The sequence below is a fragment of the Ranitomeya imitator genome, chromosome 1, assembly GCF_032444005.1.
Source record: "Ranitomeya imitator isolate aRanImi1 chromosome 1, aRanImi1.pri, whole genome shotgun sequence".
NCBI classification, from domain to species: domain Eukaryota; kingdom Metazoa; phylum Chordata; class Amphibia; order Anura; family Dendrobatidae; genus Ranitomeya; species Ranitomeya imitator.
Window position 1 is genome coordinate 1,029,085,198 of NC_091282.1, and position 121,896 is coordinate 1,029,207,093.

General features: G+C 44.0%; 1 protein-coding gene across 3 annotated transcripts; it reads left to right on the forward strand.

Annotated features, from left to right (window-relative positions):
* Positions 1 to 47,643: 47,643 nt before the first annotated feature.
* On the forward strand, positions 47,644 to 121,316 carry SMAD1 (SMAD family member 1). 3 transcript variants are annotated; one of them, XM_069744024.1, is made up of 7 exons: positions 47,644 to 47,834; positions 84,828 to 85,373; positions 110,668 to 110,922; positions 113,382 to 113,498; positions 116,210 to 116,431; positions 117,926 to 118,182; positions 119,932 to 121,316. In XM_069744024.1, the coding sequence occupies exons 2-7, from the start codon at positions 84,974 to 84,976 to the stop codon at positions 120,073 to 120,075; spliced, it is 1,395 nt and encodes a 464-aa protein (XP_069600125.1). In that variant the 5' UTR covers positions 47,644 to 47,834; positions 84,828 to 84,973; the 3' UTR covers positions 120,076 to 121,316. The 3 variants fall into 3 exon arrangements, with proteins under 3 accessions (XP_069600125.1, XP_069600126.1, XP_069600127.1); XM_069744025.1 differs by having other exon boundaries at positions 47,644 to 47,818; XM_069744026.1 differs by having other exon boundaries at positions 47,666 to 47,834; positions 113,385 to 113,498.
* The last annotated feature ends 580 nt before the right edge of the window (positions 121,317 to 121,896 follow it).

Sequence of the window (121,896 nt, forward strand, 5' to 3'; positions counted from 1 at the left end):
CACATATGGGGTATCAGTGTACTCAGGACAAAGTGGACAACAACTTTTGAGGTCCATTTTCTCTTTTTACCCTTGGGAAAATAAAAAAAAATTATTGCTGAAAGATCATTTTTGTGACTAAAAAGTTAAATGGTCATTTTTTCCTACCATGTTGCTTCACCTGGTGTGAAACACCTGAAGGGTTAATAAACTTCTTGAATGTGGTTTTGATTACCTTGAGGGGTGCAGTTTTCAGAATGGTGTCACTTTTGGGTATTTTCTGCCATATAGACCCCTCAAAGTGACTTCAAATGTGAGGTGGTCCTTAAAAAAAATGGTTTTGTAAATTTTGTTGTAAAAATGAGAAATTGCTGGTCAACTTTTAACTTTTGTTTCCAAAATTGTGCTGATGTAAAGTAAACATGTGGGCAATGTTATTTATTAACTATTTTATGTCATATAGCTCTCTAGTTAAGAGCACAAAAATTGAACGTTTGAAAATTGCAAAATTTTCAAATTTTCGCCAAATTTCCATTTTTTTCACGAATAAACACAAGTTATATCGAAGAAATTTGACCACTATCATGAAGTACAATATGTCATGAGAAAACCGTGTCAGAATCGCCAAGATCCGTTGAAGCGTTCCAGAGTTATAACCTCATAAAAGGACAGTGTTCAGAATTGCAAAAATTGGCCTGGTCATTAACGTGCAAACCACCCTTGGGGGTAAAGGGGTTAATGGCAGCTGTGACCGCGGTGTAACGCACTTGGTTAACGCTGCTATTAACAAGAATGGAAATTTGGCGAAAATGTAGCAATTTTCAAATTTTGAATTTTTATTCTGTGAAACGAGAGTTATGTGACACGAAATAGTTAATCAATAACATTACCCACATGTCTACATTACATCAGCATCATTTTTTTGCTAGGAAGTTATAAGGGTTAAAATTTGACCAGCGATTTCTAATTTTTACAACGAAATTTACAAAGCCATATTTTAAAGGGACCACCTCACATTTGAAGTCAGTTTGAGGGGTCTAAGCTGAAAATACCCAAAAGTGACACCAAAAGTGACACCATTCTAAAAACTGCACCCCTCAAGGTACTCAAAACTACATTCAAGAAGTCTATTAACCCTTCAGGTGCTTCACAGCAGCAGAAGCAACTTTTTAGTCGCAAAAATGAATTTTAGCAACAATTTTTTTATTTTCCCAAGGGTAAAAAGAGAAACTGGACCCCAAAAGTTATTGTACAATTTGTCCTGAGTACACCGATACCCCAAATATGGGGGGAACCACTGTTTGGGCGCACGACAGAGCTCGGAAGGGAAGGAGCGCCATTTGACTTTTTCAATGAAAAATTGGCAATTTTTTATTTTTGCAAGGGTAACAGGAGAAATTGGACCCCAATAATTGTTGCCCAGTTTGTCCTGAGTATGCTGGTACCCCATATGTGGGGGTAAAGCACTGTTGGGGGCGCACATCGGGGCTTGGAAGGGAGGGAGCACCATTTGACTTTTTGAACGCAAGATTGGCTGGAATCAATGGTGGCGCAATGTTGCGTTTGGAGACCCCTGATGTGCCTAAACAGTGGAAACCTCTCAATTCTAACTCCAACACTAACCCCAACACACCCCTAACCCTAATCCCAACTCTAGCCATAACCCTAATCACAACCCTAACCCCAACACACCCCTAACCACAACCCTAACCCCAACACACCCCTAATCCCAACCCTAATCCTAACCCTAATCCCAACCCTAACCACAACCCTAACCCCAACACACCCCTAACCCTAACCATAACCCTAACCACAAGCCTAATCTTAACCCTATTCCAAACCCTAGCCCTAATTCCAACCCTAACTCTAATTTAAACCCTAACCCTAAGGCTATGTGCCCACGTTGCGGATTCGTGTGAGATTTTTCCGCACAATTTTTGAACATTTTTTCCGCACAATTTTTGCGTTTTACCTGCGGATTTACCGTGGATTTCTAGTGTTTTTTGTGCAGATTTTACCTGCGGAATCCTATTGAGGAACAGGTGTAAAACGCTGCAGAATCCGCACAAAGAATTGACATGCTGCGGAAAATACAACACAGCGTTTCCGTGAGGTATTTTCCGCACCATGGGAACAGCGGATTTGGTTTTCCATAGGTTTACATGGTACTGTAAACCTGATGGAAAACTGCTACGAATCCGCAGCGGCCAATCCGCTGCAGATCCACAGCCAAATCAGCACCGTGTGCACATAGTCTAATTCTAACCCTAACCCTAGTTCTAACCCTAGCCCTAACCCTAGCCCTACCCCAAGTGGAAAAAAAATATATATTTTCTTTATTTTATTATTGTTCCTACCTATGGGGGGGATAAGGTGGGGGGTTCATTTACTATTTTTTTTATTTTGATCACTGTGATAGGTTTTATCACAGTGATCAAAATGTACCTGGAACGAATCTGCCGGCTGGCAGATTCGGCGGGCGCACTGCGCATGCGCCCGCCATTTTGGAAGATCGCGGCGCCCATGGAGAAGGCGGACGGACATCGGAAGGCACGGTAAGTATGAAGGGGTGGGATTGGAGCATGGGGGAGTGGATCGGAGCACGGGGGTGGATCGGAGCATGGGGGAGCGGACAGGAAGACGGGGGAGCAGACAGGAGGATGGAGGGGAGCGGACCACAGTACGGGAGAGAACGGAGGACTGGGGAGGAGATCGGTGACGGTGGCGGGGGGCAGATCAGGGTTTCCAGCCATCGCCGATGTTATTGCAGCATCGACCATGGCTGGATTGTAATATTTCACCACTTTTCATAGGTGAAAAATTAGAAATTGCTCTGATTGGCTGTTTCACTTTCAACAGCCAATCAGAGTGATCGTTGCCACCGGGGGGGGCGAAGCCCCCCGCTGGGCTGAAGTACCACTCCCCCTGTTACTGCAGATCGGGTGAGGAGTTAACCCTTTCACCCGATTTGCTGGGACGCGATCCCTCCATAATGCCACATAGGCGTCACAGGTCGGATTGGAACCGACTTTCATGACGTATACGTGGCACAGGTCGGGAAGGGGATAAAGTCACATGCTGTCCATTTCCTTGCGATCCTACTTGAGATGGTTCTACTCCTTCATTGGAGTCCAGCTGTGTTTAATTAAACTGATAGGACTTGATTTGGAAAGGCACACACCTGTCTATATAAGAGCTCACAGCTCACAGTGCATGTCAGACCAAATGACAATCATGAGGTCAAAGGAACTGGCCAAGGAGCTCAGAGACAGAATTTTGGCAAGGCACAGATCTGGCCAAGGTTGCAAAAGAATTTCTGCAGCGCTCAAGGTTCTTAAGAGCACAGTGGCCTCCATAATCCTTAAATGTAAGAAGTTTGTTACCATCAGAAGTCTTCTTAGACCTGGCCATCCAGCCAAACGTAGCAATCGTGAGAGAAGAGCCTTGGTGAGAGAGGTAAAGAAGAACACCAAGATCACTGTGGCTGAGCTCCAGAGATGCAGTAGGGACATGGGAGTAAGTTCCACAAAGTAAGCTATCACTGCAACCCTCCATCAGTCGGGCCTTTATGGCAGAGTGGTCTGACGTAAGCCTCTCCTCAGTGCAAGACATATGAAAGCTAACATAGAGATTGCTAAAAAACACATGATGAGACGAAGATACACCTTTTTGGTGGTAATTCTAAGTGGTATGTGTGGAGAAAACCAGGCACTGCTCATCACCTGCCCAATACAATCCCAACAGTGAAACATGATGGTGTCAGCATCATGCTATGGGGGTGTTTTTCAGCTGCAGGGACAGGATGACTGGTTGCCATTGAAGGAAACATGAATGAGGCCAAGTACAGAGATATCCTGGATGAAAACCTCTTCCAGAGTGCTCTCTGGACCTCAGACTTGGCTGAAGGTTCATCTTCCAACAACACAAGGACCCTAAGCACACAGCTAAAATAACAAAGGATTGGCTTCAGAACAACTCTGTGACCATTCTTGACTGGCCCAGCTAGAGCCCTGACCTAAACCTAGTTGAGCATCTCTTGAGAGACCTGAAAATGGCAGTCCACCAACGTTCACCATCTAACCTGACGAAACTGGAGAGGAGCTGCAAGGAAGAGTGGCAGAGGATCCCCAAATTCAGGTGTGAAAAACTTGTTGCATCATTCCCAAGAAGACTCATCGCTGTACTAGCTCAAAAGGGTGCTTCTATTCAATACTGAGCAAAGGGTCTTGAATATTTATGACCATGTGATATTTCAGTTTTTCTTTTTTAATAAATTTGCAAAAAGTTCTACATTTCTGTTTTTTTTTTTCAGTCAAGATGGGGTACAGAGTGCACATTAATGAGAAAAAAAATGACCTTCTTTGAATTTACCAAATGGCTGCAATGAAACAAAGAGTGAAAATTTTAAAGGAGTCTGAATACTTTCCCTACCCACTGTATGTAATCATACCTTTTGCTTCTGGTCCGTTGGGTTCTGCCAAATGGTTAAAAGTTTGGGTTCGGGTACCAGGACCAGGACCCGGACCCCATTCACTTGGAATGGGAGGCCAGAACATCCAGCATTTGCCACGCTGTTGTGTGCATGACAGATCAGCAAACACTGCTTCTTATCAGCGGTAAAATAATTACCGCTGGTCAGACAGCCGCGATTCTCACACTGTGAAATGACAGCGTGCAGCTGTGATCAGAGGTAAAAAGTTTAATTACTACTGCTCGCATCAGCCTACACCTGCTGCCACTAATAACAGTGAGAGCAGGCGGCAGCTAATAGGAGTATAAGTATTCATCAGCCGGTGACGGCGCTGTAAATAAATAATTTTCAAAAATGCATGGGTTCCCCTGTATTTTGGATAACCAGCCAGGCAAAACTGACAGCTGTCAGTGTTAGCAAGGTTTGTTATCAAAACTAGAGGGGTCCCCGTGATGTTTTTTTTTCATTACTGAAAAAAAAAACATGAGGATCCCCCCATTTTTGACAACCAGCCTTGCTAAAGCAGACAGCTTAAAACAGGTGAAAAACAGGAGCCCGTAGCTGCCCAGAAAAGGCGCATCTATTAGATGCGCCAATTCTGGTGCTTTGCCCAGCTCTTCCCACTTGCTTTGTAGCGGTGGCAAGTGTGGTTCATATTTGTGGGGTTGATGTCACCTTTGTATTGTCCAGTGACATCAAGCCCACGGCTTAGTAATGGTGAGGCATCTATAAGTCACTTATCCATTACTAATCCTATAGTTATAATTATTATTCTACATTAAACCATATTCACGTCCTCGCCCATTCCATTGAAGCCCTCTTCCATAGTAATACAAAATATAGAACAACAATATCCCTCGTCTGTCCGTCGTTCTGTCCCACCCTGTAATTCATGTCTGAGGATAAACAGTCTTCCCAGCCAGGCCTTTGAACTGCAGTGACCTCGGTGAGTTCCCCGATAGCACAGTGAGAAAACTCGACCCCTCAATTCTTGATAACCAACCTTGCTGCAGCCCCTAGCTGTCAATTTTGTCTGGCTGGTTATCAAAAATACAGTGGAACCCACACTTTCTTTTATAATTATTTACTTACAGTGCAGGCAGATAAATACTCCTATCAGATGCCACCTGCTCTCACTGTTATTAACGGCAGCAGGCATAGGTTGATAGGAGCAGTAGTCCCATCAGCCGATACCAGTGACCAGAGGTAAACTTTTTGCCTTCGATCCCAGCTGCGGGCTCACGCTGTCTTTTGACAGTGTGGAAAAAGCAGCTGTCTGACCAGCGGTAATTATTTCAGAAGCAGTGTTTGTGGTGCTATCGTGCCCGAACAGTAGGTATTCGGTACAGAGCCAAACTTTACTGTGCGGGTTCGCCCATCTCTATTAAGGAGATCTCCAAGCAAGTCAGAGACAATGTTGTTGAGAAGTACAAGTCATGGTTCTGTTATAAAAAATATCGCACCATCATATCTATTATCATCAAATGGAAAGAACAAAGCTGTCAAGAGAGGGCTGCTCACCAAAACTCTCAGCCCAGGCATGGAGGGCATTAATCAGAGAGACAGCACCAAGTCCAAAGGTAACCCTGAAGGAGTTGCAGAGTTTCCAAGTAGAGACTGGAGTATCTGTCCATACGACCTCAATAAACCGTACACTCCATAGAGGTAGCTTTTAGGGAAGAGTGGCCAGAAGAAAGCCTTTACTTACACACAAAAATTGTAAGGCTCATTTTGAGTTTGCCAAAAAACATGTGAGAGTCTTACAAAATGTATGGAGGAATGTGCAGTAGTCAGATGAGATCAATGGTCCGAGTCGAGGGGAAGATGGATTGTGCAAAACACAGGTATATTTTTTAACAAAACCTGTTTCAGTCTATCATTGATTTGAGACTGGGATGGAGGTTCATCTTCAAACAAGACTATGACTCAAACCATACTGCTAAAGCAAAACTCGAGTGGTTTATGGGGTAACATGTAAATGTTTTGGCGTTGCCTCGTCGAAGATCAGACTTTAATCCAATCTGTGGTCAGACTTGAAGATTGCTGTTTACCAAAAGAAACCATCTAGCTTGAAGGAGTTGGAGCAGTTTTGCCTTGAGGAATGGGCAAACATTTCAATGGAAAGATGTGGAAAGCTCATAGAGACTTATCCAAAGTGACTTGCAGCTGTAATTGTCACGAAAGGAAGCTCTACAAAGTAGTGACTTTAAGGGAGTGAATTGTTACCGTATGCACACTGAAGTTCTCAGTAATTTTGTCCTATTTGTTGTTTGCGCCACAAAAATAAAAGAAAACCAAATATTCACAGTTGTATGCATGTTCTTTACATAAACTGTTGCAAACCCTCAAAAAAAACCCTGTAAAATTCCAGGTTTAGAGGAAGCAAAATCCAAAAAACGCCAAGTGGGTGAATACTTTTTCAAGCCACTGTATGTACTTCTCATTAATGTATAGGTTGGTCCTTTAAACGATTCCAATGCTTTTTCTGATATTATAGACTGTGCACAAACTTTTAAGGATGCTTGAAATTTATGGCTGTTTTCTAATAATTTAGGTATTGTCCATAAATGTAAATTAACTGTAAATCACAAGTGGAAGTTGCAGATAAGGGGTTTAAGTACTAGGTTTCCTACATGTTATCTGGCCACATTAATGTAAAATCTATTGTGTTTATGTGTAAATATAACCATGTGGAAATGAGTGCTCCCTGCTGGGAACGACTCTAAATATTAAATACTATTGAATGGTTAAGAGCAAATAATTTAAAGGTCAAAAGGCTTTGTGATCTGACTTGCACGTAGCCTCAATGCATACATGGGGCTATAAAATATGTTTTTACAAAACTCCTAAAGAAGTAGGAAATGAAATGTCTGAATGCAACACACAAGTGTATCTCTGGTAGTCTAGATAAATATAATAAAACTGTATTATAAAAAAATATCCTTGCTATACTATGATTTAGAAAAATATTGCAGAAAGAATTGTAACTTCAGTGAGTCGAATTCCTAAATGCATAGTCTATAAGTCTACCTATGTCAATTTGGCGCTCTCCACAAGGAGAAATACAGTTGTGGCCAAAAGTATTGACACCCCTGCAATTCTGTCAGATAATACTCAGTTTCTTCCTGAAAATGATTGCAAACACAAATTCTTTGTTATTATTATCTTCATTTAATTTGTCTCAAATGAAAAAGCACAAAAAGAATTGTCCTAAAGTCAAATTGGATATAATTCCACACCAAACATAAAAAAGGGGTGGACAAAAGTATTGGCACTGTTCGAAAAATCATGTGATGCTTCTCTAATTTGTGTAATTAACAGCACCTGTAACTTACCTGTGGCACCTAACAGGTGTTGGCAATAACTAAATCACACTTGCAGCCAGTTGACATGGATTAAAGTTGACTTAACCTCTGTCCTGTGTCCTTGTGTGTACCACATTGAGCATGGAGAAAAGAAAGAAGACCAAAGAACTGTCTGAGGACTTGAGAAACCAAATTGTGAGGAAGAATGAGAAATCTCAAGGCTACAAGTCCATCTCCAAAGACCTGAATGTTCCTGTGTTTAAGGTGCGCAGTGCCATCAAGAAGTTTAAAGCCCATTGCACTGTGGCTAACCTCCCTAGATGTAGACGGAAAAGAAAAAATTGAAGACACAAAAGAGCACAGTGAGGTCAAAAATACTCTGTTGTAAAAAAGATCACAGTAATAAGCAAGTGCGAGTCAAAAGATGGAAAAAAAACCAGGGTATTTAGTTGATACGTTTTTTTTGCAAAAAAATCTATACTAAGCTGCTCCACCAATCATCAAGGTATACCCATATAGAGCAGTCCTAACTAATGTATATAATCCCTATCTGATGTATTTAAAAACCTGATTATCTGTATAGTACCTGTATAAGCAGGGTTCAGTGAGGAAATATCCATGTGGACATGCTGGAAGGAACAGCTTAAGTGCAAATAACCCACAAAGGAGTGGTGGACTCCCCAGTCTTGTAGAAACAAGAGAACAATTATAGAACCAGAAACACATGGGCTACTTGCACATTGAACAAGTCTGTAAGAACATGTTCACACACACCACCAAGAAACTTGAAGACACAAAAGAGCACAGTGAGGTCAAAAATACTCTGTTGTAAAAAAAAATCACAGTAATAAGCAAGTGCTAGTCAAAAGATGGAAAAACTAAAAAAAAATAAAACAGGGTATTTAGTTGATATGTTTTTTTGCAAAAAAAATGTATACTAAGCTGCTCCACCAATCATCAAGGTATACCCATATACAGCAGTCCTAACTAATGTATATAACCCCTATCTGATGTATTTAAAAACCTGATCATCTGTATAGTACCTGTATAAGCAGGGTTCAGTGAGGGAATATCCAAGTGGACATGCTGGATGGAACAGCTTATGTGCAAATAACCCACAAAGGAGTGGTGGACTCCCCAGTCTTGTAGAAACAAGAGAACAATTATAGAACCAGAAACACATGGGCTACTTGCACATTGAACAAGTCTGTAAGAACATGTTCACACACACCACCAAGAAACTTGAAGACATAAAAGACCACAGTGAGGTTAAAAATACTCTGTTGGAAAAAAAATCACAGTAATAAGCAAGTGCTAGTCAAGAGATGGGAAAAAACAGGGTATTTAGTTGATACTTTTTTGCAAAAAAATGTATACTAAGCTGCTCCACCAATCGCCAAGGTATACTCATATAGAGCAGTCCTAACTAATGTATATAATCCCTATCTGATGTATTTAAAAACCTGATCATCTGTATAGTACATGTATAAGCAGGGTTCAGTGAGGGAATATCCATGTGGACATGCTGGATGGAACAGCTTAAGTGCAAATAACCCACAAAGGAGTGGTGGACTCCCCAGTCTTGTAGAAATAAGAGAACAATTATAGAACCAGAAACACATGGGCTACTTGCACATTGAACAAGTCTGTAAGAAAATGTTCACACACACCACCAAGAAACTTGAAGACACAAAAGAGCACAGTGAGGTCAAAAATACTCTGTTGTAAAAAAAAAAACACAGTAATAAGCAAGTGCTAGTCAAAACATGGAAAAAAACAGGGTATTTAGTTGATACATTTTTTTGCAAAAAATGTATGCTAAGCTGCTCCACCAATCATCAAGGTATACCCATATAGAGCAGTCCTAACTAATGTTTATAATCCCTATCTGATGTATTTAAAAACCTGATTTTTTCCCATCTTTTGACTAGCACTTGCTTATTACTGTGATTTTTTTTTTACAACAGAGTATTTTTGACCTCACTGTGCTCTTTTGTGTCTTCAAGTTTCTTGGTGGTGTGTGTGAACATGTTCTTACAGACTTGTTCAATGTGCAAGTAGCCCATGTGTTTCTGGTGTTTCTGGAAAAGAAAAATTGACAAGAGTTTTCAATGCAAGATTGTGCGAATGTTGGATATAGAACCTCGACTGACATCCAAACAAGTTCAAGCTGCCCTGCAGTCCGAGGGTACAAGAGTGTCAACACGTACTATCCGTCGGCGTCTGAATGAAAAGGGACTGTATGCTAGGAGACCCAGGAAGACCCCACTTCTTACCCCGAGACATAAAAAATCCAGGCTGGAGTTTGCCAAAACTTACCTGAAAAGCCTAAAATGTTTTGGAAGAATGTTCTCTGGTCAGATGAGACAAAAGCATCAACATAGAGTTTACAGGAGAAAAAAAGAGGCATTCAAAGAAAAGAACACGGTCCCTACAGTCAAACATGGCGGAGGTTCCCTGATGTTTTGGGGTTGCTTTGCTGCCTCTGGACTGCTTGACCGTGGGCATGGCATTATGAAGTCTGAAGACTACCAACAAATTATAGCAACAAGCAGCATAATGTAGGGCCCAGTGTGAGAAAGCTGGGTCTGCCTCAGAGGTCATGGGTCTTCCAGCAGGAGAATGACCCAAAACACACTTCAAAAAGCACTGGAGACTTCTAAGGTGGCCAGTAGGGTTGAGCGACTTTTAGTTTTTCATGGTCGAGTCGGGTTTCACGAAAACCGACTTTCTCAAAAGTCGGGTCGAATGAAATCGGCCGATCCTATTGAAAAGTCGGGGTCGGGGATTGGCCGAAACTCGAAACCCAATGTAAGTCTATGGGGGTTTTTGTTTTTTTTTACATTTCCTTCAGGGCGATATAGCAGAAAAGCTGGTAATTCAATTACCGGCTTTTCATTTCTCCTGCCAAAACCCGACATGATATGAGACATGGTTTACATACAGTAAACCATGTCATATCCCCCTTTTTTTTGCATATTCCACACTAATAATGTTAGTAGTGTGTATATGCAAATTTTCGGCGCTCTAGCTCTTAAACTTAAGGGTTAAATCGCGAAAAAAATTGGCATGGGCTCCCGCGCATTTTTCTCCGCCAGAGTAGTAAAGCCAGTGACTGAGGGCAGATATTAATAGCCTGGAGAGGGTCCACAGTTTTTGCCCCCCCCCCCGGCTAAAAACATCTGTCCCCAGCCACCCCAGAAAAGGCACATCTGTAAGATGGGCCTATTCTGGCACTTGGCCACTCTCTTCCCATTCCCGTGTAGCGGTGGGATATGGGGTAATGAAGGGTTAATGCCACCTTGCTATTGTAAGGTGACATTAAGCCAGATTAATAATGGAGAGGCGTCAATTATGACACCTATCCATTATTAATCCAATTGTATGAAAGAGTTAAAAATAAACACACACAATATTAAAAAGTATTTTAATGAAATAAACACACCGTTTGTTGTAATAATTTATTGTACGCTTAATCCACTCGCTGAAGACCCTTGCTCTGAAACAAATAAAAAATAATAAACCAACAATATACATACCTTCCGTAGATCTGTAACGTCCCACGTTGTAAATTCATCTGAAGGGGTTAAAATATTTTACAGCCACGAGCTCTGCTAATGCAGCGCTGCTCGTGGCTGTAAACCCCAGCGAATGAAGGTAATGTAGGTCAATGACCTGTAGTTACCTTCATTCGCGGTGATGCGCCCCCTGCTGGATGTCCCTTGAGCGTGGGAAAAGTTCCCAGGCTCGAGGTTATATGAGGACATCCAGCAGGGGGTGCATCACCACGAATGAAGGTAACTATAGTTCATTGACCTACATTACCTTCATTCGCTGGGGTGTACAGCCACAAGCACAGCTGCATTAGTAGAGCTTGTGGCTGTAAAATATTTTAACCCCTTCAGATGGATTTACAACATGGGACGTTACAGATCTACGGAAGGTATGGATATTGTTGGTTTATTATTTTTTATTTGTTACAGAGCGAGGGTCTTCAGCGAGTGGATTGAGCGTACAATAAAATATTAAAACAACCTGTGTTTTTATTTCATTAAAATACTTTTTAATAATGTGTGTGTGTTTTTTAACCATTTAATGCAAATGGATTAATAATGGATAGGTGTCAGAATTGACGCCTCTCCATTATTAATCTGGCTTAATGTCACCTTACAATAGCAAGGTGACATTAACCCTTCATTACTCCATATCCCACCGCTACACGGGAATGGGAAGAAAGTGGCCAAGTGCCAGAATAGGCGCATCTTCCAGATGTGCCTTTTCTGGGGTGGCTGGGGGCAGATGTTTTTAGCCAGGGGGGCCAAAAACCGTGGACCCTCTCTAGGCTATTAATATCTGCCCTCAGTCACTGGCTTTACTACTCTGGCGGAGAAAATTGCGCGGGAGCCCACGCCAATTTTTTCAGTGATTTAACCCTTAAATTGCCTTTAACCCTTAAATTTAATAGCTTTCAGCAATTTAAGGGTTAAATCGCTGAAAAAATTGGCGTGGGCTCCCGCACAATTTTCTCCGCCAGCGTAGTAGCGAGGTCCAGATTGTCAAAGAGCAAGTTAGATGAGAGATGGGAGGAAAGTTCAGAGTGGACGTGCTGCTCCAGGATTTTGGAAGCGAATGGGAGCAGTGATATTGGGCGATAGCTGGACATAGCAGTTGGATCGAGGGTTGGCTTTTTAAGGATAGGCGTGATTGTGGCATGTTTGAAAGCAGAAGGGAAGGTGCCAGAAGATAGTGATAGGTTGAAGAGGTGGGTTAGGGATGGGATAAGTGTGGTGGTGAGGTTGGGGAGGAGGTGGGATGGGATGGGGTCGAACGCACAGGTGGTGAGGTGCGATTTGGAGAGGAGACAATTAAGCACCCCTTCAGTGATGTTGGATAGGGAGGTTATGGGGTTTGGGCATTGGTCTGGTATACAAAGGGGTTGTGGTGGTTGAACAATGAAAACTTGCCTTGTCTGGTCGATCTTATTTTTAAAGTGTGTGGCATAGTCCTCAGCACAGATGAGGGAGGTTGGAGGGGGCAGTGGGGGGCGGAGGAGGGAGTTAAAGGTTTGAATAACTGTTTGGGGTTGTAGGATAGGGAAGATACGTGGGTTGTGAAGTAGACCTGTTTAGCAGAGGTGAGAGCAGATTTAAAAGCGAGTGTTACCTGTTTGAATGCAGTGAAGTCGTCTTGCAGGTGTGTTTTCTGCCAGCGCGGCTCCGCAACCCTGGACACTTGCAGGAGCTTTTTAGTGGTATTATTGTGCCAGATGAACAGATTTCCAGATATTGTGAAGATGAACAGATTTCCCACATCATCCATGAGCCAGAGCCACTGGACTACTACCCTTAATATCCCAATCATCCCATCAGCCAGAGCCACCGGACTACTACCTCTAATATCCTACACCATCCCGTTAGCCAGAGCCACCGGACTACTAACCCTAATATCTCACATCATACCGTCAGAGCCACCGGATTACTACCCTTAATATCCCACATCATCCCATCAGCCAGAGGCACTGGACTACTACCCCTAATATCCCACATCATCTCGTCAGAGCCACCGGATTACTACCCCTAATATCCCACATCATCCTGACAGCAAGAGCCACCAGACTACTACCCCTAATATCCCAATCATCCCATCAGCCAAAGCCACCGGACTACTACCTCTAATATCCTACACCATCCCGTCAGCCAGAGCCACCGGACTACTAACCCTAATATCTCACATCACCCCGTCAGAGCCACTGGATTACTACCCCTAATATCCCTCATCTTTAGCCCCCATCTCCACACTCTCCTGTCCAGACTTAGCATTGTCACACTTCAATATTACACTGAAGAATGCCCTGGATGAAGCGGCACCTTCTACACGCAGAAAGACCCGACACAGACAATGGCAGCCCTGGCACACTATGCAAACACGCTTTCTTCAGCGCTGCTCAAGGTGTGCAGAGCGGCAGTGGAGAAAATCTCTCTTAGCAGAAGACTTCATCCACTATAAGTTCATGGTCAAAACTTATAACTCTGCCCTTTCTCTGGCCAAACAATCCTACTTCACCACCCTCATCACCTCACTATCCAACAACCCAAAACGACTTTTTGAAACCTTAAACTCCCTCCTGAAACCTAAAGTACAGGCCCCCATCTCCAATCTCAGTGGTGAGGATCTGGCCACTTATTTCCTAGAAAAAATCAACCACATCCATCAGGATACCTCAGCCCAATCTCCTCAGTGCCTGGATCCCCTTCCCTGCCGCACCTCAAGCTCACTAGACATCCTTGAGCCTGTTTCAGAAGAAGAAGTTTCCAAGCTCCTCACTTCTGCTCGGCCTACAACCTGCAATAGTGACCCCATTCCTTCACCTCTCCTGCAGTCTCTCTCACCAGTGGTCACCACTCACCTGACTAAAATATTTAACCTCTCTCTTTCCTCAGGCATCTTTCCCTCCTCATTTAAACATGCCATCATTACACCTTTACTTAAAAAGCCATCCCTGGACCAGAACTGCACGGCTAACTACAGACCTGTCTCTAACCTTTCCTTCATCTCTAAACTCCTGGAACGCTTGGTCCACTCCCGTTTAATCCGCTATCTCTCGGATAACTCTCTTCTTGACCGCTTACAATCTGGTTTCCGCTCTTTACACTCCACTGAAACTGCGCTCACTAAAGTCTCTAATGATCTAATAACAGCTAAATCCAAAGGTCATTGCTCTCTGCTGATTCTCCTGGATCTATCTGCCGCATTTGATACTGTGGATCACCAGCTCCTTCTCACCATACTCCGCTCCATAGGCCTCAAGGACACAGCCCTCTCCTGGTTCTCCTCCTACCTCTCTGACCGCTCCTTCACTGTATCTTTTGCCGGCTCCTCTTCCTCTCCTCGTCCCCTTACTATCTGGGTTCCGCAGGGCTCAGTCCTGGGACCCCTCCTCTTCTCTCTATACACTGCCCCTATTGGACAAACAATCAGCAGATTTGGGTTCCAGTACCATCTCTATGCTGACGACACCCAATTATACACTTCTTCCCCCGACATTACCCCTACCCTAATTCAAAATACCAAGGATTGTCTGTCTGCTGTCTCTAACATCATGTCCTCCCTATATCTGAAACTAAATCTCTCCAAAACTGAACTACTTGTGTTTCTCCCTTCTACTAACCTCACTGTACCCAACATCGAAATTACCCTGGAGGGTTCAACCATAACTCCCAAGCAGCATGCCCGCTGTCTTGGGGTCATATTCAACACCGAACTTTCCTTTACTCCCTATATCCGATCACTCACTCGCTCCTGTCACCTGCATCTTAAAAACATCTCCAGAATCCGACCTTTTCTCACCTTTGAAACTGCTAAGACTCTTAAGGTACCTTCACACTAAGCGACGCTGCAGCGATACCGACAACGATGTCGATCGCTGCAGCGTCGCTGTGTGGTCGCTGGAGAGCTGTCACACAGACAGCTCTCCAGCGACCAACAATGCCGGTAACCAGGGTAAACATCGTGTTACTAAGCGCAGGGCCGCGCTTAGTAACCCGATGTTTACCATGGTTCCCATCGTAAAAGTAAAAAAAACAAACACTACATACTTACATTCCGCTGTCTGTGCCTGGCGCTCTGCTTTCCTGCACTGACTGTGAGCACAGCGGCCGGAAAGAAGAGCGGTGACGTCACCGCTGTGCTTTCCGGCTGGCCAACGCTGACACAGGATGCAGGAGGAGTGCAGAGAAGCAGAGCGCTGGGGACAGACAGCAGAAGGTAAGTATGTAGTGTTTGTTTTTTTTACTTTTACGATGGTAACCAGGGTAAACATCGGGTTACTAAGCGCGGCCCTGCACTTAGTAACCCGATGTTTACCCTGGTTACAAGTGAAGACATCGCTGAATCGGTGTCACACACGCCGATTCAGAGATGTCTACAGGAGGTCCAGCGACGAAAGAAAGTGCTGGCCTTCTAGCTCCGACCAACGACATCACAGCAGGATCCTGATCGCTGCTGCGTGTCAAACACAACGATATCGCTAGCCAGGATGCTGCAACGTCACAGATCGCTAGCGATATCGTTGTGAAGTTGTTTAGTGTGAAGGTACCTTTACTGTTGCTCTTATTCATTCCCGTCTGGACTACTGCAACTCTCTTCTGATTGGTCTCCCTCTTTCCAAACTTTCTCCTCTCCAATTCATCTTGAATGCGGCAGCCAGGGTCATATTTCTGTCCAGCCGCTTCACCGATGCCTCCATCTTCTGCCAGTCATTACACTGGCTACCCATTCGCTACAGGGTCCAGTATAAACTCATCTCTCTCACCCACAAAGCTCTCCACATTTCTGCACCGCCTTATATGTCCTCTCTCATCTCCGTCTATCGCCCTACACGTGCCCTCCATTCTACAAATGACCTAAGACTAACATCCCCCGTAATCCGAACCTCGCACCTCCGTCTCCAAGACTTCTCTCGTGCTGCGCCAGCTCTCTGGAATGCACTTCCCCAGACGATCAGACTGATACCTAGCCCCGACCTATTCAAGCGCGCTTTAAAAACCCATCTCTTCAAACAAGCCTACCACATCAACTAATCAGTAAACTAACTTTGTCCTGTTCCCGCCTTCCAAATATTACCTGCATGTGAATCTGCACCCTACTATTCATCTGTCTCCACACCCTCCATGCACATGATAACTGCACTTGATATTTGACTATTGCACTTAAACACACGGGCTGATGACCGGATCATGCAGCGTTATATGAAAATCCCTATTTATTATAATTGCCAGACCTGAAATAACAAGCACTTTTCACCTATTGTGTCCCCCCATTTCCTTGTAGATTGTAAGCTTGCGAGAAGGGACCTCACCCCTAATCACTGTTTAAATTGTCTTAACTTGTACTGAATTTATTGTCTGTACATGTCCCCGCTTAATTGTAAAGTACTGCGGAATATGTTGGCGCTATATAAATAAAAATTATTATTTATTATTATTATTATCATTCCATCAGCCAGAGCCATCAGACTACAATCCCTAATATCCCAATCATCCCATCAGCCAGAGCCACCAGACTACTAACCCTAATATCTCACATCATCCCGTCAGAGCCACCGGATTACTACCCCTAATATCCCACATCATTCCGTCAGCCAGAGCCACCGGACTACTACCCCTAATATCTCACATCATCCCATCAGCCAGAGCCACTAGACTACTACCCCTAATATCCCATCAGCCAGAGCCAATGGACTACTACCCCTAATATCCCACATCATCCCATCAGCCAGTGCCACTGGACTACTACCCCTAATATCCCACATCATCCCATCAGCCAGAGCCACCAGACTACTACCCCTAATATCCCAATCATCCCATTAGACAGAGCCACCAGACTACTACCACTAATATCCCACATCATCCCATCAGCCAGAGCCACTGGACTACTACCCCTACTTATCCCACATCATCTCATCAGAGCCACCGGATTACTACCCCTAATATCCCACATCATCCCGTCAGACAGAGCCACCAGACTACTACCCCTAATATCCCACATCATCCCGTCAGAGCCAACATTGTCAGGTTGTCGCTGTTACACAGATTAAAATGATGCCTGGGTTGGAGAAATCTTGTGTTTCTTACTTTAATCTGTGTTTGAAGTTTTAAATTAATGAGATGCTTCATGCCAGACAAAGAGAAGTTCCTGATTCTGGGCTCCCCCTGCAGTCTGTGGCAGAGGGTGGTCTGCACGGTAATAACTTGTGTTATTTCCAGCTTTACAGAAGGACGATAACACCATAGAAATTATAAGAATAATAGGCCTCAGTTACCACAACTGTCTACAAGGAAAACTGTTGCTCATAGCAACCAATCACAGCTCAGCTTCTTTTAAAGGGAACCTGTCACCCCCAAAATGGAAGCTGTGCTAAGCCCACCGGCATCAGTGGCTTATCTACAGCATTCTGGAATGCTGTAGATAAACCCCCGATATAACCTGCAAGATGAGAAAAAGAGGTTAGATTATACTCACCCAGGGGCGGTCCCGCAGCGGTGGGCGTCGCGGTCCGGTCCGGGGCCTCCCATCTTCTTACAATGTCGTTCTCTTCTTGTCTTCACGCTGCAGCTCCGGCGCAGGCGTACTTTGTCTTCCCTGTTGAGGGCAGAGCAAAGTACTGCAGTGCGCAGGCGCCGGGAAAGGTCAGAGAGGCCCAGCGCCTGCGCACTGCGGTACTTTGCTCTGCCCTCAACAGGGAAGACAAAGTACGCCTGCGCCGGAGCCGCAGCGTGAAGACAAGAAGACGTCATCCTATGAAGATGGGAGGCGCCGGACCGCAACACCCATCGGACTGGACCGCAGCGGGAACACCCCTGGGTGAGTATACTCTAAGTTGTTTTTCTCATCTTTCAGGATACATCGGGGGCTTATCTACAGCATTACAGAATGCTGTAAATAAGCCCCTGATGCCGGTGGGCTTAGCTCACCTTCCATTTTGGGGTAACAGGTTCCCTTTAAACAGCTCTGGTGAAATGAAAGATGCTTAGTGAATGGTCGGGGCCAGGGCCGTATTTGCCACTAGGCACTCAAGGGCACGTGCCTAGGGCAGCGACATTGCGGGGGGCGGCACCTGAGCAAGGATTTTTTTTTCTTTAAGTCCCGGGTCACAAACGTGACTGACCGCCCCGCCCCCCAGCCTCCGAGTACCAGCCACCCTCCTTGAAGACGATACTCACCTGCTCCAGCGATGCCTGGTCTCAGCGTCTGTAGCGCGTCCTGAGTAAGCGGTCACGTGCTACCACTGATTAAGGTCATGAATATGCGCATATTCATGACCTTAATCAGCGGTACCACATGACCGCTCACGCAGGAAGAAGGCGCTGCGGCGGGACAGAGCCAGAGGGATGTCGGCGGCGACGGCCGCACGGCGTGTGGGACAGGCAGCTGACAGGTGAGTATGGGGGACGGGGGACGGGGGGGATGAAGGAGGAAGGTAAGCCCGGCCGCCTGCGCCATGCAAGATGGCTCGGGAGAAGGAGCGGGAGAAGGGGAGGGGGTGGAGAGATGAGCCATGCATGGGGGGGGGGGGGGCTGGTGTTTATAGCACAGCAGCACTGTGTGACAGGGCCTGGCACAAAGCAGATTTATCACAACTGTCCAGTCTTTGTTGCCCCTGGCAACCAATCACAGCACAGCTTTCATTTAACCAGAGCTGTTTTGAAAATGAAAGCTGAACTCTGATTGGTTGCTATGGGCAACAAAGCCATTTTCTTTTTTAGATGCTTTTGATAAATAAGACGCATTGAATTATTACCCTGGCGTGTCTCCAATCAGTGCGCCGCTACGTAATGTTAGTGGAGCATGCGCCATAGTGGTGCCTGATGGGCTTCACACACTGTTTCAGTGCTCTTACCTATTGATATGAGACACGTTGCCCACTTCACAAGTTTCGCCTCCTTTTTCTCACACTACACAAGTTTTAGCAAAAAGTTGGATAAATATGGAGTCCATTGGCCCCGCTGCAAATATGCCCAATATTATGTAATTTGTTTTATGCAGCAAGTTATTTCTACTCCAGTACATCAAATCCGCAAATTATTGCAATATATACATATCCTATTGTGGACCCCCTATATTTTATTTATGGATATTGTTTAAAATCAATATTCAATACATTTTGCCGACTTTAGCCTGGTCTAAGCACAACCCTACCCGTACCTCTGAAACTACAGGGGGGCTGAGCAGGGTCCCCTCAAATCAAAGTTTTGGGGCCAATTAATCTAAGCCCCCGTCCGAGTGCGATCCATCATGTGTGGCCATTATACAGTATACACATGTATAATGTGTGGCCATTATACAGTGTGGAGCATCATGTGTGGCCAATGGCCATTATACAGTATTGAGCATCGTGTGGCCCTTATACAGTATTGAGCATCATGTGTGGCCATTATACAGTATTGAGCATCATGTGTGGCCAATGGCCATTATACAGTATGGAGCATCATGTGTGGCCATTATACAGTATGGAGCATCATGTGTGGCCATTATACAGTATTGAGCATCATGTGTGGCCATTATACAGTATGGAGCATCCTGTGTGGCCATTATACAGTATGGAGCATCATCTGTGGCCATTATACAGTATGGAGCATCATGTGTGGCCATTATACAGTATGGAGCATCATGTGTGGCCATTATACAGTATGGAGCATCATGTGTGGCCCTTATACAGTATTGAGCATCATGTGTGGCCATTATACAGTATGGAGCATCATGTGTGGCCACTATACAGTATGGAACATCATGTGTGGCCATTATACAGTATGGAGCATCATGTGTGGCCATTATACAGTATGGAGCATCATGTGTGGCCATTATACAGTATGGAGCACTGTGTGGCCATTATACAGTATGGAGCATCATGTGTGGCTATTATACAGTACGGAGCATCATGTGTGGCTATTATACAGTATGGAGCATTATGTGGGGCCATTATACAGTATGGAGCACTGTGTGGCCATTATACAGTATGGAGCATCATTTGTGGCCATTATACAGTATGGAGCACTATGTGTGGCCATTATACAGTATGGAGCGCTATGTGTGGCCATTATACAGTATGGAGCACTGTGTGGCCATTATACAGTATGGAACATTATGTAGGGCCATTATGCAGTATGTGGAGCACTGCATAGCCATTATACAGTATGGAGCACTGCGTGGCCATATTTTGTTTTGGTTTTAATGTATATGAAACAGTGTGATAAGCAGTGCTAAATGGGTGTGGTTGGGACTTGGATATGGGTGTGACTAGTTGATAAATGGGTGTGGTCAGAGGCGTGGCCTAAAATTTGCCGCGGCGCACGCCTTTTTCCCTTCAAAAGTTGGGAGGTATGGCACCGCATTTCCCAGATCACAGCAAGTACCGCAAATCCCATAGGGAATGAATGAGACCAAACACAGTGTTGCCGTAAGTGATCCATTACGTGGCAGATGCAGAAAAACTGCCCGATCTGCTGCAAAAGGCTACTTTCACATCAGCGATTCTTGCCAAAGTCTATGCTGATAGTGTCATACTAAAAGTGCCTAGGGCAGCAGAAACTCTAAATACGGCCCTGGGTAACCAGCAAACAGCCTCGACAGGATCTTGTTAGATGTGTATCCGTTGCATTGGAATCACTACAATTGCGTTTACAAATGCCAGTCAGCTGTGTGCCTTTCGACTTGACTGGTCTTGAGTGGCCTGATTTATTCTGTTTTGTATAGTCGTATATCTATGATATGGTATTCTGAATGACAAATGCTAGGGGTGGGGAAGGTTTTCAGTGTATGGGTGAGGGGGGGTTAAACAACTTGGTTGAGAATCTTATTTGTATATGTGTAACTGTTATAAAATTAATAAAAATTTACTTGATTAAATAAAAACTAATGACACTAAGCACTTTATGAGATAGTTTACATCAGCACTTGCTAAAATCCTTATCTGACTAATGAGTTACAACTACAACAAATGGGTTTTAATAAAATGCACCTTTGTTCTTAGTATGCTTATTACAGCACATCACCAATTTTTGTTCAACTGCCCATACCTAACATATAGTATGATAACATTTTTTCGCTTATCTTAGTCTTCTTAGCATATTGTGCTTTTTTTTACCCATATACCTTTCTAGTGTGGCATTTACATTATTCCTATTTTTCTAAGGACATATAAACATGTAAACTAAAGTACCATCTAGTTTATTACTCTTATTTTATCTTATTATTTATACCTCGCACCCCCTATTTGGCATCTCTGCTTTCCATATTCTTTTTTATGTATTTTTGATCTAATAAAAATTTAATATTTTAATTAATTTGTTTAATTTAGTTGATTTGTTGTAAAAGTTCCCTGAGTGGTCTAGTTTCCAAAAATGGTGTCACTTTTGGAGGTTTCCACTATTTAGGCACATTAGGGGCCCTCCAAACACGACATGGTGTCCGCTAATTATTCCAGCAAATTTTGGATTAAAAAAAGTCAAATGGCGCTCCTTCCCTTCCGAGTCCTTCCACTTGTCCAAACTGTGGTTTTCCCACATATATGAGGTATCGGCTTGCTAAAAAAAAATGAACAACAAATTGTTGGTGCAATTTCTCCTGTTACCATTATGAAAATGCTAAATTTGAAGCTTAAAAACATTTTTGTGGGAAAAATTTGATTTTTTATTTTCACAATTCAACGTTATAAATTTCTGTGAAGCACCTGGGGGTTCAAGGTGCTCAATACACATCGAGATAATTTCCCTGAGGGGTCTAGTTTACAAAATGGTCTCACTTGAAGGGGTTTCCACTGTTTAAGCACATCAGAAGGTCTCCAAAAGTGACATGGCATCCGCTAATTATTCCATCAAATTTTACTTTCAAAAAGTCAAATGGCGTTCCTTCCTTTCCAAGCAGAAATTTGGCAAAAAATGTTTAAATTTTGCAATTTTCAATCTTTTAATTATTATGCCCTTAAATTAGAAAGCTATGTTACACAAAATAGTTAATAAATTAACTTCCCCACATGTCTGCTTTACATCTGAATTATTTTTTTAAAGCTACAAAGGTTGATCAGCAATTTCTCATTTTTCTGACAAAATTTTCAAAACCATTTTTTTAGGGACCACATTACATTCAAAGAGACTTTGTGGGGCCTATATGACAGTTAGATGAGTTTGCCGATACCCCATATGTGGGGGAAATCTACTGTTTGGGCGCACGGCAGGGAGGTAGCACCGTTTGACTTTTTGAACACAAAAATGTCTGGAATCGAGAGTGGACATCATGTTCCATTTGGAGAGCCCCTGATGTGCCTAAACGGTGGAAACCCCCAACAATTGACCCCATTTTGGAAACTAGACCCCTTAAGGAATTTATTTAGATGTGTCATGAACTTCCTTCACAGAACTTTATGACATAGAGCTGTGATAATACAAAATTACATTTTACACACAAAAATGCTCTTTTAGCTCCAAGTTTATTATTTTCACAAGGGTAACAATTAAAAGTGGCCCAAAAAAATTGTTGTGCAATTCCTCCTGAGTATGCCGATATCCCATATGTGGAGGAAAACCACTGTTTGGGTGCATGGTAGGGCTCAGAAAGGAAGGAGTGACATTTTGGAATGCAGACTTTGCTGGAATGGTCTGCAGGTGTGATGTCGCATTTGAAGAGCCCCTGATGTGCCTAGACAGTGAAAAAAAACCACAAGTGACCCGATTTTTGTAAACTACAAACCTCAAGGATTTCATCCAGGAGTATAATGAGAATTTTGAACCCACAGGTACTACAAGTAATTTGATAACATTACATTATCATATTGAACATTTTCATTTTTTTTTACAAAAATGTTTTTGCCCCAAATTTGTAATTTTCACATTGGATAATAGAAGAAATCAGACTCCAAAATTTGTTGCGCAATTTCGTGACTATATCCCATATATGGTCAAAAACTTCTGCTTGGACTCATGGCAGGGCTAGGAAAGGAAAAAGCACTATTTGCCTGGGATAGATTGTGAACGCCATGTTGCATTTGAAGAACCCCTGACATGTGAAAACAGCAGAAACCCCCAATAAGTGACCCATTTTGGAAACTAGACCTTAAAAGAATTTATCTAGGGGTGTAGTGAGTATTTCTGCCTCACAGAATTTTATAACATTGAGAGGTGGAAATATGATATTTTCGTGGTAAAAATGTATTTTTGTATTTGCTGCAAATTTGGCAGATACACAGGGGTTAACAGGTGAAACTAGACCCCACAATTTATTATGCAATTTCTCCAAACGCTGTGCTGCCCCATTTGTTGTCATAAATTACTGTTTGGCCACACGTCATGCTGAGAAGGATATGGCGCTGCTTGGCTTTCGGAGCACAGATTTTGCTAGAATAGTTTGCTGCCAACATTTGCAGAGCCCTGAAGTTGCCACAACAGCAGAAAATCTCCAAAAGTGACCCCATTGTAGAAACTGCACCTTTCAATAAATTTATCTACGTCTGCAATGACTATTTTGTAACAACTACCAAAATATTTTTTCTGGAGAATTGCAAATCTGCCAGTCAAGTACCCATACATTGTGTCCCCATACAGTGTAGAGCCCCATATATTGTAGCGCCCCCATACACTGCGGTCAGCTTGTTCTTCTGACGATACACACCCGTTAATGAAGTGACTTCTCTCCATTACAATAATGCCAAACATACTGTGGTTTAGGCACAGTGGGGATCAGGAGGAGGGGGGGGCATTTGGATTAAGGAGGGCAGAATTCACAGGATTTTATTTGCGGTGTGGGAGCCATGTCGTTTTTCCAGATTGCTTGTTCTACCAGTAAAGTGGGAACCCCTTATAGTTCTAGTGACAGATGACAGACCTGAGTGGGGACTGGTTTTGTTCCGGATCAATTAGGGTTTTTATTGGGAACATTTTGGGGCACATAATATTTTTCAATCGCTTCCAGAATTAATCTGGATCACATTCTTGTGTTCTGCACTTAGCACTTACCTCGAAGTTTCTGTGTAAATCCCACAAAAACACGATTCAGACTAAACCATTCCATTGAGAACCACCCACCACAATGATTCAGATGGAAACACTTTGTACTTTGGTGTCTGTTCAGGTGATATTCATCATTTTAGGCATGCACAAACAGGGCCGCCATCAGGGCATTACAGCCGTGACTGGCGTATGGGACCCGGTGAGCAGAGGGGGCCCGCATCGGGTCCCGTCTCATCTGCTCACCGGGCCCCCCCTGCAGGCGCTGCGGCACGCTATTGACGTGCGGGCCCGCGCCCACACTTCAATAGTTAACAGCCGCCAGCCAGTCTGAGGCTGGCAGGTGAATAGGGCCGCAGTGAGCACTCGCCGGCGTCTGACGTCATTCTCAGCCGCCGGGCACGGCGAGTGCGTCTGCGTGGAGCCTGGAGGGAGCTTCGCCCGGTGCAGGAGCATGGCCAGGTAAGAACTCGTGTTTTTTTTTTCTTTGATCCAAGGGGGCCCGGGGGGCAAAATGCTGGACACACAGGGGCAGAATGCTGGACACACTGGGGCAGAATGCTGGACACACTGGGGGCAGAATGCTGGACACACTGGGGGCAGAATGCTGGACATACTGGGGGCAGAATGCTGGACACACTGGGGCAGAATGCTGGACACACTGGGGCAGAATGCTGGACACAGTGACAGGGGCAGAATGCTGGACACAGTGACAGGTGCACCATGCTGGACACAGTGACAGGGGCAGAATGCTGGACACAGTGACAGGGGCAGAATGCTGGACACAGTGACAGGGGCAGAATGCTGGACACAGTGACAGGGGCAGTATACTGGACACAGGGGCAGACTGTGAGACCCGGGGGCAGAATGCTGGACACGGGCAGAATGCTGGATATTGGGGCAGAATGCGAGACACGGGGCAGAATGAAGACACGGGCATGATTAGAGACACGGGGCAGGATGAAAGATGGGAGAGGATTGGAGACAGATGGGGCAGAATGGAGACACAGGGGTCATGATTGGAGACACAGGGGGCATGATTGGAGACAAGTGGCAGGATTGCAGACATAGGGGGCATGGTTGGAGACATAGGGGCAGAATGGAGACATGGGGCATGATTGGAGACAAGTGGCAGGATTGCAGACATGGGGGCATGGTTGGAGACATAGGGGGCAGAATGGAGACATGGGGCATGATTGGAGACACTGGGGGCAGAATTGGAGACAGATCGTGCAGGATCATGGGGCAGGATGGATATGATGGAGACAGATGGGGCAGGATGGAGAGATCACATGGGGCGATCATATGGGGCAGGATGGGGAGATCATATGGGGCAGAATGGATACTCATGAGGGCAGGATGGGAGAACATATGGCTGACGCCCGGAATAAGACACACGGTGGCCAGGATGGGGAATATTATTACCATAGGGGCTAATTTAGGGATATTATTACTGCAGTGATGTATTTATTTTATTTTTTGAGGACACGGTTTTAAATGGGGGGGCGGTCCTGTTACTGTGTAGAGTGACACTATGTCGCCTCTTTTTCTTCAGGTGGTGTAATGTAGAAGTTGGGAAAAATTAAGTAATGTATTCTACAGGCGGAGCTCGAGATAGATAACTGTGTTATTTCCTGCAGAGAGAAGTCCTGGCTGGATGAAATGATGGCGGTCTGTGCTGGATGAAAGATGAAGGACTTCACCTAGAGACGTCACTGGTGAGTCAGTGTGTTACCTATACACTGACACTATACACTTTATACTGTATACAGAGCCCTGTGTATAATTTCACTAATGATCACTGTATTATCTGTACACAGACACTGCATACTAAGTACAGATCTCCTGTGTATAATGGCACTTATGGTGATAATATGGTGCTTTTTTTTAATTACTGATCAGAATTGTAGTATTCAGTCACTATGTGGTGGTAATATGTGGTCTGGACATGGTGTTGCGCTATTTGTTCCTTGTATGTCATATTATTCGATCACTGTGGTGGTAATATGCGGTCTGGTCATGGTGTAGCGGTATTTGTTCTTTGTATGTGATATTATTCGATCACTGTGGTGGTAATATGTCATCTGGTCATAGTGCTGTGGTATTTGTTCTTTGTATGTGATATTATTGGTCATTTTAAAAATTGAAAAATAAATAAAAATATACCTAAATTGTATTGCATATTTTAACAAATATTTAATAGGTTACAGTAGAGTAGGGCCCGGCCAAAAGTGTCTACCGTGTTATGGTGGCGGCTTAAAAAATCTTTTGGCCAAAACAAAAGCTGCTGGCTATATGTGTGATCTGGTGATGGGAACTGTTAATGTGTGATAGGTGAGAAGTGGAGTTTTTCCAAGAGAGAGCGGTGGGACTGTGGACAGTTCGAGGGGTGGAGCGTGGAGGCGGGGCTGGGGTGGAGCCTGGGCGGAGTCTCAAGGGGGCCCCGAAAATTTTGCCAGTATGGGGCTCGAAATTTCTAGTGGCAGCCCTGTGCACAAATCTGTGGTCGCCCACACTTGTGTGCTAAAAAGATGCTTAAAATTACGGGACACCGCAGGAACAGAAACCAGTCCAATGTGACCCCATTTGTCTTATAAGTGAGTGGCTCCATCCAGGCTTTTATCAGAATCATGGTTTTTGGGAATTTACACGCAAAACCTGATGTATGCGCTCACTGGAGAGCGAAGGATAACTATGAGACAAACCTTATTCTGATTTTTCAGAGGTAGAATGATCAAATAGACAATAGTACTAGAATAGTTCTCATTTTTATTTTTATGCGGTTAACTGTTCATCATAAGTAATAAGGCGGATTTATTCTTTGGGTTGGTGCGATTATACCAGATTTATATCAAGGTTTTTTTTCAGGTTTTGCTAATATCACATAGTAAAAAATGCTTTTTTATAAAAACTAGTTTTTTTTGTTGCCATATTCTGAGAGCGGTATCTTTTCTATTTTTTAGCAATCAGAGCTTTCTGAGGTCTTATTTATTGCAGGACGAGTTGCAAATTTTTATTGTACCATTTTGGGGTACATAATCTTTTTTGATCGCTTTATATTCAGATTTTGTAAACACAGAATGAACAAAATCTAGCAACTGAGATTTTTTTTTTTTTTGCACCGTTCACTGTGTGATAAAAGTGATAAGATCTATTGGTTTGGCGGATTGGTACGATTACGGCGATAACAGATTTATATTTTTTTTTATACTTTGCTATTTTTGCACACTGAAAACAATATTTTAGCAAAATAAATTTGTTTTTGCATCATCATATTAGGACTTGTTTTTTGTGGCCTGTTTGGCGTTTTCATTCATACAACAGCGATATTTAAGTTGTTTAGTAACAATCGGACCCCCCGCGATGAGAATCATGGGTCCCGATGGTTACCATGGCATCCTGAGGTCATGTGATGACCCCAGAGTACAGTGGCCTGTAAGATCCAACAATAAGCTGGGTCTTACAGGCTGAGTACGAGTACAGCAGTGTATGACACCATTGGTCAAAGTTAAACTTATACATGTCACACAGTGAAAAAGTGAAAAAAATTAAAATAAAATATGTAAAAAAGTAAAAACAAACAAACAAAAAAGTGCTTGCGAATTTTGAAAATCAGTTTCGCAACTCAAAACCGCTGCATTGCAAAAAGAGTACACATAATTGGTATCACTGCATCTGTAATGACATTCCCTATAAAACTGGCATATTATTCCGTTTAAAAAAAAAAACATGACAAAAATGAGGCTTTTTCATCATACTGACTCACAAAAAAGTGAAAAAAAAGCGATCAAAAAGTCATATGTAAAAAAAATGGTATAAAAGAAAATGCCATACTGTCCTGCAAAAAATAAGACCAAATAAGGCTCATTTGTCAAAAAAATGAAAAAGTTACAGCTCTCAGAATCTGACAATGCAAAAACAAATTCATTTTTGTGAAATATTGTTTTTAGTCTGTAAAATGAACAAAGCTTAAAAAAAAAATAAAACTGGTATCACTGTAATAGTACCGACCCAACAAACAAAATGGTCTTATCACTTTTACCACACGGTGGATTGCGCAAAAGAAATTAAATAAAAACAATAACTGAATTGTTGGGTTTTGTTCAGTCTGTGTATGAAATATCTGAATAAAAAGCGATCAAAAAATATTATGCAGCCCCAAAATGGTACTGAAAAAATCTGCAACTTGTCACACAAAAAATAAGCCCTCATACAACTATGAAATATAAATGTTACAGCTCTCAGAACATGGCGACAAAAAAAACTTCTCTTTCTAAAAAAAAAAAGCATTTTTACTGTGCGATAGCAGCAAAACATATCGCTGTAATCACATTGACCAGAAGAATAAATCTGCCTTATTATTTATACTGCATGATGAACTGCACAAAAACAAAAATAAGATTATTATTATTATTTATTGTTTTAGCGCCATTCATTCCATGGCGCTTTACATGTGAGGAGGGGTATACATAATAAAAACAGGTACAATAATCTTAAACAATACAAGTCATAACTGGTACAGGAGGAGTGAGGACCCTGCCCGCGAAGGCTCACAATCTACAAGGGATGGGTGAGAATACAGTAGGTGAGGATATCTACTCTTGTACTACTGTCTATTTATAAATTTAACCTCACAGAAATCAGAATAAGGCTCGGCTCACATTTATCCTGCACTCTCCGCTGAGGGCTTACGCTGGAGTTTCCTTGTAAATTTCCCAAAACCGCAATTCAGACAAAATCCTGGACAGACCCAATCACTTATGAGGCAGATGGAGTCATTTTGGACTTCTCTGTGTTCCGGGTGGTGCCCCATCATTTTAGGCTTCCTTTTAGTGCATAAGTGTGGGCGACCACAGATCTGTGCACACCTAAAAAGAGATACCACTGGAGCAGACGCCAAATGGAATACAAAGTGTCTCCATCTTCCTCCTTATTGTGAGTGGTTCCATTGAGGGTTTAGTCTGAATCGTATTTTTGTGGGATTTACACGGAAACCCTGAGGTAAGTGCTCAGCATCGAACACAATTTCATTTATCCCACACAAAACCAGCCCCCACTCAGGTCCTTCATCTGTCACTGGAACCATAGGGGGTTTCCACATCACTGGTAGAACAAAGACTCTAGAAAAGCAACATGGTTCCCGCCCCTCCTCCCAATAAAATCCAGTGAATTCTGCGCTCCCAAATCCAAATGCTCCCTGCTTCTGAGCCCCTCTGTGCTAAACTATAGTAAGGGGCTACATTTCTGGCATTATTGTAATGGTGAGAAGGCACTTAATTTACAGGTGAGTATCGCCAAAAGCAGAAGCTGGGCACAATGTATGTTGTGCTACAATATATGCACAATGTTTTGGTACTAGACTGGCATATTTGCAATTCTACAAAAAAAAAAAGCCTAACATGGATGTTATAAAATAGTCAATGCAGCCGTAGATTAAATAATTGAGAGGTACAGGTTCTACAATTAGGTCAGTTTTGTGGGTTTTCTGCTGTTTTGTCACCTTTGGGACTCTGCAAATGACGCCCGCAAACTATTCTAGCAAAATCTGTGCTCCAAAAACCAAATAGCGCTCCTTTCTTCTCCACCCTGATGTGTGGCCTAACAGTAATTTCTGACAACATATGGGGCAGCACCGCGTTCGGGAGAAATTGCGCAATATATTGTCAGGTCTAGTTTTACCTATTTAAGGTACCGTCACACTAAGCGACGCTGCAGCGATACCGACAACGATGTCGATCGCTGCAGCGTCGCTGTTTGGTCGCTGGAGAGCTGTCACACAGACAACTCTCCAGCGACCAACGATGCCGGTAACCAGGGTAAACATCGGGTTACTAAGCACAGGGCCGCGCTTAGTAACCCGATGTTTACCCTGGTTACCATCGTAAAAGTAAAAAAACAAACACTACATACTTACCTTCCGCTGTCTGTCCTCGGCGCTGTGCTTTCCTGCACTGACTGTGAGCACAACGGCCGGAAAGCAGAGCGGTGACGTCACCGCTGTGCTTTCAGGCTGGCCGGCGCTCACAGCCAGTGCAGGAAAGCACAGCGCCGAGGACAGACAGCGGAAGGTAAGTATGTAGTGTTTGTTTTTTTTTACTTTTACGCTGGTAACCAGGGTAAACATCGGGTTACTAAGCACGGCCCTGCGCTTAGTAACCCGATGTTTACCCTGGTTACCAGTGAAGACATTGCTGAATCGGCGTCACACACGCCGATTCAGCGATGTCTGCAGGAGGTCCAGCGACGAAATAAAGTGCTGGACTTTCTGCAGCGACCAACGACATCACAGCAGGATCCTGATCGCTGCTGCGTGTCAAACTGAACGATATCGCTAGCCAGGACGCTGCAACGTCACGGATCGCTAGCAATATCGTTCAGTGTGACGGTACCTTAACCCTTATGTAATGGTCAAATTTGCAGCAAATATAAAAATTTAAGTTTTACCTCTAAAATGTCATATTTCCTTGTCTCAGTGTTACAAAATCCTGTGATGGGTCCAGTTTCCAAAATGGCGTAATTTGTGGTAGGTTTCTGCTGCTTTCACATGTCAGGGGCCCTTCAGATGTAAAATTGTGAAAAAAAGGTCAATATTATTTTTTTGCTTCCATATTGCTTTAGTTCCTGTGAAGCACCAGAAGGGTTAATAAACTTCTTGAATGTGGTTTTCAGCACCTTGAGGGGCGCAGTTTTTAGAATGGTGTAACTTTTGGATATTTGCTGTCAAGTAGCCCCCCAAAAGTTTAAATGTGATGTTGTCCCTAAAAAAATAGTTTTGTAAATTTTGTTGGAAAAATTAGAAATCAATTATCAACTTTTAACCCTTCTAACTTCCTAACAAAAAAATTATGTTTCCAAAATTGTGCTGATGTAAAGAAGACATGTAGGAAATGTTATTTATTAACTATTTTGGCACAAAAATTAAAAGTTTGAAAATTGCAAAATGTTAAAAATGTTTGCCAAATTTCCATTTTGTTCTTAAATAAACACAAGTTATATCAAATAAATTTTACCACTATCATGAAGTACAATATGTCACAAAAAACTGTCTCAGAGTCAGTGGGATACTTTGAAGAATTCCAGAAATTTTTACTACATAAAGTGACAGTGGTCAGAATTGTAAAATTTGGCTTGGTCACTAAGAGTTTAAATGAAGGACTTTATTATTAAGGAAAAATGAAATCCAACGTACAGGGCTCTGTACACTCCCTGACAGAAGTTATGTTGCTTACCCATGTTATGTAAATAAAAGCTTATAACCTGATGTTAAATTCATCCATTGGTTGTATCAGTTATTCTTTTGAAAGCTGAAACCCTCCGAAATGTGGTTTAGGTTAAAAAAATAAATTGGCATCAATGCAGAAATATTGATCAGTTAATGGACACAGAATGGTCAGATTTTGGCAAGACAAAAGTTTTGTCGCCTGGTCATATAATGCACCCAATCCTAGTTTACATCCTCACCTGTGCTCACCTGCGCCTCCTATCTTCATATGATGACGTCCTCTTCTTGTCACGGCTGTTGCGCAGGCGTACTTTGTCTGCCCTGTTCAAGGCAGAGCAAAGTACTGCAGTACGCAGGCGCTGGGCCTCTCTGACCTTTCCCGTCGCCTGCGCACTGCAGTACTTTGCTCTGCCCTCAACAGGGTAGACAAAGTACGCCTGCCCTGCCCTGGTTCTGGCTGGACAACGTCTGGCTCTTTCAATGCTTCCGGACACAATTTAAGATTGTCTCTTGACACTAGTACAGATGTTAAGCCTCCGTTTTTGCTAATGAGACACATTTTAGGATTATCCACTCTTGTTGGTAAAACTGTGTAGGGTACGGCTTCCCACTGATTGTCCAGTTTATTGGTTCGACGATTTCTCTTGAGCACTTGGTCACCCGGTCTTAATGGGGTCGCTAGAGCATTCTGGTTGAAAGTTCGCTCTTGTCTTTCTCTAGTTTGCTGAAGGCTTCTTTCCACACTCTCTTGCACTTGGCGATACTGCTTTTGCCGTATGATATCCCAATTGGAGTCTTGAACTTCTGCGTCTGGTTTCAGAATTCCCATTTCTAGATCGATTGGTAATTGGCCGGGTCTTGCACGCATAAGGTAAGCTGGGGTGCAGTTGGTGGAGCTCACCGGGACATGATTATACAGATCCACCAAGTCAGGCAATTTCTCTGGCCATTGATTCCTTTCTGTCTCAGGTAAAGTCTTTAGTAGGTCTATTACAATATGGTTCATCTTCTCGCATAAGCCGTTTGTTTGTGGATGATAGGCCGTCGTCCGGATCTTTTTGCAACCATACATATTACAGAATTCTCTGAAGATCTCTGATTCAAAGGCTGTACCTTGGTCGGTGAGAACCTGTTCCGGATATCCATGGGGTCTACAAAAGTACGTTTGGAACGCTTTGGCTGCTGTTTTTGCTGTCAAATCTTTTACGGGTACTACTACCAAGAAACGTGAATAATGGTCCACGATGGTCAAGGCATAGACATAGCCGGACCGGCTTGGTGTCAACTTCACGTGGTCCATGGCTACAAGTTCAAGTGGTTGTTTGGTGATTATGGGCTGCAGTGGTGCTCTTTGGTTCTTTTGATCGTTTCTTCTGAGGTTGCACGGGCCACAATTTCTGCACCACTGTTCGATTGATTTTCTCATCCCGACCCAATAAAATCTTTCTCTTAGAAGTACTTCTAACTTTTTCCAACCGAAGTGACCAGCACCATTATGGTAAGCTTCGAGGACCATCTTCACATCTTGTTTAGGCACAATAATCTGCCAAACCAATTCATGTGTTTTCGGATTGGTGTATCTTCTACAGAGCTTCCCTTGATACAGGAACATTTTGCCTCTCTCTTTCCAGCGTTGATGCGTCTCTTCTGGGGCATCCTCATCGGGATATGCACTTTGCTCAGTCAACAGTTCCTTCACCAACTTCACAGCCGGATTGCTGTCTTGGGTGTCAGCCCATCTATGGTGTGCTAACGGATTAAAATTCACCTCTTGTTGTTTCTGATAGGTACTTGACTGATGATGTTTTGCCTTGGGACGATGGAAGGCTGGTAGTTCAATTTCTTCAAGCTCCCCCGTTTCCTCTTCTACATCTCTCAAGTGTGGCATCCGGGATAGGGCATCGGCATTTCCATTCTTGCGACCTGCTCGATACTTGATTATGAAGTTGTAATTAGATAACCGGGCTATCCATCGCTGTTCTAATGCACCTAATTTGGCTGTGTCCAGGTGGGTCAACGGATTGTTGTCAGTATAGACAATAAATTCTGCAGCGGCCAGATAGTGTTTGAAACGCTCCGTCACAGCCCAAACTACTGCTAGTAGTTCCAATTTGAAGGAGCTGTAATTTTCTGAATTTCTTTCAGTAGGCCGGAGCTTTCTACTTGCAAAGGCGATGACTTTCTCCCGACCTTCTTGCTTTTGTGACAGCACCGCTCCTAGTCCCACATTACTGGCATCGGTGTAGAGGATGAAAGGTTGATGGTAATCTGGGTATGCCAGAACCTCTTCTCCAGTTAGTGCCTTCTTTAGTTGTTCAAAGGAGTCTTCCCTTTCGTCGTTCCACTGAAAAGGAGGGTTTCGGTTTGAAGGTTTCTTCGTCTGCCCTACCAAGGTGTCTTGCAAGGGTGCTGCCAACTTGGTAAATCCTTTTATAAATCTGCGATAGTAACCCACCAATCCCAGGAATTGTCTCACTTCTTTTGCGCTGGTAGGTCTTGGCCAATCCCTTATGGCGCTTATTTTCTCGGGATCTGGTGCTACTCCCTCCGAACTCACGATGTGTCCCAGGTACTGTACCTTTGGCTTGAGAAGGTGACATTTGGATGGCTTGACTTTCATGCCATACCTGGATAAGGCTTCGAACACTTCTGCCAGGTCTATTAAGTGTTGTTCGTAAGTCTTTGAGTAGACGATCACATCATCTAGGTACAGGAGGACGGTCTCAAAGTTCTTGTGTCCGAGGCAGCATTCCATCAGCCGCTGGAAAGTACCGGATGCGTTGCAGAGTCCGAACGGCATGCGATTAAATTCACATAGACCCATTGGTGTGGTGAATGCCGTCTTTTCCTTATCTCTCTCAGCCACAGGGACTTGCCAATACCCGCTTGTTAAGTCTAAGGTGGAAAAATAATTAGCAGATTTCAAAGCAGTTAAGGACTCTTCTATCCTAGGCAAGGGGTAGGCGTCTTTATGGGTGATGTTATTAATCTTCCGGTAGTCTACGCACATTCTCATGGTTCCGTCCTTTTTTTTGACAATCACTAGAGGGGCCGCCCAGGGGCTACAGCTGTCTCTTATTACCCCGGCCTGTTTCATTTCCCTCAGCATATCTTTTGCACATTGATAGTGAGCGGGCGGTATGGGTCTATATCTTTCTTTTATTGGGGGATGGTCACCTGTGGGGATTGTGTGTTCTACCCCTTCTATCCGTCCGAAGTCCAATGGGTGTTTACTGAAGACTTGTTCATATTCCGTCACTAGCCTATACACCCCTTTTTTTTGATGGGTAGGTGTTGAATTTATGCCCACGTGTAGCTGTTGGCACCAATCCTCCATTTCTCCATCTGAGCCATTGCCTTCCACCTGACAGGTTGGTTCTAAGGGCTCAATGGTTGTGATGGCATTGTTGTCAACAGTATATAGCTTTGCCATTGTAGCATACCTTGGCAAAGTGACCTCTTCCTCTCCACAGTTCAAAAGTCGTACCGGCACTCGTCCCCGGTGTACCTCGACTATCCCTCGTGCTGTGAGTATAGTGGGCCTGCTGTCGGTGTACACTGGTTCTATTAAGGCTTGATAATCTCGTCCCTTAGTACCAATGGCTGCTCTACACCATACCAGCATTTCTGTTTTTGGTGGGATTACAATAGACGTTGGATCACTTACCCTCACACTGCCGATTTCTCCACCTGCAACTTCTACCTGTTGCCTTAACATCAATACTTTTATTTCCCTCCGGAGAACTCTCTGCTGGCAGGATTGGGCAGTTTCAGCAATTTGCTGTAAGACAGAAATGACTTCGGAAAAGCAGTTCTCTAACACATTCATTCCTATCAATACAGTTGGTTCACAGTTCCGCCGGTCAACATCAACAACAATTATACCCTGTTTCTTCAGTTCTACTTTACCAATCTTTATGGTCATCTCCCTGAATCCTAGTTTCGGTACCAACTTACCATTACTGGCCCATATATCTAGTTCAACATCAGAGGGCCCTTTATCAATATCTGCATCAGCCCATTACCTCTTATAAAGGATATACGGTATAGATGAAATCTGGGAACCTGTGTCCAGCAAAGCGTTGAGGGGAATTCCGTCCAGCACGATAGGGATAATGGGTCGTCCTCCGATGTACCTGTCGTGCCAGGGTGTTGGGCCTTGAAAGTTCATTCCTGCGAAGCGGCCCGCATTCCCAGGGGATTCCCGTTTAAATCACAATCTCGTGCAAAGTGGCCCGGCTGCTGGCAACGGCGGCAAATGGGCTGTCCATCCGGTTGGTAGCGGTCGCGGGGTCGTCCTCTCCATGTCGGGTATCTCCGGGGTCTCATCCATGGAACATCCTCTCTACAGTTTGCCAACTCCATCTTGTGTCCTCTCATCTCCTGCATGGTTTTAGCCATTGAAGCAACAACATCAGCTAAAGAGTCAAGCTTTTGTTGAAGAGCCTCATTAGTACTGGGCCCCAGGGGCTTAGCAATGGCCCCAGACATAGCTGATGTCACTGGCACTCCCTGTTGTTGAGGTGCCTCTGCCATGGGTTGCGCAGGATCCTGATCCCGAGGTGCCTCTGCCAGCTGGAGACGTATAGCGCTCTCCTTTAATTGGGCAAATGTCAATTCAGGGTTCTTAAAAACAAGCATGCTCACATGCCCCCGGTGAGAAGGGGTGTAGAGTCCCTCAATAAATTGATCTCTTAGCAGTTTATCCGCTCCGGTGTTAAAAATGGGTTCAGCCAGTGTAAGTGATTTAAGGGCTTCCTGCAGGTTTAAGGCAAAGTCTCTCACGCCCTCATTAGCTTTTTGTTTGCAATTAAAGAATCGTATTTTAGCTTTGCTGCTGGCCGTGGTTTCAAATGTAGCTTTTAATCCAGCAAATATGCGTTCAACAGTGCCTTTTAGATCAGCTGCCCATGCTGTGACTTCTCGCTTAGCATGGCCACTTAACTGCATCATCAGGAGACTAACACGCTGAACTTCACCCACAGGGAACATGTCAAAATGGGCCAGCATCTTTTCTCTGAAATCGTCAAGGGTATTAGGCTCACCTTCATACATTGGAAGCCATGGGCCACCCGGGGTATATGGCATCAGCACCGGCATGATGGGCGCCACTCCTTGCACCGCTGCGCTGCCGGACTCTCTATTGACACTCTGTCTTTTAGCTGCATTAGCGTTGCCGGGTGCTGCGGCGTCTCCGTGCTGCGACATACTGTGCCCCCTTAGTTAATCCGGACCCTTCCGGTCCTCCGCTTCCGTCGGGATAGTGTAGATTCGTTCCGCTGTGCAGCAGGATCGATTTTCCCCTTGCTCTGATGTCAGAGCGCTCAGCTTGGTGCCGCCCACAATGACACGCCCCCTGCTGCTCCCACCCACCGCGCTCTGTAATGGCGGATTCTGAAGTTTTTCAGTTAGACTGGGGCTCAGGTGATGGCGTAGCTCAATTAACAGTCTCGTGCCTAACGGTTATGAAGTGATTACCTCAGGGGATGGCGGCCATCTTTACTCCATTATAACCAATGGGGAAAAGTCACTTTCAATAGTTTTCAATGGGGAATGGATTTTTCTTTAATAAAGTCAATTTTCAAGATTTTTCATCCCAGTTTTCACAGTTTTGGGCTCCAATCACGGCACACAATACCCGGTATACGGGCTGGCTAGATCCTGTTCGTGACGCCAATTGTGACGTCCAGGAGACCGGGATATCCAGCACCGGACCAATGGAGTCTGTCTCTTGAGGGGGATGTCACGGGTGGCTTGACCCGGTGCTGTGGCCTCAGGCAATGCACAGTGTAAGGGGTATCATGAGGGGACAGGCACTTACTTGATCAGCAGCAGGTTCTCCCAGCGGTGACGATCCCGATCCTGGATAGATGGCTATTGTCCAAATGAAAGACTGAGGCACTGAAACGTTTAACCAGTTTACTTTAACATAAAAGGATTTACAACCAGTCCTGTCACCGGAGTCTGTATGGGAACTCTGAGTTACTTTGACCCTGCCGGGGTCTTCGCCTCTTATTGTGCGCAATTTCTGTGTGGCCCTGCTGCTGTATGTGAACTGGCTGCCGGCCCAATCTGTCCCCTCCGGGTCCTGGTTCGACGGGCAACCCGAGTCCTTTTATCGGTTTACCCCCTCTGGGAGTACCGCTGAACTCTGTGTCTGTTGCTGCGTCCGGCCCTAGTGAAGCTGATATCACCTCACGTTTTTCCGGTTGCTGTATTATATATAATGAATACAGCCACGGATCCGGTATCCGTCTTTGCGCCTGTTCTGGGTAGTGATTAATGCTACCCGGTTCTCACAATGTCCTTTTTCTCTATCCCTCTTCTCCTCAGGCCGGTGATTTAGGCCTGGTAACAGTCACAGGGCTGTTAGAGATTCAACTGTATGACCTCTCACTATCAGCTCCTTAGCCCAACTGCCAGTTCTTCTCTCAGACCAGAATGGATCAAGGGGAGTCTCTGGAGCTCCCCCTTCTGGCCGGAGGTGGTAGTGCAGTCTTGCTATTTTAGTATTTGTACTTACTGTCAGTAACTATTTTTGTGGCAAATACCCCTAGGGGTGCCACATTAGCAAAATAGAGTATTAAATTAAAAACTTTGACATCAAATGGCTTCAACAACAGCCAACTTTTAATTCATTTTTCTACATAGTGAATATCATTTTAATGTCATTTTTAATGTTTGAAACTTGTGTTTTTCCCTTTTCTGTTTTTTTTTAGTTCATCCTGTATCACCTCATCCAAATTCATATAGAATTTTAGTGTCTGCTATAATATCTCCTCATTGGTCCCAGGAACTTATAGAAATAATTTTGAGTGTGTCACTTTTTCACTTGCTTGCACGTGTGTTCACAATCACCTATCGTTTTTATTCACATCAACAATATTTATCAAAACTGGTATTATCATCAAGCATATTGGGACATTCTTTGTAACACATTTTTAATTAAAAAAAATGTTTATGATATTTTCCTTATTCACATTGTTGCATAGTGCGATTTTGATCTAGACTTTTATGGATGTAATTGTATTATTGTGCCTCATTGTTATTAACAGCAAATCCTTACCTTATATGTATCCTTTTCACTTATTTTTATCCATTATCTAAATGTATTAATGGCTTGTCTCATGACATCATTGTGCATTCTATCTTGGAGCGCAATACCATACTTTGCCACCAGTTGTAATGCTTTCAGTGGTTCACTCTACTGTGGGCTGCGTCATTTCTGGTTTTGCCACTTGTTGGCCGTGTGTTCCATGCTGGAGTGAATTTTTCTCCCACGCTAGGTCACGTGCTCACCACATATAACTTCAACTTTTGGGTATCGTCAGGCAGTCATTGACATAGTCCACGAGCATAAGCCACAAAAGGTCACTGCTAAAGTAGCTGATTGTTCACAGAGTGCTGTATCCAAGCATATTAATGGAAAGTTGAGTGGAAGGAAAAAGCGTGGTGGAAAAAGGTGCACATGCAACCGGGATAACCGCAGCCTTGAAGAGATTGTTAAGAAAAGGCCATTTAAACATTTGGGGGCGATTCACAAGGAGTGGACTGCTGCTGGAGTCATTGCTTCAAGAGCCACCACACACAGACGTATCCAGTACATGGACTACAAGTGTCACATTCCTTGTATCAAGCCACTCATGACCAATAGACAACGCCAGAAGCATCTTACCTGGGCCAAGGAGAAAAAGAAATGGACTGTTGCTCAGTGGTTGTTTTCAGATTAAAGTAAATTTTGCATTTCATTTGGATATCAAAGTCCCAGAGTCTGGAGGAAGAATGGAGAGGCACACAATCCAAGCTGCTTGAGGTCTAGTGCAGGGGTGTCAAACTGCATTCCTCGAGGGCCGCAAACAGGTCATGTTTTCAGGATTTCCTTGTATTGCACAGGTGATAATTTAATCACCTGCACAGAATGATTCCAGCACCTTGTGTAATGCAAAGGAAATCTTGAAAACACGCATGGGCCGAGGCCCTCGAGGAAAGCAGTTTGACACCCCTGGTCTAGTGTGAAGTTTCCACAATAATTGATGGTTTTGGGAGCCATGCCACCTGCTGGTGTAGGTCAACTGTGTTTTATCAAGACCAAAGTTAGTGCAGCCGTCTACCAGAAAATTTTAGAGCACTTCACGCTTCCCTCTGCCAACAAGGCTTTTGGAGATGGAAATTTCATTCTCCAGCAGAACTTGGCACCTGTCCACACTGCCAAAAGTACCAATACCTGGCTTAAAAACAACAATGTCACTGTGCCTGATTGGCCAGCAAACTAGCCTATTCTTAACCCCATAATCTATGGGGTATTGTCAAAAGGAAGATGAGAGACACCAGACACAACAATGCAGACGAGCTGAAGTCTGCTCTCAAAGCAACCTGGGCTTCCATAACACCTCAGCAATGCCTAAGGCTGATCGCCTCCATGCCAAGCTGCATTGATGAAGTAATTGATGCAAAAGGAGCTCCGACCAAGTATTGAGTGCATTTACTGAATATACATTTCAGCAGGCCAACATTTCGGATTTTAAAATCATTTTTGAAGCTGGTGATATAAAGTATTCTAATTTACTGAGATAATGACTTTTGGGTTTTCATTGGCTGTAAGCCATAATCATCAACATTAACAGAAATAAACACTTGAAATAGATCACTCTGTTTGTAATGACTCTATATAGTGAGTTTCACTTTTTTTAATTGAAGAACTGTAATAAATTAACTTTTTGATGATATTCTAATTTTGTGAGAATCACCTGTATATACTTCCTTTCATCCCCATTCCCCATAGTCCTTGAGAAAGCCATCTGGTGAAACGTACATTGGAGCTTGTGGGTGCTCATACTTAGTATTATCTCCCTGTTTATTTATATTTATTGTGATATATCTGATGGGGTGTTTGTATAGAATTATTTATTTCATTAATCAACATTGACTTATTTTGTAACATTATTTATTTATCAATTAACCCTCTGCTATATCAACATTGTTCTATTACCGGTATATTTCTTGGGGATAATACTATTTTATTATCAGACTCACTTCCTATACATACTCCCTGTGATTTCCCTGTGTTGCATTTGGTCCCTTCTATATGTATTTTTACCCTTTCTGCTAATATGCTATTTTATACTGATGCATTAATAAAAATATATGTCATTTATTGAATACTCTAGTGTCTATTCAATTGTTTGGTTTCGATTTATAAGATTGTAATAATAAACACACAACAAGAATAAAGTCCTTTCTTTAAAATAAAACTCTCCCCCCGTTTTTAACATTTTTTTAAATTCCAAATAAAAATACACCATATTCCTCACCTGTCCCATGAGAAGATAATCCATATATGTCCCACAAAGAAGTCCAGCTCTGCTCCATCTGGGTGGTTTGTTGAGCGCTGGCATGATGCGACTGCTCAGCAAGCCAGCCAGACCACCCTGAGACAGGAGTGTGAGAATGCTCCTGACGTGAAAAAGGTCAGCGAAGTTCATTGCTGATGAACCCCGATCACTTCACTGATGTCAACTCTCGCTTTGTGAGAACTTTCTCATAATGTCATTCAGATGACAGCATGGGAACTTTACCGCTGATCAGAGCCGGTGTTTCTCGCCTTGTCACACAGATGAAAGTGGGGGAAACACCAGATGTTCATGAATGGGGTCTGGGTTCGAGGTTGGGTACCGTTCTGGTACCTGAAATGAACTTTTTAAAAATATTCGTCCGAACCCGAAACATCCACGGGTTTGCCCAACTCTAGTTGTGAATAAAATGCAGTTTTATTGCAGAACTTCCACATTTTCAATGGGGAAGTGAAAATCTTTAATAAAGTTTAATAAAGTCAACATGGCTTGCAAATTGTGCTATGCATTATTCCTAACTTAAAGAAAAAATCCTGCAAAGTTAAAATGAATCAAAGCCATGATCTTCTACTGCTTCTACTTCTCATCTTGGACTGTTTTAATGCTGGTTTTGCTGCCTCCCGGCATCCTCTGCGGTTTCGTGTCTCTTGTCCTCTTCTTGCACAGTGTACCATTCTTGGCACTGTTTGAGCTACATGAGATTCTCACAGATTTATGATTTTACTTGTTTAAATCTGTGTCAAATATCAATGACAAGTGATGAAACGTCGCTACAGGAGGTCGGGATGTGTCCATTCTGCATACACACAGCACATGGATATAAAAAACGCTCATGTGAATAAGCCCTTAGACCATTAGACCAAATTCACATATCTGTATTTTAAGGTATGTACTTGGACTGAAAGACACAGATCGGCAGCAGGACCAGAACGAACAATATGAGGCTGCCGAGTTTGCGTCAGTCAGTCCATGCATCTCTGTCCCAATATGGACAGCAAAATGAGGATTTGTGAATACGACCTAAGGCTATGTTCATATGGTCACCTTAATCAGACCAGTTTGGCTCTGTGTGTTCGTCTATGTAGTGGACGGGTGTAGGAGATGCCTACTATATATGCTCTATTGTGGTCTGCAAATAGGACCATACTAGCAGACGCTGAGGTTTTTTCCCATAAAAAAGCCAGTGGGAACTAGCACACAGGCGAATATTGTGTCCGTGTGCAGTCCGCTTTCCACAAAGACAGAATGTGAACAAAAATATGTTCATTTGAACGTCGCCTAAATTGGGAAATCTTAATGTCTTGATTTTGGCTTTCTACCTGACTGATCTTTTATGGCCCTTAGCGACGAGCAGCGTCCACTCTTATTCTTCATACAAATAGAGAAGATTTTTGTTATTTTCTTACATCGCAATAGCAAATTGAACCAAATTGATGAATAAAGGCTTAAAAGGAATCTGTCACCACATTGGACCAATCTAAGCTATTAATATGGGAATGCAGGTTATAGACTGCTGAAACAAGTCCTCCCTGTGTGCCTCATATCAGATGTGTTTTTGTTGATAAATCATCTTTTATCACTTTATCTAAATGACCTCTTCCAGGCTATGGGGAGGACGATGCCTAGAAGACAACTCTGCCTCCAGAGCTTATTTTACATGAAGGGGGAGTTACCAGTGTGATGTGTAATGGCCGCTCTCAGCTCTCCTGATCTCACTGCAGAGCTGTGTGTGATTATACCTGACACATCTACAGGTTCCATCTCACAGGGAGACAGGGCTACAGTATTGTTGCAATACAGCAGAGCTCAGAGAGAAAAATGTGTTTGCAAGAAGACAAATTTAGTTTGTTCTGTGCTGGTTACTTGTCTCACTCTGGTAACTCTCCCCCTTCATGTATAATAAGCTCTGGAGTTATCTTCCAGGCAACATCCTCCCCATAACCTGGGACAGCTGATTTACATATAGGAAAAACATGGATTTCTCAGGAATAAGATATCATATCGCAGATATCAAAGTATCATTTTATTAAGCTTCATATGACATGCACGTCCATATAGATTGTTACAATCGTGATAAGATTTGGGATTCCATTTTTTACTAGAAAAAGTAGTCATCCTACTTATCCCTTAACTGGAGAAAAAATGGTACCAAGTTTGCAAAATATAAATTTATCATAAAATCTCCCCCCACTAAAACCACAATCACAACAGCACACAAGGGGCATGGTTTTCCAGGATCAATTTGGGCATACGGGAAAGGGAGTATTTGTTTACATTACCAACATGGGCTTACCAGACCAACATGAGTTTACAGAATCACCATGGGCTTACAGGACCAACATGAGTTTACAGAATCACCATGGGCTTACAGGACCAACATGAGTTTACAGGACCAACATGGGCTTACAGGAGCAACATGGGCTAACAGAAGCAACATGGGCAAACAGGACTAAAGCATGAGATTACAGCACCAATATGGGCTTACAGGACTAACCTGAGCTTACAGGACCAATATGGGCTTACAGGATCAACATTAGAGTACATGAACAAAATGGACTTACATGAGCAACATGGGCTTTCAAGAGCAACATGGGCTTACAAGAGCAACATGGGCTTACAAGAGCAACATGGGCTTACAGGACCAACCTGAGCTTACAGGACCAACATGGGAGTACATGACCAACATGGGCTTACAGGACCAACATGGGCTTACAGGACCAACATGGGCTTACAGGATCACCATCTGAGAACATGACCAAAATGAGCTTACAAGAGCAACAAGGGCTTAAAGGAGCAACATGGACTTACAGGAGCAACACGGGCTTACAGGAGCAACACGGGCTTACAGGAGCAGCATGGAAGTACATGGCCAAAATGGGCCTACAGGGTCAACATGGACTTATAGGATCAACATGGCAGTACATGACCAAAATAGACCTACAGGACCAACATGGACTTACAAGAGCAACATGGGCTTATAGGAGAAACATTGGCTTACAGGAGCAAATTGGGCTTACAGAAGCAACATGGGCTTACAGAAGCAACATGAGAGTACATGACCAAAATGGGTGTACAAGACCAATATGGGCTTACAGGACAACATGGGTTTACAGGAGCAACATGGGCTTACAGGATCAAGATGGGCTTACATGACCAACATGGGCTTAGAGGACCAACATGGGCTTACAGGACCAACATGGGCTTGCAGAACCAACATGGGCTTACAGAACCAACATGGGAGTACATGACTAAATGGATTTATAGGACCAACATGGGCTTACAGGATCAACATGGGCTTACATGACCAACATGGGTTAACAGGACCAACATGGGCTTACAGGACCAACAGGAGCTTACAAGAGCAATATGGGCTTACAGGACCAACATAGACTTACAGGACCAAAACAGACTTATAGGACTAACATAGGCTTACAGGACAGGGGCATGAGATTACAGCACCAATATGGGCTTACAGGACTAACCTGAGCTTACAGGATCAACATGGAAGTACATGACCAAAATGGGCTTAAAGGACCAATATGGACTCACAGTACCAACATGGAATTACAGGATCAACATGGAAGTACGTGACCAAAATGGGCCTACAGGGTCAACATGGGATTACAGGACCAACATGGGAGTACATGACCAAAACGGACTTACAGCACAAACATGAACTTACAGTAGCAACATGGGCTTACAGGACCAACATGGCCTTACAGGATCAACATGGGCTTACAGGATAACTATGTGAGTACATGACCAAAATGAGCTTACAAGAACAACATGGGCTTACAGGAGCAATATGGGCTTACAGGAGCAACGTGGAAGTACATGACCAAAATGGGCCTAGAGGGTCAACATGGGCTTACAGGACCAATATGAGTTTACAGGATCAACATGGGAGTACATGACCAAAATAGACTTACAGGAGCAATATGGGCTTACAGGAGCAATATGGGCTTACAGGAGCAACATGGGCTTACAGGAGCAACATGGGAGTACATGACCAACATGGGCTTACAAGAGCAACATGGGCTTAAAGGACCAACATGGGCTTACAGGATCACCATGTGAGTATATGACCAAAATGAGCTTACAAAAGCAACATGGGCATACAGGAGCAACATGGAAGTACATGACCAAAATGGGCCTAGAGGGTCAACATGGGCTTACAGGACCAATGTGAGTTTACAGGATCACTATGGGAGTACATGACCAAAATAGACTTACAGGACCAACATGGGCTTATAGGACCAACATGGGAGTACATGACCAAAATGGGAGTACATGACCAAAATGGGCGTACAAGACCAATATGGGCTTACAGGACAACATGGGTTTACAGGAGAAACATGGGTTTACAGGATCAACATGGGCTTACAGGACCAACATGGGCTTACAGGACCAACATGGGCTTACAAGAGCAATATGGGCTTACAGGACCAACATAGACTTACAGGACCAAAACAGACTTATAGGACTAACATAGGCTTACTAGACAGGGGCATGAGATTACAGCACTAACATGGGCTTACAGGACCAACCTGAGCTTACAGAATCAACATGGAAGTACATGACCAAAATGGGCTTAAAGGGTCAACATGGCCGTACAGGACCAACATGGGAGTACATGACCAAAATGGACTTACAGGACCAACTTGGACTTACAGTGGCAACATGTGCTTACAGGACCAACATGGGATTACAGGATCAACATGGAAGTACGTGACCAAAATGGACTTACAGCACAAACATGGACTTACAGTAGCAACATGGGAGTACATGACCAAAATGGACTTACAGCACAAACATGGACTTACAGTAGCAACATGGGCTTACAGGATCAACATGGGCTTACAGGATAACCATGTGAGTACATGACCAAAATGAGTTTACAAGAGCAACATGGGCTTACAGGAGCAACATGGAAGTACATGACCAAAATGGGTCTAGAGGGTCAACATGGACTTACAGGACCAATGTGAATTTACAGGATCAACATGGGAGTACATGACCATAATTGGCATACAAGACCAATATGGGCTTACAGGACAACATGGGTTTACAGGGGCAACATGGGCTTACAGAACCAACATGGGCTTACATGACTAAATGGATTTACAGGACCAACATAGGCTTACAGGACCAACATGGGCTTACAGGACAGGGGGCATGAGTTTACAGCACCAGCATGGGCTTACGGGACCAATCTGAGCTTACAGATCAACATGGGAATACATGACCAAAATGGGCTTACAGATTCAAAATGGACTTACAGGACTAAAATTGGTTTACAAGACCAACATGGACTTACAGGACCAACATAGCCTTACAGGAGCAACATGGACTTACATGACCAATATGGGCTTACATGACCAATATGAACTTAAAGGATCAACATGGGATGACAGGAGCAACATGAAATTACAGGACGAACAAGTGCTTTCCAGGCCAACATGAGCTTACAAGACCAACATGAGCAAAACATAAGTTTACAGGACCACCATGGGCAGGAGAATTCTATAAATCCCATCCTCTTTGCTGGAACTGTAAGACGCTGTGTTTTTTTGTTCAGCAGAAATTCTGCAGCGTCAAACACTCACCAAAAGCTCATTGTGGGAACTCAACCTAAGCAGGTCTCCCTCACTTTATGGGGTTTGCGGCATTTATGAAGTGTTTCGAGCCCCGAACACTATTCTGGGGGCACATATGACGTTCACAGATTCGTTTTATTTACAACTAAGGCTATGTGCACACGTTGCGCATTAGGCTTAGGAATTTCTGGTGCTGATTCTGCCTCTCCTGGCAGAAAACGCAGCTGGGTATTTGTTGTGTTTTTGTGCGGTTCCGCAATGTTTTTTGTGCGTTTTTGCTGTGGTTTTCTTGCGGATTTGCTGCGTTTTTTTACCCCTGCAGTTTTCTATAATGGAATGGGTACAAAAACGCTGCAGATTCACAAAAAAGAAGTGACATGCTACTTCTTTTAATCTGCAGCGAATTTTCCGCACAGCATTTTTTTTCCTCATTGATTTACATTGTACTGTAAATCAATTGCGGATCGGCGTTTCTGCACCTCAAAAAACGCTGCGGATCCGCAGAGAATCCGCAACGTGTGCACATACCCTTACTTTGAAGTGGAAAATGGAGTGCATATTTACCACAGGGAAGGGGCTGGGGGGTTACTGCTCCCAAACAAGATCTCCTATCGCTTAGATGACTTTGGGTAAGGTCACACTAGACATTTTTTTTTTCTGGAACAAAACCTGATCTCTTGGCAGGAAAGAAACTGCAGAAAAGAAGCATGTTTTCTAGCATTTTCTGTGGTGTTTTGGCATCTAGATTTGTCTGTTGTGCATGCTGATATAGTGTTGAAATAAGTCCTATTCTATACAAATCAGATTTTGGTATAAAAAAAATGTAGCAAAACCTGATACCTGCGTATTTTTCAGTATTTTTTCACCACCTATTAATTTCAATGGGTAAAAAACGCTGAAATAAGTGTACAAAAAAAATCACAAAATACTAATGACAAAACCCCAAAGTTGTGTGCATGTGATTCCTGAAATCTCACAGACATTGCTGGTAAAATGTGCATAAACCGCATCAAAACGCCCTGTGTGAACCATTGTCTATGGCCACTGTGCGGAATCTCTCAGAGCTGGCAGGTCCTGTGGCATTCCTGGCAGCGTGGCCGTGGATTACAGTGGCGCTGCCCGTCACTCCCCTCCCCCATGGCCTCTCCAGGACTGGCCTCTCCAGGACTGGCCCCTGGGCGGCGGAGCGGGCAGCTGTGCGCCGTGTGCTGGGGTTGTGCTTTGCAGACGCTCCCTGGCCGGGGTGTGTTGTGTATTGGCAGTGGGGCGGCTCCGACTCCCTGACGCCAGTGAGACCAGATCAATCCAGGCAGCCGGGGAGAGAGGAGGAGGGAGCCGCAGATCCCGGGCTGCTGGAGGCATGCGAGCCGCCCTGCGTCGTTACCCGCCGATCACCGTGTAGGTCTCGCTGCAGGTAGGCGCGGGCGGGCGGCCCGGGAGAGGGGGAGGTGCGGGCGCCACTTTAGAAGTAGTTTATTGTGCGCCGGCAGGACGCTGCTCCGACACACTGCGGGCGGGTGGGGGGCGCCGCCGCGGGGTCGGAAAAGTTACTTGGCGGCTGTGGTGTCCCGGTATTCCCGGCCTTTTGTGCAGTGGTGGAGCAGCAGAGCGGCCTCCCGGTGACCGCCCCGGGATAGTGCAACTTGTGCTCGGGATCCGGGAGGAGGAGGCATGATGGCGCCGCACAGAAGCCTTGTGTGAGCGGCCCCTGCACTCCGCGTCCTGCCGCCTCACTGGGGAGAAGTTACCACAAGTCTGCGGGACAATGGCGGCCGCGGTACCGCCAGTGCGGGGGGCTGCACGAGTCCTGTGTGGCGGCGGGGACGTGGGAGACCCCCACCTCCTCTAACTGGTGGAGGACTACTTAGGAGACCCCCTCCCCCATTACTGATGATGCTGGTGGACTACATGGGAGACCCCCAGCTCCCCTAACTGATGGGGTTGGTGGACTACATAGGAGACCCCCTCCCCCATTACTGATGATGCTGGTGGACTACATAGGAGACCCCCAGCTCCCCTGATGGGGTTGGTGGACTACATAGGAGATCCCCTCCCCCATTACTGATGATGCTGGTGGACTACATGGGAGACCCCTCCTGTGTAGTGGCCGGGTAACATGGGAGACCCCCAGTGCCCCTAACTGATGGGGTTGGTGGACTACATGGGAGACCCTCTTCCCCATTTATTGGTGGTGAAGTACATGGGAGAAGCCCCCTCTTTATACTGTTGGGCATTTATTGTTACTGGTGTTGCACCACATGGGAGACCCCTCAGCCCTATTTATTGCTTCTGGTTGGGTACTATACGGGTGGGGTACCACATGGGACACCGCCCCCCACCAGATAATTGGTGGTGGAGTACAACACGGGATTACACCCCCCCCCCCCCCCCCGGTTAATCGGTGGTGGGGTACCACACGGGATACCCCCCACCCACTGGCTTATTGTTGGTGGGGTACTATACGGGATCCCCCCCCCACTTTATTGGTGGTGGAGTACAACATGGGATACCCCCCACCCACTGGTTTATTGGTGGCGGGGTACCACATGGGATCCCCCCCCCCCTTATTGTTGGTAGTGTACCACACAGGATCCCCCCACCCCTGGTTTATTGTTGGTGGGGCTGTACATGGGAGACCCCCTCCTGTCTGGCGGCAGAGGTACATAGAGCGATCACCTCAGAATTGGGCATTGTTGGCTGGTGCCCCCATAATCCATGATGGCCCGTAGCTAGCTGAGCCCCTACCTCCACACTTGTGGGCCAGTGATGTGCTTATGTGGCCTCCAGACACAAGGGCCCTTCTGATGAGTGTTTAGGTTATACTGCTGGTATTAGTAGTCCTCCAGGGTTCTTCTAGGCAATCTTACATGCAGTCAGTGTGTACACTGCTGGTGAGGCCGCCGCTGGATTACTGTGCCCTATTGATGCCAGTGTGTGTGGGCACTTGCAGGGCAGCTGTCCTAGCAGCGGAGTGTGACTCCATATTTCTGTGTTGTCTCGCTGAGCCGCTTCCTGTCTGGTCACAACTCTGCTCAATAACACTGTGTGTGGAGTCAGATGGCCGACATGGCAGAGACTGTGCCCTGAGGCTGTTACTCACTGGTGACTGTACTAGTGGTGGGACGGGACCCCTCTTGGAGCTGGAGGACCACATAAGAGAATGCAGCCTCCTCATCAGACAGATGTGCATGGCCGTCTGTTGCTTCATCTTCTCCCTGGAGTAATGCTGTTACTGGAGACTCCTCTGGGGTCTCTCCCTGTATTTGATCTTGAAGCATCTCTAGGACAGGATAGGGTTACCGCTGGGGCGCAGGTTGTCCTTGTCCCCCTGTCTGACCTCTGGGCACTAGACATGTGTCTCAGGTTAGGGGCAGCTCCTTTATGTTCATGATTGAGCGGGTACTCTGGCGACAGTGCGGTTTTCCAATTGTTGGGTCTGTCTTCACTTGCCAGGGTTTGATCCACCCACAGTGATGGAGCTTTTTTATTTGGTAAAATAAAACCAGATTTTCTCTGAGCTGTAGTTGGATCCTGATCACATCACCACTTGCTTTGCCTGGGAGCCATATGCCTCTGTAAGACCCCCATGTCTATAGTGCGGGATGCTTTCCAATACACTGTGAACTCTTCCTGGTGCGCACGTCAGGCAGCGGGTGAAATCGCATTAGTCTGGGGCTGCATGGCGATTTGTGGCTGCGACACAGGTCATGTGATCAAAAATCCCTCAGATGCAGGTGAATGAGGTTGCATTGGAACTCCCCCCTACAGTACTGCGTCTAAAACGGCCAGGCCACAAAAACGCTAGAACTCGTATCTCTCTTTTTTTGCGACTCGCTGATTGCAGCTCCCTAAACTTTGCTATATGACTTGCATTTTTAGAATCTGCCAAAGCAATATTTAAGCACATGACTTCTATTGCTGCCCAAGTCATTATGTAGCTCCAGTTTTATAATATTAAGGGAATATTTGGACCTCACTCCAAAAATTGGCCTACTACCGTGTAGGCCTGACCATGTATGGCTTTAGATGAGATCAAATATATGTATCTTAATAGCTTTTATTTCACCATTGATTTCATTGGAATCATGTTAGCCATATTAGTTATTCAGCTTTGGAATATTGTCTTGGGCTTCGTTCACACATTGTGTTTTTACAGCGCTAGCAAAGTGAACAAGATTTCCGAAATCTCATTCACATGCTGCTTAATTTTCCTTACAGGTTTGAGCCTTCAAGGCTTTTTTTTAATTTATTTTAAGAAATGTGAATTCTTTCATCCTATTTGCTGCGTTCAAATGAATGGGGGGCTGTGGCCATAAAAGCAATGCTGGTATTGAATGCATCAGAAAAAATCTGCAAATGCTAAATGTATAAATCTCTGATCTCGTGTCCAGTTGTCTTCCATTTGCAATGGATCCAGTAATAGAACAAAACTGCTTTGGGTCATGTTTATAACAGATCCATGTTACTAGATATGTCTTTGACCACCTAGTCAGTGGGCTTGAGCAGTGCTTTAAAAACAGATCCCTTATTGGAGGATGTCACTGACGGGCTATTCTTCGCCTCCATGACATGAGCATAGCAATAAGGGGTCCATGTCACTCTACAGCTCAGTCTCAATCTCGCTCTTCCCTCAGGCTACAGCACTACGTGTATTTCCTAAATATATACAACGGCAATGGACAAGCATAAAATGTTCAGCCATGGTAAGAAAGTCCTTTGTGTTTGCCCCGGGATGATGGCTTTGAAATCCCACCCCAACTTGTCACACTAAGGCCGAAGTTACTCTACCGTATAACGGACGAGTGCTATGCGATAAAAAGATGCATAGCACTCGGACCGGTATTCTTCTATGGGGCAGCTCACATCACCGCTTTTTTCCCTCGGCCATTTTCAGTGTGCGAGTGAAATCACAGCATGCTGCGATTGTCACCGACCCTTGGCCGAGTCTCGGCTCACTCGTACCCGTATAAGCCTATGGGTGCAAGTGGGACAACGCACATCACTCAGATATCATCCGAGTGATGTGAAATATACACTGACCTCGGCAATGGAGGAGATGGAGAAATTAGTTTCTCCGCCCCCTCCTCCGCAGCTGTGCTCCGAACCGCTCTGTGCGAGAGGCTCAGATCACAGACGCATGACACTTCGCTCCCGCACGCAGCAGAGCAGGAGCCGAGGGTCGTTACCATATCGCATCTGATGCGCTCGCAATATGCTAGTGTGACTCCAGCCTAAGAGAAATGGTCCATTGTCTATATACAGGTGCTTCTCACTAAATTAGAATATCATCAAAAGTTAATTTATTTCAGTTCTTCAATACAAAAGGTGAAACTCGTATATAAAGTCATAACAAACACAGTGATCTAATTCAAGTGTTTATTCATCTTAATGTTGTTGATTATGGCTTACAGCCAATGAAAGCTGAAAATTCGTTATCTCAGTAAATTAGAATAATTAACAAAAAACACCTGCAAAGGCTTCCTAAGCATTTAAAAAGGTCCCTTAGGCTGGTTTCACATTTGCGTCTGTACGCAGCGTTTCATCCACATAGATCTGCATGCGTCCTGCATACATATCTTTAACATGGTGTACGCAGGGACATGCGTATGCATGCGTCGTTTCTCGATGTGTGGCGGGGTCCGGCGAACGCAACATGTTTCATTTTTGGAAGCGTCAACAATACATCAAATATGCGCAGACATAAGCATGCGGATGAGTGCGTTAAAAAAAACGCATTACTGTCTATGGGAACGCATGCGTACGCATGTCCTTGCGTATGCATGCGTTCGATGCGCTTGCGTACTTCGGACTGTTCATGTCCAGGAACCGATTGAGACACGCCCTCCTGGAAATATCGAACGCATGCACATAAAAAGCGTAAACGCAGGCAAAATCTCATGCAAACGCAGCGTTTTTTGTTGTTGCCGTCATGTGTATGCTGATGCGGATAAAAAACACTACGTTAGCATGCGTTTTTGCATGCGTTTGCGGGCAAGACGCTGTGTCAAGACGCAAATGTGAAACCAGCCTTAGTCTGTCTCAGCAGGCTCCACAATCATGGGGAAGACTGCTTACTTGACAGATGTCCAGTAGGAAGTCAGTGACACACTCCACAAGGAGGGTAAGCCACAAAAGGTCATTGCTAAAGAAGCTGGCTGTTCACCGAGTGCTGTACCCAAGCATATTAATGGAAAGTTGAGTGGAAGGAAAATGCACGGTAGAAAAAGGTGCACAAGCAACTAGGATAATCGCGGCTCTGAAAGGATTAAGAAGGCCATTCATAAATTTAGGGGAGATTCGCAAGAAGTGAAGTAGAGCCACCACACACAGATGTATCCAGCACATGGGCTACAAGTGTTCTATTCCTTGTGTCAAGGCACTCGTAACCAATAGACAACGCCAGAAGCGTCTTACCTGGGCCAAGGTGAAAAAGAACTGGACTGTCTGTAGCTCAGTGGTCCAAGGTGTTCTTTTCAGATGAAAGTAAATTTAGCATTTCATTTGGAAATCAAGGTCCCAAGGAAGAGTGGAGAGGCCACAATCCAAGCTGCTTGAGGTCTAGTGTGAAGTTTCCACAATCAGTGATAGTTTTGGGAGCCATGTCATCTGCTGTGTTTTATCAAGACCAAAGTCAGTGCAAGCGTTTAGCAGGAAATTTTAGAGCACTTCATGCTTCCCTCTGCTGACAAGCATTTTGGAGGTGGAAATTTCATTCTCCAGCAGGACTTGGCACCTGTCCACACTGCCAAAAGTACCAATACCTGGTTTATAAACAACAGTATCACTGCGCTTGGCCAGCAAACTTGCCTAACCTTAACCCCATAGGGAATCTATGGGGTATAGTCAAGAGGAAGATGACACACCAGACCTAACAATGCAGAGGAGCTAAAGGCTGCTATCAAAGTAACCTGGGCTTCCATAACACCTCAGCAGTGCCACAGGCTGATGTCTCCATGCCACGCCGCATTGATGCAGTAATTGAAGCAAAAGGACCGCCGACCAAGTATTGAGTGCATTTACTGAACATACATTTTAGAATCATTTTTCGAGCTGGTGTTATAAAGTATTCTAATTTTACTGAGATAATGACTTTTTCGTTTTCATTGGCTGTAAGCCATAATCATCAACATAAACAGAAATAAACACTTGAAATAGATCACAGTTTGTAAGTTTCACTTTTTGTATTGAAGAACTGAAATTTAAATTTTTGATATTCTAATTTAGTGGGAAGCAATTGTACATTCCACCATTGGGACAGGAAAATATTTCTCCTCCTTCCTGAGTCCACCCTCGGAGAGGGTGCTTCATTGATCATTCACCCCCCTCCCATAGCCTTTGACCATCAAATGAGATGTAAAATTGACCAACTTTTGTATGAAGGGTGTTCCATGACAGTATTACCTCTCAGATCACATTGTAATCACAATGTATGAAATACCGTACTTTTGCACTAATGTTAAGAGATTGTCATGGAAGTCTGCAGTCACTATGTGATTGCAGATTTCACAATCCCCACAGCAAATCCTGTGCCGGCGGTGAGACCACGCAGTCATGTGACTGCAATTTATAAGGAGCGAGGTCGTGCGTGCGCATCTGATCAGAATGTATATCGCATACTTGGGCTAACATGGCCCCTGGCACCAAACTGGACAACGTGCACTGTCAGGAGTCCAAGTGAGCGTTGTCTAAGGCTGCCGTCACACTAGCAGTATTTGGTCGGTATTTTACATCAGTATTTGTTAGCCTAAACCAGGAGTGGAACAATTAGAGGAAAAGTATAATAGAGACATATGCACCACTTCTGTATTTATCACCCACTCCTGGTTTTGGCTTACAAATACTGATGTAAAATACTGACCACATACTGCTAGTGTGACACCGGCCTTATAAGGATGAACTTGCGCTGAAAGAATTGACATGCTGTAGATATAAAACTACTACAAATCTGCACGGAAGAAATGAGCAACATGTGCATGATACTTCAGACATTTCGTTCACTTTGCTGGGACAGTAAAATGCTACATTTTTGAATAAAAAGCTAATTGTGAACATCGCCTTAGGGTACCGTTACACTATACGATTTACCAACGATCACGACCAGCGATACGACCTGGCCGTGATCGTTGGTAAGTCGTTGTGTGGTCGCTGGAGAGCTGTCACACAGATAGCTCTCCAGCGACCAACGATGCCGAGGTCCCCGGGTAACCAGGGTAAACATCGGGTTACTAAGCGCAGGGCCGCGCTTAGTAACCCGATGTTTACCCTTGTTACCAGCGTAAAAAAACCCAAACACTACATACTTACATTCCGGTGTCTGTCCCTTGCCGTCTGCTTCCCGCACTGACTGACTGCCGGCCGTAAAGTGAAAGCAGAGCACAGTGCTCTGCTTTCACTTTACGGCCGGCAGTCAGTCAGTGCGGGAAGCAGACGGCAAGGGACCTGACGGACACCAGAATGTAAGTATGTACTGTTTTTTTTTTTTTTTACATTTACGATGGTAACCAGGATAAACATCGGGTTACTAAGCGCGGCCCTGCGCTTAGTAACCCGATGTTTACCCTGGTTACAAGCGAACGCATCGCTGGATCGGTGTCACACACACCGATCCAGCGATGACAGCGGGAGATCCAGCGACGAAAGAATGTTCCAAACGATCTGCTACGACGTACGATTCTCAGCAGGATCCCTGATCGCTGCTGCGTGTCAGACACAGCGATATCGTATGGATATAGCTGGAACGTCACGAATCGTACCGTCGTAGCGATCAAAATGCCACTGTGTGACGGTACCCTTTAGTGTTTGCTCTTGAATTGAAGCTTGTGTTGTACCCATTCAGGTTCTGGTAGTTAGATCCAGCGACGAAAGAATGTTCCAAACGATCTGCTACGACGTACGATTCTCAGCAGGATCCCTGATCGCTGCTGCGTGTCAGACACAGCGATATCGTATGGATATAGCTGGAACGTCACGAATCGTACCGTCGTAGCGATCAAAATGCCACTGTGTGACGGTACCCTTTAGTGTTTGCTCTTGAATTGAAGCTTGTGTTGTACCCATTCAGGTTCTGGTAGTTATGTTTTAAAGTCTCTTAATGGGAGGGATCCTTCAGTAATTCCTGATACACCACACTTGTATGGCTCCTGTGGAGTAGAGCCATTTGCTTGCCTAGATTTGATTCCTGCATTATCATAGTAAAAGGTGACGTGGGAGGTGGCAGTCATGTGCTAATTGTGTTATCACAAAGCAAGACAAGGGAGACATCTACACATCACACAGTTCATCAGACATTCAGGAGTCAGTGGGAGATTTGGGTGCTCTTTGTTTATAGCTGAAAAACAAAATGGATTACATTTAAGACATTTTAGGACTTTGTCACCATTCAAATGAATGGATGCTGTACTGGATCACTATTTCTAATCTAAGGTCTAGCTGTATTGTGGCCCTTGGGCAGCGTTTTCATATCTTAGATAACCCCATTAAGTGGTGTACTGGAACCCATTCCTCATAGATTTAAACTGTTGTATGGAAATGATAAATTGCCAAGACTCTTGATGTCTGCAGTATGGACATTTGGGATGGGGTACTAACCTGAAAAGGTGAGAGTGCACCTCATGTGAGCTCGTGGTTCCCAGTACCTGCCACATGTCAATCAACATGGCCATGGGACACTTATTAATCGTAGCGGGTCAGAGTATCTATCACGGGGTTAGGATTGTTTTCATGATGCTGCTTCCGATCACCGTGCTGTAGAAGTAGTGACATGAGTATGGCGCTGCTGAATCTGTGTTGTGTGTATCCGGTGCGTGCCTTTATTAAGGTTTGTATGATGCATTGTAACGAAGCACATGGTCTTCAGCATCCACCACTTACACTGCCGTAATGTCTTTTCTCCTATAAATGAAAAATATTTAGAATTGAGAGTCCTCAGTGGTTGATACCTTTTAATGGCTAACTGAAAAGATGGTAACAAATTGCAAGCTTTCAAGACTACATACGTCTCGAAAGCTTGCAATTTGTTACCATCTTTTCAGTTAGCCATTAAAAGGTATCAACCACTGAGGACTCTCAATTCTAAATATTTTTCTATCTACTGGCTAACACGGTACCAAGATATATTTCTCTCCTATAAATGCTCAGTTTTGTTTCCGTGCGTCTCTAGTATTTCTGCCTGAAGTCCAGGTGGTGCATGGAGCGGTCTCCATCTGTAGCTTTCTCCAGCTAATGGAGGTCTCAGCTCACCCTTATAAATAATGTAAGCTATGTCTAATGGCGGGACTCTGGGGACTGAGGGGAAAAAGCATCATTACCAGACTTTTCTAGATGCCACAGATCCCAGATTGATTTACAGCTCTAATCTGGTGCAAAATGGTCTGTCAGGGCGAACAGGGTCATTCTGCAAAAAGTGTATGAGGTCACTCATTCCAAGGAAGTGATGAAGGAATAAGTGTAAGAGGTAGGTTATGGGTACATACACTACCTTTCAAAAGTTTAGGGTCACTCAGACAATTTTGTGTTTTCCATGAAAACTCATATTTTTATTAATCAAATGAGTTGCCAAATGAATTGAAAATCTAGTCCAGACATTGACAAGGTTCGAAAAAAAGATTTTTATTTGAAATAATTTTAATTTTCTCTTTCAAACTTTGCTTTCATCAAAGAATGCTCCCTTTGCAGCAATTACAACATTGCAGACCTTTGGCATTCTAGCAGTTAATTTTCTGAGGTAATCTGGAGACATTTCCCCCCATGCTTCCAGAAGCCCGTCCCACAAGTTGGTTTGGCTTGATGGGCACTTATTGCGTACCATACGGTCAAGCTGCTCCCACAACAGCTCAATGGGGTTGAGATCTGGTGACTGTTCTGGCCACTCAATTACAGATAGAATACCAGCAGCCTACTTCTTCCCTAAATAGTTCTTGCATAATTTGGAGGTTTGCTTTGGGTCATTGTCCTGTTGTGGGCTGAAATTGGCTCCAATCAAGCGCTGTCCACAGGGTATGGCATTGCAAAATGGAGTGATGGCCTTCCTTATTCAATATCCCTTTTACCTTGTACAAATCTCCCACTTTACCAGCACCAAAGCAATCCCATACCATCACATTACCTCCACCATGCTTGACAGATGGCGTCAGGCACTCTTCCAGCATCTTTTCAGTTGTTCTGCGTCTCACAAATGTTCTTCTGTGTGGTCCAAACACCTCAAACTTGGATTCGTCTGTCCATAACACTTTTTTCCAATCTTCCTCTGTCCAATGTATGTATTCTTTTGCCTTAATTAATCTTTCTTTTATTAGCCAGTCTCAGATGTGGCTTTTTCTCTGCCACTCTGCCCTGAAGGCCAGCATCCCGGAGTCGCCAGTTGAGGACCTGTGAGGCGTCGATTTCTCAAACTACAGACTCTAATGTACTTATCTTGTTGCTCAGTTGTGCAGCGGGGCCTCGCACTTCTCTTTCTACTCTGGTTAGAGCCTGTTTGTGCTCTCCTCTGAAGGGAGTACACACCGTTGTAGGACATCTTCAGTTTCTTGGCAATTTCTCACATGGAATAGCATTCATTTCTAAGAACAAGAATAGACTGTCAAGTTTCACATGAAAGTTTTTTTTTTTTTTTTCTGGCCATTTTGAGAGTTTAATGGATCAAACAAATGTAATGCTCGAGATTCTCAACTAGCTCAAAGGAAGCCATACAGAGCCCTAAGGAACACACTTTTTACACAATCTGGTGAATGGGGGGCTATGACAATGTTAGTATATGTCAGGAAAAGCTAAAAATGTATACTGAGGGCTAAGTGCATAGACACAGTTTACAGTTTGCACCTTGCTCAAGTCTCGTTCATTTTACTGGAATTGTAAAACACTGCAGGTTTTTCCAACAAGCAAAAACGCAACATATGAACAAGACCTTACTTGCTAGGTCCATGATATCTTGCAATAAATTACCAACATTTTACAGTTTGTTGTTGTTTTTTTTTTTTTTTTTAAATCTGTTACAGCAATGCTTCTGAAGGGTGTGGGGGGACAAATGTCACTTTATTTAGTGGAGTATTTCCCCTGGGCACACTCTGTAGTTTCCCAGCTGGCACTGAGCAGTTGGCTGGATTTCACAGTGTGTGTGGCCTGGTAAAGACTGATATCCTAAAATAAATGCTGCCCAACCGCAATCACTGTTGGTTGTGCTGCTACTTGTGAGCAGCAAGCTAGCCCATTATGGCAGCTATATTTAAATATAGAAGTGCGCCATATGGGAAGTGATGCCCTCCCCCACGTGGACAGTAGTCACATTGTCTAATTTGTTTCTTTGTAAAACCGTAATTTTAAAGTAGATATGTAATACTGTGCAAAAGTTCTAGGTAGGTGTAGAAACAAAAATGCTTCTAAGTAAGAATGCTTTCAAAAATAAAAATTACAATAGTTTATTTTTATCTATTAACCCCTTTCTGACATTAGAGGTACTATCCCGTCAAGGTGGGGTGGGCCCGTATGCCCACCGACGGGATTGTACGTCATAGCGATCGGCCGCGCTCACGGGTGTCAGCTGACTATAGCAGCTGACATCCGGCACTATGTACCAGGAGCGGTCACCCGGCACATTAACCACCGGCAGACCGCGATCAAACATGATCGCAGTGTTCTGGCGGTATAGGGAAGCATCACGCAGGGAGGGGCTCACTGCGTGCTTCCCTGAGACCCTCGGAGCAATGCGATGTGATCGCATTGCTCCAAGGGTCTCTTACCTCCTCCCTGCAGGCCCGGATCCAAAATGGCCGCGGGGTTGCATCCGGGTACTGCAGGGAGGTGGCTTCACAGCACCTGCTCAGAGCAGGCGCCGGGAAGCCTCTAGGAGTGCACGTCTGATCGCTGATCTGACAATGCACGGCAAAGTATCAGATCAGCGATCTTACAGTATAACAAGATGCCCTACCCTGGGGCAATGTTATAGTGTAAAAAAAAATATTCAGATGTGTAAAAAAAAAAAAAAAAAAAATCCTAAATTTTTTTTTTTTATCCCATAAATACATTTCTTTATCTAAATAAAAAAAAACACTAAAAGTACACATTTAGTGATGCTGCGTCCATAACGACTCGACCTATAAAACTGTCTCGCTAGTTAAAAAACAACGCTTTATTATCATACCGCCGAACAAAAAGTGGAATAACACGCAATCAAAAAGACAGATATAAATATCCATGGCACCGCTGAAAACGTCATCTTGTCCCGCAAAAAACGAGCTGCCATACAGCATCATCAGCGAAAAAATAAAGTTATAGTCCTCAGAATAAAGTAATGCAAAAATAATTATTTTTTCTATAAAATAGTTTATATCGTGTAAAAGCGCCAAAACATAAAAAAATTATATAAATGAGGTATCGCTGTAATCGTACTGACCCGAAGGATAAAACTGCTTTATCCATTTTACCAAGCGCGGACGGTATAAACGCCTCCCCCAAAAGAAATTCATGAATAGCTGGTATTTGGTCATTCTGCCTCACAAAAATCGGAATAAAAAGCGATCAAAAAATGTCACGTGCCCGAAAATGTTACCAATAAAACCGGCAACTCGTCCCGCAAAAAACAAGACTTCACATGACTCTGGACCAAAATATGGAAAAACTAAATGGTGGCCCGATTCTAATGCATCGGGTATTCTAGAACAGAGGTCCCCAACTCCAGTCCTCAAGGCCCACCAACAGGTCATGTTTTCAGGATTTCCTTTGCATTGCACAGGTGATGCAATTATTACCTGGGCAAGACTAAGGAAATCCTGAAAACATGACATGTTGGTGGGCCTTGAGGACTGGAGTTGGGGACCCCTGTTCTAGAATATGCATGTCCACGTAGTATACTGCCCAGCCACGTAGTATACTGCCCAGCCACGTACTATATTGCCCAGTCACGTACTATATTGGCCAGCTACGTATGTAACAGGTTAAAAAATTAAAAAATATACATATACTCACCTTCCGAGGGCCCCTTGTAGTCCTGTCGCCTGTGTGCGGTACACGCGGCAGCTTCCGGTCCCAGGGTTGGTATGAGCGCAGGACCTTTGATGACGTCGCGGTCACATGACCGTGACGTCATGGCAGGTCCTTCTCGCATAGCATCCTTAGCACTGGAACCTGCCGCTTGCACTGCCGAGGACAGGATGCCACGTCGGAGGGTGAGAACCTTTTTTTTTTTTTTATTATTCTTATTTGTAACATCAATAGTAAAAAGTTGGTCACTCAGGGTTAATAGCTGCGTAACGATAACGCTGGCATTAACCCTGTATGAGGGCTGACTGGAGGGGAGTATGGAGCGGGCACTGACTGCGGGGAGGAAAGAGCGGCCATATTGCCGCCGGACTGTGGCCGTCGCTGATTGGTCGTGGCAATGGTCATGGGCGTTTTGCCAAAACCAATCAGTGACTTGGATTCCATGACAGACAGAGGCCGCGACCAATGAATATCCGTGACAGAAGGACAGACAGAAAGACGGAATTGACCCTTAGGCTATTATATAGTATGTTATAGCTCACAAAATGTGGTAACGCAAAAAATATTTTTTGCAATAATAAGCGTCTTTTAGTGTGTGTTGGCTGCCAATCATAAAAATCCGCTAGAAAACCCGCTAGAAAAGTAAATCAAACCCCCCTTCATCACCCCCTTAGTTAGGGAAAAATTAAAAAAAATGTATTTATTTCCATTTTCACATCAGGGTTAGGAATACAGTTGGGTTTGGGGCTAAAGTTACGGTTAGGATTTGTATTACATTTACGGTTGAGAATAGGGTTGAGATTAGGGTTAGGGGTGTGTCAGGATTAGGGGTGTGGTTAGGGTTACCATAGGGATTAGGTGTGTGTCAGGGTTAGAGGTGTGGTTACGGTTACCATTGGGATTAGGGTCAGGGGTGTGTTTGGATTAGGGTTTCAGTTATAATTGGGGGGTTTCCACTGTTTAGGCACATCAGCGGCTCTCCAAATGCGACATGGCGTCCGATCTCAAGTCCAGCCAATTCTGCGTTGAAAAGGTAAAACAATGCTCCTTCCCTTCCGAGCTCTCCCGAGCGCCCAAACAGGGGTTTACCCCAACATATGGGGTATCTGCGTACTCAGGACACATTGGACAACAACTTTTGGGGTCCAATTTCTCCCATTACCCTTGGGAAAATACAAAACTAGGGCAAAACGACTCTGCGTTATAAACTGTAGTGAAACACTTGGGAGTTCAAAGTTCTTACAACACATCTAGATAAGTTCCTTGGGGGGGTCTAGTTTCCAATATTGGGTCACATGTGGGGGGTTTCTACTGTTTAGGTACATTAGGGGCTCTGCAAATGCAACGTGACACCTGCAGACCATTCCATCCAAGTCTGCATTCCAAATGGCGCTCCTTCCCTTTCGAGCTCTGCCATGCGCCCAAACGGTGGTTTCCCCCACATATGGGTTATCAGCGTACTCAGGACAAATTGAACATCAACTTTTGGGGTCCAATTTCTCCTGTTACTTTTGGGAAAATACAAAACTAGGGGCTAAAAAAAATAATTTTGTGGGGAAAATTTTTTTTATTTTGACGGCTCTGCGTTATAAACTGTACTGAAACACTTGGGGGTTCAAAGCTCTCACCACACATCTAGAAGAGTTCCTTAGGGGGTCTACTTTCCAAAATGGTGTCACTTGTGGGGTATTTCAATGTTTAGGCAGATCAGGGGCTCTCCAAATGCAACATGGCGTCCCATCTCAATTCCAGTCAATTTTGCATTGAAAAGTCAAATGGCGCTCCTTCGCTTCCGAACTCTGCCATGCGCCCAAATAGGGGTTTACCCCCACATATGGGGTATCGGCGTACTCAGGACAAATTGTACAACAACGTTTGGGGTCCATTTTCTCCTGTTACCCTTGGTAAAATAAAACAAATTGGAGCTGAAGTAAATTTTTTGTGAAAAAAAAAAAAAATAGTTGAATGTTCATTTTTATTTAAACATTCCAAAAATTCCTGTGACACACCTGAAGGGTTAATAAACTTCTTGAATGTGGTTTTGAACACCTTGCGGGGTGCAGTTTTTAGAATGGTGTCACAATTGGTTATTTTCTATCATATAGACCCCTCAAAATGACTTCAAATGAGATGTGGCCCCTAAAAAAAAAATGGTTTTGTAAAAATGAGAAATTGCTGGTCAACTTTTAACCCTTATAACTCCCTAACAAAAAAAATTTTGGTTCCAAAATTGTGCTGATGTAAAGTAGACATGTGGGAAATGTTACTTATTAAGTATTTTGTGTGACATATCTCTCTGATTTAATTGCATAAAAATTCAAAGTTGGAAAATTGCGAAATTTTCGCCAAATTTCCATTTTTTTTCACAAATAAACGCAGGTAATATCATAGAAATTTTACCACTTTCATGAAGTACAATATGTCACGAGAAAACAATGTCAGAATCACCGGGATCCGTTGAAGCGTTCCAGAGTTATAACCTCATAAAGGGACAGCGGTCAGAATTGTAAAAATTGGCCCGGTCCATAACGTGCAAACCACACTTGGGGTAAAGGGGTTAACAAAATGCAAAGTGAACAAAAGAGAAATCTAAATGAGATCAATATTTAGTGCAAGTGCTTCTAATAGAATTGATGCTGTTTTGAAGATAAATTCCTGGATTTTATAGTGGTAAGCCACGTTCACACTGGTTCAGTATTTTGCATTAGTATTTGTAAGCAAATATCAGGAGTGGAACAATCAGCGAAAAAGTATAATAGAAACACGTCACCACTTTCTGTGTTTTTCACCCACTCCTGATTTGGGCTGACAAATACTGATTTAAAATGCTGACCAAATACTGAATGTGGCCTTTATAGTGAGGTGTAGCCGTAACTGATTACACCAAGGTGCCAATCATATTTGTATGTAGGTTGAAATATCTGTGTAGTAGGCATAACACTGGGTGAGTATGTGGAAAACCGTTTCAAAAGTCACACCATGGAAAGAGTGAGGCACCTAGGCAAGAGACCAGGTAGTTGTACTGCATCAGCATGGTCTCTTAGGCAAAAAAATTCAAAGCAGACTAGAGTTTAAATAAGCACCAAGAAAGGGGCATCATTGAGGACCATAGATGCAGTGGTTGGCCAAGGAAACGTTGTTCATCAGATTATGGGCACATAATGCTTACTTGCCTTCAAAATCTGAAAATGTCCAGCAGTTCCATCGACTGAGAACTCGCAGCAACTGAGTCCCAGCTACACCCATACTGATCAGGAAAGTCTAACCAGAAGTGGTTTTCATGGAAGAATTTCTGCTAAAAAGCCAAACCTTCATCAGGTAAACCAGGCCCAACAACTCTCCTATGTATGAAAACAGGAATCTGGTGCTCTGCACTGACGGGCAAATGTGAAATATTTGGCTGTAACAGAAGGCAGTTTGTTCACCAAATGACTGTAGAACAGTGTAATAATGAGCGCAAACAGTGACGCCTGGTGGAAGTGGTTGCAAGTTTGCATTTCGGCAACTGGAGTTGGAGATTTAGTCTGGACTAATGGTGTCCTCAGTGCTATGTAATAGATGATTTTTACATCATGCAAACCCATCAAGGAGGCATCAGATTGTCTCTAAACGTATTCTGTGGCAGGATGACTCCGAACCTAGTCAATGTCCTTTAGAACTCTCTTCAGCATCTAGAAGAACAAGGAGTTCTTCCTCGCAGACAGTCTCTGTGGGATTACATGAAGAGACCGAAGGATTTTCTCAAGTCTAAATTGGAAGTAGATCTGTGACTAGTTCTCAAAGATGTTTGGCACCTCCTCTCTGCTGCATTCCTTCAAAATCTGCCAGTGTACCTAGAACTGATGTGGTGAAGAAGCAGAGGATGGTCATATTAAATATTGATTTAGATTTTTTTCTCTTGTTCATTAAAGGGAACCTGTCACCCCGTTTTTTCAGTATGAGATAAAAAATACTGTTAAATAGGGCCTGAGCTGTGCGTTACTATAGTGTATTTTGTGTACCCTGATTCCGAGATGCGAACTCGGCTTCAGGAAAATGGCCGCCGCGATCTCCATCTGCGCATGCATGGCATCCTGCGGCCATTTTCCTGAAGCCCCGGGCAGCAGAGGACTCCATATGCGCACGCGCTGCCTCAGGAAGATGGCCACCCCCACCAATCACCAGCGAAATAGCGCTGGTCGCGCGTTTTTTCTTTGCCTGCACACTGGATTCAGAAGTTGGGCATGCGCAAACCACTACGCCACCAACGGAAAGATATGCAAGATCTGGGGGAAGAAACAGCGATGTCACCACGCCCATCTGACCAGACCAGCCTGATTGACAGGCAAAAACGGCAACTTTGGTAAGTTATTTCAGCAGCATAGGTGGGGAATCAAGGTACACAAAATACACTATAGTAACGCACAGCTCAGGCCCTATTTAACAGTATTTTTATCTTGTACTGAAAAAACGGGGTGACAGGTTCCCTTGAAGGCTGCGTGCCTACGATCAGGAATGGCAGGGGTGTGGATTCTACATTAGAAGCACAGAGGATAGGATTTGTAGAAATCCTATGCCCACTGTGCCTCTATTTACCGGTGCGGGTTTATAAACTTCTCTAGCCCAGATGCTAGTCTCCGCTGTGCATTGCAGTGAAAATACTGCTTCCAAAACGCTGTTCCTGAGCTTGGGGATCTAGCCTTAGTTGGCATGTTTCTTATTGATAAAAGTAAACTAACCTTTCAATTTTTAGAAAGTATTCTTGGTTTGTAACATTTTCACACCTGCCTAACACTTTTGAACAGTTTGTTTGTACTTTAATGTACTGCTGCAACTCTAAGGTGAATGGGTGTATTGGGGTATGTGACAGCGCTTTGGACAAAGTGTGTTTTCGCTGAACCGTGTGAATTTACTGCATCCAATATATTGTGGAAATTTCTGTTGCGGAGACTGTCTCCACAAATGAAATTGACATGCGGCTCATAAACCCGCACCGCGCGTGAGTTCTCACTGCGTCAAATAGTAACACAGTGGGCATGTGATTTCTATAAATCCCACCCACTGTGCTTGTATCATAGAAGGCAGCGTTTTGGATGCAGCGCAGGTGAGCTATGTCCACAACGCTGCTATTCCGGATAATGGGCACATACCCTTACATAGTAACATAGTTAGTAAGGCCGAAAAAAGACATTTGTCCATCCAGTTCAGCCTATATTCCATCATAATAAATCCCCAGATCTACGTCCTTCTACAGAACCTAATAATTGTATGATACAATATTGTTCTGCTCCAGGAAGACATCCAGGCCTCTCTTGAACCCCTCGACTGAGTTCGCCATCACCACCTCCTCAGGCAAGCAATTCCAGATTCTCACTGCCCTAACAGTAAAGAATCCTCTTCTATGTTGGTGGAAAAACCTTCTCTCCTCCAGACGCAAAGAATGCCCCCTTGTGCCCGTCACCTTCCTTGGTATAAACAGATCCTCAGCGAGATATTTGTATTGTCCCCTTATATACTTATACATGGTTATTAGATCGCCCCTCAGTCGTCTTTTTTCTAGACTCAATAATCCTAATTTCGCTAATCTATCTGGGTATTGTAGTTCTCCCATCCCCTTTATTAATTTTTTTGCCCTCCTTTGTACTTTCTCTAGTTCCATTATATCCTTCCTGATCACCGGTTCCAAAAACTGGACACAGTACTCCATGTGCGGTCTAACTAGGGATTTATAAATTTATATAATTTTGTGAGTTGAGCAAAAAAAATACATAGGCTAACTGCTACATCTGTAGTCTGGATTCGGGACCAGCGCTCTGCTAAGGCTACGTTCACATTTGCGTTGTTGGGCGCAGTGTCGTCGACGCAACCAACAACGCAAAACACAACGCTGCGTTTTTTGACGCATGCGTTGCCATAAACTAGTAATGTTCTTGAATTTTGGCGCAGGGAAAACGCTACAAGTAGCGTCTTCCGCGCCCTGTCTGGTGCGTCTAATTGACGCATGCGTCGTAAAATGCAATACAACGCATACCGGAGCATGTCCATGCGCCCCCCATGTTAAAGATAGGGGCGCATGACGCGTGTCGGTATGCGTCGACGACGCTGCGCCCAACAACGCAAATGTGAACGTAGCCTAGCATCTATCAATTAGCACTTTTTCTTAGGCATGGTGTCATGTTGCATCGATTACATTAGGTAGAGTAAATCAGAAGAGTTGTCGGAAGTTTGCATGGCTCTGGAAGGATTATCGATGATGCTGCTGAACCAGGGTCCTGCAATTCGTTTTGCTCAACTGTATTAAATCTATAACTCTATTATACTCCATTATACTAGTTGTGGTAAAAACAAACCTTGCCAATCTGCTTTATTGCAGACAAGGCAGGGTACAGGCTTGGTGCATCCAGTTATCTTAGTGCCACACGTGGGTAATGGTGACGAGGGGCAGCTAGACTGATCTACTAGGACACAGAGTTTTCTAAAGAAAAAAAAAAAATAAAACTATTTTTTATTTTATTTGAAGGGTTTATATGACAGACAATACTCAAAAGTGACACCATTCTAAAACCTGCACCCCTCAAGGTGCTCAAAACAACATTCAAGTGTATTAACCCTTCAGGTGCTTCACAGGCATTTTTGGAATGTGGAAGGAAAAAATGAACATTTTGCTTTAGACCCAATTTTTTTATTGTTTTCACAAGGATAACAGGAGAAAGTGGACCCCAAAAATTGTTGGGCCATGTTTCCTGAGCATGCAGATACCCCATATATGTGGGTGAGGAGGGGAGAACTAATGTTCGGGCGTACAGGAGACCTAAAGGTACCTTCACACTGACAAACTTCACAACGATATCGCTAGCGATCCGTGACGACGTAGCGATATCGTTGTGTTTGACACGCAGCAGCGATCTGGATCCTGCTGTGACATCGTTGGTCGGAGCAGAAAGTGCAGAACTTTATTTCGTCGCTGGATCTCCCACAGACATCACTGAATCGGCGTGTGTGACGCCGATTCAGCGATGTCTTCACTGGTAACCAGGGTAAACATCGGGTTACTAAGCGCAAGGCCGCGCTTAGTAACCCGATGTTTACCCTGGTTACCAGTGTAAATGTAAAAAAAACCAAACACTTCATACTTACATTCCGGTGTCTGTCGCGTCCCTCAGCGTTCTGCTTCCCTGCACTGTCAGCGCCGGCCAGCCGTAAAGCAGGTTACAGCGGTGACGTCACCGCTGTGCATTACGGCCGGCCGGCACTCAGTCAGTGCAGGAAAGCACAGCGACGGGGGACAGTCACCGGAATGTAAGTATTTAGTGTTTTTTTTTTTTTTTACATTAGCACTGGTAACCAGGGTAAACATCGGGTTACTAAGCGCGGCCCTTCGCTTAGTAACCCGATGTTTACCCTGGTTACCAGGGGACTTCGCATAGTTGGTTGCTGGAGAGCTGTCTGTGTGACAGCTCTCCCGCGACCACACAGCGACGCTGCAGCGATCGGGATCGTTGTCTAGATCGCTGCAGCGTCGCTAAATGTGACGGTATCTTAAGATTGGAAGGAACGCCATGTGACTTTTTAAATGCAAAATTTCTTGGAATATTTAGTGGGCACCATGTCACATTTTGAGAGCCCCTGATGTGCCTAAACAGTGTAAACCCTGACCAAGTGACACCGTTTTGGAAACTAGACCCCTCAAGGAACTTACCTAGATGTGTAGTGAGTAGCTTGACCCATAGGTGCTTCACAATTTTACAACGATGATCTGTGAAGATGAGAAATTATTTTTCCCACAAAAATGTTATAGCCCCAATTTTTTTTTCATTTTCATCAGGTTAGCATGAGAAAAATGACCCCAAAATTTGTTGTGCAATTTCGCCTGGGTACGCTGATATGTGGCTGAAAACTACTTTTGAGGCACAGGACAAATCTCAGAAGGTATCAAGCGCCATATACGGTAGTTCATATTTTGCTGGAATGTTTTGAGGGTGCCATATAACATTGGCAGAGCCCCTGAGGTGCCAGAGCAGCAGAACCCCCTCCTCCCCATTTTACAAACCACCTTTCAATGAATTCATCTAGGGGTGCAGTGATCACATTGACACCATAGGTACCACGGAATTTTATACCATTGGGCACTGAAGAAAAAAATTAAATTTTTACCACACATTTTGCCTTTTCCCCAGATTTTATATTTTCACACTGGGAAATGGGTAAAAATGGCACCAAAATTTGTCGCACTTGTGGCTGTATAGTACTGCTTGGCCATATAGTGAGACTCTGGAGGAATAGAGCGCTTTTTGCCTCTTTGAGCGCAGAATTTCCTAGAATAGATTGCAGATTCCATATACAGCGCCCCTAAGTGCTAGAGGAGCAGAATCTCCCCTCAAGTGACCCTATTTTGGAAATTAAATTGCCGAAGGGTTACATCGGATTGTATAGGTGTTTTCCTGAAACAAGCAGTAGTGGATGTTGTGGAGGTAAAGGGAATCTGTCACCCCATTTTTCGTCTATAAGCTGCGGCCACCGGCATCAGGGGCTTCTCTACAACATTCTGGAATGCTGTAGATAAGCCCCCCCACCCCCACCCGATGTCACCTGAAAGATAAGACAAACAAGTTAGATTATACTCACCCAGGGGCGGTCCATGTGCGGTCCGATGGGCGTCATGGTCCGGGTGCAGCACCTCCCATCTTCATGCGATGACGTCCTCTTTTTTTGCTTCCTGTCGTGGCTCCTGCGCAGGCGTACTGATTTTTCCTGTTGAAGGCAGAGCAAAGTACTGCAGTGCGCTGGCACCCGGAAAGGTCAGAGAGGCCCGTCACCTGTGCACTGCATTACTCGGACCGGTACCGCCCCTTGGTGAGTATAATCTAACTTGTTTGTCTTATCTTTCAGGTTACATATGGGGGGAGGGGGTTGGCAGCTTATCTACAGCATTACAGAATGTTGTAGATAAGCCCTTGATGCCGGTAACCTTAAGGTACCGTCACACATAACGATATCGTTAACGATATCGTTGCTTTTTGTGACGTAGCAACGATATCGTTAAGGAAATCGTTATGTGTGACAGCGACCAACGATCAGGCCCCTGCTGGGAGATCGTTGCTCGCTGAGGAAAGTCCAGAACTTTATTTCGTCGCTGAATCGGCGTGTGTGACGCCGATCCAGCAATGTCTTCACTGGTAACCAGGGTAAATATCGGGTTACTAAGCGCAGGGCCGCGCTTAGTAACCCGATGTTTACCCTGGTTACCAGCGTAAACGTTAAAAAAACAAACACTACATACTTACATTCCGGTGTCTGTCCCCGGCGCTGTGCTTCTCTGCACTCCTCCTGCATCCTGTGTCAGCGCCGGCCAGCCGGAAAGCAGAGCGGTGACGTCACCGCTCTGCTTTCCGGCTGACCGGCGCTGACAGTGCAGAGGAAAGCAGAGCGCCGGGGGACAGACACCGGAATGTAAGTATGTAGTGTTTGTTTTTTTTAACGTTTACGCTGGTAACCAGGGTAAGCATCGGGTTACTAAGTGCGGCCCTGTGCTTAGTAACCCGATGTTTACCCTGGTTACCGGGGACCTCGGGATCGTTGGTCGCTGGAGAGCTGTCTGTGTGACAGCTCTCCAGCGACCAAACAGTGACGCTGCAGCGATCGACATCGTTGTCGGTATCTCTGCAGCGTCGCTTAGTGTGACGGTACCCTTAGCTTAAAGGCGAAAAATGGGGTGACAGATTCCCTTTAAAATTGCAAACTGCTATTCTAGTGCCCAGCTCATGCTCCTGGGGACACACCTGTAAATTAGGTGGACTCTCATCGCTACAGAAATGCCAAACATGTGGACTCTAAATGTTGTTTGGGCACAATGGGCTCAGAAAGGAGGGGGATTTGGGAGCACAGAATTTGCTGAATTTCTTTTGGAGGTCAAGGAGCCATTTCGCTTTTCCAGAGCCTTTGTACTATCAGGAACGTGGAAGCCCCATATATTTCCGCTAACGGGTGACGACCTGAGTGGGGACTTGATTTTTATTTTTATTTTTGTTTGTTTTTGTTGATCGATTTGAATCTTTTATTGGGGACATTTTAAATAACCCTAAAAACCGGACATTTCTGCCAGAAATCCGCATGCTTTTTTTTCCGCATTTTTCCCGCTATTTAATGCATTGGGGGAAAAATGCGGGGAAAAAAGCATGCGGATTTCTGGCAGAAATGCATTAAATAGCGGGAAAAATGCGAAAAATCTGCAAAATTAATGAACATGCTGCTTTTTTTTTTTTTACAGCGATGAGGTTTTTTTTTTCAAGGAAGAAAACGCATCATGTGCACAAAAATTGCGGAATGCATTCTAATTGATAAGATGCATATGTATGCGTTTTTATCGTGAAAAACCGCAAACAAAAGCGAAAAATCCTGAACGTGTGCACATACCGTACTTTAAATCCAAAATAAGAAGGAAATTGATCCCAAAATGTTAAATAGATGTATGTTGTCCTATGCACAATTCAAGCAGACAGCACAAGATATGAATAAAGAAACTGACTGAACAAATATAAGTAATCACAATAATTTCATATAATTACATTTTATTAGACACCAAAATGGACAAGACTGATTAAAAAAACACAAATTACAAGACATAAAATGAAAACCATTTATAAAGAAGTAGTAAGGCAGCACATACAGCAACAATAGATGTTATGGTTCACAATATAGAGTCAAAAAAGATTTCATATATGGGATATATAAAGTGCAGTGCATGAAAAGATGATAATCACCATTTTATATCATCCTAATGAATATAAATAAAAAAATATATATAATCCTCCATGTCTGTCAGAAGAGGCTGTGGCAGTCCATATAATAAGTACGGTAATTTGATTTAAAAAAAATAAAAAATAAATAAACTTACTGACAGGAGTTCATACTGCCCCACACTCCACAGTAATTTTACCTATATTTATGTTCAAGCAGTTTCTTTATTCACACTCCACAGTATGGGGCAGCAGTAGCCATATATACAGCATGAACTCCTGTGTCTGTAACTTTACTTATTTTTTATGTGTAACTATACTTTTATATTATATCAAATTACTTATATGGACTGCCACAGCCTCTTAGGGCAGACATGGATGAGAATTATTATTCATTACGCTTGGTTTTTACTTATTTCCATTAGGATGATATAAATGGGGATTATTCTCATTTCATGCTCTGCACCTTATATTGTTAAAGGGAACCTGTCAGCAGGATTGTGCACCGTAACCTACAGTGTCAGGTCAGCGCCATGATACTGATTAAAATGGTACCTTGTTGTTTAAGCTTTATTTTCAGTTAATGCTGCGGGGCGGCCTGTGGGGGTCTTCATGTGGTGCTCTGATTAGGTATTCATACTGAAGACTGCTGACAGGTCATTGATCCTTCACTGAATGGCCCCCTAGTTTACATAATGAATATTATACAATCTTGAAAGAAAACAACCCTTAGGCTATGTGTCCACTGTCCGGAATCCCAGCGCTTTGGATGCAGCGGATACCTCTGTAACATCAGGACGCAGCAAATACTGTAGGAATACGCCCCGTGGAAACATACCCTAAAGGTACTGTCACACTGAATGATATCGCTAGCGATCCGTGACGTTGCAGCGTCCTGGCTAGCGATATCGTTCAGTTTGACAGGCAGCAGCAATCAGGATCCTGCTGTGCCATCGTTGGTCGCTGCAGAAAGTCCAGAACTTTATTTTGTCGCTGGACCTCCCGCAGACATCGCTGAATGTTTACCCTGGTTACCAGTGTAAATGTAAAAAAACAAACACTACATACTTACATTCCGGTGTCTGTCCCCCGGCGCTCTGCTTCTCTGCACTGTGTAAGCGCAGCGGGCGGAAAGCACAGCGGTGACGTCACCGCTCTGCTTTCTGGCCGCTGCGCTTAGTGCAGAGAAGCAGAGCGCCGGGGGACAGACACCGGAATGTAAGTATGTAGTGTTTGTTGTTTACGCTGGTAACCAGGGTAAACATTGGGTTACTAAGCGTGGCCCTGCGATTAGTAACCCGATGTTTACCCTGGTTACCAGGGGACTTCGGCATCGTTGGTCGCTGGAGAGCTGTCTGTGTGACAGCTCTCCAGCGACGCTGCAGCGTCGCTTAATGTGACAGTACCTTTACACACACCACGCATACATATATGTGTGTGTGTATATATATATATATATATATATATATATATATATATATATATATATATATATATATATATATACACACATATTTATATATATATATGCATATACATATATATATACACACACACACACACACACACACACACACACACACACACACACACACACACACCTTGTCTGCTGCACTCTGTGTATCCCCATATATAATTACTGTGAGCGGTGGTGGAATCTTTTGACTCCACTATACAGGGTGGTCCAAAAGTAGGTGGACAGAAAATAAAAACATTTATTTAGATTTTTTTATATAAAATTATATTTACTAACACAAGCATAACATTGACTTCTGAACAATAATACAAAATCCCTTAAATTTGATCAACGCAGGTGCTCAAACTGTTTTCCATCATAATTTGCACAGCTTTGAAGTCTGCCTCTTACGCTTCGACAAACAATTTTGCACGTGTCTTTAGGTATTAATTTCTTGAAATGCATCTCTTATGTAATTTTTCAAATCACTGAAACTTTTTGGTTTTCGACTATAAACTTTGTCCTTGAGTACTCCCCAAAAGAAAAAAATCTATTGGGGTCCAGTCTGGTGAACGTGCCGGCCAATCAAGTGGGCCTCTTTGGCCAATCCATTTATAAGGAAATGTTTCATCAAGATACTCGCGGACTACTCTTGAATAATGTGGAGGGGCCCCATCTTGTTGGAAATAAAGGTAATTTGAATTAGGCTGTTGCTGTAATTGGCGAACAACCTGATTCATTAGCATTTCGAGATACTTACCATATTTTTCAGACTATAAGACGCACTTTTCCCCAAAAAAAATTGTGAGGAAAATGGGGGGTGCTTCTCATAGTTTGAATGCAGGCTTATCGGCAGTGGTGTGGCGGTGGCAGAGGTGCAGGGATGATGAGGTGTGGTGAGCGGTATGGCGTGAGCAGGGTCCCTTCCACAGGTGAGGTGATGCCGCTGCCTGGTATCCAAGGCAAGCAGCAGAGCCGGGTGAATCACGGCTTTCTCGGTGGAGGCGGCCATCTTCCTGAGGCCACGCGTGTGCAGATTGAGTTCTCTGCTTCCCAGGGCTTCCGGAAAATGGCCGCGGGAGGCCGCACGTGCGCAGATTGAGATCGCGGCAGCCATTTTCCTGAAGCAGAGTTTGAAAATTGAGATCTCGGCTTCAGGAAAATGGCCGCCGCGATCCCCATCTGTGCACGTGCCGGGAAGCAGAGCACTCAATCTGCGCATGCGCGGCCTCAGCAAGATGGCCGCCGCCACCGAGAAACCAGTGATTAACACATCTCTGCTGCTCACCTTGGATACCAGGCCGCAGCGTCACCTCACCTGAGGAGGTGATCGCACGTCTGCTGCTGCCATAGCACTGCCTTAACCCCCCCATGGACACCAGACCGTGGCGTCACCCACCTAAGCAGGAAGGGACCCTGCTCAGGTGCACACCGTACCGCCCACCGCGCCTCAGCATCACTGACACCATGCATCCCGTGACCCTGCTCTGCCACCGCCAGTCCTCTGGTAAGATACCTTAAATTCGGACAATAAGATGGACCCCCATCTTATAAAAAAATATTTTTTTCCTGCAGTTTTCACCCCAAATTTGGGGTACATCTTATGGTCCGGTGTGTCTTATAGTCTGAAAAATACGGTATCCCCTATGACTGTTCCATAAAAAAAGTCCAAAAACACCAAAACCTGAAATACCCCCTTCATAACCCTATTACACATACTGTCCACTACTTTTGGACCACCCTGTATATTGTAAACTATAACAACTATTATTGCTCTATGTGCTGCCCTATTTCCTTTTTTAATTCTATTACGTTTTATCATGTCTTGTAATTTCATTCAAAAATATATGCCGCAATGCCATAGCACTTCAGCAAGAAAATCCACATCATTTTGATTTTCCTGATTCTGATCCAGCTGCATTTGTGCTCCATGCATAAAGTTCTGGTGTTACCCTTTAAATAATTTGACAATGCTTGTTGATGCGCTCATTGCAGCTTGGAAGGCAAGGATGAGCATTGTGTGCATCCAGCTGTGTGGTGACCATTGGGGCCAGTCCTCCCAAGTTTTGTCATGAAAGCTTCTCCTTTATAATGGACATTGGTGTTTAAAAGAATAAAGAATCTCAGGGACTAAGGTTTATGCGGACTAATCAAACCTTGAACACTAATCGTTTTTCATGCCATTCTGTCCATTAACCCTTTCACAACACTTGGTTGAATAGGGGTTCATGACAAAATAATAAGAGATCAGAGATATTTTTCCCATTCCTACGTATTTTGTATGGAAAAATAAACAAACTGTACACATTTGGTATCGCAGTGTCCGTAATGACCTGATCTATACAACTCTCACTAGTTAACCCTTTCTGTGAACACCATAAAAACCGAGGCTGAAAACTATGCTTCTTCATCATATCGCAAAACAAAAAGACAAATGTAATATCTTGGGCTAGAATTAAAATAAATAGGTGGGAGAGGCATCATTGTTCTCAGAACCGTACCTGCTTTCGTTTGATAGGTCACAAGACTAAGTTTCTTTATATTTTGTTTTGGAGAAATCAAATTCAAAATTTTGAAGCGCAATTGTGAAAAAAAAACGTATGTTTTAAAATTGTGAAAACATGCATGTGTGTTACTTGTGTTCTTGTCAATATTTGTACAGGGATTCAACTTGGGACCTCTCAAATTTGTACTTTTTTTTTAAGCCTTGAATCATCTGATTTTATGTCTGTGCGAGTTTCTTCCTTTTTTCTTTTCAAATTACAACTTATTGAATTCAACATTTATATGCAACAATAAAGAAACACACAAAAAAAAATACCGAAGTGCCAGAATAGATACATCTTAATCATCATAACACAACTTGTTCAGTGCATTCAGGTTGAAAATGCTGAGCAAGCCAAAAGAAAAAAGGTGATCATATCCTCAGTTGTGATTTTCTAAATACAGTCTCATCCTAATTATATGTTAAAAAACAGATTAAAAGAACCAATATTTTTACCACCTATTTATACATGGAACAATTTTTTTTCTATTATATCACTAAACATGTCGTTTATGAAGTGTTTAAGAAGAATAGTCCTGTAGTTAAATCCTCGTTCTATAAAATATGAACTAATTAAACAATCAGTAGTACGTTATTAAACTGGCTTTTTATCATCAATTTGTCCCTTCTAGTGGGTGAAATGTAATCTTGTCCATATGCGCTTACCAGCAATGGCCGTTTCCTTTTGTGTCAGAGTATGGACAGCCTGTCATGGTGCTCGGCTCCACCTCAGTCAATATCTGATTTTTATTAACTTTTACAATGTCTGGTTTTCTTGGATACACAAAGGACCAGAAGGTGCAGAAAAGTCACTTCTACTTCTTCATTTTCACAATCTTTGGAGAGTACAGTAGCCGCCACCAGAGCCGATCATATTCACAGGTCACATCACCAGTTATGCCATCCATTGCCGATCTTGTGCCGACTTCTACCACGTCATGGACTTCACTCTCTTTGCTGAATGAAAAGGCCCTTGTTTTTATTTCTGTTTCACTACATGGAATGACAGTCCGGTATTGCTGAGTCCCTGTGATGGGTTCTGCTTCCTGTAACCGATGTTTTCACAAACTCTCCTCCTCTTCGTAGTCCTGGTTTGTACAATACATGAACTGGATGTTAAGAATATTTTTCTCCCTCCATTTGAGGAGTTGCCTGGGTGTTAAGATTTGGTGTGAATACGGCCTCTGGAGGCTCGAGCTGCCAGCCGGTCATCTGCTCTGCATTCACTGTCTACCCCTGGTCATTCTCCAAAGCTTTCTCCTCTGCCCTCTCCTAAGCTCTAACATAATAAAATAATACAATATCTAAAAATCATGGATTATTTGGTAAATATGGACCCCACACATTTAGACCACAGGCTGAACAGATCTGAACTCCAGATTTTCGAACTGACACTGTAAGGGTATGTTCACATTATGCGGTTTTAACTGCGGAACCGCCGCGATTTTGCCGCTGCGGGTTCGCAGCTGTTTTCCATGCAGGGTACAGTACAATGTTACCCTATGGAAAACAAAAACCGCAGTGCACATGATGCGGAAAATCCCGAAAAAAAAACGCGCTGAATTGCTGCGGAAAAAAGGACCATGTCACTTCTTTGTGCAGAATCGCAGCGATTCTGCACCCATAGAAATGCGTTGATCCGCTTCCCGCATGGGGCTGTGCACACCATGCGGGAAGTAAGCGGATAATGTGCGGGTTATACCCGGGGTGGAGGAGAGGAACCTCTCCTCCAGGCACCGGGAACCATATTTGTGGTAAAAAAAAAAAAGAATTAAAATAAAAAATAAGCTATACTCACCTCTGAAGTCTCAGCCCTGCACGCGGCCGTCCGGTCTCAGGTTTGCTATGCGACCAGGACCTTCGGTGACGTCGCGGTCACATGACTGTGACGTCACGAAGGTCCTGGTCCACAGCATCTTTGGAACCGGACCGCCGCCTGCAGTGCCGTGGAGATCGGGACGTCAGAGGGTGAGTATATAATTATTTTATTATTTTTAACACTACTATTGATGCTGCATATTGCTGCATATGCAGCATCAATAGTAGGGGTAAAATCCCGCAGCGGAACCCGCAGGACAAACCGCGATAAATCTGCAGGGATAACTGCAGCGGGTTTGCCCTGCAGATTTATCAAATCCGCTGCGGGAGAACCCGCAGGACAGAACGCAACGTGTGAATGTGGCCTAAGGGTATGTGCACACGATGCAGATTTAGTGCAGTTCTGCAGCGTTTTTTTCTGCAGCAGAAACGCTGCAGAACTGCACTGTGAGTGACAATTCAATGAAAATCAATAGAAAAAAAAAAAAAAGCTGTGCACATGGTGCAGAAAAATCCGTGCAGAAACGCTGCAGATTTCAAAGAAGTGCATGTCACTTCTTTTGTGCAGTTCTGCAGCGTTTCTGCACCCATAGGCTCCCATTTTGTGGGTCAAATCCGCATAAAAACTGCAGATGTAATAACCATCTGCAGATTTTATGCGGATTTGGGTGTCAAAACCGCAGCAGACGGAAGTGACGTCAGTGATGTGGAGGAAGTGTGTGGGCGGAGTGTAGTGAAAATGGAGTCCCCCCCGTGCTCTTGTCCGCTCACCCCCGTGCTCCAATCACCCCCCCCCCCCGTGATCCGATCCACCCCCCCCGCGCTTCGATCCACCCCCCCGTGCTCCGCTCCCCCCCCCCCCCCCGTGCCCCCCCTCCCACCTCATCATGCTTACCGTTCCTTCCTCCCGGGGTCCGTCCGTCTTCTCCCTGGGCGCCGCCATCTTCCAAAATGGCGGGCGCATGCGCAGTGCGCCCGCCGAATCTGCCGGCCGGCAGATTCGTTCCAAAGTGCATTTTGATCACTGAGATAGTTTATATCTCAGTGATCAAAATAAAAAAATTGTAAATGACCCCCCCCCCCCTTTGTCACCCCCATAGGTAGGAACAATAAAAAAATAAAGAATTTTTTTTTTCCCCCCCACTAGGGTTAGGGCTAGGTCTAGGGCTAGGGTTATGGCTAGGGCTAGGGCTAGGGTTAGGGCTAGGGTTATGGCTAGGCTAGGCTTTTTTTTTTTTTTTTTACTTTATTAGGCTACGTTCACACGATCCTGATTTTCCTGCGGATTTTTCAGGTCCTTTTTTGGAAAATCCGCAGTGCAAAATCATTGCATTTTGCACTGCGGATTTTCCTGCGTTTTCTTCTGCGGATTCCTCTGCGGGTTTCCAACTGCACTTTCCTATTGGTGCAGTCGGAAACCCGCAGCGGAATCCGCAGAAAGAATTGACATGGTGGTACTTTTTTTCCGCAGCGTTTCCGCGCGGTTTTTCCGGGGAAAATCAGGATCGTCGGCACAGCGGGTTTCGTTTTCCATAGGGTTACATTGTACTGTACCCCACATGGAAAACGGCTGCGGATCCGCAGCGGCAAATCCGCTGCGGATCCGCAGCAAAAACCGCACCGTGTGAACGTAGCCTTAATTTAGCTTTAAAAAACGCTTACAAAACTGCATGAAAAAACGCACTTCAAATCTGCACCAAAAACTGCACTGAAAAAACGCATCAAAAACGCATAAAAAACACACCTGCAGATTCTGCCGGGAGATGCAGATTTAGTGCAGAACTGCAGCAGATTTTTCTGCACTAAATCTGCATCGTGTGCATATACCCTAATAGTTTTATTTTTTAAAATATGATCCCATAACGATCCCAACTTGTATTTTGGTACAGATGTGGCTAGGAGCATAGCAGGCACATGTGCAGTTTTTGACATTTTGAAATTTAAATGTTTTTTTCGGAAATGCGTTTTAACATTTTGCATTTCCGTTCGCATGGGTAAAATATTAATAAAGATACTCTTGTGACATATCTGGTGAAAGCCTGTACAGTGCTGAGTAGAATGGTGTTTATTTTGTTTCTCCATCTCTTTTCTAGCCTAAGTTATGAGGAGAAATGTAAAGGCAGGCAACACCGAAATTCGCACTTTTTCCAAACTTTGAAAATCAATTAAAATAAAGTATCTTTTAGTGTGATAACTGCTAAACCTAAAAATCCAATATAAATCTGATATCGCTGTAACAGTCCCAAAGAATAAAGTCGTCTAATCACTCATTCCGCACAAGGAACAGTGTGAAAAAGAAAATAGTTCTTCAGCTGCTGTTGAGTTGTTCATTTTGCCTCCCAATGATCACAGTAAGACTCCGGGTTTCCGTGTAAATCTATGAAATGTGTTATTCAGACGGAACCCCCGGTGGAAGGTTCCCTATAATGAGGCAGATGGAGCCACTGGATGCAGTCTGGCCTGTGATCTGGCAGTGTCTGTCTTTAAGTGTGCAAGAATAAGCAGTTTTGTGTACATCTGAAAGGAAACAGCTGTAAAGGGGCCAGACAGCCCAGAGTAACTCTTCTGTCTCATAGTGATTGAATCTGTCAGGGGTTTCATGTAAATCTTGTCATACATCGGGGTTTCCATATAAGTGCTCAATGTAGATCTCCGGATAAATTGATCCAAAATGTTATGTAAAATGTTATCATTAAAGGCCCCTTCACATTAAGCGACGCTGCAGCGATACCGACAACGATCCGGATCGCTGTTTGGTCGCTGGAGAGCTGTCACACAGACCGCTCTCCAGCGACCAACGATGCCGGTAACCAGGGTAAACATCGGGTAACTAAGCGCAGGGCCGCGCTTAGTAACCCGATGTTTACCCTGGTTACCATCCTAAAAGTAAAAAAAAAAAAACACTACATACTTACCTACAGCCGTCTGTCCTCCAGCGCTGTGCTCTGCACTCCTCCTGTACTGACTGTGAGCACAGCGGCCGAAAGCAGAGCGGTGACGTCACCGCTCTGCTTTCCGGCTGACCGACGCTCACAGCCAGTACAGGAGGAGTGCAGAGCACAGCGCTGGAGGACAGACGGCTGTAGGTAAGTATGTAGTGTTTGTTTTTTTTTTACTTTTAGGATGGTAACCAGGGTAAACATCGTGTTACTAAGCGCGGCCCTGCGCTTAGTTACCCGATGTTTACCCTGGTTACCAGTGAAGACATCGCTGGATCGGTGTCACACACGCCGATCCAGCGATGTCAGCAGGGAGTCCAGCGACGAAATAAAGTTCTGGACTTTCTTCAGCGACCAACGATCTCCCAGCAGGGGCCTGATCGTTGGTCGCTGTCACACATAACGATTTTATTAACGATATCGTTGCTACGTCACAAAAAGCAACGATATCGTTAACAATATCGTTATGTGTGAAGGTACCTTAAGAGCTTCAACTCTGTCCACAAAAAAAGTCTCCACTCAAGCCCGTCATCTGTGAAATGGCTCCCCCAAAAGAAATTCGGCAACTTCTTTTGCGCTCTCTTCCAAATACACACCCACACATCCACATTGTCACTGCAGGCTGTAAGCTTTCTTGAAGAGGTGGGTTTTCAGGTTCCGTCTGAAGGATCCGAATGTGGTTGGTAGTTGGACGTGTTGGGGCAAAGAATTCCAGAGGATGGGGATATTCGGGAGAAGTCTTGGAGGCGGTTGGTTGGAAAGCAAATAAGTATGCAGGAGAGAAGTAGGTCTTGGGAGAACCGGAGATTACGTGAGGGAAGATATCGGGAGATTAGTTCAGAGATATATGGGTCAGTCAGTATTAGTAATTTGAACTGGATACGCTGAGGGAATGTGAAGAGATTTGCAGGGGGGGAAGCGGAGGAGTAGCGAGGAGAGAGATGAATTAGTCGGGCAGCAGATGGACTGGAGAGGTGCAAGGGTGTTAGCAGGGAGGCCACAGAAAAGGATGTTGAAGTAGTCGAGGCGGGAGATGATGAGGGCGTGCACAAGCATTTTAGTAGATTGACGGTTAAGAAAAGGACGGATTCTGGAGATATTTTTGAGCTGGAGGCGACAGGAGGTGGAAAGAGCTTGGATGTGCCGTTTGAAGGACAGGGCAGAGTCAAAGATCACTCCGAGGCAGCAGACTTGGAAAGCGTGATGTCGTTAATAGCGATAGATAGGTCAGGTAAGGAAAATCTATGAGATGGAGGAAAGATGATGAGTTCAGATTTGTCCACATTGAGTTTGAGGAAGCGAGAGAAGAAGGAGGTTATGGCTGATAGACACTTTAGGATTCTGGACAGCAGAGAGGTGGCGTCTGGACCAGAGAGGTAGATCTGAGTGCCATCAGCCTACAGGTGGTACTGGTATCCATGGGACTTTGAGTTGTCCCAGGCCAAGGGTATAGATTGAGAAGAGTAAGGCAGCTTTCACACTTCAGTCTTTTTGTTTCTGTCAAAATCCGTTGTTTTGTGAAAAAAAAAAGATCCAGCGAATTTGTCCGCTGGATCCGTCTTTTTCTCATAGACTTGTATTAGCGACGGATGGCCTCACGTTTCGTCCGTCGTGCGCTGGATCCATCGGAATTTGTTTATCTGCCGTCTGCAGAGGACGGACAAAGTAACTTTTTTTTTTGTCTGCGTCGAAAAGTCGGGACAGCGACGGATCCAGCGGCGTCCGTCATTGGCTAGAATAGAAGCCTGTGGGCGCGGGATGCGTTGTTCGTCAAATGATGGAATCCAGCGACGGATTACGTTTTTTTACACTGAGCCTGCTCCAAATCTGTATTTAGTAGTCAGTTGGCCAGACAGCCCCAAATCTATATTAGCCTGCCATATGGCTTCATTCCTCAATGTGCCACCAAGAAGCATACAAGCAAGAAGCCTGCCAGCAACCTGCCTGATGATTAGATGCATAGATGGTCACAATATTTGCTAGAACTCCTTCCATTACTGCCACTTGCTCTGCAACCTCTCAAAGATGGGGTGTTAAAACACTCAATATATAGGTTTCCATTATTTTCCTGTAGCCAATCACGTTTGGGAGCCTCCCATTTGGAGATCTGAAAAAACGGATGCAACGGATACGTCGAAAAACCGGATCAGTTGTTACTGTTTTTCACTATTTTTGACGGATCCGTCGCGACGACGGATTTTGATTGACGCCAGAAGACTGAAGCGTGAAAGAGGCCTAAGGGTCCTAGAACAGAGCCTTGGGGGACTCCAACAGGGAGAGGGTGGGATGAGGAGGTAGTGTGGGAGTGGGAGACTCTGAATGTGCAGTTGGAAAGGTATGAGGAGATCCAGGATACGGCGAGGTCTTTGATGCCAAAGGAGGAGAGGATCTGTAGTAGTAGGCAGTGGGTCAACTGGGTCAAAAGTAGAGGTCTAAGAGGAGGAGAATAGAGTATTGTCCTTTAGCTTTGGCTGTAAGTAGGTTGTTAGTAATTTTGGTCAGGGCTGTCTGTTGTGATGAGGTGGAAATCAGATGGTAGATTGTCAGAGCAAAAGTTAAAATAATAAAGATTGCACATTTGTAAGCTGCTAAAATTTCACCCAAATTCTGATAGTTTTTTTTTGCATTTTTGTGAAAATGTTGACCTAAATTTATCAGTACCATAAAGTAAAATGTGTAACAAAAAAAGTCTCAAACACTGATCTGTTGAAGCTGTCCATCCAGAGTTATTACCTCATAAAGTGACAATGGTCAGAATTGTAAAATTTGGCTTTGTCAGGAAGGTGAAAACATTCTCAGCGAAGGAGTTAAACTGCACTTAATCTGGGGGCTCCTGCAGTATTTCCAGAGCTCCCACCCTTATTTTCCTACTGCCAATGTACAGTTTTGCCTCCTCCCTACCTGACTTCTTGAACTGTCTTTGGAAAACAGGTGTTGTGTAAGAAGAAATGCACATCTGTGTGGGTGTGTATGTGGAGAGCACAAAAGCAGGATGGCCGCTATATATAGAACTGTCTACTCAGCTCTAATTGCATAATTTAATCAGGCCTTTCTGCATCGGAAAGGCATCCATACTGCTCTCGGGCATCAAAGGAAACATCTTTCCAAGCTGTATCCTTTTGCAGAGCAACACACGGTCCCACACCACACGCCTAATTGTTGAAGCCCTCCACTGGGAAGAATGAGGAATTTTGCTCTTTTGTCTCTTTTAAACAAGAACTTCCTCCATTATTTAGGCTGGGTGTCAGGGATGGACTTGAGTCAGACAGAGGCCAGTTGATTTTTACCCCTTCCCTCCTGCCATACTTTCACATGTACACTACATGTAGTATGTCTGTTCCTGTGTGTTTGTATGAATCATTCTTGCTTTAGTCTTGTCTCAACTCGGTGATAGCATGACATACAAAGTCCAAAGCAAAATCACAGCGCACTGCAAGGGAATGTTTTATACAGCTTAATTCACACATGGTGGAAGTGCCCGCTCACCGCCTTTCTAAAACTGTTCCATTATTTTAAAAAATAAATAAAATATCTGATCTGTTAGGCTACGTTCACATTTGCGTTGCGTCGGGCGCAGGTTCGGCGACGCATGCGTAATGCGTCCCTATATTTAACATGGGGGCGCATGGACATGTGTTGTATTGCGACGCATGCGTCATTTTTGGCGCAAGCGTCAGGGCGCAGAGAACGCAGCAAGTTGCATTTTTTTGCGTCCAAAATCATGCCAAAAAAGGACGCATGCGTCACAAAACAATGCGTTTTGCATGCATTCTTGTTTGCGTTGTGCGTTGCGTCGCCGACGCAGCACCGCACAACGCAAATGTGAACATAGCCTTAGATGGGTGCTGAGACTTCCTAATCACTGCAGTGAAAATTCTAGGGGGCATGGAAACAATACTAAAAAACAAAAAAAAAAAACCTTATTTGTGCCAGGAAACTCTTCTGCATTGTTTACACCATAGCTTGTTCGACAAAATGGTTTGGTCTAGCAGGAGCATACTATGGGGTGTGCTGAAACTGAGTCAACTAATACATGATGTACACTTTAGCTGGTCATACACCATAGCTGGCTGCCAAACTTTCAACCAACAGCTATATCTCCCATATCTTACATATATCGCCTCTGCCCTCACCCCCACCCCTTCCACCTGCACAAAAGTGCTTTGTCGATTGTTTTTGCGTGTCCACAGGGACAGAAAAGTCCCTGCTAGACACCTGTCAATGGCCTATTCCCCTAAAACAAGAGGGTCCACTGTGGAAACTCCAAAGAACCCCATTCTTCCCTCCTTAGCTACCCAGAGAGTTGGGAGGCCCTCATACATATTACATATTTGACATTTTTTTTTCAGCTAATATCTATTGCAGCCTTTTTCACTCCAACCAGGGCTGTGGAGTCTTGAGTCGATGACATGGAATTTGAGGAGTCTGAGTCGGAGGTTTGGTTTACCGACTCCACCGCCCTAACTGCAACTAGGCAATGCCAAAGATTTATGAAATGTAACCCCTATTTAGTAATCAGTCCCGTTGCATCTTATAGCTTGGCCATCCAAGCACACCCTTACTGGTTCTTACTGGCTGGTCAAGTGTTGTCCTATTCTCAGTAATAGCATTTGCCATTGATTCTGGATATTTTGGGTTTGCTATTACATTATTGCCTCGGAAACTTGCTGTATGTGCAGAATCATGAGTGATTCTTGGAATGTCATTGTGCATCTGAAATTGTATGTTGGCTATTGATATGATGAGGTCAGTGAAACTAAGAATAGCACCGATGGAGGGGAATAAGCTGACCTTCTCCGAATGCAGGTCACCACATTCTCAGGGGGTTGTGTGCTCACTGTAAATGTATGCCGTGTAGCAGCCAATATGCTCTTGAATGCCGCCAGATGATGAAATCCCACATCTGGCTTTCCACCCGCTCCTAGCTAATATATTTTTTTTCCCTCTTTATTTTCCCTAGATGCTGCTTGTCTCCTGGGAATCACAGGCTCCCACTCTTGCTCTGGAAACTGTCGTCTTGTTGAGAAGCAAAGAGGAAGTTCTTATTTTTAGAAAGTTGGACCAGTAAGTGCTCTTATACATCGGAGACCTGCTCTGCTTGTCACAATGAATGTGACCAGCCTTTTCTCCTTTACTAGCCCAGCAGTGAAGAGGCTGCTTGGCTGGAAACAAGGAGATGAGGAAGAAAAATGGGCAGAAAAAGCAGTAGATGCATTGGTTAAAAAACTGAAGAAAAAGAAAGGCGCCATGGAAGAGTTGGAGAAGGCCCTGAGTTGTCCTGGACAGCCAAGTAACTGTGTCACCATTCCCCGCTCACTGGATGGAAGACTACAAGTATCTCACCGGAAGGGGCTCCCACATGTCATTTACTGCCGAGTATGGCGCTGGCCTGATCTGCAGAGCCATCATGAACTGAAACCTCTGGAGTGCTGCGAGTATCCATTCGGCTCCAAGCAGAAGGAAGTCTGCATAAACCCTTACCACTACAAAAGAGTGGAAAGTCCGGGTATGTATCTACATTTAGCCGAGCACTTTCAAAACACTATAAACTTGCAGGTTAATGGCATTATTGGAACTTTAAAACTTGTTTGTCTCATAAGAGATTGGCTTTTTTACAAACTCTAATGGTAAGTGATTGTTTGAAATGGTTTAGAGTAGAAAGTCTATTGCTTCATGGTACGTGATTCTACACATTGGCCGCGTCATTTTAGTGGCTTGGATGTTGGGTCACTCTGAATGTGCTCACTCATAATAATGAACACTGTTTATGAACTTTGCATAGTCAAAAAGTGCTAAACATATGTCTTTACTTCTTTTTTTATGATATCTTAATGACCCTCGTCTCCTGCTCTGCTGGGAACGTGTCATGCTACTGTACTCCGATCCTCTCTTATGGTGGGATCGGAGCACAGCTGCAGAGGAGACTGAGAAAGTAATTTCTCCATCTCTGCTGCTGGCATCGGTGGGAATATCATCGCACTGGGTGATATCCGAGTGTATTGGGATGTTTCCCTCACCCATAGACTTGTATGGATGCGAGTGAGCAGAGTCTCGCTACCAATCGCAGCATGCTGCGACTGTCCCCTCATGCCGAATCGGCATGAGAAAATGATTGCAGTTCTGAGCTGCTCCATAGTATGACATTGGGCCGAGTGCCGTGTTCTACGGTAGTGTGACTCTGACAAAGTGGTCATTACCAGTGTGAGACATGTAATGACAGACAGTCTGATCATAATTGCACACAGCTCAGCTCTGCAGTGAAATTAGAGCTAACAGTACAGCAGAGGTGAACTTGCTAATTACTAAAACATTTGCTGCTGCGTTCCTTTCATAGTACTTCAGCTTCCATCTCCAACAGTCGGTGTGGTGGAAGGGCAAGACAGCAAGCAGGGCTGGCCACACTGAAAAGACAAATGCAAGTGTACTACTTATGTTTGTAATGAGACACGGGTCTGCTCTGCTGTATGGTGATAGCGCTTATAATTGCACAGCTCTCCAGTGAGATCAAAGCGAAGTGTCAGTTATTACATGTCTCACACTGGGAGCAAACCCCTTTCATGGAAAATGAGCTGTGGAGGCAGATTCTCATGTAGGTCTTTATTTAGCTTCCTTTGATCCACATGTCCATATAGAAGGCTTAAAAGGGTTGATGTTCCTGACCGATTCTCTTCAAATCCCCCTTCTTAGGCCCCATCTGTAAAGTAACAATATATTGACTTTTTTTTCTGTGGTTAACATTTTTCTAAGCCTCTTTCACACTTCCGTCGGTACGGGTCAGTCGCTATGCGTCAGGCCGACGGACGTTGTGAAATTGTTGTACGACGTGGGCAGCGTATGCAGTTTTTCGACGCATCCACTGCCCATTCCGGTGAGGAGGGGGCGGAGTTTCGGCCGCGCATGTGCGGTCGAAAATGGCCGACGCGGCGCACAAAAAAAGTTACATTAAACTTTTTTTGTGACGACGGTCCGCCAAAACACGATGGATCCGTCGCACAACGGACGCGACGCGTGGCAATCCGTCGCTAATACAAGTTTATGGGCAAAAAACGCATCCTGCGAGCACATTTGCAGGATCCGTTTTTTGCCCTAAACGACGCATTGCGACGGATCTGAAAAAACAAGTGTGAAAGAGGCCTTAGGCTACTTTCACACTAGCGTTAACTGCAATCCGTCACAATGCGTCGTTTTGCAGAAAAAACGCATCCTGCAAAAGTGTTTGCAGGATGCGTTTTTTCTCCATTGACTAACATTACGCGACGCATTGCGACGGATTGCCACACGTCGCAACCGTCGCGCGACGGTTGCGCCGTTTTTCGGCCGACCGTCGGCCGCAAAAAACGTTCCATGTAACATTTTTTGCAGCCGACGGACCGTCTTTTCCGACCGCGCATGCGCGGCCGGAACTCCTCCCCCACCTCCCCGCACCTCACAATGGGGCAGCGGATGCGCTGAAAAGCAGCATCCGCTGCACCCGTTGTGCGGCGGAGGCAACGCTAGCGTCGGTAACCTCGGCCCGACGCACTGCGACGGGCCGGGCCCGACGCTAGTGTGAAAGAAGCCTTAGTGTCTGTGTTAAGAGAATGTTATTTATATGCACTATTGCTTTTACTTGCAGCAGGGCATTTATTTTGTTTGTCCTGGTTTTTGCCTGTTTTTCGGCCAGTGTGAATATGCCCCTATTTTGCATGCATACAAAGTTGACTCAAGTTAATTTCTCTCCGCTTATATTCGGTATATAAATCTGTTTCTGACTTAAAAAAAAAAAAAATCCATACAAGAGATTATATAACACTAGATGGTGGCCCGATTCTAACGCATCGGGTATTCTAGAATATGCATGTCCACGTAGTATATAGCACAGCCCACGTAGTATATAGCACATCCCACGTAGTATGTAGCACAGCCCACGTAGTATATAGCACAGCCCACGTAGTATATACTCACCTTCCGTCCGCAGCTATCACCGCCGCATGTGCTGCGGTGTTTGCTGCTGTCGCCGCCGTCATCAATAACCGCGGCCGTCATCACTGACTGCGGTCGCAAATATAGTCCCCGGCTTTTGGCGGCGGTAGGCCCAACAGCGCCCATGGTCCCGGGCCGGCTCCGCCTTCCTCACGGTGACTCCGTCTCCTTTGCAGTGCTTCTGACCGGGCCTGTACTGGCTGGCTGTGACCCGCTGCCGGTAATTTAGTCCCCGGCTTTTTGGCGAGGTAGGCCCAACAGCGTCCATGGTCCCAGCTGCCTCCGCCCTCCTCATGGCGACTCTGCCCTCTTTGCAGCGCTTCTGGCCAGCTCTGCATACTTCCTGGCCTCCCCTGCCCTTTTGTGTACGCCCACTGGCTGGCCGCAACCAATGGATATTTGGGACAGACAGACGGAAGTGACCCTTAGACAATTACATAGTAGATTCTCTTGACTGAATGGAGAATCTTTGTTTTAACCCTGCTGTTCTGTTCGGTCTGGGGAGACCTATTTTGAACTTTGGTATTTTTTGGGGTGTTCAAGATGCGGTTCTGAAACTTGTGGTTGATTGACTTAAATGAGGATGGGTCGGTCGGCCACGGGTTTCAGAGCCGCATCTTGAATATTTTAAAGAATATTGAAGTTCAAAGTCGGTCATTTTTGACCAACAGAACAGCAGGGTTAAGTTCTGAAGCAGAGAAACTGACAGAGCAGAACAAAATTAATGGCTGCAGCAGATCCATCACATGACTGAAGCCATTCCTTCCCGACAAATTTCATTGACTATAATCAGATCTTCATTTGTCCAGTATATTTGGCAACATGGATGATGTGAATAGAGCCATCAGGGTGCATTTACATTACGCTTTTTAACACGTTCGTTGGTCCCGTTGGGCTTATGTCCGAAAACCCCCACCCCCAGAAAAAAAGGGGTCAAGATGTATGCGCTGACCAGGCCTTAGAATGTAATGGTGCTGGCAGAGTGAATGTGCGCTCTGTTGTGCATCACTTTGGAGAGTATATGCCTACTGGAGGTGTACACTCAGACATAGTATACTTCTTATTTAACCATAAGTACAACTTCATTTTTTTAAAAACCATACATAGTAACATAGTTAGTAAGGCCGAAAAAAGACATTTGTCCATCCAGTTCAGCCTATATTCCATCATAATAAATACCCAGATCTACGTCCTTCTACAGAACCTAATAATTGTATGATACAATATTGTTCTGCTCCAGGAAGACATCCAGGCCTCTCTTGAACCCCTCGATACATAACATCAAAATGTGCAAGTACCTCTGATCCAAAAGAACAGCCAGTTGTGTGTGCTTAATGGTTAGTCCTGACATGCAAACTGACTACCAATCTAGTAGATAACTTATTTTAGGTCAGATCATTTAGTAACAATTGCTATGCAGGCTCTAGACATATCTTTGCAAGGTGACTGCTTTGATAAATTTTTAAAGTGCCAATGTGCAAAAGTGCATGTCTAAGTGCGGGAGTTTACACAGGGCTGACTATGATAATACCTGTACGCAATAGAGTAGTACATATATCGCTACTTCTTAAGCCCCTATGTTAAGTAAAGAAAGTCCCTACATGATCGGCACTTGCCTAATTAGGACAAGAATAAGTAAAAATATAAAGACATAATCACCTTGCTGCAGCACACACAACACCAGGGACCCCTACGCGCGTTTCGATACTATCTTCATCCGATCATGTAGGGACTTTCTTTACTTAACATAGGGGCTTAAGAAGTAGCGATATATGTACTACTCTATTGCGTACAGGTATTATCATAGTCAGCCCTGTGTAAACTCCCGCACTTAGACATGCACTTTTGCACATTGGCACTTTAAAAATTTATCAAAGCAGTCACCTTGCAAAGATATGTCTAGAGCCTGCATAGCAATTGTTACTAAATGATCTGACCTAAAATAAGTTATCTACTAGATTGGTAGTCAGTATGCATGTCAGGACTAACCATTAAGCACACACAACTGGCTGTTCTTTTGGATCAGAGGTACTTGCACATTTTGATGTTATGTATGTTTTTAAAAAAAATGAAGTTGTACTTATGGTTAAATAAACTTTATATATTTTGAACTAAACATTTTGTGCCCTGAATAATATTCTTGGGGGGCCGTTTTTTTTTTTGTTGTATTGGACCTTCGAATGTGTTCTGTTAAAATTTATATGGACTAATATGTATAAATAGTATACTTCTTCTTGGTGTCTGTTTCCAGTAGGTGTTCACGCCCAAAAATGATGCACCGCAGAGCACACGTTCACTTTGTCGGCACCATTGGTCAATGGCCCCAGTGGCGCATACGCCTGAATTTTGTGAAGTGGTCTGGATGGAAGCCCTAACAGGACAAACGTGGAATAAATTTCAGTGTGAAAGCACCCCTAGATACTGCAGCATGCCTGGAGATTTTATAGAGGTGCTGGCTGCTGAGGTCCCACACACCTCTATAATTAAAGCATAGCAAGCTATAATAAGGCAATTATATAGTATGCTGTGTGCAAACAGTCAACTTTAGCTAACCCCAGTTGTAAAAACTGTGCACGCGTTGCCACCTTTTTCCATGCTGTTGTAGTTTGTTGTATTCCTTTGGTGTTGAGCCGCCTCCCTTGCTTTTCCTTCCTGCTTCATTGTCTCCTGTCCATGATATGAGCTTACCAACTGTGCATCCTCCCAGCTGCTCGGCCGCTCCCTAGATATTAGTGCTGTGCTAGAAGCAGACATAAACACGCTGCCCGGTCGCTGCTACAGCGGTACTGGCCGTCAGAAGCCGCCAGGAACTTTCCTCATCAGCTCACAGCACTTTACAGGGCTTGTACAACACTGACAGACGGGTTGAGTGCTGATCAGGCTTCTCGTAAAGCTGTATCACCCCTTTCTTGCCCATTACCATGCAGGCCGTCTTCTGTATGTAGCAAGAGCAGGATAGGGCATTGCTGCTTGTTCAGTATTACAGGTCTTCTTGTCCTCTCCTTGTGTCATCCATGTTCCAGTGTTCAGCAGAGACGTGTTTTATCTCAGGGTAATTTCCACTAGCTGCACCCACATTATGTAGACAGGAAAATAAATATTATCTTGCCCCTCAAACACAATGTATAGGTGTAGCCCTACTAGTTTTGGAAGCTCATGTGCAGTTCGGTCACTGTAGGATTTTCCCCAATTTACACATCTAGACATAATATAAACATTTCAGGGAAGCGCACCGCACAATCAAATGTCTCCAACCGCTGCTGGGAGGCCAGTGTGAGGGCACGGCATTGCAGCTGTGTGTGACGGGACTCGCCGTGCCTACTTAATGCATCCTCTACAGAGCATGTTTCTCCTCCTTTATTAGATGGCGTTGTACAGAAGTTTTATTTTAGACGGCCTAGCTTGTGAGACAATTCACTTAATGCAGTGGTGCACAAGTCTCTGGAGGCTTCTAAGAAATGGCAGTCAGTGACTGATTGCGAGTAATGCTTTTGTGTTCTTCTGGATCTTGGCGGTGTATCGGTTTGGCTCTATTTATGTGGGTGTTTTTTTTTTTTTCTCTTCTTTTATGTGCATGTCTTCTTTCATTATTGCACTGCAATCCCCCTTGTCTTTACAGTTGTGTGGCGGTAGTGAGGAACATTCATGAGTCACTGCTATATGGCAGTGGACACCAAATTGAAGTTCTACTTGGCTTTTTTTTGCTGTTAGGAGGCCACTCTTCATTCTCATTTAGACATCGGAATTTCCGGTGCATTTAGCATCTGTATGATGGCTGCGACTCAAATTGACCGCATCCTAGATCCTTTCATATAGGTACATCCAGGTGAGAATTTGCACACAGTAACTGCCTGGCACAATCTGATCAGGAGCTCGATATAACTGATGGCTGAGCTCCAGCAGTAACAGCCAGGGCTGCTGCCAGCTGAGGAAGCTCCCCCTCTTAAAAGCACACCATCATCCCCCTCAATGCGGTTGTGGGTTGCCCATGCTTTTCACAGTTGCATGATTTCCTGTGGACTGAGTGGTCCGTGCAAAATCGTGAAACAGTTCAGTAATGATCCAAGTGTCTGATCCAATTCTAATGAAAGTCTGTGGGGAAAAAAAAATCAGACTGCACACGGATGCCATGTTTTTCACATTTGAATGTGAAAATAAACCATACTCTTAACCGATATCATCGCGTTTGGAATAATAACCTCATCTATAAAACTACAATACCATTTCTTGAACAATAGAAAGAAAATGTATTGCTCTTTTTACATCAATCTTCCACCCAAAGAGTAGAATAAAACGTTATTTAAAAATTGTATAAAAAAAATGATATCCCTGAAAATGTTGCACATAAAACAATCTCTCCCTGCAGTGTCAGGGAAAAATGATTATAGCTCTGACTGTTGCCTCATTCACGCATCTGTGTTGTGTCCATATTTATTTCCAAGAATACAACACACCCCAATTATTTTTGGTGCTGCTCATATGTCTGTTTTGCGCTGACACGCGGTCCATGAAAAAACAAACACATCCGTTTTTTTCCAGACAGCACAGATGGCAGGGGCCAATACAAGTCTATTGGTCCTTTGAGAAATATGGATGGCATCTGTATGTTGAACGCAGTTTACATTGCAGAATATAGGAGAAACTTTGTAATTTCTTTATCCACTTGTGAAAAACACTGATGGCAAAGGGCACAATGACACCAGTACCATTTTTTTTTCCATGTACATGTTTAAACACAGATATGTGATGTGACTTTTGGTGATATTTAAATGAATGTTTAAGGGGGTCTTTTTGTTTTGCTTTTAAAGGGAACCTGTCACCCCCAAAATAGAAGATGAGCTAAGCCCACCAGCATTCTGGAATGCTGTAGATAAGCCTCCGATGTATCCTGAAAGATGAGAAGGTTAGATGAAAAGAGGTTAGATTATAGAGTTAGATTATACTCACCTGGGTGGGCGGTCCGATCCGATGGGTGTTGCGGTCCGGTCCGGGGCCTCCTATCTTCATAGGATGACGTCATCTTCTTGTCTTAACGCTCCGGTGCAGGCGTACTTTGTCTGCCCTGTTGGGGGCAGAGCAAAGTACTGCAGTACGCAGGCGCTGGGCCTCTGACCTTTCCCTGCGCACTGCAGTACTTTGCTCTGCCCTCCACAGGGCAGACAAAGTACGCCTGAGTGTGAAGACGAGAAGAGGACGTCATCGTAAGAAGACGCTGTAGATAAGCCCCTGATGCTGGTGGGCTTAGCTCATCTTCGATTTTGGGGGTGACAGGTTCCTTTTAACAAAACTCTTCTTTTCTTCTTGGTGTGCAAAAACTGTGGTCACCAGGGCTGTGAAGTCGGCAAGCCAAACCGCCTACTCCTCAATTTTCCTGGCTCTGACCCCACAGCACTGGTCACTACTGAGCATGTACATAAAGAGCAGCACAGATTTATCTAATCTAAAAGCTGAGATTCTTAGATCAAGAACAGAACAGACATTTATAGGACATTTCATAATTTTCCCACGTTATTATGAAATAAATTTACTGCACATCCTGTACTGTACTACTACATATATTTTAGGAGTCTGTCCATTTTATACCGACTCCACAGCCCTGGGTGTCACTTCTCTCCTGACTGACCTTAGAGATGAAGCTGTCTTGGAACTTTAAACACACAATGAACGGAGTTATTTTTTATTTTTTTCTTATGGGTATATTCCCACAATGCACATTTAGTGAGTTTTTGATGTTTTTCTGCACTTATTATGTAAATTACGGAAATACTCTATACCCCCCCTCCCCCACCCCCCAACATACAATATTTATTTGTAGGGTTGAGCGAAACGGATCATTCATTTTCAAAAGTCGACGACTTTTGGCAAAGTTGGGTTTCATGAAAAAAACGTGCTTGGCGCCATTTTTTCAGCCAATGAAGGAGCGTGGGCAGAGTGATGACATAGGTCAGAGAGAGAGAGAAAAAAAATTCCCATTTCGCGAAACCCGACTCGACCCTAAAAAAGTAAAAGTCGGTCAACCCTATTTATTTGACTTTTTTTTATCGTGTCTTATTCTACTCCTTGATTAGGGTGTGATTTAAGTCTTTTGTGTATGTTTACACTACTGTTCAAAAGTTTAGGGTCACTTAGATACAGGGTGGATTTGATTTAAATCTAACTGATTTAAATCACTAGTCAGTAAGGCTTGATTTAAATCAGTGATTTAAATCAAAGTTTCTACCTAAACTAGTTCTTGCTACTTTAACATGCAAGTAGATGACGATTTTTAGAATCACTTTTTATATTACTTTTTTCTCCCCAGTTTAATGGGTTAATCATTCATATTTGGACACCACTGTTCTGTTGTACTTAGGAAGGAGAAAAATAATCCTGACCTTAATAACAATTTAAATATATTTATTCAACCGAAACAATAACAACATTACAACATAAGTTATTTGCTTAAACAAACATCCATGTTATTTGGCTAAACAAAATATATATATATTTTAAGAAACTTAGACTGTCAGCCCAGCCGACACATGAAAAACTTAAATATTACTGTCCCTGCTGTCCTCTGTAGCTCACTTGTCGTCATCATCATCATCTTCTTCTTTGTTCCTATTCATAATCTGGAAAAGAAAAACAAGCTTTCCTGCTTTATTGGGTCCCAACCGATTTCTCAATTTAGAATGAATGAGTCCAAAGGAAGAGCATATTCTTTCAACGCCTGCAGAAGAAGCTACTGCTGTTAAAAGTGAAATCATTACTTGAACAGTCTCTAAATCCAAGCGCTTAAGTGACTTCCACCAGTTTACTGGTGTGACCTTCCTTAAAATATCTTCAGCAAACATATATTTCTTGAATGGTTCCCCCTTAGCTCTGAAGTTTATTATAGTTGGCATTAAAGATGGATGATTGCTGAATACCCATGTCATAGCTAACTCCCCTTCCTCAGCACTTAGGGTACCGTCACACAGTGGCACTTTTGTCGCTACGACGGTACGATTCGTGACCTTCCAGCGATATCCATACGATATCGCTGTGTCTGACACGCAGCAACGATCAGGGATCCTGCTGAGAATTGTACGTCGTAGCAGATCGTTTGGAACATTCTTTCGTCGCTGGATCTCCCGCTGTCATCGCTAGATCGGTGTGTGTGACACCGATCTAGTGATGCTTTCGCTTGTAACCAGGGTAAACATCGGGTTACTAAGCGCAGGGCCACCGGAATGTAAGTATGTACTGTTTTTTTTTTACATTTACGCTGGTAACCAGGGTAAACATCGGGTTACTAAGCGCGGTCCTGCGCTTAGTAACCCGATGTTTACCCTGGTTACCCGGGGACCTTGGCATCGTTGGTCGCTGGAGAGCTGTCCAGCTCTCCAGCGACCACACTACGACTTACCAATGATCACGGCCAGGTCGTATCGCTGGTCGTGATCGTTGGTAAATCGTATAGTGTGACGGTACCCTTAGGTTTTGACCCTGATATTGGATATTGACAATATTTGCCAAAAAATGAGCTGGAGTCAGTGCTTGTCCCATTCGTTTGTTTACTGCTTGTAATTTAATTCTGTCCATGTGTAGTTCTGTTTTTAAGTGTTCACTCAGTTCCTTCCAAATTTCAACAGCATCCGCAATAAAACAGCTATTTTTCTGTATTTTGTTTAAAGCTTGAGAGATGGGTTTCAGGAAGCTCAGCATATGTTCAACATTTCTCTTAAGCCCAATGTTGAGGATTTTGGCCGTGACAGTGCCATCTATTTTATCCTCAATTTTCTTCACAAAGTGTCATCAGAATAGGCCAGTTTTTGATATACTGCTCAAAACAGTCCACCACAGAGTTCCATCTAACATCTTGTGGGAGCGTTAGCTTGGTTCCACCCATCCTTTTTCAGAGCTGCTGCAGCAAAATGATTATTACGGAAGTATTTAGCAATTTCAACAACATTAGCCTTTATTTCTGGAACACTTAAGTCTTTGGCTAAGAGGTGCAGCAAATGAGCACTGCAACCATATGTTATTAGCAGCTTTGTATTCCCTCCCTGCTCTTCTAAATCTCTTCTCATCTTGGATATGTTTGCAGCATTGTCAGTGACCAAACTGCGTACTAGACATTTGAATTTTTGTTCACATGTCGTTATAGCTTTTACTGCAACTTCTTGTAAGTATTCTGCTGTGTGTGCATTTCCTGACGTATCAGTTGTTTGTGCAAGGATGACTTTACCTTCTTCTGTTGTTATACAAGCACATACAATAGGATCATTGTGGACATTACTCCACCCATCAATACTAAGGTTAACAATTTTACCCTCCAGAGCTGTTGCACATTGCTCCATTTCTCTGTCATACACTTGATCCAGCAGTTTCCCTGCAACATCAGCTCTGCTGGGTGGACTGTATCCTGGTCTCAGTGACTGAACCATATTAATGAAATGTGGGTTCTCAGTCAGACGGAAAGAAGAGTTTGTTGCATAAATAAACTGGGCAATTTTTTCATCAATCAACTCTTTTTCTAATCTGCTAGTTCTTATCACAAACCTATCTATGGTGGTTCCAGGAGGTAAAGGTTTTTTCTTCCTTTTGGGTGATGGTGGTATGTGGCTGTGGGTGTCTGATTATGATGCTGCTGCTAATGAAGCACTATCCTGGATGGATAACTCTGAAACTGTAGAACAGGATGATGGTGATCTTGGAGGTGGATAGTTTCCAGAATCCATGAATTCCCCTAAACAAAAAAAGTCAATGCTGTTATTTTATTGTTTATACAATTTCTGCTTATTGTACACAACACATCACTGCCCCTGCCCCAAAGGAATATTTGTTTTTCTTCATAACTGTACCAAATGACAGTAACATGCAGTAATAATAAGAAATATAATTTTTCTCACACATGACAGTTCAGTCTTTAGAAATAGGATTCAATAAAAATGTTTACCAACTTGAAGAACCTGCCTGTTCAGAAGTGTTTCTTTGGTCATCTTCATCACCACACTTCTCATGATGTTGCCTCATTCGCGCCACCAGGCCTTGCATCTCTTTGTTGCATCGTTTGCATTTTGCACGCATGCCTGCCTTACCGATAGGCGAAGGAGCTTCATTAAAATATTCCCAAACTGGGTCTCTTTTACGGCCTGCTGCCATTATAAGGAAAGAATGTAATAAACCTCAGATCGTACACACAAACAGATCCAGACTTGTCTGTCTGTGGCTATGCTGTAGTATTGTGCTCAAAGTTTCACTTTCATTTTCTTGTCTGCTTGCCCTTCCTCCTCCTCACACTTAGATTCACATTCTTCTTGTGTTGTGCAGATCTATTCCACTCCAAACCATCAGAAACATATTGTCTAACTTCTTGGACTTGGCACTGAAGGGGTTGATTCTGTATTCATAGGTTTGTAGAACAATAGGATTAAGGTCTTTTTCTCAACTCTGTTCATGTTGTAACATTTTTGCCATGAAGAAGAGGCTGAGACCTCTGCGGAGTCAAATTCAGTTTTGAGAACTGCGTAAGTAAAGCGAGCGTCTGTGATAATATAGGAGAGAAACTGCCCACTAATCCTACAGAAACCTCTGGAAGAGCATGGCATTGTGAATGTTACACATATACAGCCTTTATTCTGAGTTAAACAACTCAGCTTTATCTCATGATGGAAGAACCTTTGGATGGTAAAATATTTTCCTCAAAAAGCAGTTTATTGAAAAAAATCCGATTTAAATAAAAAAAAAATCCGTTTTTTTTTTTATTTTTTTTTAAAAAAAACATTGATTTTTATCCACCCTGCTTAGAAATGTCCTTATTTTTTAAAGAAAAGCCGTTTTTTTTTTCCAATGAAGCTAACATTAAATGATTCAGAAATACACTCTCTACATTTTTAATGTGGTAAATGACTATTCTAGTTGCAAAAGTCTGGTTTGTAATGCAATATCTTCATAGGTGGACAGAGGCCCATTTCCAACAACCATCACTCCAGTGTTCTTAAGGTACTTTGTGTTTGCTAACTGTGCAAGAAGGCTAATGGATGGTTAGAATACCCTTCAAAACCCTTGTGCAAGTATGTTAGCACAGCTAAAAACAGTTTGGCTGATTAGATAACCTATAAACCGGACTTTCCTTTAAGCTTGTTGAGAATCTGGAACGCATTACATTTGTTGGTTGCATAAAACTCTCAAGATGACCAGAAAAAAAAAAAAAAAGAATTTTCATGTGAAACTCGACAGTCTATTCTTGTTCTTAGAAATGAAGGCTATTCCATGCGAGAAATTGCCAAGAAACTGAAGATTTCCTACAACGGTGTGTACTACTCCCTTCAGAGGAGAGCACAAACAGGCTCTAACCAGAGTAGAAAGAGAAGTGGGAGGCCCCGCTGCACAACTGAGCAACAAGACAAGTAGATTAGAGTCTGTAGTTTGAGAAATCGACGCCTCACAGGTCCTCAACTGGCAGCTTCATTAAATAGTACGAGGAAAAACGCCAGTGTCAACGTCTACAGTGAAGAGGCGACTCCGGGATGCTGGCCTTCAGGGCAGAGTGGCAAAGAAAAAGCCATATGTCAGACTGGCTAATTAAAAGAAAAGATTAATATGGGCAAAAGAACACAGACATTGGACAGAGGAATATTGGAAAAAAGTGTTATGGACAGACGAATCCAAGTTTGAGGTGTTTGAACCACACAAAAGAACATTTGTGAGATGCAGAACAACTGAAAAGATGCTGGAAGAGTGCCTGATGCCATCTGTCAAGCATGGTGGAGGTAATGTGATGGTTTGGGATTGCTTTGGTGCTGGTAAAGTGGGAGATTTGTACAAGGTAACAAGGATTTTCAATAAGGAAGTCTATGGCTCCATTTTGCAACGCCATGCCATACCTTGTGCACCGTGCTTGATTGGAGCCAATTTCATCCTACCACAGGTCAATGACCCAAAGCACACCTCCAAATAATGCAAGAACTATTTAGGGAAGGAGCAGGCAGCTGGTATTCTATCTGTAATGGAGTGGCCAGCGCAGTCGCCAATTCTCAACCCCATTGAGCTGTTGTGGGAGCAGCTTGACCGTATGGTGCGCAAAAAGTGCCCATCAAGCCAAACCAACTTGTGGGATGGGCTTCTGGAAGCATGGGGTGAAATTTCTCCAGATTACCTCAGCAAATTAACTGCTGAAATGCCAAAGGTCTGCAATGCTATAATTGCTGCAATGGGAGCATTCTTTGATGAAAGCAAAGTTTGAAGGACAAAATTATTATTTCAAATAAAAATCTTTTTTTGAACGTTGTCAATGACTGGATTAGATTTTCAATTCATTTGGCAACTTATTTGATTAATAAAAGTATGAGTTTTCATGGAAAACACAAAATTGTCTGAGTGACCCTAAACTTTTGAACGGTAGTGTATGTGAAAATTATACATGTTTACTTCTTTTAACTACTTTTTACCTTACTTAGTCCCCTCTATGGTACTTTAAAAGTTCCCCCACCTCCATCCCCTTCTGATATGCTGCAGTAGATAAGTGTTAAGGTACCTTCACACATAACGATATCGTTAACGATATCGTTGCTTTTTGTGACGTAGCAACGATATCGTTAAGGAAATCGTTATGTGTGACAGCGACCAACGATCAGGCCCCTGCTGGGAGATCGTTGGTCGCTGAGGAAAGTCCAGAACTTTATTTTGTCGCTGGACTCCCTGCAGACATCGCTTGATCGGCGTGTGTGACACCGATCTAGCGATGTCTTCACTGGTAACCAGGGTAAACATCGGGTTACTAAGAGCAGGGTCGCGCTTAGTAACCCGCTGTTTACCCTGGTTACCAGCGTAAAAGTAAAAAACAAACACTACATACTTACCTACCGCTGTCTGTCCCCGGCGCTCTGCTTCTCTGCACTCCTCCTGCACTGGCTGTGAGCGTCGGTCAGCCGGAAAGCAGAGCGGTGACGTCACCGCTCTGCTTTCCGGCCGCTGTGCTCACAGCCAGTGCAGTAGGAGTGCAGAGAAGCAGAGCGCCGCCAATAGACTTGTATTAGCGACGGATGGCCACACGTCGCGTCCCTCGTGCGATGGATCCGTCGTGTTTTGGCGGACCGTCGTCACAAAAAAAGTTCAATGTGACTTTTTTTTTTGTCCGTCGCCTCCGCCATTTTCTACAACGTATGCGTGGCCGAAACTCCACCCCCTCCTCCCCGGACTTCAGAATGGGCAGCGGAAGCGTTGAAAAACTGCATCCGCTGCCCACGTCGTGCACAAATTTCACGACATGCGTCGGCCTGACGCATAGCGACGGACCCGTACTGACGCAAGTGTGAAAGTAGCCTAATCTGCGATCCTAATGGCACTACAATGTGCCGAAGCTATGGACGGCGTCCACAGGTTTGGCATTACTGTAGCAGGAAGAAGGCCCCACATAACCATTCAGAGGTCCATTTCTCCATAAGCACAAGCTGAAACCAATGTATTGGGTATTACAAAGGCATATGTGCAGGTTATAAAAAACCTACTGTGATTATTTCTGGGAAATTCCTGTGGAATCTATTCACTACACCCGTAGATGAATTCCCAGAGGGGTGTACTTTTTAAAATAGGGTTTCTTGAGGGAGGTTTCTGCTGTTCTGCCATCTAGTTTCTCTGAATCTTTTGGAGCACAGATTTTCTTGAAAAAGCCGACATGCAGTCAAACAGTACTGTATGGCCACATTTGGGCACTAGTGTTTCCAGCTGAAACTGTGTAACAAATGGGGTCACTTACCACTATTCCATCTTGTCAAAATGTAAACATCTGAGGCTGAAACATCTTAGTGGCAAAATATATTCTCTATGTTCCCCCCGTTTACTGTCAATGATCTAAAATTGTGAAGCTCCTATGGTGTCAAAATGTTCAGTACACCTAAATTGACTCCATTTTACAATCTATGCCCCTCAATGAATTACTTTTAAGGGGTCCGCTGATACCTGATGTGCACCTCAGGGGCTCTGGTAATGTGACATGACACCCACATACCATTCCATTGAAATCTGAACTCCAATATGGTGCTCCTTCCTTCTGACCTTGGGTAGTGTACTCCAACAATAATTTCTAACCATACAGTGGAAATAGTCCACACTCCTATTATTAAAATTAAGATTTTTGTCATGATAAAAAAAATTACAATCTTACCAAGAATTATTTCAGATTTTTTCTCTCTCCACATTTAATGACCCACATAATCTGTATAAATCCACTGAAATGCAGCCAGTTATTTTCATTGCAGTTTACATGTGAACACCCTGCCATAATTGGGATGAGGTTGTGTTCAGAACTGGCCTATCAAACATAAGCTCATGTTTAGTAGTAGGTACACCACTGCCGTAATTTGTGGCGTTAATCAGAATCGCAATAAACTACAGTTGTTCTAGTAGGATTTTTCTGACATTCTTAGTTGCATTTTACAGCAAAAGCCATGGTCCTTTAAACCTCTTACTACACAGCAAAGGAATCGCGCTGATTTTTTAAGACGGCATTATATACCATGGAGCACTGTGAAGACTATCAAGAAGTTTTTCATCAATTTTTGAAGGACATCCAGTTCTGCGTAATATCACTTGTGTAAAATTTATGCCAACAAGAAAAATGTTCCAGGGGGCTGCCTAGAGGCCTACAGAAAGTGTTTTCAATTACTGATTATGTTGTGCCTATGACAACAATCTCCCATAATGTTCCTACGTTTAGCCTGTCAGGTAGGGTGGCAAGACTGTGTAGCTTTTTTTTTTTGTACAAGGAAAAACAACCAAGCTCTGTTTTACCAAACCTACACTGTACATCACCAAAAGAACACCATACCCACAGTGAGGCATGGTAGTCATTATTCTTTGGGGCTTTTGGCAAAATGGGGGAATTATTATTATATCAGTTGGAAACATGCAAGTTTTTGTAGATGCTTAAAGTGAACCTGTCAAAAGGGGTTTGCTAAGTAAACTACAGTGTCAGGCTGGTGCTGTTATACTGATTAACCCCTTAGCGACCGCCGATACGCCTTTTAACGGCGGCCGCTAAGGGTACTTAAACCACAGCGCCGTTAATTAACGGCGCTGTGGAAAAAGTCAATAGCGCCCCCCAGAGGCCGATTTTCTCCGGGGTCTCGGCTGCCGGGGGTAGCCGAGACCCCAGAGAACATGATTCGGGGTTTTTTTTAACCCACCCCGCATTTGCGATCGCCGGTAATCGTTTACCGGCGATCGCAAAAAAAAAAAACAAACAAAAAAAAAAAACGCGATCTCTTTTTGATTTCTCTGTCCTCTGATGTGATCGCACATCGGAGGACAGAGAAAAGGGGTCCCAGGTGGCCCCCCAATACTCACCTAGCTCCCCCGATGCTCCTCGTGTCTCCCGGTGGGCGCCGCCATCTTCAAAATGGCGGGCGCAGTGCGCCCGCCGGCCGGCACCGGGAGAATCTTTGGGGTCTCGGCTGCCGGGGGTAGCCGAGACCCCAAAGAGCATGATCGGGGTCGGTTTTACCGACCCCTGTTTTGCGATCGCCGGTAATTAACTGTTTACCGGCGACCGCAAAAAAAAAAAAAAAAAGTAAAGTGTAATTCTCTGTCCTCTGATGTGATCGCACATCAGAGGACAGAGAAATAGGGGGATTCGGGGACCCTACAATACTCACCTGTGTCCCTGGATCCTCTTACTGCTCCTCCTGGCCGCTGGCAGAAGAACATGGCGGACACATGCCCAGTGCGCCCGCCATCTGTCTCCATCTGCCGGCCGGCAGGAGAACAGCAGTTGGGGCTAAAATTAGGGGTAGGGTTAGGGTTAGGGTTGGGGCTAAATTTAGGGTTAGGGTTGGGGCTAAATTTAGGGTTAGGCTTCTTTCACACTTACGTCGGCACGGGGCCGTCGCAATGCGTCGGCCCGACATACCGACGCACTTTGTGAAAATTGTGCACAACGTGGGCAGCAGCTGTAGTTTTTCAACGCATCCGCTGCCCAATCTATGTCCTGGGGAGGAGGGGGCTGAGTTACGGCCACGCATGCGCGGTCAGAAATGGCGGATGCGACGTACAAAAAAAAACCGTTTCATTGAACTTTTTTTGTGCCGATGGTCCGCCCAAACACAACTGATCCAGTGCACGACGGACGCGACGTGTGGCCATCCGTCACGATCCGTTGGCAATACAAGTCTATGGGCAAAAAATGCATCCTGCGGGCACATTTGCAGGATCCGTTTCTTGTCCAAAATGACGGATTGCAACGGAATGCCAAACGACGCAAGTGTGAAAGTAGCCTTAGGGCTAGGGTTAGGGTTGGGGCTAAAGTTAGGGCTAGGGTTGGGGCTAAAGTTAGGGCTAGGGTTGGGGCTAAAGTTAGGGTTAGAGCTGGGATTAGGGTTAGGGCTTGGATTAGGGTTGGTATTAGTGTTAGGGTTGGCATTAGGGTTACGCTTGGGATTAGGGTTAGGTTTGGGATTAGGGTTAAGGTTAGGGTTGTGATTAGGGGTGTATTGGGATTAGGGTTAGGTTTGAGGTTAGGGTTGAGATTAGGATTAGGGGTGTGTTGGATTTAGGGTTTTGATTAGGGTTATGGTTAGGGTTGACATTAGGGTTGTTTTGGGGTAAGGGTTGTGATTATTGTTAGGGTTGTGATTAGGATTATGGATCAGGTTGGGATTAGGGTTAGGGGTGTGTTGGGGTTAGGGTTGGAGCTAGAATTGGGGGGTTTCCACTGTTTAGGTACATCAGGGGGTCTCCAAACACGACAGCCAATTTTGCGCTCAAAAAGTCAAATGGTGCTCCCTCCCTTCTGAGCTCTGCCGTGCGCCCAAACAGTGGGTTACCCCCACATATGGGGCATCAGCGTACTCGGGATAAATTGGACAACAACTTCTGGGGTCCAATTTCTCTTGTTACCCTTGTGAAAATAAAAACTTGGGGGCTACAATATCTTTTTTGTGAAAAAAAAAATATATTTTTTATTTTCACGACTCTGCATTCTAAACTTAAAGCACTTGGGCATTCAAAGTTCTCACCACACATCTAGATAAGTTCCTTGGGGGGGTCTAGTTTCCAAAATGGGGTCACTTGTGGGGGGTTACTACAGTTTAGGTACATCAGGGGCTCTGCAATCGCAACATAATACCCGCAGACCATTCTATCAAAGTCTGCATTCCAAAAAGGCGCTCCTTCCCTTCCGAGCTCTGCCGTGCGCCCAAACAGTGGTTTACCCCCACATATGGGGTACCAGCATACTCAGGACAAATTGGACAACAACTTTTGGGGTCCAATTTCTCTTGTTACCCTTGTGAAAATAAAAATTTGTGGGCAAAAAGATCATTTTTGTAGAAAAAATGCAATTTTTTTTTTTCACGGCTCTACGTTATAAACTTCTGTGAAGCTCTTGGGGGTTCGAAGTGCTCACCACACATCTAGATAAGTTCCTTAAGGGGTCTAGTTTCCAAAATGGTGTCACTTGTGGGGAGTTTTCACTGTTTAGGCACATCAGGGGCTCTCTAAACGTGACATGGCGTCCGATCTCAATTCCAGCCAATTCTGCATTGAAAAAGTCAAACGGCGCTCCTTCACTTCTAAGTTCTGTGGTGCGCCCAAAAAGTGGTTTACCCCCACATATGGGGTATTGGCGTATTCAGGAGAAATTGCATAACAAAATTTATGGTTACATTTCTGTTTTTACACTTGTGAAAATAAAAAAAATGGTTCTGAATTAAGATGTTTGCAAAAAAAAGTTAAATGTTCATTTTTTCCTTCCACATTGTTTCAGTTCCTGTGAAGCACGTAAAGGGTTAATAAACTTCTTGAATGTGGTTTTGAGAACCTTGAGGGGTGTAGTTTTTAGAATGGTGTCACACTTGGGTATTTTCTATCATATAGACCCCTCAAAATGACTTCAAATGTGATGTGGTCCCTAAAAAAAAATGGTGTTGTAAAAATGAGAAATTGCTGGTCAACTTTTAACCCTTATAACTCCCTAACAAAAAAAAATTTTGTTTCCAAAATTGTGCTGATGTAAAGTAGACATGTGGGAAATGTTATTTATTAACTATTTTTCGTGACATATCTCTCTGATTTAAGGGCATAAAAATACAAAGTTTGAAAACTGCAAAATTTAAAAAATTTTCGCCATATTTCCATTTTTTCATAAATAATCGCAAGTAATATCGAAGAAATGTTACCACTAACATGAAGTACAATATGTCACGAAAAAACAATTTCAGAATCAGCGGGATCCGTTGAAGCGTTCCAGAGTTATAACCTCATAAAGTGACAGTGGTCAGAATTGCAAAAATTGGCTCGGTCATTAAGTACCAAATTGGCTCTGTCACTAAGGGGTTAAAATGATACCTTGGTTGATGAAATCCATCTTGTGGTTGTTGTTTAAGCTTTTATTTGTAGTTTTCAGTTAATGAGATTCTCGTGCTTCGGCCTGTGACGGGGGGCTTCATTTGGTGCTCTGCTTAAATATGCATCCTTACGGGCTTATGACAGATCACTGATTTGTTCATGACCTGCCCCCTATTTTGCATAATGTATACACTATTGTGGGGTTAGAAGAAAAAAAAAAAAGTACATTCAGTAAAATTGCTGCGGAGCCTGCACAGTAGCATCTATGCCTTACTGTGCTACAGCAAAATGGCACCTGCTCAGTATCTTCTATTGGTAAGCGATAGAAGCTACTGTTCATGCACCGCCGCCATTTTGCTGGAGGAAAAAAATTTGGCTGCAGCTAGATGGCGTTTGCGCAGTACCATCTATTGGGAAGAGAGATGCTATTGCGCAGGCACAATTTTGCTGAATGTAATTTTTTTTTTTCTAACCTCACAACATTATATACAGTATGTAAAATAGGAGGGATCAGGGACCCATCATAAGCCATCAGTATGATAATTAATCCAAGCACCACACAAAACTCTGCCCACTGGCCGCCCTGTACCACGACAATCTCATTAACTGAAAAAGTAAAGATGAAACAACAACCACAAGACGGATTTAATCAACCAAGGTATCATTGTAATCAGTGTAATGGCGCTGACCTGACACTGTAGGTTAAGGTACCGTCACACTAGACGATATCGCTAGCGATCCGTGACGTTGCAGCGTCCTGGCTAGCGATATCGTCCAGTGTGACAGGCAGCAGCGATCAGGCCCCTGCTGTGCTGTCGCTGGTCGGGGAATAAAGTCCAGAACTTTATTTGGTCGCTGGACTCCCGCAGACATCGCTGAATCGGCGTGTGTGACACCGATTCAGCGATGTCTTCACTGGTAACCAGGGTAAACATCGGGTAACTAAGCGCAGGGCCGCGCTTAGTAACCCGATGTTTACCCTGGTTACCATCCTAAAAGTAAAAAAAAACAAACACTACATACTTACCTACAGCCGTCTGTCCTCCAGCGCTGTGCTCTGCACTCCTCCTGCTCTGGCTGTGAGCGTTGGTCAGCCGGAAAGCAGAGCGGTGACGTCACCGCTCTGCTTTCCGGCCGCTGTGCTCACACAGACAGTACAGGAGTAGTGCAGAGCACAGCGCTGGAGGACAGACGGCTGAAGGTAAGTATGTAGTGTTTGGTTTTTTTTTACTTTTAGGATGGTAACCAGGGTAAACATCGGGTTACTAAGCGCGGCCCTGCGCTTAGTTACCCGATGTTTACCCTGGTTACCAGCATCGTTGGTCGCTGGAGAGCTGTCTGTGTGACAGCTCTCCAGCGACCAAACAGCGACGCTGCAGCGATTCGGATCGTTGTCGGTATCGCTGCAGCGTCGCTAAGTGTGACGGTACCTTTACTGAGCACAATCCTGCTGACAGGTTCCCTTTAATATCCTTTAATCTTGAAGGCTAACAAACTTTCTGAATGCCATCTTGAGTATACTGAAAGGGTGGAGTGATGTATTTTAAATTGAGTTCACACTGTGAATTTTGCACAGCAAGTCCACAACAATTTACAGCACAATAGTGATTTTTTTGTTTGTTTTTTTCCCAAAACTCAGTCGCTCGTTACTTCTGGGGGAACAAAATCTTCATGCAAATTAAAGCATTGCGCAGATTTCAGATCTGCAGTCATCTCCATCTAAGGCCCCATTCACATGTCTGTGTTTATGTGAAAAAAATGGTCCTGGTGTCATCAGTTGTGCATCAATGTGTCCGTTTTTACCGTTTCGGTGTTTTTTCACCTATAGATAATGAAAAATAAAATTTCCTGTTCTGTGCAATGTTAAACAAAGGACAACATGTGGATGACACACGGATGCCATCCCCATCTGCGTGCTGTATGTAGTTTTCTCAGACCCATAGACTTAGACTTTTCATAGACTTTTCAATCACGTCACTGACATTCTCAACGCTTTTTTTTTTAAAGCAACAACTTCACTTTTGAAAGGATTTGGTGTTGGAATATAGAATTTTTTTTCTCAGCGGCCTTGAGGGCTTGTAATGGAGTCAGACAGGCTCTTCATGAATCAGGAGCATCTTACAAGTGGTGGGTTCCCTCTTGCACCACTCCTGAAATCTTGCTTGACTTTGTTTGTGGGAAAATCCCTTTAATTTTAAAGTTGATTTTAATCTCTAGATCTTGTAATAATAATAATTTCTACAATTGGATGGGTTTAAATAAAATGTTAATGTGCTGAGATAATCTCATAAATGTGCCTGTACTGTGTAATGGCCGTGTTTGACCGTACAGGGACATGGTCTGATCATATCACAGTTCCTGGGCAGGGGAGGAGAAAACGAGCATACAAACAGGATAGCATGGGATCACAGCTAATTCATTTTGTGACATGAAGCATTTCCCTCCCTGTTTTTTAAAAAATGTTCTACCTCAAACAAAATCATTTGTGATCCCATGCTGTCCTGTCTGTATATTCTCTTTTCCTTCCTCCCCTGCCCAGGAGTTTTGGCATGATCAGCCCATGTCCCTGCATGGTCAGACACGGCCATCACACAGTACACAGCAGAGGCACATTTATAAAATTATCTCAGCACAGGTACATTTTATTTAAACCCATCCAATTGTAGAAATTATTATTATTCCAAGATCTAGAGATTACACTGTACATACAGTAGCACATTTATAGGATTATCTTGGCACAGGAATATATATATATATATATATATATATATATATATATATATATATATATATATACACGTACGTACAGTACAGAACAAAAGTTTGGACACACCTTCTCATTTAAAGATTTTTTTCTGTATTTTCATGACTATGAAAATTGTAAATTCACACTGAAGGCATCAAAACCTGAACTTAACAAAAAAGTGTGAAACTACTGAAAATATGTCTTATATTCTAGGTTCTTAAAAGTAGCCACCTTTTGCTTTGATGCCTGCTTTGCACACTCTTGGCATTCTCTTGATGAGCTTCAAGAGGTAGTCACCGGGAATGGTTTTCACTTCACAGGTGTGCCCTGTCAGGTTTAATAAGTGGGATTTCTTGCCTTATAAATTGAATTGGGACCATCAGTTGAGTTGTACAGAAGTCTGGTGGATACACAGCTGATAGTCCTACTAAATAGACTGTTAGAATTTGTATTATGGCAAGAAAAAAGCAGCTAGGTAAAGAAAAAACGAGTGGCCATCATTACTTTAAGAAATGAAGGTCCGTCAGTCCGAAAAATTGGGAAAACTTTGAAAGTGTCCCCAAGTGCAGTGGCATAAACCATCAAGCGCTACAAAGAAACAGGCTCACATGAGGACCGCCCCAGGAAAGGAAGACCAAGAGTCACCTCTGCTTCTGAGGATAAGTTTATCCAAGTCACCAGCCTCAGAAATCGCAGGTTAACAGCAGCTCAGATTAGAGACCAGGTCAATGCCACACAGAGCAGCAGACACATCTCTACAACAACTGTTAAGAGGAGACTTTGTGCAGCAGGCCTTCATGGTAAAATAGCTGCTAGGAAACCACTGCTAAGGACAGGCAACAAGCAGAAGAGACATATTTGGGCTAAAGAACACAAGGAATGGACATTAGACCAGTGGAAATCTGTGCTTTGGTCTGAGGAGTCCAAATTTGAGATCTTTGGTTCCAACCACCGTGTCTTTGTGCGATGCAGAAAAGGTGAACGGATGGACTCTACATGCCTAGTTCCCACCGTGACGCATGGAGGCGGAGGTGTGATGGTGTGGGGGTGCTTTGCTGGTGACACTGTTGGGGATTTATTCAAAATTGAAGGCATACTGAACCAGCATGGCTACCACAGCATACAAATACAGAAAAATCTTTAAATGAGAAGGTGCGTCCAAACGTTTGGTCTGTACTGTATAAATATATATAATTATTATTTTACAAATACCACCAATTGTGGAGTTATTATTATTTCAAGGTCTATTGATTAAACTCTACTTTATTCATGGGACAACACCTTTAAGGAACTGGCATAAGAGCTCTGCCATAGGCATCGCGTCACTTTGCATGGACTGACCGGGCACCTCTCCTGACCGGAGCATGACCGCGTGATGTATTTCTATGCAGCGGTCAAGCTCAGGTCAGCAGAGCCAACGGCCGAGGAGGATTGTGATGAGATCCTTGCATGAGTTATATATCTGTCTAAGCCCTCATAATTACGAAATTTGGCTTCTTCTCCCACTTAAAGACTGCTCTTGCTCATTTAATGCCAGACCCCTTCGTCGTTTGCATTACTGGCTTTGGCAAAATAAAAGCTTGTGGTTGGTTTTTTTTTTCTTTGTTTTTTTTTTGGAGAACCCATTTTAATATCCCTCCAAGATTGCAGTATGTTGACAGGATAGTGCTGAAAATGTTCAGTTGTGGCCAAGAAATGCCAAATGGGGCTACAATGCCACAGTCAGAGGTTCTGAACACTGATGTTTGGACTCCTTAAGTTATTGATCTTTTCATCCAAAACCTGATAATTTAAAAGGAGTCAGTGGGCACAAAATGACTAGACCAATCATCGGCACACTATGGCGTGGTCAAACAGTTCAGTGCACCTTCCCATCTACTTATTTTGCAGTGATCTCCATTCTCCTGTCCCTTAATTAACATTTGGATTTTGCAAGAGTAGTTCTAACTGGACTGGCATCAGAAGTTAATTACCAGTTCAGTGTGGATGCAGCTCAGTTGTCACATATTGGGATGTTGTGATGGGCTGCAGATGTTAGTACATGTATTCCTTACTGTACAGTCTAGGATCCCACCGCTCCATGGACCTGCCGCCTCTGAATCTGTGTGCTTTCATACAGATGTTGTAGTCGCTGGCTTTCCACACACAGGTTACTGTACGGTGGGCAGTTATGTAACTCTTTTCTTCATAATGTTATCATTTTAGGGCTGTCTTTCACCTGTATGGTGGTTCAGCTATAAATGGAAAATTACACATCAACTGCTATATGAAATTATGGGTCTTCTAGTCCTCCAGTTTTAGACAAGTCGGCAGTATTTTAACACATCTGGTCTTTCCTGTCCCATTAAACCTAGATGGGAATAGTCTAAATGGAGATGATCATAGTCTGCAGACCTTGGAACGTCAGGGATTGTTGGACTAGTCACACCTTCTGCAAACTTGAAAGAAACACTAATTCACAGTAAAATGGAAACCAACCTGTGTCCGTTTAAGGCTGGGGCTGCACGTCTGTTTTGATTGTGACAAAAGTCTCATGGCCAGTTATCCCATATGCCGCTGCTATCAATGCATAGTGCAAGAAAATGGTGAATGGCGTTCAGTCACTACCCCTGAGGGATCGCAACCGTCTAATCCAGTTGTTTTTTCTGCAACGATCTTTGGCTATGCAGCTTAATGCTTCCAAATAGGTGTTTTAAGAAATGACGCTTGTATTTTAGATTTTGGAGCTCACTATAACACTAATGAGATGGACACCCTAACATTATTATTTTGTGCTTCCTTTCAGTTCTTCCTCCAGTGCTTGTTCCAAGACACAGCGAGTACAACCCGCAACACAGCCTCCTGGCTCAGTTTCGAACAATGGAGCCCTCTGAGCCACACATGCCACACAATGCCACGTTTCCAGATTCTTTCCAGCAGCCAAACAGCCACCCGTTTCCGCATTCGCCCAACAGCAGCTACCCGAACTCCCCCGGCAGCAGCAGTTCTTACCCTCATTCTCCGGCAAGCTCTGATCCTGGAAGCCCCTTCCAGATCCCAGGTATGTGGCGTCATGTCCTCTAAATGCCCCCTGCGTGTTGGTTTGGAAGTTATTTTTGGGGGGGATTGTCAGCATCTATTTATATGTGAGTGAAAAAGCTAATTTCAGAGTAAAATATGTCTCAATAGCAAACTGTAGCAAGAAGTCTCCCGCTGAGTGTAGTGCTCGTGGAAATCCTTGAATAGGATCTGTGGGTCATATGAATAACCCGGCTGCAAAGTCTTTCTGAAGGGCAGAAGACAATGGACAGACTGGAAGTTATTGATTGCTTCATGTGTCTTTGTCACTAGCAAAGGGGACATCTAAAAACAGAAAAACTGACAAAGGGAAACGTTGAAGATAGCAGTTATTTGCCCGGTAATTATAGGTCTCGCATCAATCATCCACTATATTTTCCCCATGTGACTTTTGGGTTGTTTTTCTGTTGATGTCTGAACTTTTATTGCTGGGTTCTAAAACATGCAAAATGAAATCTGACATTATGGTGGTAAGGATGTACACATGGTCTTGTCTATTCTTTCTGTGTAACTGCCCTTGTCCTCCCATAACAGGCCTTCTTTAGTCCGGAGCACTATTCTTTATTCAAAAAGAAACGACTGAGATGCAATTTGAGGTGTAGACTTTCAGGTTTAATTACAGGGGTGAACAAAATTATCCTGTGACACGTTTAGGAATAGCACCCATTTTTCTACAAAGCCTCCTCATTTCAGGGGCTCAAAAGTAATTGGACAAGTTAACTTTACCATAAATAAAATTTAGATTTGTAATACTTTGTAGAGAATCCTTTGCAGGCAATGACTGATGATGTCCATGGCTTCCAGACTTGAGGCAAACGCTGGGTTTCCTCCTCTGTGATGCTCTTTCAGGCCTTTACAACAGCTGACTTCAGTTGTTGCTTGTTTGTGGGTTTTTCTGCCCAAGTTTTAAAATTAACCTGTCAGCAGGATTGTGCACAGTAAACTACAGACAGTGTCAGGTTGGCACTGTTATCCTGAATAAAATGATACCTTGGTTGATGAAATTCAAGTTGTGGTTGTTTTGTAATCTGTGTTTGTAGTTTTCAGTTCATGATCTCCTCGTACTCCGCCATGGCCTGTGGCGGGGGGGGGAGGGTCTTCATGTGGTGCTCTTCTTACATATGCATCCTTATGGCTTATGACAGGTCACTGAGCCCTCACTGACCTGCCCCTATTTTACATAACTTCAAAATGGAGCTGACGATGGTGCCTGCGGTGTAGCATACCTTTCCTATATGCATTTATGCCTGTATGCCTACACTATTGTGGGGTAAAAAAAAATCATCAACATGGCTCTGGCGCCTGCACAGTAGCATGATACATGCCTATATGCATTTATGCTTATACGCCTATACTATTTTGGGGTATTAAAAAAAAACTTCATCAAAACGGCGGCACCTGTGCAGTAGCATCTATCACGTTCTGATAGATGCTACTGCGCAAGCACTGCCACCATTTTGCTGCAAACAAATTTTCTTTTTCTGCAGCAAAATGGCGCATGCGCAGTAGCATCTGTCAAAATTAAGTTACCGTATATGTAGTAATGAGAAATGGCACAGGAAAAATGTATTTAACACACTGAAATTTAGTTAATACTTTGTACAAAAGCCTTTGTTGGTGATGGCAGCTTCAAGACCACTCCTGTATGGAAAAACTAGTCGCATGCATTGTTCAAGTGTGATTTTGGCCCATTCTTCCACATAAACACTCTTCAAATCCTGAAGGTCCCATGGGCTCCGTCTATGACCTCTGAGCTTTAGTTTTTTCTATTGGATTCAGGTCAGGTGATTGGCTGTGCCATTCTAGCAGCTTTATTTCCTTTTGCTGAAACCAGTTGAGAGTTTTCTTGACTGTGTGTTTGGGATAATTGTCTTGTTGAAATGTCCACCCTCATTTCAGCTTCATCATCCTGGTAGATGGCAAAAAGATTTTTTTTTTTTTTTAAGAAGGTCTCTGTACATTTGTCCTTTCATCCTTCTTTCAGTTTTATGAAGTTTTCCAGTACTGTATGCTGAAAAACAACCCCACACCGTGATGTTCCCACCTCCAAACTTCACTGTTGGTATGGTGGTTTTGAGGAGATATGCAGTGCTTTTTGGCCTCCAAACATAGTGTGCATTATGGCATCCAAAGAGTTCAGTTTTGGTCTCGTCTGACCGGCCTATATTCTCCCAGCGTTTCACAGGCTTGTCTAAATGTTTTGAGCCGATGTTAAACATGCTTTTTGTTCATCAACGGGGTCTTGTGTGGTGAGAGTGCATACAGGCCATGGCGGTTGAGTGCATTACTTATAGTTTTCTTTGAAACCACTGTAGCTGCTGATTCCAGGTCTTTTTGTAGCTTAGCAGGAGATCTCGTAAGAGGAGATAACTCTGAAATAGACTCCTCATTTAGTGTATAAGAGCACTTAATAAAATGTGTGCTGTGGTTCTTTATTTTCAGCAGACACCCCTCCTCCAGCCTACATGCCTCCTGAAGATCAGATGACCCAGGAGAACTCTCAACCAATGGACACAAACATGATGGTTCCTCCCATCTCTCAAGAAATAAATCGAGCAGGTGAGCGGGCGCTGAGCAGTGCTGGCACTGTCTATAGCTTTAAAGTGTGACCCTGCTCCCTAAATCCTAGACCGCAGTCGCTGTATTGGCCTAGAAATCCCAGCAGCTTGTCATTGGGCAAGTATTGTTTAAACAGGAAAACACTCGATATGTTGATAAAACGCTCTGCGAGCAGTCCACTCGTTGGCGTGATTGCCATATCAACCATTTCCTTGTTTACATAGCAACCGAGGAAGAAAAAATATCTCAAACTCATTGTCCCTGCTGTTCCCATAATGGAATGGGAAGCGTGCTACTTGAAAAGCTGCAGTTGTGAAAAACTAGTCACGTGCTGCGAATTTCAGGCTGGATCTCTGACCATGGCATGGTCAGCGGATATACTGGCCTGTGTACCTGCACAAAGGCTGTAGTCTGGCTACGGGAAATTTCTTGGCCATGCCGACTAGGGCTCTGTAGAAGAATACAGAAGAGCTGAAGTCCCTTGTTGGTAGGTGATGGACACGTGGTCACTGCAGATAGGGCAACTTGTGCTGGATTCACACATGCAGTTTTTCGAATCGCTTCCAAGCGGACACAAGTGGAAAAACGAGCGTTCACATCATCCCAAACGCCAGGAAAAACTATGCAAAAATGTTTTTTTCTGTCTGTGTGAAGACACACTTGCAATTACAATAAAATAACCCTAAAGTAACTGGCCAGCAAATGTGTAACGTGCCCTCCTGTGGGCGCTTGGGTGCCACCCTTCTGTGCTCTTCACCATTGACATTTTCAGTTTTGCTCTGGGTTGGTATGTTTTTTTTTTTTCTCCTGTTTTTAGGAACTTCCCGTGGGAACTCTCTCTAGTTCCTTTTTTCACATGTGGCTCAAGACCGCAGCTCTCAAGAGTTTAGTTCCTGTACACGTGGCAGTGCAGAGAAGGGCATGTTCACACAGAAGTGGTGATAAACTATATATCCTTCTATCCTCCATATTGTCATGCTGTTAGAACTTGGTCCCACAAATACACAGCTCATTCTTTTACATGGCATTTGCTGCTATATTTGTCTGTTCTCACTCATCTCCGCACTTCGTGGTAATTTCGTTTCATTTAACATTAAAGAGGCCACGCTGGACAGGCAATGTGCTCCTGAGGCACTAGTTCAGGGCAATATGGCACACAGCTCTATCCTGGTTTTCCGGCCCCACATTTATAGGTTTAAACTGTGTTCAAATAATTTTTTTTTATGTAACCCACATGGTGTGATTAAGGCTTTAAAGGGGGGTTATCCACTACTTGGAAAAGTATTTGCACTTCCTTTGGATAAAACGGTTTTGGACGAGAGAAGTTGTGATCTCTGTGGCCCATCCGTGGCCACTGATTGTTACGCTGCAGCTCCTAAGTCATTATGTCATGCAGGTGCCCGTAGGCACAGTGCGGACGTTGTTGGAACTGCCCCTGTCTAGAAGGGGAGTATTTTCCATCTGTATTTGACATAGGGTGTTATTTAATTCAAGTGTGGAGGTTCCCCTTTAATTATTGTTGGAATAAATGGGTTAAATGAAGACCATTCAGATAGGATGATTTAATGAATCCTGCTTTGAGCATGGGGTTGGACCAGTTGACCCAGGAGGTCCCTTCCAACTTTACCATTCTATGAAATGCAGTACAACTAATAATTTTAGGACTCTTCCGTTCTGAAGCCGCTGTGGTTTGATTGCTTCCACATTGTTCTTGATTCTATCTTAGGGGGACCTGGACCCCCCAATTGTTTCTATTGTGTGCCCTTCTGGAAGTGATGGGTCGGGGTTTGGCCAGCCTACATTGCCAGACATTTGTTGGTCGTCAGAGGTTACATTTAACAAGCTGCATCCTGTCAGTGGAGTTGGGTGATTTCCATTGTTGGCCTTTGCTGGGAATAGAGACACATCACACCTGCTCTGCATGACTTATAGCAAACGTAAGGAAGTTGTGTGAGAAATCTCTGCGAGAGGGATGATTCATCCCGGAAGAATTGCCAGCTGGCAGGGTTTCTTACAAATGTTGAGAAAGCTGTAGCCTTGATGGTAACTGGTATCTTGATGTGTGAAAGTTAAGTAACCCTTTCTTTTATAATCTGGCACATATTAATTATATCTGCAGTGGGATGTTCAGCGGAGCCACATAATTGAGAAATGGGTAACGTGTCCTCATGAATTAGATTTGCTGTTGCCATACCAGCTGCTGTTTGCTGATAAATTTTCTTAATTCTATGGTTTAACCGTTTTCTCTTTTGCAATTTGCACACTTGTCCTTTAAATAATGCCGGTGTGTGACAGTATGCAGGTACTGAATGTCCGCAGTGATCCTGGAATATACAGCGTCTGAATCTGGCCCTTGAAATCTCTTCTGGGCAAGGTGGTTTTATGGAAGATGTGCTATGGAGGACAATCACTTTGGAAAATTACTTGTAAATGTCCTGTTAAACACAAATAAGTTTAGGACCCACATAATTGGTGTAGATTACAATCTGATCAGTTCTTAAAAAAATACATTAATAAAAAAAAATCCAACGCTGCATTATTGGGCTTGCGCATACTAATGACGCCCGCACATGCAATGCGCACCATCACTGTACATGTCGGTCTGTCTTGCCTTCTGCCCTCTCAATGTATTGCACAACTGTTTCCGTACACACCGTATGTGCGGATTTATTTTGTGTCCATGCCATATAATTGTGATGTCTGTCTTGCAGATGTTCAAGCTGTTGCTTACGAGGAGCCAAAACACTGGTGTTCTATTGTCTATTATGAGCTGAACAATCGTGTAGGAGAGGCGTTTCATGCCTCCTCCACAAGTGTCTTGGTGGATGGCTTCACCGATCCTTCAAACAACAGGAACAGATTTTGTCTTGGGCTTTTGTCAAACGTTAACCGCAACTCCACTATTGAGAACACTAGAAGGCATATTGGGAAAGGTATGTCTCATTGGGCAGTAGTGATGTGAAATGATGATTTTTAACCCCTTCACGACATGCACCATACTAGTACTGCGCATGTTGTGTCTCTCCCTTTGGTGTGAGCTCCAGCACTGAGTCCACATCTTTCCCAGCACATATCAGCTGTTTTGAACAGCTGACATGTGCCTGGAACAGCCGTGGGTGGACTCGCGATCCACCTGCGGCTGTTACTCTGACAGCGGCATTAAACGCGCTCTTCCAGCAGTCGCGCAGGAAATCCCACCCATCGGTGACCCCGTCACGTGGTCGCGGGTCACCGATGGGTCGGCATGAGAACCAGAGGTCTCCAGCAGACCTCTATGGTTGTCACTGCCAGATTGCTATGAGCGCCGTCCGGTGGTCGGCACTCATAGCAAGTCAGCAATTCTGCTACATACAGGCGATCTGATCATTGCCTGTATGTAGCAGAGCCGATCAGGTTATGGCAGCTTCTAGTCTCCCATGGTCTCCTAAGGACCTGGAGAATCATAATGGCAGGGGAGTAAAAAACCGAAATGAAAAAGGGCTCTGTCTTGAAGGGGTTAAAGCACCATTCCAGCATTGTATTTTGTTTCAGCTCTGGAGTGGTGCTACTAAGCTAAGTTCGTTGACCCTAGTCATATTGTTACCAGCCGCTGCTGTCCTCTGTTCTTCCTGGCAATGCTCTGGTCCCACACCGCCATTTTGTGACTGCAGCGTCTTAATGACCACAAGCCAGTGATAAGTGTCACAAGCACAATGTAACTCCAACAAAGTGTTAATCCGCACAGCGGGGAAGCCCACTCGGTGCACAGGTAATTGCATGAACTGATGTTGCAAGCATGTATACAGCAGTAAGTGCTCCGTGAGCCGGGGTGCCACTCCAAAGAAAATAGCCACAATGGATACAAAAATTGAAAGGAACGGATGGCCACTGCAGCGCGAAACAGCTGTCGTCCATTCCACTCCTGCTCCCATCCTCCTGACGCCGATGTTTTAAAGTATTGGAATAAAGGAGTTTTTTAACCGGTGAGTGCCATCCGTTCCTTTCAATTTTTACAAGCACAATGTAAGTCTATGAGAGCTTCGTTCTGGCTCTTAGACTGTCATCGAGTTGTGACGTTCGGGTCGTCCAGCAAACACTGGAGCGATCCTGCAGTTTATGGACTGCTGTAGTCTGACCGGAGCGGTGCCAAGAACAGCAGGCGGCTGTGGCTGGTAAGTAGGACATGTGGCAGGAGCCTTAGTATCACCACTCCAGCGCTGCAATAAAAAACCCGCTCAAGTGGTACTTCCGATAGTGCTCCCTTAGCCTTTTCTTCCTTTTAATAGTTGTTGCATATTTGAATATCTACAACTCTCTTTCATACACTTTAGTGAAGAGGAGAATGCAATGTTTGTTTCTTAGGCTTTGGATACAGATGTATCGTATATCTATTCTTTATGCTGCATATGTATCATGTAGGACACATGCGTTCTCTGCTTGTTTTCTAGGTGTTCACTTGTATTACGTTGGAGGTGAAGTGTACGCTGAGTGTCTGAGTGATAGCAGCATTTTTGTCCAGAGCCGGAATTGTAACTATCATCATGGCTTTCACCCCACCACTGTCTGTAAGATACCCAGCGGTTGCAGCCTGAAGATATTCAACAACCAGGAGTTTGCTCAGCTTTTGGCTCAGTCTGTGAACCATGGTTTTGAGACAGTCTATGAACTAACAAAGATGTGCACTATCCGGATGAGTTTTGTCAAGGTAATGTACCATTAATCTGTGCCTGACTTCCACAGATCTGTAAAATGAACCTGACTCCATCAAGTTGTCCCTTCAATAGACAATGAAAATAAATTGTAAATGCAGCAAATTTCCCCAAATACTGTAAGAGCGGGCTGACGCATGTTCGACCACTTTTCCTGCCATTGCAGCTTGGGCACCAGTCAGATCCTGGAGATGGCTGATGGTTCTAGAGGTCCGACCCACATTTTCTAGATGTGCATGGTATATCCTGTGGATTTGCCATAAATGACTGTTACAACCCATTTAAACAGGACATGAAATCGATGCTCTCTGAACCAGAGGCAGCGTGTATTAGACACTGATTGCACGATTGCAGCCAATTACCGTATATACTCGAGTATAGGCCGAGATTTTCAGCCCATTTTTTGGGGTTGAAAGTCCTCCTCTCGGCTTATACTTGAGTCATACCCAGGGGTCGGCGGGGGAGCGGGGGCTGTCTAATTATACTCACCTGCTCCTGGCGCGGTCCTTGGTTCCCCGGCGCTGCAGCTTCTTCCTGTACTGAGCGGTCACATGGTACCGCTCATTACAGTAATGAATATGCGGCTCCACCTCCCATAGGGGTGGAGCGGCATATTCATTACTGTAATGAGCAGTATCATGTGACCGCTAAATACAGGAAGAAGCTGCGGCGCCAGGGAAGCAGGGACTGCACCGCACCAGGAGCAGGCGAGTATAACGGGGAGGGGAGCGCTGCGCAATATTCACCTGCTCCTTGTTCCGGCGCCGCTCCGTCTTCAGCAGTGACGCTCAGGTCAGAGGGCGCGATGACGTGGTTAGTGCACGCCCTCTGCCTGAACGTCCGTGCAGAAGATGCTGAAGATGGAGCGGCAACGGAACGAAGTCAGGTGAATATTGAAAGTGCCGGGGGCCTGAGCGACGGAGAGGTGAGTATGTGATTTTTTTTTTTTTTTCCTATCGCAGCAACAACAAATGGGGCAAGTGTCTGTATGGAGCATCTTCTGGGGCAATAATGTTTGTGCAGCACTATATGGGGGAAGTGTCTGTATGGAGCATCTTATGGGGCCATAATTAACGTTTGTGGAGCATTACAAGGGGCAAGTGTCTGTGGGGCCATAATCAAGGTTTGTGCAGTACTATATGGCGCAAATATCTTTATGGAGCATCTTATGGGGCCATTATTAACCTTTATGCAGGATTATATGGGGCATATTTTAATATTATATGGGGCTTCTGATTCAATATGGATATTCAAAAACACTTAACCTACCGATGTCTCAATTAATTTTTCTTTTATTGGTATCTATTTTTATTTTTGACATTTACCAGTAGCTGCTGCATTTTCCACCCTAGGCTTATGCTCGAGTCATTAAGTTTTTCCCAGTTTTTTGTGGCTAAATTAGGGGGTCGGCTTATACTCGAGTATATACGGTATATTTGGTAGTGCAGCAGCCGTGCTGACTAGTCAAGTCCATTGTCCCCACCCAGCTTTAAAAACTGTTTTCTTTGTGGCCAGGTAGGTTTTACTCGCTGTGCCATTTCATTCATGTACCCAGGCTGATTCATGCTGGCGAGGTTGGGGCAGTGTGAACCTGATGACTTGGTCTCTTTTCGTCCACTGTTCGTTTTGTGGATATTCACTTGTAAACCCAGAAGATGTAAAGATTTGGGGTTGCTTCTTGAGGTCTATGTGCCAACATCCACCACTAATGAAGGGACTAATGTTAATATATTCTTGCTTTTCAGGGCTGGGGTGCAGAATATCATCGCCAGGATGTCACCAGCACCCCCTGCTGGATTGAGATTCACCTGCATGGCCCACTTCAGTGGCTGGATAAAGTACTTACTCAGATGGGCTCCCCCCATAATCCCATCTCCTCTGTCTCCTAATTAGAACTGGACACTTCTGGATGATATGGAGCCGTGCATGTACTTGAAGGATGTTAGACACGCATACTGGCAAAAGAGAGGACTGTATTAAAAAGAGAGGACTGTATTATACAATTTTTTTTATTTTTTTTCCTCGTCACTTTGGGAGCCTCGAATACTTGATGTTTATGACCAATTCTTAACATGAAAGGGGAAGAGGGTCCCTGTATATGTGGCTAAATCTTCTCCGCAGCTAACTCCCCTCCGCCCCTCTTTGTAATTGGATTGAGTTCACAGTATAGCGTGGCAACTGAAAACCATGCTATGTAAAGTATTAACCGGGGCAGGCGTCCTCGTGGCTGAGATCTACATTTGGGGGGGTGTTAAAGTAAAAAATGTCATTTGGTTCCATTTTCCCAGTAGCTTTACATGAAAACCTCTTGACACTACTTGTTTGGTGTACTGGCCAGACTGCCATCAGGATGTTCGGAGATGCTCCTTACTGTTTGTACAGTGTTTTATATCAGCCCATTCTTTCCCTTCTGCCAGGAGTAATAAAGAATAGTTAGGGTGGACTAGATGAATTTTTCTTTTGCTTTTACAGTTTGAGGAGGTTCACTAGAAAAATATATTAAAATGTGAGCAGTGTTTTGATGGCTTTTTTTTTATGTTTTTTTTTTTTTTACATCAGTTGTGTATGTACTACACATGAATTTCTTTTAATACGTTCTGCACTCGGCTGCGTACCTCTCAGCTGAATGAATGGAGTGTAAGTGTTCTTCCTCTTTGCAGCACCAGCCTTGGTATCCTACGTTTTTTTTCATGATCTCCTAGCTAATGCGCTTCACTGTCTGCTGGGGTGGGGGGGACTTGCGATGTTGAAGAAGCCCTCTTTCCTGTATTGTAACACTACTTCTGTGTCATAGATCTTGGCTTTGACTGCTAGTATATAGGGCAAGGCATTGTTTTCTAAAAGACATGGAAAATTAATCCTCAAATATTGCACCTCCTCTAGTGCCTGACGGGCTGAACAAACTTTTTGCTGAGCGCTCAAGTTGGATTCGATTTCAATATCCAAGGTTTACTCACTCGCAGACTTATTCTTTTCCCTTTTTTATGATGTTACTTTTTGTACTATTTTTGTTTTTCTTTTATATTCACAGTTAAGCTGTAGTACTTCCCGGGAGTACTTTTATTCCAAATCTAGTAGATGTTGTCTACTAGAAGTTTAAATAAATGGTCATTCTTGCTTACCTGTATAACTTGCGTGGTATGTACTCTTTACTTCCAGGTACAGGTCATGTTTGCTTGTTGTGGTCCTAACAGTGTGGCTCTCACGATTTACAAAATAACTGAAAATGGCAGATTACTCCTGTACACTTTCCTCTCTGATTCCCCTCACTCCACCTTGCCGATTCTGTTTGAGCCCTCACCGGTCTCTGTCCTTATGTGAAGCTGACCTTGTGTTTTCTAGTGTGTGAAATAGTCACATGGTCAGACTGCACATGATCAGCTGTGGAGGAACTTCAAAAATTGTTGGGTAGGTCATGCAAATAAACAGGAAGTTCTACAGCTTTCTATTTCCATTCTGTAGTTTGTAGATTAGTTGATGGAAAGTGAAGGAGTGTTCTCTCACAACGGCAGCAAACCAGAACACGTCTATTCCTGTTGTAGGCTAAGAAAGGTCTGTGCGATACATTTTAGGCCGCAGAACATTACCTAGATTGGATACAATTCTGTCCTGGATGGCTATGGTTTGTTTGCATGTGAATACTCCGATGCCTCTGACTGTAAAGAAACACTGGAAACCAATATATTGGTGAGGAATTATGAGGTACCGTA

What these genes read in the sequence shown, in the direction of transcription:
- SMAD1 (XM_069744024.1), top strand. Translation starts at nt 84,974, where the DNA reads ATGAATGTGACCAGCCTTTTCTCCTTTACTAGCCCAGCAGTGAAGAGG. An exon ending in TCAAGAAATAAATCGAGCAG is followed by an intron (nt 113,499 to 116,209) that starts GTGAGCGGGCGC and finishes TCTGTCTTGCAG; the next exon opens with ATGTTCAAGCTGTTGCTTAC. An exon ending in TCCGGATGAGTTTTGTCAAG is followed by an intron (nt 118,183 to 119,931) that starts GTAATGTACCAT and finishes CTTGCTTTTCAG; the next exon opens with GGCTGGGGTGCAGAATATCA.